The sequence below is a fragment of the Schistocerca cancellata genome, chromosome 1 (assembly GCF_023864275.1).
Source record: "Schistocerca cancellata isolate TAMUIC-IGC-003103 chromosome 1, iqSchCanc2.1, whole genome shotgun sequence".
NCBI classification, from domain to species: Eukaryota; Metazoa; Arthropoda; class Insecta; order Orthoptera; family Acrididae; genus Schistocerca; species Schistocerca cancellata.
Genome location: NC_064626.1, coordinates 677,180,739 through 677,324,917, shown reverse-complemented (window position 1 = coordinate 677,324,917; position 144,179 = coordinate 677,180,739). Strand labels below are relative to the sequence as shown.

Genomic DNA, 144,179 nt, shown 5'->3' with positions numbered 1-144,179 from the left:
TACAAGATAAAGCACTACTGACAGACACAAACACTCCACCACCAATTCTGCCTGATCTATCTTTCCTGAATACAGTCTGAGACTCCATAAAAATTTCTGCAGAACTTATTTCAGGCTTTAGCCAGCTTTCTGTACCTATAACGATTTCAGCTTCTGTGCTTTCTATTAGCGCTTGAAGCTCAGGGACTTTCCCAGCACAACTACAACAATTTACAGCTACAATACCGACTGTTCCTTGATCCAAGCACATCCTGTATTTGCCACGCACCCTTTGAGATTGCAGCCCACCCCGTACTTTCCCGAGGCCTTGTAACCTAAAAAACCGCCCAGTCCACGCCACACAGCCTCCGCTACCCGTGTAACCGCCAGCTGAGTGTAGTGAACCCCTGACCTATTCAGCCTAACCCGAAACGCCACCACCCCATGGCGCAAGTCAAGGAATCTGCAGCCAACACGGCTGCAAAACCGTCTGAGCCTCTGATTCAGACCCTCCACCCGGCTCTGCACCAAAGGTCCGCAGTCGGTTCTGTCAACGATGCTGCAGATGGTGAGCTCTGCCTTCATCTCGTAAGCAAGACCGGCAGCCTTCACCAAATGAGATAGCCGCTGGAATCCAGAGAGAATTTCCTCAGATCCAAAGCCACACACGTCATTAGTGCCGACATGTGCCACCACCTGCAGCTGGCTGCACCCTGTGCAGCCACCTGCAGCTGGCTGCACCCTGTGCTCTTCATGGCATCCGGAAGGACCCTTTCAACATCAGGAATGACTCCACCCAGAATGCACACGGAGTGCACACAGGATTTCTTCCCCTCCTTAGCCGCCATATCCCTAAGAGGCCCCATTACGCGCCTAACATTGGAGCTCCCAACTACCAATAAGTCCACCCTCTGTGATTGCCCGGACCTTGAAGGCTGAGAATCACCCTCTGAAACAGGGCAGGCAGCTGCATCTGGTTCAGCTAGAGACAGTGCCTTCTGAATGGAAAGGCCAAGTGCACCCCCCTAATTCAGTTATACCATCAGAGGGGCTTGAAATTGGTGGGGAATTAAAAATGGAAGTGCCCCTTCTGGGACTTTAACCCTAGTCCTTCTGGACAGAAACATCGAATGCTCCCTGTAACTGCCCGGATTCGGGAGAGGAAGGTTAGGTTAGTGTACTTTATTTATTTTGGTTGGGAAACTTGTGTAAAGATCGGTCCTAATCACATAATTAATCATAAAGACCGGGATAATTACATAACTATATGCACAGCGCTACATAAGGGATGCCTAAAATTGCAATAGAGCTCAGAAATTGACGATACCATACAACTGGTGTTATCCTGCTGGGAAAAAATTTCACAATACCACTCGAAAATAGTAACAGACACACTAAAACTCTCCCATTCACCTACAAGCTGGCAGGAATAAGGCTGGGCTCTAAGGAACTCTCTTTATTCTTTTTGGTGGAAAATATGTTCAACTGATGAAAAGCTGGTGTTGGACAGAGAGAAGTTTAAAAAGTGCATTACCTGAAAGCATACAGTATCTATCGTTGTTTGACGTCAGAGTTCGCTGCAGATGCCTGCTCGTACACCATCCTGTAGCCTAGATAATCGAAGCCAACACACGCTATCACAGTTGATGGAAAAAATGTTTTACTGTTCTAATTACACTCTGAAGTTATCATGAAGAAACCAGCACTCGTAATTAATGGCTCATGATCAACACATGTACTGGGGAAAATCGTTGTCCCAAAAGAGTGTATAGGGGGTGGTAGTCAATGTGTGTTCTCCTCAATGGGCGCTAATGAACTAACCAACGTGGAGGAAGTCTTATCCTCTTCCACCCCTCATCCCCTCCTCCAGCCCTCTCGTCACTATAGGCAGGTATAGAGACCTGCTCTATCTTGCCACTGGTGGTTTATAAAAACTTGCTTCTGGTGGCACTGGTATATGTCATGCAACCTATTTAACATACTTCTCGGGAGGCTGGACCCATGTGGAACAACAAACAAATTCTGGAGAATTCTCCAGCTGACTTTTTCAAAAGTTCGCTGCTTGTAAAACAGGAAGTCTTCCACTTAAAGTGACCACAGACCCCAGAGCAACCTCACACTGCAGTGTCTTCAGTGCAATGTGTCCCTGCGACCACATGGCTGGGCAGTTAGCGTTATTGACGCCGACAAATGCTGCACATACAACAGAGTGCAATGCTGACATCCCTCAGAACAAAACTGTGATAAATGACGCTATACTCACCATGGGTTGTTTGTCTAAAAGACAGCCATGACCTCCTATGGGACTGAGCCACCACACCATTCTGAGCACTACTCTATAAAAATTTTATTTAACATCAACATGTCTACTTCAATGAAGTATCTATTAAAAAAGGAAAACACAATTGTGTTGATACTAAATGTGCTCTTTCCACGAAAATAGGCACAGTAAATTTCTTTTAGTTATATGAAAAAAATCGGTGTAGTTTTTACTTTCAATAGCAGGATACAATTCGCATCTCATTATTTTGCGACATGCAACGAAGTGCACCGCCGCCGAATACAAATGATCAGCAGAAACGTCTCCACCTGGCGTAAAATCGTGATGCGAAAGTTATTGATCATTGCAGTGTGGCCTCATTATTTCGAAACCATCAAAAGTGTAAAGAAAAAGCGAGAATTTAAACTACAATGAAAAAATCTATATTACACAATTTCTTTCAACTTGATGGACAAATAACACGACCTGAGAGAGTCTCTCACGTTCAAATCAGCTTCTGTAAATAAACTGTCATGCATGTGCGTATTACAAACATTTCAGACTTGTGAAATAACATCAGAGAATATAATCTTTCACGCCATTGGCTCACATGTCGGACAACACACAATCATTTTCTGTTCGACAACAACAAGCTGTGATTCAAGAGGACTCAGCTGTTTTGTATAATATGGCAGGTCTCGTTTTAAATGCTATGCTATATTATACTGACATTTACGAAACATAAAGCACTATCATTTGTAGGTTCCACAACGAATTATAATTCAAATGCTGTCTATATTATAATTAGAGGTTATTATGTATGAAATAACTCATGACTTGCCATAACGCCTATTTTTGAAACACGAAATCATGATGATAATAATAAAAAGTCATGATTTCACGAGAAAACATACAGCAGATTCCTAATAATTCAAAATCAGTGTAGTTTTGAGAGAACTATCAGCATCCAAATTTCAACCTGGTATAGCACTCCTTGTAATAGAACTACGTATAAGATTTTACCATGTCTCTCTCTCTTACGATTTATCGAAAAACAATTATCATCTGTGTGTTGTCATCGAGCATATCACATATACACTTACCTCTCCATTGGAGCTGAAGGACAGTGTGCTAAGTCATTTGCACAGATCTGCACAAAGTTTCGTCGTCTATACTGGAGGAAGATCATATCCAACACACTATTCATCACACGAGAGGGTTCCTCTATTGTTCCTTCATGAGCAGTTTAATAATTGTTTTTTCCGTTGTAATACATCCAATCAGTGTACCGCCATACACATCGTTTTTTCTACCATTACTTCGAGGTCTGTGTCAGCTGCTCCTAAACCGACATTAACTCGCTTCAATCCTTTCGCTCTCATACAAAGCTGAACATCGCATGGTCTAAACTACGCAACGCTCACAACACACATATTGGTAGAAATAAAACATAGAGGCGGTGTTCTCATTGACAAAAATATGGAAGACATCGCAACATATGGGAACTGAAAGAGTCTGCGGTATTGTAGAGCGTTTCCAACAACTATCCGAAGGTGATGACTTGCACAATTAATTTCGTCTTCCCCAGCGATAGGGTAGCAGATGTCTCGGTGTTAAGTTTCGAAGAGCATTGTTTCCTCATTTTGCAGTCATGTACATGAGTATTGTTCTGGTGTTGACCATCGCCGGAAAATGCTGTTCGAAGCACGTGCGAGGTAGTAAAAATAAAGAGGCACCATTGTCTTATTGGTGAAATAAAATAAAAACAGTAAAATAAAATTTAAAAAAAATAAGTAAATCATCCCTCCACTACTTTGCAAGTACCGTATACCAGATGGCGAATGCAGATAGATGACTGTGCAGTACATCCATTCGACTACATTCATAAAACTATACTATTTGTTCCTTAGTTTCAACGCCATCCATTGACACACTAGAATGTTTGTAGGTCAATAAATCACCCCTCCACTGCTTTGAAGCTACAATATACTAGATTGCAAATGCAGGGTCCTATATCGATGCAATTAGGTTACCTACATGTTTCCTGGTCATCGATTACAGTACAGAACTTGCGGTGACGACTAACGATCTATCCCTGTGTGGATGGGTATGACAGAGTATTCTCGGATTCGTAGGATAAAGACAGTGATTAACTGATTCCTCCCACATTATCCTTGATCAGTTCTCCTTTCAACACGGATTTTAGTCACGTCATCCATCCGAAAGCTTAAGATCTCCCCAGATGTGTGCATGTCGAAGAGGGTAGCCTCTTCTTATCGGTGTGTAGTAGACATGTGAGTGTTCTGTTGGTATAACAGATGGTTAAGAAGAAACGTGTGGGGTTATGGAGCTCCAGATGGATGGTGTTTGAAACATTTTATATAAATCAACCACACAATCAATTCTGAAGCAATATTCCACTGTCTGGAGTCAGTACCAGGAAGATACCGGCATGAGAGACATGATCGTAGAGCATAAACGCACACTCCGACGATTACACGGTTATGCACCTAAAAATGCAGTATTCTTTAAGCCACACGTTTTCCGGAGTATTAGTCGTGCGGGTGAAACGCCCTTAATACTCTAATGCAGGATCATTTCTCCAACATGGGACACACTACCACCCCGCAGGTTTTCCACCCCAATCTTCCCCAATGACTATGGTGACAAACTGTAAAATGATAAAACTACCTTCTTCTATAGTACTCTGGTGTTTTAGGAAGTCATTGTCCTTGTGTATCCACCGCGTGAGCTGCTTATAAAGCAACTAGAACGAAGTCTGGAGATTGTTGTTCTGTCCCTAGGAAATTAATGGCTTTTATATGTCTTATTAAGTAGGAAAGATACGTACCCGCAATCACACTTCCCATGTCAGTCGTCCTTATCATTACTAGTAATGGTATCGGTTTTGACAGATGTGGCTATATCTCACTAGGAAATAGAGCGAAGAAACACCGACTTGAATATTTTCGATGGCTGATGTAGTGAGGTACCACACATACACACTACTGCAGGAAAATGCACATGAAGAAGCAGCAACTTCTTATGAGGGAGTAAGCACCATGATCAGTACACAAAGGTGATGTAGCAGTCTTATTGCTCTTTACAGTAGCATCACCACAGCTCTGGCAACATTCGTCTTGCACAAAGAAGTCCTAGTCTCGTGTGAGGTAGTTTTGGTCCTGGGTTGAATAATACAACATTTTCATCCTAACACCACATCCTTCGAATACACCCCCCCCCCCCCTCACACTGTTAAAGGTGATTTATGTGACTCTCCTACTGAACACTCTAAGGAATGGCCTAAGTGTGGTAAATGCAACGGTACCTCTCTTTAATATATAAAGAATATCACTGTTTGCCAGAACCAGCCGTAAATCGGAAATACACTCCTGGAAATTGAAATAAGAACACCGTGAATACATTGTCCCAGGAAGGGGAAACTTTATTGACACATTCCTGGGGTCAGATACATCACATGATCACACTGACAGAACCACAGGCACATAGACACAGGCAACAGAGCATGCACAATGTCGGCACTAGTACAGTGTATATCCACCTTTCGCAGCAATGCAGGCTGCTATTCTCCCATGGAGACGATCGTAAAGATGCTGGATGTAGTCCTGTGGAACGGCTTGCCATGCCATTTCCACCTGGCGCCTCAGTTGGACCAGCGTTCGTGCTGGACGTGCAGACCGCGTGAGACGACGCTTCATCCAGTCCCAAACATGCTCAATGGGGGACAGATCCGGAGATCTTGCTGGCCAGGGTAGTTGACTTACACCTTCTAGAGCACGTTGGGAGGCACGGGATACATGCGGACGTGCATTGTCCTGTTGGAACAGCAAGTTCCCTTGCCGGTCTAGGAATGGTAGAACGATGGGTTCGATGACGGTTTGGATGTACAGTGCACTATTCAGTGTCCCCTCGACGATCACCAGTGGTGTACGGCCAGTGTAGGAGATCGCTCCCCACACCATGATGCCGGGTGTTGGCTCTGTGTTCCTCGGTCGTATGCAGTCCTGATTGTGGCGCTCACCTGCACGGCGCCAAACACGCATACGACCATCATTGGCACCAAGGCAGAAGCGACTCTCATCGCTGAAGACGACACGTCTCCATTCGTCCCTCCATTCACGCCTGTCGCGACACCACTGGAGGCGGGCTGCACGATGTTGGGGCGTGAGCGGAAGACGGCCTAACGGTGTGCGGGACCGTAGCCCAGCTTCATGGAGACGGTTGTGAATGGTCCTCGCCGATACCCCAGGAGCAACAGTGTCCCTAATTTGCTGGGAAGTGGCGGTGCGGTCCCCTACGGCACTGCGTAGGGTCCTACGGTCTTGGCGTGCATCCGTGCGTCGCTGCGGTCCGGTCCCAGGTCGACGGGCACGTGCACCTTCCGCCGACCACTGGCGACAACATCGATGTACTGTGGAGACCTCACGCCCCACGTGTTGAGCAATTCGGCGGTACGTCCACCCGGCCTCCCGCATGCCCACTATACGCCCTCGCTCAAAGTCCGTCAACTGCACATACGGTTCACGTCCACGCTGTCGCGCCATGCTACCAGTGTTAAAGACTGCGATGGAGCTCCGTATGCCACGGCAAACTGGCTGACACTGACGGCGGCGGTGCACAAATGCTGCGCAGCTAGCGCCATTCGACGGCCAACACCGCGGTTCCTGGTGTGTCCGCTGTGCCGTGCGTGTGATCATTGCTTGTACAGCCCTCTCGCAGTGTCCGGAGCAAGTATGGTGGGTCTGACACACCGGTGTCAATGTGTTCTTTTTTCCATTTCCAGGAGTGTATATACATTCGTCGGCGTGTGTGAGAACACAGTTGTGGATCGGGATGCACATGTTTTGTCTGCTTTAATTTGGCACCTCTGTGTAATATTTATGTCGCCTTTGTTGGACTATGTGTTACAAAAACCCACGTAGTTCACAGGGGGAGGGTTAAGAGTGAATGATGCAGAGCATAATTTTTAAGCTTTTCTCTGTCTTGAGTGACCGGGTACCAACCAAACCAGCTCAATTCCATGCATTTCGTGGTACGTTTTCTCTAATTATGTATATTCTCAGTCGATTTAAATAATTTTGCACGTGTTTCTCGCTGTTTTACATATTTTGTCGTATTTCCATTTAACCTTCTCCCTTCCCCTGTAAACTATGTGAGTTTTCGTAACACATACTTCAACAAAAGCGACAGAAGTATTACACACAGGTGCCATATTAAAGCAGGTAAAATATGTGCATCCTGATTCATAAGTGTGTTCTCACACACGCTCTCGAATGTATAAATTTCCGAATTACGGCTGGTTCTAGCAAACAATGTTATTCCTTATATTTTAAAAAGAGAGACCGTTGAGTTTGCCAGACATAAGTCAATCCTTACAGTGTTATGCAGGAGAGTGAAGCGATGTTACATGTATCACCTTTAATAGTGTGAGGGGGGTGTACTCGAGAAATGTGGTGTTAGGATGAAATTACTAAATTATCCAACCCATGAGCAAAACTGCCCAACATGAGACCAGGACTTCTTGGTACAAGAGAAATGCTTCCATCTCTGTGGTGATGCTACCATAAACAGCAATAAGACATACCCTTTGTCTACTAATCACGGTGCTTACTCCCTCGTAAGTAGTTAATGCTTCTTCGTGTGCATTTTGCTGCAGTCTTATAGATGTGGTACCTCAATGTATCAGTTATTGAAAACACTTAAGTCGGTTTTTCTTCGCTATAGTTCCTAGTGAGATACAGCCACATCTGTCAAAACCGATACCATTACTACTAATGATATGCACGACTGACATGGGAAGTGTGATTGAGGGTACGTATGTTTCCTACTTAAAAGGACATATAAAAGCCATTAATTTCCTAAGAGACAGAACAACAATCTCAAGACTTCGTTCTAGTTGGTTTATAAGCAGCTCGAGCGGTCAATACACACTAACGATGCCTTCCTAGCACACCAGAATAGTGTAGAAGGAAGTAGTTTTATCATTTTAAGGTTTATCACCATAGTGTGTGGAGTAGGAAGCTTGCAGAGTAGCTGTATGTCTCATGTTGGATAAAATGCATCTTGCATTAGAATATTAAGAGCGTTGCATTCCGCACGACTAATACTTAGGAAACCATATGGATTTAACATTATGGGTTTTTAAATGCAGAACAGTGTAATCATCGGAGTTTGCGTTTATGCTCTATGATCATATCTCTCATGCTGGTACTTTCCTGGTACTGACTCCGGACAGTGGAATAATTCTTCAGAACTCATTTCACTGCTGATTTAAATGAAATGTATCAAACTCCATCCGTCTGGAACCCACACGTTTCTTCTTAATCGTCTGTTTTACCAATGCAACACCCTCATGTGTACTATACACCAATAAGAGGTGCTACCCTCCTCGACACGCAAGCATCTCGGGATATCTTGTGCTTTTGGAGGGGTGCCGTTAATAAGATTGGTCTGGTCAAGGACAATGTGAGAAGGATGTGACAGTCTCCGACTTTAAGATACGAATGCGAGAATACTCCTTGGCCCCCATCCACGCAGGGAAAGATGGCCAGTCGTATTCGTAAATTCTGTATTATAATCGATGTGCTGGAAATATGTAGATAACCTCTTTGCATCGGCATAGGACGCAGTTGGTATATTTTGGTGTATGTGATCGAATGGATGTACTGCACAGTCATTTGTCTGAATTCACAATCTAGTATATGGTATTGTATTGTATTGTATGTTAACCGGGGGCTCCGTCCCCGCCGCAGTCGCATTGGTCCACAACCACACGACGACTACCGCAGTCCACTTCATCCCTTCACTCCTTCAGGGTTATTATGCAGTTCGGCAACCGGTGGACCACCTCCCCCTCTCTCTCCAAGGGAACCTCTCACACCTATGTTTGCATGGTAGAGTAATGGTGGTGTACGCGTACCCGGAGAACTTGTTTGCGCAGCAATCGCCGACATAGTGTAGCTGAGGCGGAGTAAGGGGAACCAAGGCAGATGGAAAACCGCCTAAAAACCATCCAAAGACTCGCCGGATCACCGGACCTGGACACAAGTCCACCGGGCGGGTATTCGTGCTGGGGACCAGGGGCTCCATCCCAATACGGACAGTATATGGTATTTGCAAAGTAGAGGAGGCGGTGATTTAGCAATGAAGCAGAAATTGGGAAGCTTTCTACAGCATCATTGGTGTTGAAATTATGGAGCAACTGATAAAATTGCTAAAATTGATCTCGGCATCAACTTCGGTATATATTCAGTACAACGTTCTATTCCAGCGGTGTCTTTGCCATTCGTTCATCCACTGCGTACGCTGTTGATTACCACATAATGACTGCCTTATAGCACTTGGCTGAGATGGAGGGAGTCTTGGTGGAACACTGGATATCTTTTACTTATCACTGTGAGCATCACCTTCAGACAGTTGTTTGGAAATGTTCTCAATGCTGCAGCGTCGTCCTATTTCCATATGCTGCGATTCCTTCTACATGTTTTTATTTTTATTTTTTTATTTTCTATTTTTTCCCCCAATAAAATAATACATCCTCTTTTTATTTGTACTATCTCGTACATGTTGTGAACAGCACCTTCCGGGTATGGTCAATAGCGGAACAGTAATCATGTACATGACTGCAAATGAGGAAACAATGCACTTCGAAACTGAACACCGAAACATCCGCTACCGTGTCGCTGGGAAAGATGACATTAACTGTACATCACATCATCACATTCGGATAACTGTTGGAAACGCTCTACAATGCCGCAGACTCTTCCAGTTTCTATATGTTGCGATGTCCACCATATTTTTGTCAATCAGAAACATCGGCCGGCCAGTGTGGCCGAGCGGTTGTAGGCGCTACAGTCTGGAACCGCGCGACCGCTACGGTCGCAGGTTCGAATCCTGCCTCGGGCATGGATGTGTGTGATGCCCTTAGGTTGGTTAGGTTTAAGTAGTTCTAAGTTCTAGGGGACTGATGACCTAAGCAGTTAAGTCCCATAGTGCTCAGAGCCATTTGAACCAGAAACATCGCCTCTGTATTGTGTATCTACCAACCTGTGTGTTGTGGGAGCTTCATAGTTAACACCATGTGATGTTTAGTTTTCTATGGGAACCAAAGGATCGAAACGTGTTAATATCGCCTTAGGAGCAGCTGACAAAGATCTCGAAGTCATGGCAGAAAAAAACAAAGTGTATGGCGGTGTACACTTATTGGATGTGTTACAACGAAATAACAGTTATGAAACTGCTTATGAAGGGACAATACAAGAATCCTCTTCTGTGATTGATAGTTTGTTGCATTTGGTCTTCCTCCAGTACAGGCGACAAAAGTTTGTGCACATCAGTGCAAACGACTATGCACACTGTCCTTCAGCTTCAGTGGAACGATACATGTATATTTCATATGCTCTATGACAACATGTAGACTGTAATTGTTTTTCGATGTATCGGAGGAGAGAGAGAGAGAGAGACGTGGTAAAATCTTGTAGGAGGTTCTGTTACAAGGAGTGTTATACCTGGTTGGCTGCAGATAGTTCTCTCAAAACTACACAGATTTTGCTGATAAAAATATTAGGAATCGTCTGTTTGTATTCTCGTGAAATCGTAACTGTTTTCATTATTATAAGCACGATTGCGTGTTTAAAAAACAGGCGTTACCGCAAGACCTGTATCATTTCATACTTAATAATCTCTAAATATAATACAGACAACATCTGAATTATAGCTTGTTGTGGAACCTAGAAATGATAGTGCATTTTTCCGAACATGTGAGTAGATTGCATGAAACAGGCTGTGATGATCAAATTGCTTACAAAAGTAGAACTCGAGAATATGCTGCTGTATGACAGAAACTTTACAGACATGCCGGTAGAGGTGAGTTATGCATCAAAAATATCAAATGTAAGCATGCAGACGGTAATTGGTTTCGATGTAATGGAAGAGAGAGAGAGAGAGACACGTGGTATAATCTTACAGCAGGTTCTGTTACAAGACAGACTCTCACCATTTGTTTCATAAACTTCAGTGTAATATAACATTGCATTGGTAAAACGAGATCTGCTGTCACAGTATACAAAGCAGCTATGTTCTCTTGAATTATAGCTTGTTGTGGTAGAACATAAAATGTTTGTGTTTCTTCCAACATGTGAGCCAGTGGTGTGAAGAACTGTATTGTCTGTTGTTATTTCACTTGTCTGAAATATTTGTAATACACACGTGCATGAGAGATCATTTACTGACACTGAATGGAGTGTGAGAGACGCCCTCAGGCCGTGTAATTTGTCTATCAAGCTGAAAGAAATTGTATAATATAGATGTTTTTGCTTTGTAGTTTAAATTCTCGCTTTTTTTACTCTATTGATGGTTTCGAAATAATGAGGACACTCTGCAATGGTCAATGACTTTCCCATCAAAATAGTAGAAGCTTCTGACGATTTTACGCCGGATAGACATGTCTCTGCAGATCATTCGTAATCGACGGCGGTGCACTTAGTTGGATGTCGCAAAATAATGAGATGCGAATTTTATCCTGCTATTGAAAGCAAAAACTATACCGATTTTGGTCATAAAACTAAACGAAAATGGGCTGTGCCTATTTTCGTGGAAAGAGGACATTTATAATCAACATGATTGTGTTTTCCTTTTTTAACAGATGCTTCATTGTAGGAGACATGTTGAAGTTAAATACAAATGTTACAGTGCATAGGAGATCGCGGCTGTCCGTTTAGACAGACAACCCATGATGAGTACAGACCTCAATTGTCAGAATTTTGCTCTGAGGGATACCAGTGTCGCGCTCTATTGTATGTGTAGCTTTTATCAGGGTCGATAAGGCTGACTGCCCAGCCACGTGCTTGTGGGGATGCATTGTAATCAACACACTGTGGCGTGAGGCTGCACTGGGGTCTGTGGTCACTATAGATGGAGGCATCCTGTTTTACAAGCAGCCAACTTTTGAAAAAGCCACCTGGAGCATTCTCGGTAATTACATTGTTGTTCCAGAGGCCTGTAGTCTTTCTGAGAAATACGTTTAACAGTTTGCATGACGGTATATCAATACTTCAGAACGAAATCTTTGTAAACCGCCAGTGACAAGATAGAACAGCCTCTACCTATACCTTCAGTGAGGAGAGGGAGGGAGGGCCAGAGGGATGAAGGGTGGAAGGGGGATAAGACTGTCTCTGAGTTGGTTAGTTCGTGAGTGCCCATCAAGGAGAACGCAGGTTCAACTACTGTCCCCCTCTTCAGTCTTTTGCATGTGTTGCATTATGTCCCGTTCATTATGAGTGCTGGTTTTTTCACGACAAATTTCAAAGTTTAATAGAACAGTGATGCATTTTCTCCATTAGTTGAGGGAGCATGTTTTGGTTTTGATTTCCTGGGCTGCGGGTGATTCTTGAGCATGTGTGTGTTGACGTCAGTCAACAATAGATTCAAATGGTTCAAATGGCTCTGAGCACTATGGGACTTAACATGTATGGTCATCAGTCCCCTAGAACTTAGAACTACTTAAACCTAACTAACCTAAGGACATCACACAACACCCAGCCATCACGAGGCAGAGAAAATCCCTGACCCCGCCGGGAATCGAACCCGGGAACCCGGGCGTGGGAAGCGAGAACGCTACCGCACGACCACGAGATGCGGGCAAACAATAGATCCTGTCCTCAACTGTATGCTCACAGTTAATAAGCTTATTGAACTCCTCTTTGTCTAAAACTAGCATCTCGTCTGTTAAACATATTTTCTACCTAAAATAATAAAGATAGTACCTTATATCCTGGTCTTATTCCCGCCAGCTTGTAAGTGAAGGATAGAGTTTGACTGTGTCTGTCACTATTTTCACGTGGTACTGCGAAATTTTTCCAACAGGATAATACCAGTTGTATGCTGTCGTCAATTTCTGAGATGTATTGCGAATTTAGGCGTTCCTTGTGTAGTGTTATGGGTATCGTTGTGTAATTATGGCCAATTTTTATGATTAATTACATGATCAGGACCAAGCTGCATGTCAGTTTCCCAATCAAAATAAATCAACTAACCTAACCTTCCTCTCTTGCACGTGGGCAGTTTCAATATGTTGTGGGGTGTACACTAGTCTTCTGTCCAGGAGGACCAGACTTTGAGTCCCGTAAAGCGTACCGCCTTTTTTTAATTTCCAGCCAAAACAAAGGCGTGGGCGAGGTGGGACGCCATCACAGCTCTTGGACAAAGAAATTCCCATCAGAATTCGAATTTCCTATCAGAATTCGAAATTTCCGACAGTAGGATAGGTGGGGGAGGGCGAGGAGTTGGGATGGGGGAGGGTGCGGGGACCCTCATGCAGGCTGACGAAAAACACATGACGCCATCGGTGGGTGTGGGGCGTGGTTGGTTGTAGTTAATTGGTCAATGTAATTAATTTGCATATCACTTTGATATAAAAATTGCACTGATGCTTCCAGAACCCCATTACTCCCTTCTTGTAGTGAGGTGTAACCTGTGCTTTCTTCCAACTACTAGGAATTGTGACAGAAAGATTTTGAAAGCAAACTTGTTCAATGTCTCTCATCTATAACAATGTCTAACTTTTTTCGAAGTGACTCATTATTTACAATCTCTATAGTGTAACTTTCCACAAGCTATTTTATGTTTGAGATATTACACCGACTATAGAATCTGAACAGCCATCTTATACTTAGCCTTGAGATCTGTTCGACCATATTTATCTGCAACTCTCTTTTGACCTAGTTTTCTGTTCTTATTTTCCGTCAGTTCGTCATGATTTAGCACGAGGGCCCGTTTTATTGTGACTCTTCTTAATGTCGTAATAATTCTACTTAGAAATTCAAAACTCTCTCATATCATTTTGGGTATAAACACCAGCTTGCACTGCGTCTTACAACATTAACTATTTTTGAAACTTCCTGGCAGATTAAAACTGTGTGCCGGACCGAGACTCGAACTCGGGACCTTTGCCTTTCGCGGGCAAGTGCTCTACCAACTGAGCTACCCAAGCACGACTCACGCTCAGTCATCACAGCTTTACTTCTGCCAGTACCTCGTCTCCTACCCATTAACTATTTTTATTTACTGCTAATACCAATATAGGTTACTGTATTGTACTGTCTAACAGTTTAATACACTTAAGTGGTTACATGATGGAATTTAACACGATTCGTCGAGGGGGTTTCAGCAAGGGCCTTCAACTTTGTTGCATTTTTGTGTCCATACGTTAGTCATTATAGGCTAGGAGTCTAGAATGAGAAGGGAGAGTAGCGTTTCATTTCGCGAATTAGTAAGTGAGTGAAGTTCGCATTAGAGAGTTTTTACTGTATAGCGGAACCCGGCCGAGGGTGTTCGATTAGTTCTGATTACAGAATATTTTTCAAAATGACTCTCAACTGTTGCATTGAAACCGTTGAGGGGGCACGAATAATTTCGTATTTCCCGGCGGAGAATGGATAGGATATGCATTGAAACCATTGTAGACGAAGTTTTTTTAGGGAGCATGGCGATGTACCACAAACATGGTGCATCTTCCAATTCGCTGGAGAAGCAACAGATGTTTTTAAAATGTACTTTTGTCTCGTAAATTCTTATCACTAAAAATATAGTTAAACCACTCAGCTGACGTAGGTGAAAACTGCTAACTTAGAACCACTCAAACTGACAACCTTGATAATGTTGTCTCAGTATTATTAATGATCAGAAATCTATTTGTTAGTGCAGAAGACTTTGTAGACAGGGCAGCCGCAGCCTGGATGTATAGTTTTGAAGATAAGACCGCTTCAACTGTATTGTATTTATAAGCACGACCGCTTCCGCATCATTTTAGCTGCATCATCAGGCGCAGTAACCAAGTCGTGTTCTTTGTGACACTTGGTGTAGGAGAAAAGAAGAACCTTGATTGCGTTGGAAGATGCATCAGACGAAAAACTGATGTAAGTCGTCTTGTGTGGTAACTGAGAGCGCTAGACTCCTCATGTAGGAATGCATGTATCAAGACGACTGCTAATTTCTCCCCCCGTCCTTGTCATGGCGACCTGATGATTTCTGATTCATCAATCTGAAGGGGCTGTAAGTTAAGATCGCCACCCTCTTTTTATTCCCACGCAAAACTCTTTCTGAGAGTCAAATTAGAGAAAAATTTCAGATTAACGAGACTAAATTCGTTATTTACAAGATGTGTCTTTGAATGTACCCTGGGTGTCGGATGTGAGTATAAAGCCTTCATGTTTCTTTATCTTCCTTTTTTTTCATTTCTCGCGCCGAGCGAAACAGGAGCTGGACGACGTACGTGAGCCGCCTAGCGGGCTGCTGTGATTAGGGGAGGCCCCGCTCACCGCAGGCCTGCCAACACGACTGGCCAGCAGACCGCGGGGAGGGCCTTTGTGGCCGCCGGTCGATCTCCGGAGTGCCGTTGGTCGCCGCCTTCCTTTCTGCCGCCTAATGAACACGCGTGCGAGCGCGCCCGCGTCTGTGTGTGTGTGTGTGTGTGTGTGTGTGTGTGTGTGTGTGCGTGCATGGCTTTTACTTTTTTCTGTTTCAGTGGAATGAAAGCAGCCGCCCGACCGCCGGACGCTCCATTAGTACCAACTGGCTGCCGAGGGTCGGAGGGGGGATGGGGAGGGGCGCGAGTTTGAGTGAAATACACTCCACCGTTTTGTCCTCTCATCGCCACCTTACTGCTGATGGCGCGTCACCTCAACAGGCAGACGTCAAGGTTGGGCCTGCCGTTTTCCTGTAGGGCACCTCAGCCGAAGTTGATCAGTGAAATTTCGAAAAGGTATTGTGACGACTTCCAGTACTGTCGCTCCTCATTGTCTGAGCAAATGCACAAGATATCTTGTCCAAGTCTTACAGGCAGAAACAATTTACATTTATATTCGCAAGATATCTTTTGGTGTGCTATGGAGGATGCCTCATCTAGGAGTCACTTCCCTTCTTTGCTGCATCCGCGAGTGGTGCGCGGTTCGATTGTCAGCTCGAATATTTCTTATTTTACTTTGTCTCTTTGCGGGACATACACAGTAGAAACGAGTATATTGATTGACTATTTTGGGTACGTACTACCTGAGAAAGTTGACAGTAAACCATGCTGCTCTAGAACCGTCCGCCTCTACTTGAAGCTTTCGTACTCTCAAACTGAACCTCTGAAGACGAAATGAGCTGCGCTTCTTGTGATCTTTTGATCTACGGATCCGTGGCAAGAATCCCAGACCGACGAGCAGTTCTCATGTATCAATCGAGCTAAAGTTTTGAAAACTATCCCCTTCGTGGGCGGGTTACACTTCATGACATCTCTTCCAATGAATTTGTGTGACATCTCCCTTTCCTACGACTAATTTTAAGCTGTCGCTCCACTTTAAATCACTCGTGCTGCGGTATTGACTTCAATTTTGCTTTAAATAATGAAGTTTTTTTGGGAAATGGTTTTTTAGTAACCAACCTCTATAGATCTGCATCCAGTTCCTGACGATGTCTTGTAAGACTTTGCATCCCTGGTGCGAGTCCATGTCCTGGCGCTTGTCTTGTGAAATTATTCTGACGTGGGTGTGACATAGAATGCTCCTACAATTGCTCTTATTGTAGGAAGAAACGACTGGATTGTCGTCTTGGGTCTTGATCTTTAAATGTTTTGATAGGCATGGAAAACCCAACGCCAAGTCATTACAAATAAAAGTTTCTCTTAGGTTTCGAGATAATAACCTATGGTTAACCTCTGCTGCTGCGACAGAGGTATTGTAATTATTATCGCCTGCCAGTAGAATTAAATAATACCGACCTGCTGAACCACACCAATTTAAGGTGCAACAATACTGCTAACCTTTAGTTAATATGATACTGATAGATTATATACTATGTTGACAAAAGCGATGGGACAACGATATGCACATATGTAGACGACGGTAGTATCGTGTACACGAGGTATAAAAGGGCGGTGCATTGCGGACTTGCCACTGGTACTCTGGTGATTTATGTGAAAAGGTTTCCGACGAGATTAAGGCCGCACGACAGGAATTAACTGACTTTGAACGTGGAATGGTAGTTGGAGCTAGACCAGTGGGAAATTACATTTCGGAAATCGTTAGGGAACTCAATATACCGATATCCACAATGTCCAGAGTGTGCCGCGAATACCAAATTTCAATTATTTCTTCTCACTACGGAGAACGCATTGGCCGATGGCCTTCAGTAAACGACGGAAAGCAGCGGCGTTTGCGTAGAGCTGACAGTACTAGCAGACAAGCAACCACTCCGTGAAGTATCCGCAGAAATCAATATGCGATGTACGTACCCGTTAGGAGATTGCGGAGGAATTTTCCGTTCATGTCTTTTATATCAGTATATCACCTGCAGCGCCTCTCCCGGACACACGACCATATCGGCTGAACCGCAAACGACTGGAAATCCATGGCCTGTTAAGATAAGTCCCGATTTCAGTTGGTAACAGCTGTTAATATAGTTCGAGCGTGGTAAAGATCCCACGAAGTTACAGGCGGAAGGTGCCAACGAGACAAGCTAGTGGTGGCTCCATAATGGTGTGGGCCCTGTTTACGGGAAATGGAGTCGATCAAATGCTTCAAATGGCTCTGAGTACTATGGGACTTAACATCTATGGTCATTAGTCCCTTAGAACTTAGAACTACTTAAACCTAACTAACCTAAGGACATCACACAACACCCAGTCGTCACGAGGGAGAGAAAATCCCTGACCCCGCCGGCAATCGAACCCGGGAACCCGGGCGCGGGAAGTGAGAACGCTACCGCACGACCACGAGCTGCGGACAGAGTCGGTACTCTGACACATTTCAGTCGGCAACTGGCTCGAAATGGTTATGTTCGACTACTTCGAGACCATCTGCAGCCGCCAGCCGGAGTAGCTGAGTGGTTCTAGGCGCTTCAGTCTGGAACTGCACGACCGCTGCGGTCGCAGGTTCGAATCCTGCCTCGGGTATGGATGTGTGTGATGTCCTTAGGTTAGTTAGGTTTAAGTAGTTCTAGGGTATAGGGGACTGATGACCTCAGCTGTTAAGTCCCATAGTGCTCAGAGCCATTTTGAACCATCTGCAGCCATTTATGAACTTCGAATTCCCAAACATCGATGGAAGGTTCGAGTGTGGCGCAGACTCGAGGAAAAAAAAGACGATGACTTCTGGTCCAAATTAACAGGTCATTGACTGGAAATGGTTATGTTCAGCTACGCGGAGACCATTTGCAGCTATTCATGGATTTCATATTCAAAAACATCGATGGAATTTTCATTAATGACAATGCGCCCGGCCACTGCTGTTCGCGATTAGTTTGAAGATCATTATGGAGAGTGTGAATGAATGATTTGGCCGTCCATATCGCTCAACATGGGACGTGGTTGAGAGGTCATTTTGTGCACAAAAATCCTGCACCGGAACACTTTCACATTTATGGACGGCTGTAGAGGCAGCAGGCTCAGTATTTCTGCAGGGGACTCAACGGCTCGTGGAGTCCATGCCACGTCGAGCTGCTGCTCTACGCAGGGCAAAAGAAGGTCCGACATGATATTAGGAGGTACGCCAATTTTTTGTCACCTCTGTGTAGATCGGCTGTCTTCATCCTTGTGGTGCAATTTATGTCCGAGACACCCTGCGTGTGAGTCTCTGATTAATTAGTTCTGGTTCTATTTCTCTGCACCTGACATTATAAATATGTTTCGAAAATGGTCGCCAGGCTCATTTTGACCAGAGAAACCAGTTTAATTAATCACCACTCTGACTCTATTAATTTGGATCCCTGCAATTTCTGGTGACTTAAGGAAACTTTAGATTGGACCATTCTATAGGAAATTATAGAAGGTGTTTGTTTTAACTAGAGACAACTTGAAAACAACGGACTGTACCAAATAAAAAATGCTCAAGGGAATGATGTATTCGACTACGTGGAAAGCATTGGCAGCCATTCACGGACTTTATTTTTTTGGATGACAATGGGCCTTGTCACTGCACCACAGTTGTTCGCAGTTGGTTTGGGGAACATTCTGTACAGTTCGAGCCAGTGATTCTACCATCCAAATCGGCTGACACGGATATCATCAAACATTTAGGGGACATAATGGAGAGGTCAGTTTGTGCACAAAATCCTACACCGCCATCGCTTCTGCAGCTATGGACGGCTATAGAGACAGCATGGCTCTGTATTTCTGCAGGGGACTCTAACGACTTGCTAGGTCCACGACTCGTCGAGTTGCTGCACTGCGTCGGGCAGTAGGAGGTTCAACTTGAAATTCGAAGGTATCCCATGACTTCTGTCACCTCAGTGTGTGCTTAACTAATTACGACACCACAATACTCACACTCCCAGGTATTTAATTAATGGACTGCTTCCAGTGACTAATTGGCAACTGTGTGTTTGCAGATCTTAGTTTTATACAGGAATATTCGTAAATACCTTCGGAGTTTCGGGAATTGAGTATGTGAAAACTAATAGACATACCCAAAAATGACACATGAGAGCCGTGGTGCGCTTTTCTGGCACGACTATCGATTACCCAGCTGTACTACGATCTTTGCCCCTGTTGTGATTTGCGGTCGGCGAGTTGGTCGTCGGGCTCGCTACGAGGCACCAGGACGTGCTTGAGGGAACGAAGGAGCAAAACAGGCGGGCTCGGCAAGCATCGTCGCGGCTGGTCTACCTTGCTGGATGGTCGGGAGTTTGTGGTGTACCTGCCTGATATCAACTGCGGGCGCTGCTCGTCGCATTGCTTTGGTGCCTGTTTTCTCGGACAGAACCATTCCTCGAGACCGTCTCGAACGACGCACTCCATCGAAGGTGTAAGTGGTTTTGGTGCCTTCGTCTCGTGGAATTTAAGTCGTTTCTATTGAAAGCGCTTTTTGTTTTTTTAAACTTAACTTGTTTATTGATCTCTTAACTTTTATTAATTGATGTTTGCTTGCTGTTTGCCGTGTTTTCTGCCGTCTGTTTTTGTTACAGTTTTCTGTAAGTTGGGGTGTGAGGGGGCGGCGCCATGTTCTGCTTCGGTGCACAGAAGCTGTGACGTATCATCTAATGGGAAGTGACTCTCGGTTTGGCCCTGGCGTTTAGGTGTTGTTTTGGACGGCTAGTCTGCTGCTTCCGGCATTTTAAGTTGAGTCACCTTTTGCCAGGGCAGCCTGGCGTCACTAACCATTTGATAAACATTTAACATCTCCCGTGTATATTTTTTTTAAAAGAAAAAAATTTAATTTGCTTGCCAATGAATTATATTAAGTGTAACGTATTGTGCTGTTTCAGTTATGCCTCAAAAATGTTTTTTTTATCTGGTCCTCCTTTTGAAATTGTTCATTAAGTAATTCTAATTTGCTGTTTGCTTGAGGAGGAAGCTATTTTTCATTTTGCATATTGTTTTCAGTCGGCCACGTGTTGATTGTATGTTAGCTGTTTTATAAATGGGGTCTTGAATAAATTATTAATTTATTGAACTGCTAGTTGTTGTGTTTAAGGAGTGACATTATAGAGACCTTGACCTTCCATACTAATCCCGACTTCCTAAGTCATAACATGTCAGCGGGTAGTTCATCTCACCAAGTTACGGTTCGTAATAAGAGCCGCGGTGCAGTTTCATTAGGGGCCAGGCATGTCTGAACATGCAGCCATGTGATCCGTAGCGTATCGTCGCAGCGAATTAGTTCGCACCTCCAGATACGCAATCCAGTGAAGAGGTTTTCAAAGAGGGCTGCATTACATCTTCTCGCAAAAGTGACTCCAACGGTTTGCCTAAACTTATTGAGGACTGCAAATACTTACACATGCAACTGAAGGCCCTTGCTCTTAGGCAATAGGTCGTTAAACAAATACTGGAAGGATTATAGGTATTTCAAACGAGCTCAAAAGCTGTTCGCTACACTTGAGTAGTGACGTCCGTAGCAGCGACAGACTTACAGCTGTTTGTAGTGCTCGCCATATCTGTAGGTGTATGACCGAGCGATGTATCGCAGTGGTTAGCATACTGGGCATGCACTTGCAGGGGTTTTCCAGGATTTCCCTAAATCTCTTAAACCAAATGCCGCCATGAATCTTGAGATAAGGCGACGGCCGATATTCTTCTCCATTCTTGAAACAATCCAATCTTGTACTCCATCTCTAATGACCTCGTTTTTCATGGGATGTTAAACCTTAATCTTACTTCCTTGTAAATGCAGGGCCTGGGACAGCAGCTAGCGCGAACGCAACACGTGCGACTCCTTTCGTTAACCCTGAAGTTCATTCTCTTCCTATCTTCGAATGGGAAATTATGGATTGTCACGTTCATAGGTTTCTCTGGTTTTCATATTAGTTCATTCAGTCTTGGGTCTAAAATTTGCTACTAGTGGCGGCGATCTTGGAAAGCTCAAACAATGTTTTCCATTCCGATCCTTCATAATGAGGAGCAGCAGAGCGCATTGTCTCTGCACACAAGGTGGCCTCATCCCTCCCAGGAGATGTTTTGGCAAAGAAATTATGCAATATTTGTCTGCATCTCATGTCCACTGAATCTCTTCTCAAACGAGCTTCGGAAAACCGCCATGTGGCCCTGAACTCACAATGTTGGCCCTTTGACCTTCTTGGTGTAGCCTGCCATATTAGGTAACAGAAACTGGTCACTAAATAAAGGCCTGAATGTCTCCACTTTCCCAATAAATGGTACCCTTCACCAAATTAAAATTGTAACAGATCTCCTACCTCTGGGGAGACACCACCAGAACGAAAGCACATTCAGTGCTTGCGGAAGGGTTTGAGAGCTTCAGTGAAGTCGAGGGCTATTGCAACGGAAGCGTACCTACCAGCACAGGCATCTCACAGCGCTGGCCGACGTGGCCAAGCGGTTCTAGGCGCTTCAGTCCGGAGCCGCGCTGCTGCTACGGTTGCAGGTTCGAATCCTGCCTTGGGTTTAAGTAGTTCTAACTCTAGGGGACTGATGACCTCAGATGTTAAATCCCATAGTGCTTAGAGCCATTTGAACCATTTTTTTTAGCATCCCACTGCACACGGCACAAAGGGCTCTAGTGGCATATTGAAGCCAGCTTCCCAGGAGGAGCACATCATTACGAGATAACCAGGTGCAGCAGAAGACCCAAGGGTGGCACCGAGAGAACTGCATCCGCGTGGCGGATCTGCTTGAGTAGCGCTTGTCTACATCACTCGCTATGCATGAGCACGCGGAACCACGCCTCTGACAGTTCACTCACGCGGTATTACGCGGCGCCCACTCACGGAGTGACGAGCGACAGCCACGTGGCCTAGCCAGGCAGGTAAGGAAAAATAGACTCTACCTATACAGCTTCGACAGAACGTAGTGGCACTATGGGTCCAACAGGCGTTGAAATGCAGTTTGGACTAGAATTTCTTTTTAGCTGTCCATCTTCCATGTTTTCTATGGAGAAAGTATACACTGTGTTCCTGAACTTCACCAAATGTTACAACAGGATAACGAAAATTAACGAGATCAAAGAATATTGAATGCTACTGAAGGTCATTGTTTCAGTTGTGGAACTGTATTCTACCGTGAAGTAGTGGCTGATGAATTAATACCTGCTAACAGATACTAAAATCGCACTGACGTTTAGACATGTTTTAAACAGAACAAATTAAAGAGATTCACGTTGAGAGTGTGACAATAGACTGTATTTGTCAACTTTGATTGCAGTTAACAAAGACACTTCAGTCCGTGCAAATGAATTAGTAGGACTCATTACATTTGTTAATACGAACGAAAAGAGAAAGGAAGCGTAAAGTGTAGTGATAAAAAGAGATGGGTATTATTCGAATAAATTTCTGTCTGGATAATTATTCCAATAAGTAGATCATTCAAACAAATTTATTCGCCAATAAGTTATCTGTATGTTAAATAACGAATAACATCTAATGCCACTGTATTTTCTTTGTTTACGTCTCGTGCAGAGTACTTGTTCTCTTGGCTCAGGGCAGTTTCTGCTATGTGAATAATACATTAATCGTTTGTCCAGCAATGTGTCTTTGTGATTGAGTGGCTTAGGTTTCTAACTACAAAACTTAGGCTTAGGGTTCGATCTCAGAGTGGTCCTACGATTTTCTCTGTTCTTATAGCTTCTTTCATCTATAACAATGACAATAACGCCAAATCAAGTTTCTTTATATTTTGGAGGTAATTTAGATCCTCTTCTCACTGGCTGTATCTGTTCAGAGGTGGGAGGAACCCAATGACACATCAACATGTCCAATAAAGCACTGTAGTGCTGAAACCGTATTTCAAGTTGAGCACTGCTTTATTTGATTTACAGCATAACAAATGAAACATGAAAATAATTATAGGCGGACGAACTCAATAGTTTGGGCTATAACGCACCTGCCAATTTGCCTTCCTCTCGCACTGCTAACATGGCGCAAGAACTCTACGTAAGCAGCCAACGATGACAATGCAGCCGAAAAATCTCTCAGTCTTCGAACCTATTCTTAGATCTAATACTATCGGATACGCGTGTCTCTTTAGTATAATCACTCAACAATTAGTGGTTCTAGTGATACAAAATGAGTGAACTAACGATTAATATCGCCAGACTTTTTATATAAACACTTGTAAGACATTTATGGATTGTTGCTAGACGTCCAGAGTCGCCCAAAGTGTTTGGGGCTAACTCTGAGTGAGCCTGCCGTTGGAAACTGGGATACCTTTCTCGTCCGACGTACGTCTATGCAGTTACGTAGAGCTTTGAGATTAAAAAATTTCGGAAGGGGCACGGGGTTCAAAAAGTTCGTAATACTGCAGCACAGTTGCAACTTGAGTATAGTGAAGTGTGAAAAGAAGATTGGAAGACGTTTTTCACCTTTCTATACCAACTGCTGTTATTGCAGCAAATTCTTATCCACAATTTAAAAACAGTAATTCACCTCTATTGCCGTCCATGACCAAGGAAGGCTTACAACAAACTGCAGACATACAACTGCCAAAGAAATGTCAAAGCATTCGGTTCATAAGTTTCGAATGACATTATGACGTAAAGAAGACAATTTTATTTGGAATGTGATTTGAGAAGTGAAGGTTAAGTGGAATCACATCGAATTATTTGTCAAAACCTACAGCGAACTTGATGATTTCTCAGGTTATGCTGAAGAAGATTATGAGATGAAAGTCATACATCGAAGTCATGATCAGTGACGAATTCAGGAGTGCATTGCACATGCATAACATATTTCCTATAGTATCACAACGATAAATCTACATAAATGAAATAAAGTTTATGATGAGGGATTTCAAAAGAAGAGTTGTTCTGAAAACTAATTTAAAAGAAACGAAGTGTACATTCATTTAATACAAGACAAAGAATTGGAGCTAAAAATGGATTTCAGATTTATCTATTATTGGTAACATTTTTTATTCACAGATGAAGAACATGTGTTTTTATTCGTGTATGTGAATAACGTTTCGAATAATATTTGCTATTCACGAATAACAAATAATAATTGATATTTGTATTCGCTATTCGACATTCACAAAAATTTCGCACAAATTTACAAATATGCAGCCTGTATGCTCGTGAGTGCAGGCGCCTGATACCAGTATGGCTGACGCGACTGTCACAAACATGGTGATTTTCAGCAACTTCAGACGACGTTCCCGAAGCGTATTAGCGCTCTCGCTTGCATACCACAATCCCGTGTGGGCCATGCGCATATGTTGGCAGCCCTACCACTTGACTTCCTTGCCTGGGGCCCTATTCTGTACCTATTCATACCGGTCGATGCAGCAGGTTAGCCTTGGTAGTGACGTCAAAATTGGTTCAAATGGCTGTGAGCACTATGGGACTTAACATCTGTGGTCATCAGTCCCCTATAACTTAGAATTACTTAGACCTAGCTAACCTAAGGACATCACACACATCCATGCCCGATGCAGGATTCGAACCTGCGGCCGTAGCGGTCACGCGGTTCCAGACTGAAGCGCCTTGGTAGTGACGTCAAAATTGGTTCAAATGGCTGTGAGCACTATGGGACTTAACATCTGTGGTCATCAGTCCCCTATAACTTAGAATTACTTAGACCTAGCTAACCTAAGGACATCACACACATCCATGCCCGATGCAGGATTCGAACCTGCGGCCGTAGCGGTCACGCGGTTCCAGACTGAAGCGCCTAGAACCGCACGGCCACATCGGCCGGCGGTAGTGACGTCATTTTCGGTTGTTTATCCGCAGTTGCTATTCTGTAAGCTACCCATCGGTAGTCCTGCCGGTTTTTCGACAACCGTACCGAGAGGTTTTAGATTTTAGTATGGCCCGCTCGTTCAGTTCAATATGATTTATTTACAGGTAGAACTTGTTTTTTTTTGACAAACTGAGCGGATTCAGCTTTGGATTTAGTGATTGTGTTACTGAAGAATCACCAGGATGCATCTGAGTGGAAAGTGAATTCATAATAGACCATTTTCCTTTGTTAGAAATAATGTTTGTATTGTTGTTACTGTGAATGATTATAACATAAAAACAGTTTCGTTCAATATTATTAAAAAATATCTGTTTCTTTTATGTAATTAAGAGTTCAAAAAATCATCAAATTTCAAAAGGCCGGCTCTGTTTACGTATATCACATGAGTGTTGGTTGAAATTATTAGTGGCTTTGCGTATTTTTTTCTGTAAATGGTTTACTTATTAACTATCGAAATGCATTTAAAAATTTTAAGTAACAATAGAACGGAATTTCATACATTTACGGCTTAAGCCCGCATCATTCGGCAGCGAAGTCAGCCTGTGTCTCTCTCGAATGGAATTATGTGGAATAAAGCGCTGAAGGCATGCGAGTTCTTGTACCCATGCGGATAAGGCAACGAACTTTTGTCCTCTTCGTGTTTGTAACACATTCTGAGACTTCTTTAACCATCGAAGTTAAGTATTTTTCTGAAATATTCGTTGTTATTTACACGTAAGAGCGTGCTTTCTCAGTAATGAGTATCTTCGATTTTGGAGCTTCCATATGTTTAGGAAATGAAAAATGAAATTGCTGTGCATGAAACAACTGACGACATTTAAATTTTTTCTTGTCACAAATAATTGTCCATTTTTTCCTGAATACGTAGCGATTTCCGTGTGTGTGGTCAGACAGGAATCTAAGAACACAACTTAAATTACTACAAATAAAACTAGCAGCAATCGTCTTTATACTCTTGCTTGTCAGAAATATTAATCTGCCATCGAATCCTTAACAATAATAGACAGAGAAGTAACATCCATACTATAATATTTTTACACTATAACATCATAAATGAAACATCTTGATTCTTCAGGTTCATGTTGTAAACTACGACGAACTTCAAAAGCTGCACTCGCCAAAAGCTCTCGAAAAGGCGTTTTTTAAATTTTGTTTTTAAGAACCAAATCGTTGATGTATCTTATAGGGAAGCAGGATACGTAATCATTTTGATCTCTAGTAGCGAGTCACAACCACATTCTATGCATGTTCTTATTCTTTGACACTCTCTTAGACAATTTATAGGGTTCATGGAGGAATTTTCCGTGTATGCAACTAATTGAGGACAGTTTGTTTATTGTCATATCTTCACAAATAAAAGAAGCGAAACGAGTAAGGCAATAAACAGACTGCTTTCAGTTAGTTGCATGGACGGAATGTACCTCCATGAACTTTGAAGCAACTAAGGAACGACCGAAAACAGAAAAAATGACGAAGTTTTTAGTTGTACATTGTGGACTACACTCCGTTCCTAACTCACATTCCGAAACGTAAAATCCAAAGCAAGACGTCGATGTGAATGGGAATAAAATGAGATAATGTGTCATTCATGACATTTTCCAGAACACAGTCAAATATCCTATCGTTATTATTTATGCATGGAAGCACGTGATCAGCAAAATTTGGTCAGTGTTACATACTCTAACCACACTTTCTGGCACTGTGAAGAACAGCATGCCAATGTCGGTTTCTAGCTACTTGGGGTTGATGCCGTTGTGGCGCTGCAGTGCGCATGAGCAGATCTGAGGCAGATTGCTTTCGATTGGTTGGCGCGAGGAGAACTCACAACAGCGTTCGGTTAGCTAAAACCGTTCGGCATCGCTCTCGAAATGCTTACAGAATAATGTTGGGGCTCTCCTTCGAAAACAACGCCGATCGGTGCGCTCGCCTACCGATCCAATTGGAAGAGCGGCCGAAAGAACAGAATACGGCCCCTGGCCTGAGGCTCTGGCCTGCCACCAGCCCGCCACGGACAACGCACTGGCCACGCTGCGTCACAGCAGGGCAACGCTATGTGGACGATGCCGCACTACCAACAGGACACATGCTAATCGCGACACACCGAACACTGTTATTACCAGCGGCATGCACTTCCCACTGCACTGTCACCTGCCCTCACTGAAAGATTTTTTTTTACTCACAGATGTCTTGCTCCTATTTTTTGGATGTACAGGGTAGACATTAATAAAGTCGAAAAACTGCGGGGATGGAATGCTAATTGGATATGCAGGAGAAAAAGTTCCGATGAAAATGTGTCAGGAAATGCATCGTTGCCTCGTTAGATGGCACTGACAAATGAAAGCTCCTCTGACTATGTGCCGTATGTTCTTTGCACGTTGCAGGCTTTGTGACTGACACAGCATACTTTGAGAGCAGAGTGATCTGGCATTCATGTTGTCAAAAAAGTCAAGATGGTGTTTATGTAGAGCCAAGACGATGGAAACAGTCTGAAGGCTGCACGGCTATACCAAAACAAGTACCCCCACTGAAAACAAATCACATAACATTTCGAGCCCTTTTCGGTCGTTTTTGTAAACGTGGGTCCTTTCAGACGGAAGAACGAGCAGGGAGGTGGCGGACTGTGCTTACGTTAGATTTGGTGCACCGGGCTCTAAAGGTTATATCTCATAGACACTGACACCTTGTTGACAGACCAATTGCCTAGGGTTCGACTCATAATCCCACCGAACCCAGTCCTCCATATCTGATGTATACACACAGTCCACCGCTTTCCTGTACATTCGTCTGTCTGAAAGGCCTCATGATCACACAAATGCCCAAATTGTGCTTGAAATATTGAGTGATGTGGTTGATGTGTGTGAGGGTACTCGTTTGGATATAGCCATGCTGCCACTGCTTGGCCGTACACAAGCACTATTTCCGCTTGTTGCCGACATTAATACCAAAACATTCTGTTGCTTATAGTATGCTGCGTCAGTCACACACCCTGCTACATAAATGGAATACACGATACGTGCACAGAGGAAATTTCATTCGTCAGCGCCATCTACCGTGGCAACGATGCATTTCCAAACACTTGTCCATAGGACATTGTTTCCTCCATTTTGAGTCAACGGAAAACAAAACTTTATGTTGGAAAAGTTTCAGAATACTTTTTAACTCATTTGTCTCGGATAGAGTTACTATATACAAAAACAAAAAATCAACGCTGTTTGGGTGTGAAAGTGACCGTCTTGCGTCGAGAATAAAATCGGCAGGACTAAAATTTCTTTCAGAAGCACAGCTACATACTTGTATACACAGTATTTTCCTGGCAATCTTTTCAAGAGTCCGAAAATTTTGGCTGCTCGTTTTCCAGTAAGAAGCTATATTTTCTTCCATTTTGCAGTTTTGATTTAAATATTTTTCCAACTCACGTGTTCAAAATGGCTCTGAGCACTATGGGACTTAACATCTGAGGTCATCAGTCCCTAGAACGTAGAACTACTTAAACCTAACTAACCTAAGGACATCACACACATCCATGCCCGGGGCAGGATTCGAACCTACGACAGGAGCGGTCTTGCGCTTCCAGACTGTAGCGCCTAGAACCGCTCGGCCACACCGGCCGGCCAACTCATCTGTTAGAGTAGGATTATCATCGACATCTGCCAACAAAGCAAATTTCTTTACTTTCTCTAGGAATGGAGTTTTTGAGAGATTTGATGAATGGATTGCCTCTTCATGGTTTGTACACGGCTCTCATAATACCGTTCTTTGTCTGTTTCGAAAAACAAAAGCTCCTTGATACATCGTTCAGCAAATCCGTGCCTATGGTAGCCCTACTCTGAATATGAAAGTTTATGAAAAATAAAACTAAATATTCTGTTGTTGAAAGTACTTGGACAATTTCACTCAATTTCAGAGCTCCGCCAAGGTCGCTCACAAAGTCTATCTGGTGATCTGATAATGCATTCTCATATATTCAGCTGTTCCTTAGGCGAGGGAACATCGACTCAAAATATGTCTATACTCGATTACGTGACTGACCTTGAGCGCCGTCAGTTCCCTTTGGAACTAATAACATAGCAACATCTTACCTCTGCCATGACTTCACGCACCTCATCGTGGTATATCATTTTTAAATGAAATGGTGGCCAGAGAAAAGCTGCTACCTCATAGCACCTCTGGACAATTAACTTTAAATACTCGTATAATTAGAGGCGTTTACGTAAAAGTCCCGTTTTAGAGGCTTCTCTGTCCTGGGGCGTCTGACTCAAATGTTGCAGTAGTGTCATCTTCCATGGCAATAAAAGGTGCAGTGTAGGTGATTTCTCCAGTTTTAATTCCTTGGACGTCTTCTTGGAGGGACGGAAAAATTCTCATAAAATAACCGATAACGTGTAAGAACTACAGTAACAATAGCATGCATGCCATGAGAAGACAAATCAGTTCGTTCAACAGCGCGATATCAATTCCTTCAGTTCGAGCTATTTCTCCTCTCTCAGAGATCATTTCGCACAAAGCCGAATATTGGTTTTCTACCCATTCTAACACTCTCAACCGCGTATTCTAGCGAGTATTGTTGGACAGTTCCAATGACCTATCAAGACATTGAGAAGCCTACCTTCCTTTGAGTAAATGACTACTTCTTTCCCGCAGTCCAAAGACCGTGAACCTGCGGACAATTGATGCATATATGCTCAGCATTAAAAGCATTTCGTAGATATGTAAAAGGCATATGGCAGGAACAAATCAGTAGCTTATAATCGCACAGTGAAGTGACAATGTTGGGACGTTGATCAGCCGTAAAATGCATGTCTTCAAGGGGACCACACCGTCATGTCGAAAAAAAATAGATTTTCGATTTTCATCATATTTCTATAGATTAAGGTTTTATTTAAGTACTCTGAAAAGGATTTAGCTGAAATTTTTTTTCGACATTTAAAGAGCATTTTCCTACCACGTGTGTTGATGTGCCACGCCTACTTTTCTGTCACCCACTTTCCTGCATCTATTTTAGATCTTTATATCCCCTACATTGCACATTAGGGATTTTTTTTACTCCCGTGTGTGTTGGCTATTCTTGGAATGCAACGGTCGGTATTCTTCTGTTTCTGCTGTTTGTAAACAACACGTTTTCAATTAGAAGATGGGAAATTGTTGACCGGACAGGGTCCGTTAACAAAAACTGAAATACAAAACTTGCAGGTATACTATGGGCAGGCAATTAGGGCAAATAAAGAAAATCTGGAGGCAATTATGAGAGATTTTTGGGCCATATTCTTCCATAAGTCCTCTACTGATGATAAGCCATGTCATGGATTGTGTCCATCAGGAGAAAATTCGTGGTGAAAATACAATACGGCTCAGGCAACTGGAGAATCTTATTCTCACCAGCATTTTCTTCCTGCTGCTGTTATTACAGCAATTAAACATATTTTCAGAGACTTGGCTCATCCTGACCTTCGAAGGAAATGTCCGCATAGGTAGACACAGAAACCAAATGAATGTTTCAACAGCATAATTTGGAACCGCCTTCCTAAAACTGTATTTGTAGGCAAGCATGCAATGAAACTAGGAGTTCATGATGCTGTTATTACATTCAGTTGTGGTAGTATTGGAAAGTGTTGGGTACTGAAAAAGCTAGGAATTAATCCTGGTGAAAATATGATCACTGGGCTGCAACATTGCGATAAAATGAGGATAGCCGATGCAGACAGGTCTGCATCTAATATGGCCAAGAAAGCAAGACAAACATCCAGGAAGGTGATAAAGAAGCTGGAAGACCTGCTAAGGCCAAAGAAGGGCCATCATATACAGCAGGACAGTTTTAATTAACTTAATTAACAAATATCAGAAGTTTTTTTCTTTAAAGCCAATTTCCCGCAAACTAAAATTTTCAATACATATGCCCCATTATATCAGAAACTATCATAGATAAATGAATGAAATTTTCAGAGACTTTGCGTAACATACGAGTAAAAAGCCTGGTACTACATTCATTAATATTCCCCCATTAGGAAGTCCACAAAAAATATTTTCTGCAGAAAAAACATTATATTTTTTGTTAATAAATTTAAAAAAATCATTTCTTAAAAACTATAAAATGGATAAAGTAGATTTTAGTACAGTAACATAGAGTAAAAATATTAAGGTCCTGCATTAAATAATTTTTCAGAAATGGGTCAAATACCTGCCTTAATTAACATGGGTTAGATAGGCAGGGTGTGGTCCCCTTAAAAGCCGAGACGTAGTTACCAAGAGACATAAATCATCTCAACAATTCTCTTCTAATGTTATCGTCCTGTTTTGGTTCATCTGGAAACTGGGTTGTGAACAAAACACGAGATATGACACTCTAGTCAACAAAATAGGAGACAGTACATGCCATATGATGATTTCTTCTTGCGCTGCATGTCCACATGTTGCTGAGCATTCACCTACTGTGATACGGACAATTATTTGTCGCTTAGGTTTTTAGTACTATCTGCTAAGGTCCAGGACTCGGTTGTGGGATGAAATATGTGGATACTTAAGTCGCTCTGGTGTCTACTAGGGTCTGAACATGACCCAAAAACCCTTCACCTTCTGTTGTTCCAGACGATCTTATATTTCATGCACACATTGCCACGCACTTATCGACAATTATCTCCCGAGCCCCTTGTTCATGAGACATGCATAGATGCGAGAAATGTACAAAATGTCACATGACCCATTAGCATGGGCGTAGATTTCACTGCACAGCGAACACAAACAAAATTAACGTTTTTCCCATCGCCATCCACTATAGTCTTAAATACCGTCCAAACTGAAATTTGAAGATTTGTTTCAGGTTGTGTGGTTCCATACACACCACTGATTAGTTTTTCTTTTACTTCCCTTTTACTTGACATTCTGTTTTTCTACTAGAAACGACATTTAGTTTCCGCGCTCAGTTTCTGCGCTAACAAAAAACATAATAATAATAATAAAATAAAATAAAAACTAAAAATAGAGCAATCGCGCCACTCCTGGCACTGCTCTACTCACCGCTTGTAGATCGCGGCTGAGTACTACCAGCCATCCGTAGGCACACCACAGTGAGGAGCAGTGCGACCGCGGCCCGCGGGATGCGTATCTACGCGCCACTGAGCTGAAACCGTAGCACACCGGTACCTTACTGACACACTGCTCGGCTCATGCAGTGACTTCATGGCTTCGCTTTGTCCGAGATTGTTGTAGCTCAGTCGGTCTGCAGACCGCCGGATGCGTCTCTACGCGCTCCTCACCTTATTCCATAGCACACCGGTCCTTGCATGCCGCACTGCTCTGCCGGTTTAGTCACTTGACGGCTTCATCCGAGATTGTTGTAGTCCAGTGCGGCCGCAGCACTCCGGGTGCATCTCTGTGCGCTACTTTGCCAAATGATTCCTTTCTTGGGTATTTATTTTGTTCTTTGCATGGTACAGCTACATCTATTTGGAATGTCTTAACTTTATTTGTGCTGACAGCAAAATTTAACTATTATCAGTCATAGAGGTTTTTTTTTTAAATATATATACAGGGTGTAAATTTTAAGTTGACAGACCAGAATAACTCGAAAAATAAGCTTCACACGAAATAATGTGTAGAAACGAAAGTTGTGTATTTTCGAGGGGGACATCTGCTGGTGCTAAAATTAGCCCGCCACCCGAGTCCCTTGGAGGGCGAGGCGGGAGGCAACTTAAAAATTTCATATGGGAACCCCCCTTTTTTATTGCAGAATCAGATTCTACATCAAAAACTACGTACATTTTGTCTTAAACATTTGATTCTTTGTAGTTGGCGCTGTAATTCAAGAAAACACAGATTTTCATTTTTGCATGGAAAATGGTTACGGATAAATATAGAAATGTCGTTTTCTACGTTCTTCCACCCGAAACTAAAGGACTCAAGTTAATTGTTTGATAATTAAAAGTTGTGTGGCCTCATGACAACGAAACAAACAAAACTTATCCGAACATGCGGAAAAAATTAGTGTTTGGGTTAATATTTGTAAAACTCTAATTCCTCTCTCTCAAACCCCACGCTATAGGAAGAGAGGGAGAGTTTTAGTTTCAGCGAATAAAAACTTAAGAAGTAAATAAGCATTTTTTATCTGTCCGTAACCATTTTCCACGCAAAAATTAGAACATGGATTTTCTCGAATTACAGCGCCAACTACCAAGAATCAAATCAAATGTTTAAGACAAAATGTACGTAGTTTTTTATGTAGAATCTGATTCTGCAATAAAAAATGGGGGTTCCCATTTTAAATTTTATAGTTGCCTCCCGCCCCACCCCCAGGGGGGCTGGGGTAACGGGCTCATTTTATCACCAGCAGATGTCCTCCTCGAAAACAATCAACTTTGAATTCTACACTTTTTTCGAGTGAAGCTTCTTTTTCGAGTTATTCTGGTTTGTCAACTTAAAATTTACACCCTGTATATTAAATGATTTAAGAAATACATATTATATTACTGACAGCATTACATAACATTACGTTAACCAGCACGAATGTCTTTCGTGGAAATTTATTCGTTGCGAAGCTATGAACAGCAACACGTCTTTTTCAAAAAGCATCCGATATTCCTATTTGGTTACCCCACTCGTTTCCCTCTCCCTCTCTCTCTCTCTCTCTCTCTCTCTCTCTCTCTCTCTCTCTCTCCATCTCTCTCTCTCTCTCTCTCCCTCCCTCTCTCTCTCTCTCTTCTAAAAGTCGTCAGACGCAATATCTGGACGGCCGGTGTGGGCGAGCGGTTCTAGGCGCTTCAGTCTGGAACTGTGCGACCGCTACGGTCGCAGGTTCGAATCCTGCCTCGGCCATGGATGTGTGTGATGTCCTTAGGTTAGTTAGGTTTAAGTAGTTCTAAGTTCTAGGGGACTGATGACCTCAGATATTAAGTCCCATAATGCTCAGAGCCATTTGATCCATTGGAACGAAATATCTCTGTTCTTCTCACAGATATTTTCAGTGTTGCTTTTGTATTGAGTAAATTAATTCATTCCGCACAAATACTGCTCGTCACGTCTTTCAAACGACGTCCAGTGCTAACGACAAGCGTTGGTTTGTTTCCCGTTAGAAACAAAATTATTTCTAAAGCGGAATTTTAAGTGCCCATTCTATAGTCAAAAAATATTCTAGCGCAATATTCGATTTATCGCTATACGTTAACATTGAGAGTAAAACACGAAAAATATCCGTTACTCCAACAGCAGTCCTTAGCAAATTTGCCTCTACACGTGTGCCGCCCTGCTCCACGCTGTCTGCCGCGGCCATGCAGCAGCGCGACGCAGTCGCTGCTGGAAGATCGATTGTTCTGCGTATTTTACTGCAACTGAAAGATCGATTATGCTGCGTATTTTACTGTCCATATTAATACACACCGCTAAACCCAATATCGTAATAGACTAATCTGGGACCACTCTGTACAACAGGTGCGTAAAATTCCTCTTTCAATGTAATACTGTTTGTAACGGGAAACCATCCGACGTTCTCCGTTGACACTGCGCGTCACATAATACATATGATGAACAGCTTAAATTGCAAATATCCGCCGAAACACAGAAGAAAATTCGTCTGGTGATACTTAGGAGAGACACCATATCTCTTAACCTAGTGGATCGATTTCAATCGAACTTCGTACACACATGACATAAGACTTGGTACTTGGAAAGAAACATTGTAGGAGTAAGTACCACCTACCTCTCAAAGAGGTAGGGGTCAAAAAGAAACTTAACTCATTGCTCACAAATACACACATTATATTCATCGAGTATTTGACAATGAGAGCACTTAGCGACTTGCAACGAACTTCACACATAAATTAAGAAAGTTTTTCTCGTTGTGGCCTTTCAGCAAAATGATGAAAGGAAAACAGTTTATTTCTTACCACATTTGCGCTGTTCATGCAGTAAAAATACCCCTTCAGGCAAAACGTTTTAATTCATTACTTCCTTTCTAATCACTCTATTCGCAACACATTTTCCATACACTATGCACATACTATACTAAATGTGCCTGCCATATTATATCACTGTGTAAGACATAGTTCTGTAGGCACGATGCCATGAACAGTGAGATATTTGAAAAATTAGGTTTTCTTGAAACGGATCTGTATTTATCCAATGTATGACAATGTGAGCACTTACTTTAAACTTTCACACTTTTTCTAAACTTTTTCATAATTCGTTTTCACCCCTTCCACAGGGTGCGGGCAATATATGGCCGTTAACTTTGAGCGTCGCTCGCTAACATCAGTAGGGGATGGCCATACATCGTCGCTCTATAGCCCAACAACACAACATAATAATGTTTATACCAATGCCTCACATTAGCAGTGATACAACAGCGAATAATTTAATAAAAGATGTACTGAGGTTAGTTCCGTTGGTCGAAATCCCGAAGGATAATAACGTTGCTCGAAACAGATTGATTTTAAGTTTTCTACAAATTTCTTTTAATTATGTTTAGAGAAGCACAACGTACGCGAATAGTGGCCACAAACAAGTAACTCATTGAATAACTGAAGAGTGTCTATCACCAGTGCAAATTTTGGTACTACTTATTCAGTGGTAGCATTACACCCAGCAGCATGGGCTAAATCACAACATGCAAATCCCGTTACACGAAAATAACATTCGCCCATAGCATTAACGGCTCCAGACTAAATGCCTCACCAACACTTCAGACGCAAGACGACAGGCGAAAAGGCCACGAGCTTGGTCCCGCAACGCTTATTTAAAGGTTTCGGTCACATGACCACTCCTCTATTCAGAGCAGATACTTTCATCCTGACCACCATTCGTAATTTCCACAACAATTTCATGTAATTACTTCTGATTACGGAACGAGGTGGCGGAGTGGCCAGCACACTGGACAGTCGTTCGGGAGGACGACGGTTCAGAACCGCATCCGATCACCCTGATTCAGGTTTTCCGTGATTTCCCTAAATCGCTTCAGGCAAATGCCAGGATAGTTGATATGAAAGGGTATGGCCGACTTCCTCCCCAGTCCTTCCCTAACAGACCGATGACCTCACTGATGGGTTCCCCACTCCAAATCAAGCAACCTACCAACTTATGATAAAACATATGAATATCTTTCCAGTCATTTTTCAATCTCTTAAAAACTCATTTATCTATTATTTCAACAATTTTAGACAAATATCGAACATATTGTAACCTCCCCGCAGAGAATATAAAAAATGAAAATGTGTGGGCCAAGAGTAACCTTCCCACAAAATATAATTTATAATTAAATGAATTTTTAATTATTCTGAGCTCTGAACAAAATTAATCTTAATGTAACCTCTGAACAAAATTGGCTCCGATTTATAGTCTCTATGCAAACAATGCATTCACACTTAATATTCCCACAAAATTCTTTTCTCATTTAATGTCAAGTTCGAAATAGAAAAATTCCTAAACACCAAAATAATAAAAAGAGTTCTGTAACCTGATAACTTTTATGAGGACAGCAGCGCTGACCTTCGGCCCTGTATTCTGAATAAAAAAAGCAAAAATTCTTACCTCAATAAAACTGCAATTATATCCGCTCTTAATTACTCATTTTTCGACACAGCTTCGTACAATGCTGGCGTAATTTTTTTTGATTTTTGGATGCAATGATAATGCATTGGAAATTCTTTAAATTGAAATGAATGCTTTTCTTTAAAAGAGTTGATTTATATTATAAAAATTATTATTGGGGCATTTCTTTGAACAAATTAAATTACAATTAACATACATTATTAAATATGCGCAAGGCTGCTTCTTTACCTTCTACAACAATACTCATCCTCCAGAGTCCTGACCAGAGTCGCGAACAGAGCACACAGCCGACGCATCCCGACTCCCGCCGACTAGCACGGACTAGCACTGACTGACGACTACACGCTACTGCTACTGTCGACTCGCGCGGTCAAGCGCAGACTAGCAACAACTAACGATAAACTACTCTCTGGTCAGAGATTCTGTCATGCCTCGCCCATCGCTGGCAATGTATACATCTTACAATATGAATCGCCATATTCGGTACCCTAGTCAAAACTAACATTATCTATTTTATAAACAGCTACTCTTCAATACACGTCGAAAGTCAGATAAAAAAAATGGTTCAAATTGCTCTGAGCACTGTGGGATTTAACAGCTGAGGTCATCAGTCCCCTAGAACTTAGAACTACTTAAACCAGGGCATCACACACATCCATGCCCGAGGCAGGATTCGAACCTGCAACCGTAGCGGTCGCGTGGTTCCAGGCTGAAGCGCCTAGAACCGCTCGGCCACTCCGACCGGCTGTTGGTAAGATCACTTGTCTCTGTGTGGATTCCCGGCGGGGTCAGGGATTTTCTCTGCCTTGTGATAACTAGGTATTGTATGATGTCCTTAGGTGACTTAGTTTTAAGTAGTTCTAAGTTCTAGGGGACTGATGACCATAGATGTTAAGTCCCATAGTGCTCAGAGCCATTTGAACCATTTGAATAATGTCAGTAAATTTTTAACTACTAAAGCTTCAGACATGTATTTATATTCAATGAGCTTGTTCCACTGCCGTCGCTCCTAAACTGTCATTGGTTTTTATCTACTATGCTTCTAACAAATTTTAATGTATTTTTATTAAAATAATATTAGCGACGACAATTCAAGTCACGGGTTCCTCCATATGAGCTCGTCCCGCGACCATGTCGGCGGAACACAGCCGTCTTCCTGCCTGAAGAAACTTCCATGACCACTGGGCCCCGTGGCTTGCTGGCCGCCTTTACTTCCTCTCAGCTCGACTCTCGCAATCGTCCCAACAAACAACATAGCGGCGAACAGCCAACCTGCCAGATTCAGTTCGATCTAAGGCAGTCAAATCACTTGCTTGTAACGTCGCGATAATGTGAAGTAGCTAAGCCAATAGCTCATTTGTGATCAGAAGTTCACAGCTGTTTTGTCCAGGGTATTCTTGTCTTTAAAGAATCGGGGATTTGCTATTTACTTACTATATGGAAAGAAGCACTGACGGGTTAAGAATCACAGACATCCAATAGAAGTGGTAATGAACAGGGGGTTATATTGAAGTTTAATTCCAGAACATCTGCAGAAACTTCAGACAAATGTGTTAGGTACATGACTTATTATTTGTACAAAAATACTGTTAAGTATGAAGTGCAATTTGTCTCTTGTTAGCTGTGTTCAGTGTGGTAACCAGGTCGCGGGACTGAACACTGTGGCGAGCCAATAATTTTGTCAATGTGTTGCGGAACCTAAGATCCAACGACCCAACTGGATACCAGAGATAAATTTAACATCCTCTCTAGAGTCGTACGGTTTAAAATAGAAGAGAATCAGACACATATGTGTGCAGCATATGTCACATAGGCATATGTTCTGCATCTCCTACGTATCCCCTGCATCGATCTAAATCAAATACTGTCCACATGCTACTGTCCGGAAAGAAATTTTGTGGGGATGAAATAAACAAATATATGGACAACGTCTGGCTTATCAGCTAGTGTAACCTTCAGCGGTTGTTCAGGGATATCCTGTGAGTATTTGGTATGCGTAGCCATGGTCTCCAAGTCTCCTTACAAAGTTACTGCATTTCGTTTGGTTCCTTGGTCCAGCTAGCTTCATATCTGTGTCACTCTGAAAATAGTGGAAAACACTGCAAAAAATGACTGCATGTGCTCTTTGTCTTATTTGGAAACGTAGTTGTTTCATTCACTCGCGGAACTGACTGTTGACAACACCAATTCCCACTTTCTAAGTGCAACATTCCAGTTTCTTTGGTGGCGAAAGATTCAGCCACTGGGGTTGTCCTCGACATTGTCCATGGTACGCCCGACGGTTTCGCAATCTTCGAGGAGGCATAATTCTTGTACGTCGCAACGATCTGGAGAAAATCTGCTCATGCTAAACAAGTTACTATGGCTCTTCATGAGCTGGTCGCATAGTAACACGTTGCCTAAGACCAACCCCGGACAACAATATATTTCCACTTATGGGACTAGCACCTCCATATGTAAAAAGACAAGTAGGAGCAGAGAATGAAAAGAAGAAGCAAGAAACAGATACAAAGTATCTGTTGCTGGAAACTGGCACCTATCCTACTTACAACTGCAGCAGTGCCAAATTCAGCAGAAGCCCGCTAAACTGAGAAATGGAGAACAAAGTCTCCTGTAGAATTATGGGCAGCAGAACAGCTACCATCAGGCTGCCATCTCCAGTACGGGTCGTGGAAAATCCTCAACAGGTTGAGAACAGGGGTGACATATGCAAGACTAATTTGAAGAAGTGGGGTATCAGCGATGATGAATGTTGTGAATGTGGGGCAAGGCAGGACTCTGGGCGCTTGTTGGTGTGCACTAACCTGAGCAAACCCTGTGACATGGAAGACTTGTTTGCAGCGAATAACCATTCCATTCTGGGTGCTGCATATTGGACACACAGAGTATGAAATTCTCTGTAATTAGTGTTTGACTGTAGTTTTTATTATACTGAATTTTAGTATTCTTCAGACTTGGGAAAAAAAATTCCCACATTAGTACAGCGCTGATCGTTTATACATCGCTTTTGTTTTTTATGCAGTTTTAGTTGACGTTAGCAGTGATGCACATCAGATGGGATAGATTCAATGATTAAGAATAGGACACGTGTGTGGGTCACCGATTACAGTGGAGGGGCGACACTACGACGGTATGCCGGGCTGTTCCTGCAGGGGCGGCAAACTGATCACATCACTTTTGCAACTGTACATAGACGCCTAAGAGAAATCGGACCCTTACATATTAGAATCGTTGCATGTTACAGTAATTTTCATTATTTTATCAAACTATTTTCATAGAAACAAAGGTAACTGGGGTAGCAAACCGAATAAATCATAATTACACGATTACTCGGCAACAAGCCGCTAGAGACCGTGGGTACCATTACTAAAATACACTACCGGCCATATAAATTGCTACACCACGAAGATGACGTGCTACAGACGCGAAATTTAACCGACAGGAAGAAGATGCTGTGATATGCAAATGATTAGCTTTTCAGAGCATTCACACAAGGCTGGCACCGGTGGCGACACCTACAACGTGCTGACATGAGGAAAGTTTCCAACCGATTTCTCATACACAAACAGCAGTTGACCGGCGTTGCCTGGTGAAACGTTGTTGTGATGCCTCATATAAGGAGGAGAAATGCGTACCATCACGTTTCCGACTTTGATAAAGGTTGGATTGTAGCCTATCGCGATTGCGGTTTGTCGTATCGCGACATTGCTGCCGTTGGTCGAGATCCAGTGACTTTTAGCAGAATATGGAATCGGTGTGTTCAGGAGGGTAATACGGAACGCCGTGCTGGATTCCAACGGCCTCGTATCACTAGCAGTCGAGATGACAGGTATCTTATCTGCATGGCTGTAACGGGTCGTGCAGCCACGTCTCGATCCCGGGGTCAATAGATGAGGGCGTCTGCATAAGACAACACCCATATGCACGAACAATTCGACGACGTTTGCACCAGCATGGACTATCAGCTCGGAGACCATGGCTGCGTTTACCCTTGGCGCTCCATTACGGACAGGAGCGCCTGCGATGGTGTATTCAACGACGAGCCTGGGTGCACGAATGGCAAAACGTCATTTTTTGGATGAATCCAGGTTCTGTTTACAGCATCATGATGGTCGCATCCGTGTTTGGCGACATCGCGGTGACGCACATTGGAAGCGCGTATTCGTCATCGACATACTGGCGTATCACCCGGCGTGATGGTATGGGGTGCCATTGGTTACACGTCTCAGTCACCTCTTGTTCCCATTGACGGCACTTTGAACACTGGACGTTACATTTCAGATGTGTTACGACCCGTGGCTCTACCCTGCGCCGGCCGAAGTAGCCGAGCGGTTCTAGGCACTACAGTCTGGAACAGCGCGACCGCTACGGTCGCAGGTTCGAATCCTGTCGTGGGCATGGATGTGTGTGATGTCCTTAGGTTAGTTAGGTGTAAGTCATTCTAAGGTCTAGGGGACTGATGACCTCAGCAGTTAAGTCCCATAGTTTGCTCAGAGCCATTTGAGCCATTTTCTACCCTTCATTCGAGCCCTGCGAAACCCTACATTTCAGCAGGATAATGCACTACCGCATGTTGCAGGTCCTGTATCGGCCTTTCTGGATACAGAAAATGTTCGACTCCTGCCCTGGCAAGCACATTCTCCAGGTCTCTCACCAATTGAAAACGTCTGGTCAATGGTGGCCGAGCAACTGGCCCTTCACAATAAGCCAGTCACTACTCTTGATGAACTGTGGTATCGTGTTGAAGCTGCATGGGCAGCTGTACCTGTACACGCCATCCAAGCTCTGTTTGACTCAATGCCCAGGCGTATCAACGCTGTTATTACGGCCAGAGGTGGCTGTTCTGGGTACTTATTTCTCAGGATCTGTGCACCCAAATTGCGTGAAAATCTAATCACATTTCAGTTCTAGTATAATATGTTTGTCCAATGAATACCCGTTTATCATCTGCATTTCTTCTTGGCGTAGCAATTTTAATGGCCAGTAGTGTAGAAGGCATCAGCGAACAGTTTCTGTAAGATGGAAGGTGGATTTATAGTATACTACACTGTGTGTGTCAGATATGTTTTAGTGTTTCTCAGTTGCAGTATGGAATGCTCTGAGCAGCTTAAGGCAGTTTAATCACTCGGGCTAGTGGCCCACTTGCACAGTGCGGTACGCGGAACGTGGTGCCTCGGATAAGCAGAAGGAGGTCGCGTCTTCCCCAGCCGACGAGATACCGACGGGCGGAATTCGCCGCCAGACCACAACGCATCCGCGCAGCCGTAATAGAAGACCGACAGTCCTACACAGGCGGTCGCTCCGGCAGCAGCGAGCACGCAACAGCCCGGAATCCGCTCTGAGGTAAGACGGCAGCCGCGCTTGCTCTGCTCTGTTGTGCCGCGCATAGACTGCGTCCCAAGAGAAGACAGGGCGAGCTAAAGCATACCTCCGCATTTCTCACGAAGGGCATACTGCCCTCTCAACTGCCCACGCGTCTTTGGAACGGTACTCATTTCATTCCATCATTCATACGAAAACATAGCCCTCTTGTGTCGTCATGACAAGCAGTCATCCGATATATAAGCTGTAGCGTCGACAAACACAGTTGTGATGTTCCTTGAAGGTTTCTAAGGATCTGACACAACCAGTCGGCGTCTTCTTTTTACTTCAGAATCATGATATAGTTGTTAACAAGCTCACGTTTACTCAACCCAATGAAAAACTTTGTGAATGTGGTGACAAACAGTCACTACGGTCACATTGAGAAGCTGTAAACAGTGTGGAAGTGGTTTCTGGCTGTCATGTTGTAATGGTTCTTTATTTACGTGACCATTACGGCACTCCAACCCCAGTTCTCGATACCAGTAACATCGTACTACTTTTCTGCGAAGTAACAGACATACTTTTGTGACAATATTCACATTTGGTTTTATTAATATATTGGTACTCCGATGTATCGATATATTACAGTGATATGGTTCTTGTGTGTATTCATTTAAGTGAGACTGTCATAATCTTTGACTTACTTGTAATCGTTTTGTCGCGAATGCGCACAGAGCAGTCTTTGTTTCACTTTGAAGAAGTTAAGTTGTTATTTCGCTTTGTAAAAGAACAGTCACGTCTTGTGTTTGATTAAAGTAGAGATTAAATATATGAAGATTGATACAAAACTGTTTCCTTGGTGTCCGCAGCTCGTGGTCGTGCGGTAGCGTTCTCGCTTCCCGCGCCCGCGTTCCCGGGTTCGATTCCCGGCGGGGTCAGGGATTTTCTCTGCCTCGTGATGACTGGGTGTTGTGTGCTGTCCTTAGGTTAGTTAGGTTTAAGTAGTTCTAAGTTCTAGGGGACTGATGACCATAGATGTTAAGTCCCATAGTGCTCAGAGCCTTTTTTTTTTCTTGATGATGTGACAATTAAGAAGATGTATATGTGAATTTACAAGAAGTTTAATAAACCAAGTCAAAAATTATTTCTACCATTGCTCTGATCTGGGATTGTTTGATCATTAAAAATTTCCTGTAAAACGCATCTGTTAGGTCTACAAATATTTCTAAAATACAGATCTGGACTTTCTAGCAGTCAAAGTGGAATCACCCTAGAATCAACAAGATGAACTATAACAACCTCGACGAAATCTACGTGGGAATCCATTCCAGATAAGTGCCAAAATTAATGACTTTTTTACAGTGACGTCATTATTTCCATTCTGACGATATCATCCGCAGTCAATAATTTTGTTGTTGCCCGCTAAAGCGAACATGTTCTCCGTGAGCAACATTATTAATCTGATTTCTAACCTACTTTGCAAGTGGTGGTATTATTAGAATGTGACCCTGCAGTAGTGATGTACAGAGTGGCAATTATTGAACTACACACATCAAAAAAAGTTTTACGTCACCCTAGTTCCCAGAACCCCTGAAGAATGACGTTGTCTTTGGATATTGTATCACGCACGCAGTCCCTTTGACTGTTCAGAGATATCACTAACCAGCCCAAAGATGTCAACAACCATGCATGAGCAGCGCCTATTAGACGGAGGGGATCCGACAGCCGATCAGTTCGAGTCATTCCACCAGGAAGGAGGTACACGGCGCGTGTTGTCTGTAGTTCAGCCATGCCTAATGGTCAATACCGCGGTTTGATCGTGTCCGCATTGTTACTTTGTGCCAGGAAGGGTTCTCAACAAGGGAATTGTCCAGGCGTCTCGGAGGGAACCAAAGCGATGTTGTTCCGACATGGAGGAGATGCAGAGAGACAGGAACAGTCGATGACATGCCTCGCTCATGCCGCCCAAGAGCTACTACTGCAGTGGATGACCGCTACCTATGGGTTATGGCTAGGAGGAACCCTGACAGCAACGCAACCATGTTGAATAATACTTTTCGTGCAGCCACAGGACGTCGTGTTACGAATCAAACTGTGCGCAATAGGCTGCATGAAGCGTAACTTCACTCTCGACGTCCATGGCGAGGTCGATCTTTGCAACCGTGACATCACGCAGTGCGGTACAGATGGACCCAACAACATGCCATGCTCAGGATTGGCATCACGTACTCTTCACCGATGAGTGTCGCATATGCCTTCAACCAGACAATCGTCGGAGAAGTGTTTGGAGGCAACATGGTCAGTCTGAACGCCTTAGACACACTGTCCAGCGAGTGCAACAGGGTGGATGTGCCCTGCTATTTTGGGGTGGCATTATCAGAGGCCGACGTACGCCGCTGGTGATTAAGAAAGGCGCCGTAACGGCTGTGCGATAAGTGAATGCCTTCCTCCGACCGACAGTGCAACCATATCGGCAGCATATTGCCGAGGCACTCGTGTTCATGGACGACAATTCGCGCCCCCATTGTGCACATCTTGTGAATGACTTCCTTCAGGTTAACGACATCGCTCGACTAGAGTGGCCAGCATGTTCTCCAGACATGAACCCAATGGAACATGCCCGGGATAGATTGAAAAGGTCTGCTAATGGGCGACGTGACCCACCAACCACTCTGCTGGGTCTACGCCAAATCGCCGTTGAGGAGTGGGACAATCTGCACCAACAGTGCCTTGATGAACTTTTGGACTGTATACCACGACGAATAAAGGCATACATTAATGTAAGAGGACGTTCTTCTGGGTATTAGAGGTACCGCTGTGTACAGCAATTTGGGCCACCACCTCTGAAGGTCTCGCTGTATGGAGGGTACAACATGTAATGTGTGGTTTTCAAGAGCGATAAAAAGGGCGGAAATGATGTTTACGTTGAACTCAAATAAAATTATCTGTGCATGTTCCGGAACTCTCAGAATCGAGGTGATGCAAAACTTTTTTTTGATATGTGTAAGTTGTAGGGTCAGTATTGCTTCACGTGTTCCAACGTATCTACGGAATCCAAAAAGATCCTCCCTTAGGTCGGTTTCTACCAGTTATTCCATTCGTCTTTAAAGAATTCGTGTTAGTATTTTGCTGTCGTGACTTGTTACTCTGATATTACGTAATTTTCACATCTGTAAACACCTGCTTTCTTTGGGATTAGAATTATTTAATTCAACTTGAAGTCTGAGGGTATTTCGCCTGTCTCATATATCTTTCTCACCAGTTGATAGAGTTTTGTCAGGGCTGGCTCTCCCAAGGCTATCAGTAGTTCTAATGGAGTGTTGTCTACTCTAGGGGCCTTGTTTGGATTGAAAGACCTTTCAGTGCTTTGTCAGATTCTTCACGCGTTATCATATCTACCACTTCATCTTCCTCCACTTCCTCTTCCATTTTCATAATACCACCCTCAAGTACATCGCCCTTGTATAGATCCTCAATACATTCCTTCCACCTCTCTGCTTTCCCTCTTTGCTTAGAACTGGTTTTCCGTCTGAGCTTTTGATATTCATATAAGTGGTTTTCTTTTAGCCAAAGGTCTCTTTAATTTTTCTATAGGCAGTATCTATCTTACCCCTAGAGATATATGCCTCTACATCCTTATATTTGTCCTCTAGCCTTCCTTGCTTAGCCTATTTGCACTTCCTGTTGTTCTAATTTTCGAGACGTTTGTATTCCTTTTTGCTTACTTTATTTATAGTATTTTTATATTTTTTCCTTTTATCAATTAAATTCAATATCTTTTCTGTAGCCCAAGGATTTCTATTAGCCCTCGTCTTTTTACCTACTTGATCCTCTGTTGCCTTTACTATTTCATCCCTCGAAGCTATCCATTTTTCTTCTAATGTATTTCTTTCCCCCATTCTTGTCAATCGTTCCCTAATGTTCTCCCTGAAACTCTCTACAACCTCTTGTTCTGTCAGTTTATCCAGATCCCATCTCCTTAAATTCCCACCTTTTCGCAGTTTGTTCAGTTTTAATCTACAGTTCATAACCAATATATTGTGGTCATAGTCCACATCTGTCCCTGGAAATGTCTTACAATTTAAAAACCTGGCTTCTAAATCTCTGTATTACCATTATATAATCTCTATTAAACCTTCGAGTGTCCCCAGGTCTCTTCCACGTGTACAACCTTCATTCATGACTCAAGAAGATCTGTACTAGTCAAATGTCGTACTACAATTATTTGGATTGTTTCTTGTGCAACGAGGACTAAGTGCACTTGATCATTAGGCTTGCTTACTGCCAACAATGAAGTACTATATAGCGATAACGACGCTTCAATGACGTTCCACCTAACGTTTTTCGTATCTCCTGCCTCACGGCTTCGCACTTTTACCACACAATGGCGTACGTGGGAGTGCAGCCATATTCGATTGGCAGCCCTTGATAATTCCAGGTTTTCTGAAATAACATCAGTGTATCTTGTTAATAAGTCAGTTAGCTCGGCCCTTTGCATTGGTTTGACGCAATGGGATTGCATTACCTTTTCTACAAATGCGATTCATGCTAGTTTCCACATTCGTGTCACTTGTGCATGATTCCAAACCATGGAAATAGTGGTACTGTACGTCATTAATATTACAGAAATTTCTTCTGTATAATCCTCACCCTGTTACTATGGCAGCATATGCCATAGTTTTTCACTGTTTTTGTTTTTAACAGATCCACAATGAGTTCGTTGCCATCAACTGTCAAAATCCGCTTTCCATGAGAGAGGTCAATTACACGGTTCCCCTCACTCAGAGATCAATTACACTGTTCCTCTCACGCAAATCTCTAGCAATATTATGTAGGATGCAGATAGTCCCTTTTGTAACAGGAATGTGCACTGTTTCCTAAATTTAACTTGATCCGTGTCTGCCATTTAACATTACAGGATTCGTGCTAACGGCTCCTGAAATCCTGTAGTTCTGCATCAGCAAGGTGGGCATCTGCTTTGTCTCACTGATTTTGTTGCAGAAGTTAATATCCATAGCAATGGTCATGGCACCTGTGTCCACCAGAACAATAGTAACAATTCCTTCCATTATCACACTGACAGCTGCTTGCACTATCTCTTCCATATGGCCTTTACATGCCTCGATGTCACTACATAGCCGGGCTTCGTGGCCGAGCGGTTCTAGGCGCTTCAGTCCGGAACCGCGCGACTGCTACGGTCGCAGGTTCGAATCCTGCCTCGGGCATGGATTTGTGTGATGTCCTTAAGTTAGTTAGGTTTAAGTAGTTCTAAGTTCCAGGGGACTGATGACCTCAGACGTTAAGTCCCATAGTGCTCAGAGCCATTTGAACCGTTTTGTCACTACATAACTCTTCTCTAGTATCTGATCCATCATTGTATTGTAAGATGCTTACAATGCTATCATATCTATTGCCTTCACCCTCTCCTACAACATGCATCAGGATACTGGATAAGGCCGCGTCTTGTTTATTGTCTATTAGGGGCTGGTACAGTGTAGATATCCATCACCGCCACTATTCGGAAAGCTTGGTTGAGGGGTCGTGACCAGTTTTGGTTGCCGTGTTGTGTCCACTTCGCGTTATTTTCAGGATTGGGCGTACGCCTGTCTCTTGTGTAAACATATGGTGTGGACCCGTGTTATTTACGCGGTTTACGACCCCATGTGTTACATGGGTTTCCAAATGTTCAAATGCATGCGAAATCTTATGGGACCTAACTGCTAAGGTCATCAGTTCCTAAGCTTACACACTGCTTAACCTAAATTATCCTAAGGACAAGCACACACACCCATTCACGAGGGAGGACTCGAACCTCCGCCGGGTCCAGCCGCCCAGTCCATGACTGGAGCGCCTGAGACCGCCCGGCTAATCCCGCGCGGCTGTGGTTTCCATTATCAGCTGACAGTTACTATACCTGGGGTTACATCTGCGGTCATTCTTTTTTCTCTTGTTATATTGGTATATAGCACATCACCAGTTGTAATTTTTTATTCCCATGAGAATAAAATTTGGAAAAAGTATTTAGATATAACAAAATCGAATGCAATGCATTTAGGAATGTTGCACCTTGGGAAAGTACTTTACAAATGCGATGGCACGATGCAGTTATCAGAGTAACATACATCACATACATACATCATTTCGTAGTTTTGCTGTAGCAATGCAGTGCCATCGCAGAATGTATCAGACCATTGTGGCTATTGCAAATCTTAGTTTAGAAAGCTTGTATGATCATGGGTACATTGCGTTAATTTCCACATAATAAATGTGGTTACAAGTATAAATTCTAACTCCAAGAAAAGAACTTTGGATGTAAATAATATGAAGACAAATGATTGGCAGCCATTTTATCAAAATATGAATTATTATTAGCTAAAGTTTACAAAACACAAGCTCTTCTCTCTATGACAAGAAGAGCAGAAGTAAGTCACACCTGAGGAAATTCCGGGTAATCATATTTTGTTTTAGAAAATTTAAAATTGTTACAGATTTTAATCTAACTATTTTGTTACAATGTCTATGCACTACAGTGTATTCTTTATGCTGTAAATACATTACAGGTTTTTATACGAAAATATTTTTCACTATACATTGTTTGACTTTTCTTCAAAAGTTACACAAAATGTGACATGTTTTATTATGTTATGATACGCTACTGCGTTATTCACTGTCTTGTGGTTGTAAAAAGCTTTTGCTGTATTAGCTTCTCAAATCGATTAAAAAGTTTTTATTTCTAGGTGACGACTTCTGCTTCTGGTGTATCTGTCGCGAGCTGGACCTGTTTATGATAATGAAGATCGACTGACTATTGTCAGAACACTTGCTCGCACATATCACTGTATTGAAACACGTCCTTACGTGAGCATGTTTTCCGTGCTATATTGCTGCTTGTTCTAACTCTTATAGTGAGCGCTTATAGCAGAAAAATAATGCATATCCTCACGGACGTAGGTGTATTGGTGACACGAAAAATAGTGGCGGAGTCGGAAAAGACTTCCAGGTTCTCCTACCCTTGTCTACCTAGCGAGCTGGATGAATCTGTGGACATTTTTAACAAGTTAAATGCGAACCCTGGTGATAATCGTGGGATTCTTTAGTTCAGGAATTACGGACTGTGCTGACATGAGAGCGTTGTCTATTTAAAGTCTTCATGAATACAACAAGATTCATAGTTGACTGAAATAAAGGGTTCATTAAATCTGTTGGAAAATTAGCGTGCGAACACCTTAAGGTTTGAATAATGTTACCCTCCGCAGATTTAGAAGACGTAACACTTAAGTAGACCTTTCCACAAGCCGGTACCCAATACCTATACTGGGGGAGGTGACTTCGATCCGTAGTGGAAATTTTCCCACGGCGAGAGGACACGCGATGCGATTGAAGAAGTGCGCCACTTAGGTTGCCTGATATAAGTGAGAGTTTATTGCAAATGTTAACGCACACTTGTTAATGTTTGGTGTTGTGGAATTTGCCATATGAAGAAGCGCTCTTGTTCCCATTGGCACCGCCATATGCCAGCTACATTTCAGCCCTTTCAGAAAACGGATAACTCCACATAATCGCACATATTGCTGAGTGGTGACCTTTGACAGTTACCTTATATGTATGCCATCGTCTCTGTTTAAGCACGATGTTATGAGCGTCAACTGACCTATTGTTTCCTGCAGATGAACTCGGGGTCTTGATATTCTCAAGACTGCGTTTGGGAATATCCTGTATACTCCACATAACACTCTACGCTGGGGTGGGATGGAGGAAGGAAGGTAGCGATCTAACGTTCCGTTCACGATGACGTCACTAGAGGCAGAGCAAAAATTCGATTACGATCAGGAACACGAACGGTTCTCTTAATCTATTTATGAAATACACGGACAACAAGTCCACTGTGCTCCCCATTAACAACCTCGTTCTGAAAATTATTGTACTGTCCTGTGGTTGGTAGGAAAGAACTAATAATCCAGTGTGTTCAGACTGGATTACAACTAAAACGCCTTCTTGGCGTGTACTAATTTCCACAATGCAAGAAGAACAAGGAGCACAACAATTCTTGTAGTGACAAAAGCCAGGTAAGAGTACAAGAAATGAAAAGAAAATAATAACCAAAATACTACTCTACACAATTACAAAGATATAACTTTCTACTGAAAGATACGGTGAGTGTTTACTAGGCAAGAGCCGGCATAGGTATTGGCCGGAGCTGTCCTAGCTGTAGGTAAACATTGCCAGTCTGACTCTGCTGGCGTGCTAATAACGCCCATTCGGTGGAGTGCTAAACGTAGTCACATTAGTTCCAATTGGTAGATCTGAGTCACATGTTTTTTCACGTAGTAGTGCCGTGTTTATGCAGAAAGTCTATTGATGTTTACATCAACTGGCGACGTTTAAATCTGAGCTCTTGAAGAGAGGTCTTCAGTCCACCTTGCTTGTCTGTTGTGAGGGCCCTGTAACTATTAAGGGGCTGCTATGACAATTATTCCTGTCTTTAGTTATTCAGAGCATAGTAATAATGAAATATATTTTCCTTTTAGATTTGTTTATGCGGAGGGTTATTTGACAACACCGCTGAGAACCAAATACTGACGTGATTATCGCTCTTCTACCGAAGATATTAATCTATGTTGTAGATAAAGAGTATTTACTTCTGAAGGTTTCGTTTTGTATAGCTACAGGAAAATAAGCAGAAGAAACCTTTAAAATTCTTCAAGGAACTTCTCTACATCATAAAAACATCATAATTGTCAAACATCAGAATGATACCCAGCACTCTGCCCTAGAACACTAGGTAAATGGAAGGGGAATTAAAAAAGAAAATTTATGTTGTCATGATTATCCTTATATCTACTATGGTAGACATGCAGAACACATCGTTCGGCAGTTGTTAATTCATGGTCTCTGGCGTTCGCCATTACGTGGCGCGGCCGATATGTCTGCGAACTGTAGACTATCGCCACATCACATAAGACTTCCAGACATATATTGAGCATGATCCAAACATACTGTCATGGATTTAGGAGCCTTTCTTTGTGGACGAATAATTTCAACATTTCGTAGGTTTTAAAACCGTTGTTGCTCAACACTAAAGAAGCTGTCGGCGCAGAGAATAGAAGAGGTACACATTTGTACTGTCTGGTTGAGCAGAGCATTCACCAACTTCGCTCTGGGCATGGTCCAACTGGAGGGTGTATACGCCTGCCTTCTTCAGATCTTTGAACAGACTTACTCATTGACACATGTGAAGAGCTACAGTTTAACACGTACTCTGAACCAAGATGCAACCCAGCGTTTGATATATTAACAAAATTTGTCGAAAGTGAAACCAAGGAAACCTAAATTAGACCTGGAATCGAACCACAAACCGAATCCAGCAATGAGCCACCGGGACACGTCTTTGCATAGTTTTTGGAGAATAAGCATCGTCAGGACTGGTGTCAAATAACTTACATAGTTAAATAAACTAATCAAAAGGCACCTTTACAATAAGTAAGAAAACACCTTACAACAGACAAGTATAAGCTGAGTTACCAGAGACTACATGCAGAGATACAAAATTCAGTAATTTAAACCCTGACTGTTATATACATCCTTGAATTGTAATTGTTAGTTTCGACATGTTTTGATAGTTGGGAGTAACGGCGTTCGAAATTGGAGTTGTTATCAACAAATACGACACACAGAGGTCGTTTTAGTACCTCCCAGGGAAGCACGTTTGCCAGGTCTCTCACCCACTGAAAAGATTTGATAATGATTTCCCACCACTCGCCAGCCACTGCAGTCGATGAACTCTGTCATGAAGCATCGAATGACGTAGCCGTGTTTTGTCAGCCAGTTTGATTTCTACTTGATTCCCAGTCGGGTCAGAGCCATTGCTGCTAATTAGGTGGGAGCTCCGTATACTAAATCTCGCACTCTTTACATCCCATAATAACCTACAAATTTAATCATATATTCTACAGTCTATTCAGTAGAATAAATAAAATTTCATATTCGTAGTCCTTCTTGATGTTATAATTCTAATGGTCTTTAATGTTCATGTACTGTGAGTGTGAGCTGCTTTTATTCATGGGAGATAAACATTTGTTTCTTGCAATAGCAGTATTGTGATCGGTGCATGATATAGACTACTCGAGCAGCGGTGAAGATGGTACTTCTCCTCCTCTGAAACTCGTGTTGAACGTGGTTCAAGTGACAAACTGTTGGAGATTTCTGATGAGATGGAAACAGAAGCTATTCAGAGGGCTAATCAAATGCTGTTGAAATCTCTTACGAAGCACGTTATTCGCTTTGTTTAAAAGATTTGCTCCAAATACTACTGCTCTTATAAAGGAAGGAAGTTACAGTTAGTAGAAGTGTGGTTATCATGGATTCATAAAGGAAAAAGTAAGACTACAATTTTAAGTAATTTGGAAGCACTTACTTTTATCGACCCTATATTCACAGACCAGCAAGCCTGCAGTATTTCGTGTGCTGAAATTGGTTTATGTGAACTTCGAATAGCGTGTAACGTATCATGCGAACACAAATTTAGGACCGATTGAATTACATCGAACAGACCTAAGCTGCTTAATATGTTGGAGAAGAAGCAACTTTTCGAGAAGCTAAATTTTCTAAGCTTGTACTTCCAAAGATTAACAGGTTGTTACGGCCCCTTTTTCGTTTTTGGTCCTAGAAGCAGTATAATAATCACAGTCACAGGTGCTACATCTAAATCTACACGACTGCTCTACAATTCACATTTAACTGCCTGGCAGAGGATTCTTCGAAACACCTTCAAGTTGTTTCCCAGCTGTTCCACTCTATGACAGCGCGTGGGAAAAATGATCTGTCCGTATGAGCTCTGAGTCCTCTTATTTTATTACGACGATCATTTCACCCTACATAGGTCGGCGACAATAAAATATTTCCCATCCAGTGGATGAAGTTGGTAATATCATGAAAGGAATGAAAAACGCCTTGGTCTTAATTGTTGCTAACCCAACTCGCTTATCATGTTCGTGACACTATCTCCCCTATTTTGTGAAAATACAGAACTGCCATTCTTTGGGCTTTTCCGATGTCCTCCGTCAATCCTATCTGCTAAGGATCCCATATCGAACAGCAGAGGACGGAAAAACCTAGTGTAGGCAGTCTCCTTAGTAGTTCTGTTGAATCTTTTAAGTGCTATACCAACAGAACCCAGTCCCCACCCTATTGTCTATGTGAGCGTTCCAATTTATGGTACTCGTAATTAAAATCCTTATGTATTTAGCTGAAGTTACAGCCTCTGTATTTCTGTTGTATGTCGTGTAACCGAAATTTTATTAATTTCCTTTAGTATCCATGTGGATGACCTCAAATTTTTCCTTATTCAGAGACAATTGCCGCTTTTCGCACCATACTCATATTGTGTATCAATCATTTCACGTTTGGTTTTGATTTTATGGTGACTAGACTGTAACTGACAGCATCACCTGAAAAAGGTCTAATAGGGCTGCTCAGATTGTTCCCTAAATCTTTTATGTAGTTTAGGAACAGCAGAGGCCCTATCGCACTTCCTTAGGGAACGTTCGATAACGCTTCCGTTTTTATCGATAATTTTCCTTCGACGGCTACATACCGTGGACGTTCTAACAGGAAATCACGATTCCAGTCGAACAACTGATGCGATACTACGTAGGCACGCAATTTGATTAAAAGTCTCTTGTGAGCAATGGTATCAAAAAACCCCTGGATGTCTAGAAACAGAAAATCAGACTGAGATCCTGTGTCGATAACGCTAATTACTTCGTGTGAATAAAGAGCTGGTTGTGTTTCACAAGAACGATGTTTTCTGAATCCGTGCTACGTTTCAGTAAACGGTTACCTCCGAGGTAGTTCACAATATTCAAAATGGTTCAAATGGCTCTGAGCATTAAGGGACTTAACTTCTGAGGCCATCAGTCCCCTAGAACTTAGAACTACTTAAACCTAACTAAGGACATCACACACATTCATGCCCGAGGCAGGATTCGAACCTGCGAACGTAGGGTCGCGTGGTTCGAAACTGTAGCGCCTAGAACCGCTCGGTCAACTCGGCCGGCTAATTCGCAATATTCAAATACATTATGTTTTCTAAAATCCTATTGCAAATCGTCTTTAGCGATATGGGTCTGTAATTTATCGGATTACTCCAATTTCCATTCATCCAGCTTTCAGTTACTTTGTGCGGATCTTTGGTGGAACGATTATCTATGTTTGTCTGTTACTACTGGAGAATCAGTCTTATTCACTTGATGAACCAGTGCCTATTTCGAAAGAAACAAATTCATTGTTCCCTAAACACGTTTGTGCTACCTGTTTCTACATAACATTAAAGCATGTCGTTTTATGGACAGAAATCCTGAGAAGGGTTTTAAAATCTGTAGGTCAGGCACAGAATCGTTAACGATTTAAATCATTAGACTGTTCCTGAGGCGCTACATAGAATATCAGTTAAAGCCATTTACGGCCTCTGATGTTCTGTAATCTTCCTTTTTGAAAGCAGTTGTGTAGAAAGTTACACGTCGTATTTCTCCGAGAAGACGCCTTTCTTGCACTTCCTGTGCGTGAGACATCAGATGGTTTCTTCTTGGTATCTCTCTTGTCGCACAGATGTTTCCGAGTAGAGAGGATGCGTTACCACATCCTTCAAACCACAATGGCAGAAAGGACGAACTTCTTTCTTGGAAACAGCTACTTTGGTGTCCTCGGATGGCACCGAAGCAGTTTAATAGCTATGCAACAAATTCCTACGTACACCGTTGTACGATGTTTAATGTGTCACACGTTGTAGTCAATTATCTTCGTACGTTTCTACTCTTTCAGTCTGCGTCTTCTGTAACCGATCTGGAGACCCTCACTACAACAATTCGGTTGCCAGATTTTTTTTGTGTATCAAACCTAAATGTCCGACGTGTCTATAAGAAACGTTGTACCACCTGCAACTGCGTAATACAGTGTAATAACAATGGTCGTAAAAACACGTTGGCCGGAAGGGACAGGAAACGAGGATTGCGCTTTTCGATAACACCCGCCACGAAAATTAATCTAGTAATTGAAATTCAACATGAAAGAAGTTCTAGATCATTACTTCAAACGATCATTACTCCAGACTTGCTTATGAGAAATCCCTTTAACTTGAGAAAACGACGTCCTGGTTCCGCTTTGGCATTTATTTGAATTTTTCAATTGAACATAAAAATGGGCGTATACGCTAAGGTGACAAAAATCGTGGGATACCTCCTAATATCGTGTTGGACTTCCTTTTGACAGGCGTAGTGTAGCAACTCGAAGTGGCTTGGAAGCAACAAGTGGTTAGTGGTCCCCTGCAGAAATATTGAGATGGCGCACTGTCACCCGTAAAAACTCCATCGTTGTTTGGGAACATGAAGTCCATGAATGACAGCAAATCGCCTCGAAGCAGCCGAACATAACCATTTCCAGTCAATGATCGGTTCATGATGACCAGAGGGCCCAGTCCGTTCCATGTAAACACAGTCCGCACCATTATGGAGCCACCACTGGCTTGCACAGTGATTTATTGACAACTTGGATCCATGGCTCAGTGGAGTCTGCGCCAGACCCAAACCCTACCACAGCTATTATCAACTGAAATCTGGACTCATCTGACCAGGCCACGGTTTTCCGGGCACCTAGTGTCCAATCGATATGGTCACGACCCCAGGAGGGGTGCTGCAGGCGATGTCGTACTGTTAATAAAGGCAGTCGCGTCGATCCTCTGCTGCTATAGCTCATTAACGCCGAATTTCGCCACACTGCCCTAACCGATACGTTCGTCGTACGTCTCGCATTGATTTCTCCTGTTATTTCACGCAGTGTTGCTTGTCTGTTAGCACTGACAACTCTACGCAAACGCCGCTGCTCTCGGTCTCTTAATGAAGGCCATCGCCTGTGCATTGTCCATAGTGAGAGGCAATGCCTGAAATCTGGTATTCTCGGCATATTCTTGACGCTGTGGATCTCGGAGTATTGAAGCCTCTAACGATTTCCGAAATGGAATGCCCTATGCGTCTTGCTCCATCTACCATTCCGCGTTCAAAGTCTGTTACTTCCAGTCGCGCGGACATAATCACGTTGCGAACCTTTTCACATGAATCATCTGAGTAAAAATGACAACTCCGCCAATCCACTGACCTTTCATACCTTCTGCACACGCGATACTACCGCCATTTGTATATGTGCATATCGCTGTCCCATGATTGTTGTCGTCTCAGTGTATGTGTTACATTTACTCGGGATCTTTTTCTTAATGCCATGTGTTCAACATAGGTCAATAGTGACGTTTAAATATATCTATTCAAATACTGTAGAAGCTACATTATCAAGTGCATCAGAGATGCAGATCGTTGTCTTTTGATTGCAATCCGAAGCAAAGTAAAGTTTCCACAAGAGCTAACCTTTAGAGGATTTATAACGACAGAATCAAGATTAAAAGTTCAAAAGCCTTAGATCTCAAAAAGCCTCATTTTCCTGTCATGATGAGGAACAGTCGAAAACACATTCATCTCCTTGCGAGAGGAAGAACGCCGACTGAACTTGGATGTGGTTAAATCCAGCAACAGTAATCCCAAGGAACCATTATGCATTTATAAACATTTCTAATGTCATTTCATTTATTATTTTTTGATAGAATGATATCTCAGCGTTGATGAGGTGCAATTAGAGAAATTATTGTGAATTATTTTTTTCCGTACCGACTTCCTGAGAAAATGGCCTTTGAAACTAGGACTGAAATTTATATAAAAGTCTTGTTACACTACAATATACGTTACCAGCTTGTCACAGGATCATTTCAAGTACTTCTAGGAAACAAAGGAAAATGTAACTGAAAACAGAACGATATTAAAGTAACTTTGCATGTATGAAAAGTGATTATTTTTGACAACTCCTATTTCTGTAATCAACTCCTGTATTAACCTATAAAACAGTACTGAGCCATTAACCCTACCTTATAGCTGTAACAAGAATTAGATCGACGTGACGCACTATTTACGACACAAGGCTCGTGTCTGGTCACGTAGATTTTGATTACCATGGTATCTTTCAGGTCTAAATCATTTCATGTCAATGGCGGGATGGTACTTTTGAATGCTGTCACGGATGATTTCTTTCTCCATCCCGGTCTATTCGCAGATAATGGTGCGTTTGTAATAGTCTGAACGTCGCCAAACCATCTTTACATCTTTTTCTATTACAATAAGTTGGGTGTAATTTCTTTCTACAGCATTCCGCGTTTTTAGAAAGCAAAGGTCGTTGCTTAATGTTTTTGATGAGTACGGTGTCTCTGTCGTAGGTTAGCACCGGAACTGAGGACGTTATGCTTAATATAAATAACTGCAATTATTTTATATAGCTGCAACTGATCATGTTTTATTTCAGTCATAAAACTGTCAGAAGATCACAGAGTTAGCCTTCCACTTTTTCTAATAAAAGTAACATCTGGTATCACAGCAAAAACCGTTATAATTTAATGTGTGCTATTAGTTTCCGCTCATTTAAGCGCTTCAAGACGATAAGTAGCTTCTGAGATGCTGTGGAATTTGGATTATATGGAATCAAACAGTAGCAACAAGTTTTTTTTATGTAACCTGTATAATTTTACTACAAAACTTTAAATACTTATTTTTATATAAAATGAATTAAGCTCGTAACGCATACCTTACATAAGAAATGGTTACTAGCAATTTTTCTGTCACGTGATAAGCGTGAAATAATTGAGAAATTCAGAACTTAGTTTCAATTGAATTTTCTAGTCATCTACCCGTCACTTATTCTTCTCAGTTCCTACATTAGTAAATTATCCAGTTCCGTAGGTCTCCGTACCTGTTTAAGGTTATACAGTAAATTAGTCACCAGGTAACAACTTTCTTTCGCTTCTCTCCTGTAGACTTCTCTGCCTTTATTCTAACAGTTAGCTGTGATCTTTGATACAGTTGTACAGGGAAACCCAACGCTATACTGTGCACCTACGTTCTTTTAATGTAATTACGATGATACTGTTTTTACCCAAACCACGTTTATAAAACAAGAAGCTATCAAGACAGAAAAATGGTATTAACTTCCATTTGAGAATTTCGTTAATATGACCTTTTTTACCTTGAAGTCGAACTCTGTGCTCAAGTAGATTATCAGTTACATGGACGTTTCCCTTCTTATCGTTTAATTACAATCAGAACAGCCTTGGAGTCGGAGACATTCCATGTACATTTTACCTACCATTTTGCTCTATGGCATGTTTTCAGTTACTTTGTAGTCGACTCTCCGCAGAAATTGAACAGTAATAGAATTCAATTACTTCATCGCTCACTGCCTTTTAATATCTACTTCTTATACGTGAATTCACGTTTCCTTTCATACAGACGTTTGGTACCTACAACTTCTATGAATAATTATTCTGACACTCCACTTCTCTCCAGCGTTCCAAAACATGATCTACAAATAAAGCGAGATTTTCTCTTACCTGATATTTTCCTCTGAGTAATAACCTTAGAAATGAGAAATTCTTGTGAAATAAGGAAGCATTGGCTACCGCGGCTCTAGTAAACGTTTAATATCCCTTCGACTCGTCTGTAATTACCACAGAATAACTTTCTATTCGTGAAACGACTCTCTTAATGTGATAACTGCAACAGTCAATTGTTTGTCACACAGATTTTGATTACAACATCGCTTTCCTTCGCAGATCACACATTCTCTTACAGTTCTATTGGACTACCAGTGTCGTTCTGAGTCTCTAATAGCTCTATTTCAGAACTGCAGCAGAGTAACTTCCTCTTGGACATTGCTGAACAATTTTCACCTCTCTGAGAAGCTTTCAGAATAATGTTACTCCAACTATACGAGACTTAGCTGAATTAACACCGGTTTTGATGATAACGCCTTTCCAATCACTCAAAGCTGTATTTAGCCTTAGTATGTGATGTCTTATTCTGTTTTTATTTCATATTTTAAACTTAAAGAGACATGTTTTCCAGTAATGTGTATATTTCCTCATGTTGCTTTTGAATTATTTTTTTAGTTTTGTCTTTTGCATGAGAAAACCCTACACATTAAGTAGCCTATAGCGATGATCATTACTTACGTTTACTGAAAATCAGACACTCATTTCGTCACGTCTTTAACTGAAAATAAATTTCTGTGGCACGTCATTTGAATTCATTAAAAATTCTCTTCAAACTTTATTTGCTGGATACTGTTAGCAGTTCGGAATCCAAGTTCAGCTTTTTCGTCTGTGAATTATGGTTGCTCTCTTCGCTGTAGCTGATTGTGCAAATACAGCTTTAAATGGTCATACCCATCTTCAATTGAATTTTCATATTGGTTTTCACAATTTAGGAGATAATCTAGTAGTCTTCTTCCCGGAAATCTGATTTGAACCTGTGCGTCGCTTGTGACGCGTGGAAAGTAATCCGGTCACAGCTCATCTCAATATTCATTTTGTCTCATTTCACACTCACGTTTGCCTGACTTCCTTTCCCTCGGTAACTGATAGATTGCTGTCATCTAGTCGACAAAGCAAAATGATTTCATGTTTTTCTATGTTATTTCACTTATAACTAGCAGATCTAACTTCACGTATACCTCCTTCTCTTCCATTATAATCGATATTTTACTATAGGATTTAGCTCCGTAAAATCTGATCTTCTAAATCGCAAACATTTATACTCTGTTTCCTTTACGGTGTACTGGAGACCAACGCCTAGTCTCATTCTGTGGTGGACAACCAGTGTCCTACAATCGTGCCTAATAAGGTCACTAGAATAAAAATAGAACGAAATTTTTCTGTTCACAGATTTAGCCTTTATTATTATCAAAATTATATGAGTGGCTTGCTGTTGATAACTGCTAAGCGCATCGTCCTCGGGCGCATTTTAAAAGCCTAAAAATGTAGCTTGAGCAGGTAAGATGTTTGCTTTACCCCCAATGTGTGTGATGTGATGTCGCAAACGAGCGTGAGGCATTGGGTCTCCTGCCATTTGTTGTGACAGCGATCGTCCCATCCGCAAAACACGTCGCTGTTGCAGGAAATCGCAAAAAACTACCGAAGAGACGCAATCAAGTATCCGGTATTTTTCACCACTTCCGATTTGGCTGCCGCAAGAAACATTTGCTACGTCACACCTTATCGTCATTTACGTCGGAAAGGTAGTGGGTAACGTGTAAGGAAATCTAAGAAAAGGAATGAAAACTCTAGGTGAATACGTATTATGTAGGCCAAACGTAACACTTTTAGACGGAAATCAGAAATTTTTAAAATAACAATTACGTAATCCTCATTTACACCAAAACTCCTCAGTTCTTTATTGGGTATACTTTAATTCTTCTCGTCAGTTTTTGTCCTCTACGGCTCCTCTGAGCACCATCAGTGGTTTCCATCATTTCCTTAAATCTAATTAGGTCGCTTAAATTTTAACATCTTTTCCAACATCACGTCTCAAACATTTCGATTCTGTTCTGTTTTCGTACAGCCGATGATCCATTTCTGTACATATCTGTGTTCCTGGCGCACGTTCTCGGAAATTTCGCCAAGCTAAGGCCTATATTTGGTACTAGTAAGCTTGAGGATTTGCGCAATGAGTTTTGCTACTACTAGCTGATGTCAAGGAGCATTTATCCTCTCTGATTTTTATTGCACATATTCTCCAGTAACTCTGCCCTCCGCGTCTGTCCCAGGCATAGCATTCCAATTCTATATATTTATATGATTTTCACCTCATTAACATACTGTATAAGACGTTCTATTCCTCAGTAAATTTTCTCCATCTCATCAGTTTCTACTTGTGGCATTGGTCTGCATACGGAAAATATAATTGTTGATTTCGATTGTGTTGAAAACTATCCTAATCATGAAGGGTCTATCTCGTTATTCATAACGACTTCTACCGATGATATGGCATTTTCAGATGTAGCTGACATTTCCCTATATCCATCTGAACAGATATCTGAATCTTTGTTCGATTTCACTTTATTTATCCTACAACATATAGTACTAGGCTTTGAACTTCCGCTTTCAGATTTTCTATAGTCCCTACTACAGTGAGACTTAAGACGCTCTACGCTCCGAATCATGGAATTTTACCCAATCATTAGTTTTTCAATCTTTTTCCCATGGTCACTTGCGCTGGGTAAAGGCTAAACAAATAAGGACGAACAAATATGATAGCGACGCATAATAGGCGAAAGCAGCATATCAACATGCTATATATTGTAACTCAGAATTAGTAGTAGCATGTAAAAGAAATCAGCATAAACAAGTGTCAGAAGTAAAATCTACAAGAAAAAATAAATATAAATACATGAAAATTGTACATATAGAAGTCTGAGTGAAAAAAGATGGAGCCAAAAAAAAAAAAAAATACATCTGAACCCTGCAAAGTTAGATTGAGCCTGTAGAAAGCGAAACAGCCCGCTTCTGAAATGTGACAGCGCGGTCCGACAATCGGAAACTCAGCTATGTCGAGAACTGTGTGCAGATATTCATTCATGCGGGCTTTGCGGCCTTGACTGCAAAGTTTAGAGGAGTTTTACTTTGTTACGAAATCTCATTGTGTGGAAGGTTGTGGGTAATTTACGAAATTATTAGCTAAACTTATAGTTTATGAAGCTGGTATGTGATGCTGTAGGCAACAGCTCAATTATTAACACTATAAACGAATTACACTGAGCTGGCAAAAGTTATAGGAAAGCGGCATGCACATATAGATGGCATGGCATACACAAGATGCAAAAGGGGAGTGTGTTGGTGAAAGTGTCATTTCTGAGTGACACATGTGAAACGTTTTCCGACGTGCTTATGAACGCGAGACGGACATTTGGACACGGAATGGTAGTTGCAGCAAGGCGCATGGGACACTACATCTCGGATATCGTTAGGGAATTCAATATTCGGAGAGCCACAGTGTTAAGAGTGTGCCGAGAATACCGTATTTCAGGCATTACCTCTCACCACGGACAACGCAGTGGCCAACGACCTTCATTTGACGGCCGAGAGCAGCGGCGTTTGCATACAGTTGTCAGTGCTAACGGACAGGCAACAATGTATGAAACAGCCGCGTGAATGAATGTGGGACGTACGACAAACGTATCCTGTAGGACAGTGCGGCGAAATTTGGCCTTAATGGGCTATGACAGCAGATGACCGACGAGAGTGCCTTTGTTAAAAGCACGACATCGCCTGCAGCGTATGTGCTGGGTTCGTGACGATATTGGTTGGACCCTAGACGACTGGAGATCCTTGGCCTGCTCAGATGAGTCCCGATTTCAGTTTGTAGTGTAGTGTACATCTACATATACATCTACATTTATACTCCGCAAGCCACACAACGGTGTGTGGTGGAGGGCACTTCACGTACCACTGCATTACCTCCATTTCCTGATCCAGTCGCGTGTGGTTCGCGGGAAGAACGACTGCCGGAAAACCTCCGTGATCTCTCGAATCTCTCTAATTTTGCATTCGTGATCTCCTCGGGAGGTATAAGTAGGAGGAAGCAATAAATTCGGTACCTCGTCCAGAACCGCAACCTATCGAAACCTGGACAGCAAGCTACACCGCGATGCAGAGCACTTCTCTTGCAGAGTCTGCCACTTGAGTTTGCTAAACATTTCCGTAACGCTATCACGCTTACCAAATAACCCTGTGACGAAACGCGCCGCTCTTCTTTGGATCTTCTCTATCTCCTCTGTCAACCCGACCTGGTACGGATCACACATTGATGAGCAATACTCAAGTATAGGTCGAACGAGTATTTTGTAAGCCACCTCCTTTGTTAATGGACTACATTTTCTAAGGACTCTCTCTCTCTCTCTCTCTCTCTCTCTCTCTCTCTCTGTAGTGTAGTGTAGTGGCAGTGTTCGAGTTTGGCGCAGACCAAAAGTTGGTGGTGGGTCCACAATGGTATAGGCTGTATTTACATGGAATGGATTAAGTCCTGTAATCCGACTGCACTGATAACTGACTGTAAACGGTTATATTCGGCTTCTTGGAAATTGTTTGCAGCTGTTATGGACTTTATTTTTAAGGATGACAATGCGCCATGTTACGGAGCCAGAACTGTCCACGATTGGTCTGAAGAACATTGTGGACAATTCGGGCGATTATTTTGGAACCCAGGCCTCTTAATATGAATCGCATAGAACATTTAATGGGACGTAATCGAGATAGTTTGTGCAGAAAATTCCGCACTGGCAATACTTTCGCAATTATTGGCGGCTGTAGGGGCAGCATAACTCACTATTTCTGCAGCGGACTTCCTACGACTCATTCTGTCCATGCCTTGTGGAGCTGCCATATTACCCCGGGGAAAGGGTGGTCCGTCACTGCATGACGGGGTATCCCATGACTTTTCTCACATCACTGTATGTCCAGCATGATAATTTGTATTGTACTGTATTGTATGTTAACCGGGGACCTAGAAACGACGGAGAGGCTCCGTCCCAGCCGCAGCCACAGTGGTACAACCCCACGACGACTACGGCTGTCCACTTCACCCCACCGCCGCCTCACACCGAACCCAGGGTTACTGTGTGGTTCGGCCCCCGGTGGAACCCCCAGGGAACATCTCACACAAGACGAGTGTAACCCCTATGTTTGCGCGGTAGAGTAATGGTGGTGTACGCGTACATGGAGAACTTGTTTGCGCAGCAACCGCCGACATAGTGTGTAACTGAGGCGGAATAAGGGGAAACAGCCCGCATTCGCCGAGGCAGATGGAAAACCGCCTAAAAACAGACTGGCCGGTTCACCGGACCTCGACACAAATCCGCCGGGCGGATTCGTGCCAGGGACCAGGCGCTCTTCCCGCCCGGAAAGCCGTGCGTTCTAACGCACGGCCAACAGGGCGGACTCTGCATGATAATTTACTGCACGTCCCTTGTCCCAAAGTTCGAAAACATTTGCGTTCTGTAACTTTCAGACAACGTTTCGACCACTTTGTACCGCCTGGGGAGCCAGTAGATGCCCCCGTGAAGCCGGCATGCGGCTGTTGGTGCTACTGCGGCTGTTGGCAGCAGTGTGCGCGTCGAGGCTGGACCTGCCCCTGCAGCAGCCGCCTCCGGAGGACCCGTGCCACAGCGGCGCCGCGGCCGCCGTCCTGGCCGCCAACCAACTGCGCGTGGCGCCGCCCTGCTGTCCCTCCTTCCGCGGGCTGTTCGTCCACAGGAACCTTATTACGGACATTCCGGAGGACTGGCTGCTACACTGTCCGCACCTCGAGGTAACTACTTTGTTGGTTTCCTGCTGTCTACTCACTGTGCTTTAGTTTGCCGACTTTCATTTTTGCCACCTATCCCACCGCACGTATCCAGACACCCATCTGATGCTGCGCATGAAAATTGCTTGTTGACTTACAAGAAAAATTTCGCGAGAGATTTGTTTTTTCTTATTTTTTTTACTAGGACACACAATTTATTTTATAGCACATTTTCACTGTTCTTCAGCATGTATACCTGTTTCTCAGTGACGACAATCCAATAGCTTTTAACTTTAGTATTGCATCATAAATACCATCTGCAGCTACATCTAAATATACATCTACATGATCACTCTGCAATTCACAACTAAGTACCTGTCAGACGGTTCATCAAACTACTTTTAAGCTATTTATTACCGTCCCACTCTCGAACGGCACTCAGGAAAAATGAGCACTTAAATGTTTCTATGCGAGCTCTGATTTCTCTTATTTTACACGGAAGCGCCAAAGAAACTGGTGTAGGCATGCGTATTTAAATACAGATATATGTAAACATGTAGAATACGGCGCTGCGGTCGGCAACGCCTATATATGATAACAAGTGTCTGGCGCAGTTGGTAGATCGGTTACTGCTGCTACAATGGCAGGTTATCAGGATTTAAGTGAGTTTGAACGTGGTGTTCTAGTCGCCGCGTTGGAAGGAACCATCCCGGTATTAGCCATGCGTGACTTAGAAAGAACCTAAATCTGAATGGATAAACTTTTGCAAAATATGTGTCCACTCTGACACTGAGCAGAAAGTGGTGTTGCGGAAGGCTAGGTAAGAAAATTTTGTGTCAATAGTAGTTTGTCCATTTTATTTGGACTGTTGAGCTCCGTGGTCGCGTATAATGATATTTTGCTATAAAAATACAGCGACCAGCCGCTTTTTTAAATGCGTTTTATTTATGCCAACATGCATTTCGGGTTTGCACCCATCTTCAGCTGGTAAATTAAATGTATCTTCAGTTTATACAGTGGTACAATATCGACAGCAGTTTGGATGCTGCAGCTGGTCTGTGCAAAAACAACGATTCCAATCATTTACTTCAATTTCGCGAGTTTAAAGTTACTCACTATCAGTTGTTCATTTTACTTACATTCTCCTCTCCTTGTTTCTTCTTGGCCTTTCTTTGTAACAGCACAAACACTTTTTGTCACGTAATTTACACTGGCGCACTGCGATATCCGCCATGTTGTCGACTGACAGTTTTTTTTAAACATACAAGCGGTTAATCTATGGACAGAGTTATATTATACGAAAGTTATGAGGTTCTAGCTAAGCTACTGTTTACTACACATTGACGTGGGTGATAGAAGTATTCTAAGTACGATGTATACTAAGGTTTTTTTTTTTTTTACAAAGCAGTAATTCATACACTTACAAATAACAAAGATATAATTAAGATTTTTATGTTGTATATTATTACATGCATTTGTTGGGTTTATATATTAGATTATGTTATTTCTTGATTGTGCTTAGTAAGTGGTTTGATAAGTAGAGTGTGGAAGTTTTTCAGAAATATTCGGTTTGGTAACTCTGTTTGGTCGTATATGATGCAAACCTAGCAGTATCAGGAATCTGAATTTCCTTTAGACAATTAATAAGTTCATAACTGTTCTTTACTGAGTATCTCTCTTCGAATTTGAATGAGTTGCTAAGGATCTCATTCAGTTTCTTGCTGATTTTATAAGTTGGGATGCTCCTAGAACTAACAATTGGACCTATGGGACAGCTGACTTTATGGGTCTTAGGTTGTGCTCGTAGGCGTGGTGCATAAGGGTTCATAACAGTGCATTCATGTATATCTTTTGCATTTAAGAGGAAATCACTTTTTTTCATCATATTTTTAAGTTTATTCTGTAACTTAAGAGTGGAATCAGACTGAATTTCTACTATATTATTGTTCACCTTTGGAATTTGTGACATAAGCTTTTTCAACTTATTGTTATGTCTACATCTGACCTTATGCTGTCCTTTCATAGCTATTATTTCGACAGAATCTAATGCATGGTCGAATTGTGTGGGAGTAAGTTGTTTACCAAGCTCTAAATGTAATCTATATAACTGGTGGTTTAAAAACTGCTTCTTTCTGTGTTGGTTTTGGATTTCAGATTGTTATTTGTAAAAATGTATGAATTACTGCTTTCTAAAAAAAAAAAGAAAAACCTTACTATACATCGTACTTAGAATACTTCTATCACCCAAGTCAATGTGTAGTAAACAGTGACTTAGCTAGAACCTCAAAACTTTCGTAAAATATAACTCTGTCCATAGACAAACTGCTTGTATGTTAAAAAAATAAAAAAACTGTCAGTCGACAACATGGCGGAAATCGCAGTGCGCCTGAGTAAAATACGTGACAAAAAGTGTTTGTGCTGTTACAAAAAAGAAGAAAGGCCAAGAAAAAACAAGGAGAGGAGAATGTAAGTAAAATGAACAAATGATAGTGCGTAACTTTAAACTCGCGAAATTGAAGTAAATGATTGGAATCGTTGTTTTTGCACAGACCAGCTGCAGCATCCAAACTGCTGTCGATATTGTACCAATGTAGAAACTGAAAATACATGTAATTTGCCAGCTGAAGATGGGTGCAAATCCGAAATGCATATTGGCACAAATAAAATACATTAAAAGAAGTGACTGGTCGCTGTATTTCTATAGTAAAATTTTGTGTGTTACTTTGAAAGGAACCATTCCGGTATTCACCGTGAGTGATTTAGGAAAAGCCTAAATCTGAATGGATAAACACTTCCAATGTCTTACTACCTCGACATCTCGCTTGATAAAAATCAAATAATCGTAGCAAACATTGGGTATGACAGCAGAAAAGACGAAGGTTTTACACTAATGTTCTTCCAGTACTTTCTTGTATTTTATCAAATACTAAATTGTATAGAAATATGTGATCCCAATCCACTGAGAAGACACCTTGCTTGTTTCTGACACATGAACAGTCGTTTCAAACTAGCTAGTCATGGTATATCTGTAACGTAGTTGTTATTGTTGTTGTGCTCTTCAGTCAAAAGGCTGGTTTGACCAGCCCCCCGTGCTAGTCTCTTCTGAGCTAATCTCCACCATCTTTGTTTAACTGCTGCAACCTACAGCAATTTGAACCTGCCCACAGTTCACATTCCGTGCAGTGGCTCTACAAATTTAACCCGATGCACTTTGGTCCTTTATGTAACTGACGACTCCATGGTGCCTGACGTTCCCAAGTCACGCCACAAATATCTATTCTGCACAATTCGATTCAACATCTACTAATTAATTATCGAATCGCCCGATCTAACCATGAGCACTCTTCAGTAGCGACAGATTTCAAACGTATGTCCTCTCTTCTTATTTGAAGTGTCTATCGTCAATTTTTCACTTCTCTTTAAATCTGCACTCTATAGAAATAACTTCAGAAATTCTTATTAACATTTAAATTATATTAGTTGTTAATAAATTTTTATTACTCATAAAGGCTTTTCTTGCTATTGCTAGTTTGCATTTTATATACTCTCTACTTCGACAATTATCTGTGGTTTTGCTGCCCGAGTAGCAAAACACATCTACTGCTTTTACTGTCTCAATTCCCAATCTAATCGCCCCCGTATCTCCTGATTTAATTGGAATACCTTCCATTACAATTATTTTCATCTGATAATCTCTTTTCAAGACACTATATAATTACATTGAACTGGTCATCCAAATTTTTCGCGTCTGTGATAAAACAACAGTTTTACTGAACTTTAATCGCATGTCCTAATTTCTCCTCGGTTTCCTGTACTGTTTGTCGATTCTACGCATAAATAGAGCTGATGATGGGGTACAACCTTTATTCCTTCTCAACTACTGCTTCCCTCTCATGTTAAATGTTTATCATAACTGCAGTCTGGTTTCTTTACAGGTTGTAGAGAATCTTCGCTGCTACCTTTAGATATTCAAAGAGTGACTTCCTGTCACATTGTCAAATTTTTCTCTAAATCCACAAACGCTAAAATTACGTTGTCCTTAATCAATCTAAGTTGTTGGTTCAGTAAAGTATCGGTCGTTCTCACATTTGTCTGAAACTTAGACCGATCTTACCGAAGGTCGGCTTTTACAAGTACTTCCAGTCTTCTGTAAGACGTATTAAACTGATGTTTCGGTAATATTCACGCCTGTCAGAGTGTACCTTCTTTGAATCGAAATAATTACATTCGTCACTGCCCCCCCCCCCAAGAACCACATTAATTCTCAGTGAACTTCGTCTGATCTAAAGTCCTTGTTTACACAAAGCGATTTCTGGCGTTCCCCAAGTTCGTGTTATAGGCCCTTTGCTGTTCCTTATCTATATAAACGATTTTGGAGACAACCTGAGCGGCCTACTTCGGTTGTTTGCAGATGACGCTGTCGTTTATCGACTAATAAAGTCATCAGAAGATCAAAACAAACTGCAAAACGATTTATAAAAGATATATGAATGGTGCGAAAAGTTGCAGCGGACTCTAAATAACGAAAAGTGTGAGGTCATCCACATGACTGCTAAGAGGAACTCGTTAAACTTCGGTTACACGATAAATCAGTCTAATCTAAAAGCCGTAAATTCAACTAAATACCTAGGTATTACAATTACAAACAACTTCAATTGGGAGGAAAACATAGAAAATGTTGTGGGGAAGGCTAACCAAAGACTGCGTTTTATTGCCAGGACACTTAGAAAATGTAACAGACCTACTAAGGAGACTGCCTACACTACGCTTGTCCGTCCTCTTTTAGAATACTGCAGCGCAGTGTGGGATCCCTAACAGATAGGACTGACGGAGTACATCGAAAAAGTTCAAAGAAGTTCAGCGAAATTCGCGAAATATGAGTGTGTCACAGAAATGATACAGGATTTGGGATGGACATAATTAAAAGAAAGGCGTTTGTCGTTGCGACGGAATCTTCTCACGAAATTCCAATGACCAACTTTCTCCTCCGAATGCAAAAATATTTTGTTGACGCCGAACTACATGGGAAGGAACTATCACCAAGATAAAATAAGGGAAATCAGAGCTCGTACGGAAAGATATAGGCGTTCATTCTTTCCGCGCACTACACGAGACTGGAATAACGGAGAATTGTGAAGGTGGTACGATGAACCCTCTGCCAGGGTATCCATATAGATGTAGATGTAGATGTAAGGTCTTTCAGAGCTATGTCAAATTCTTTGCGTTGGGTTATATCTCCTATCTCATCATCTACCGCTTCCTTTTATGTGTACATAATGTTACCTTTATATTTGTTTGTCTCGTGAAGGCCACGTACTCCTTTCGCATTCCAGTCTTCCCTTCTTTACTTAGTAAGGCCTTTCCACAGATCTTTTAATTTGTGAGTTATATGAATATCTTTTTGTGTCAGCGTCATGCCCATATCAGGAAAAGTGACTAACGACCGGGACTTCCATCCACCAGTAAACTCCGTTCAGGAGGGATAAGGCCCGGAGTGTGATGTTAGTGTACTGATGCCCGCAGGAGCTGAGCGTATCCCATAATGCGCTGCGGCGGCTGCCCGACCGGCTGCTGTCCTCCGCCTCCAGCCTGCGCCGCCTGCAGGCCTCCCGCAACCGCCTGGACAGCCTGCCGCCCCGGCTGTTGCACAACGCCACCTCACTGCAGGTACGTACAGCGGCGTCCGTGAGACCCCAAACATTAACCCCTACGCAGCCCGCCCAAATCCGCCAAGTGGTCAGCGTACCTGACACGTCGACCGTGCCACGTCTCATTCGTAAACTCGGAAAGATGGGAATTGCGCTTCATGTAATACTGGTTCCCACAGTCAAGATACATGCAAAATAGGCTAACATCAGCAACCACCAAAATACATCAACCGCCTTTTCTTTTTTTTATCTATGATCTTCCGTCTGTCCTGTGCAATACTCTCCATTTCTGCATAACTACTGCAATCTACATATATTTGAAACTGCATATTACAGTGAAGGGCGAAAGAAACTGGTACACCTGCTCATTATCGTGTAGGAACCCCGCGAGCACGCAAGAAGTGAAGCAACACGACGTGGCATGGTCTCGGCTAATGTCTGAAATGGTGATGGAGGTAATTGCCCCATGAATCCTGCAGGGCTGCCCATAAATCTATAAGAGCACAAGGGGGTGGGAGATCTCTTCTGAACAGCACGTTGCAAGGCATCCCAGATAATGTTCATGTCTCGGGAGGTTGGTGATCTGCGGAAGTGTTTAAACTCAGAAGGGTGTTCCTGCAGCCACTCTGTAGCAGTTATGGACTTGTGGGATGTCGCATTGTCCTGCTGGAATTGCCCAAGTCCGTCGGATGCACAACGGACGTGAATGGATGCAGGTAATCATACAGGATGCTTACGTACGTGTCACCTGCCTAAGTCGTATCATTACAGTGCCTCCACCAGCTTCAAGAGTCCCCTCCTGACATGGAGGGTCCATGGATCCATGAGGTGGTCTCCATATCCGTACATGTCCATCCGCTCGATGCAATTTGAAGCGAGACTCGTCCGACCTGGGAACATGTCTCCAGTCATCAATAGTCCAGTGTCGGTGGTAACTGGTGCAGGCGAGGCGTAAAGCTTTCTGTGGTGCAGTCATCAACGGTACACGAGTGGGCCTTCGGTTCCGAAAACCCATATCGATGATGTTTCGTTGAATAGCTGACACGCTGATACTTGCTGATGGTCCAGCATTGAAATCTGCAGTAACTTGCAGAAGCGTTGCAATTCTTTCACGTTGAAAGATTCTCTTCAGTCGTCGTTGGTCCTTTTCTAGCCGCAGGGATGTCGGAGATTTGATGTTTATCGGATTCCTGACATCCACGGTAGACTCGTGAAATGGTCGTACGGGAAAATCCCACTTCATTGCTACCTGGGAGACTATGTATTCCATTGCTCGTGCGCCGACTGTAACACCACGTTCAAACTCACTTAAATCTTGATAATCTGCCACTGCAGCAGCAGTAACCCATCTAGCAACTCCGCCAGACACTTGTCGTCTTATGTAGGCGTAGTGGACCTCCGCACTGCATTTTTCCTGTATACATGTCTCTGTATTTGAATAAGCGAACCTATACCAGTTTCTTTGGCGCTTCAGTGTGTACTGAAACCCAGGTCTTCTCCACAAATTCTTCTTCCGGTCATCAAATGTTTCAAATGGCTTCGAGCACTATGGGACTTAACATCTGACGTCATCAGTCCCCTAGAACGTAGAACTACTAAAACCTAACTAACCTAAAGACATCACACACATCCATGCCCGAGGCAGGATTCGAACCTGCAGCCAAAGCGGTGGCGCGGTTCTAGACTGAAGCGCCTAGAACTGCTCGGCCACTTCGACCGGCTCCGGTCATCATTCCTCACGTACTTCGGTACCAAGCAGACAATTCCTCGATGCCTCAGGATGTGACCAGTCCTATCAATTGATTTCTTCAAGCGAATTGTGTCATAAATTTCAAATGTCCCCAATTCTATTCAGTAACTCCTCTTTAGGTACTTGATTTATCCACTTAATTTTCAAAGTTTGTGTGTAGTACAACATTTCTAACGCAACTGTTATCTCTTCTAACTCTAAAGGGAATATGCGAGATGTCGCGAGTATAGAGGCCAATAGAAGGGGCAATACCTGAATAGTATGTGGTACAAGTTGAGAATTTTGATCTTACGAGAGGCGTGCTAGGATAGTCCGTGCGATTTTTCGGTTTCGGTGACCACAGTGTCCGGGCTGGGCAGCGCATCTGCCTACTAAGAAGTTTTATGTATCCAAGAATACACTGTAAGTATATGAATATTCAACATCAGAAAAGACTCCCAAACACTTAAATTTATGTTCGATGCAAAAAATTTCTTTTCATGGAAATGCTTTTCTTGTTATTGCCAACCTGTATTTTATTTCCCATTCTGCCATCATATTTATTTTTCTGTCCAAATAACGAAACATCTGCTGCTTTTAGCGTCACATTTCCTAATCCAACACTCTCCGCATCGGCTAGCAATATATTGTGGCAGAATGGCAGATCAGCATGACACAATCATAATCTTTGATAATGCGTCAATAAGTCACATAGAAAATTACGCAGTAAAAGTATATTTAACATGGGGATTTTTACGGTGTTTTGGCGGTCCCTCGAATGATGCACGGCCCGGAAGTTTATACCACTCTCCATGGAAACTAAGACTGCTGGGGAACGCGAAATGCGATGTTTGTGGCACCCTCGAGGGAAAGTGGAGTGCACATTTTAAAACTGAGGGTGATACCATCCGCAGAAAACCAGACAATGATACTTTTAGAACATTGTATATCATTTCTTCTGTTTCGGTAGGTATGCTTAGACTGATTACAATACTAGTTACACTGAATAAATAACTAATTCTGCATTGTTATAATTAGACAGATCATTTACATATATAAGAAACAATAGAGCTCCTAAGATAGAGCCTTGGAGCTTCACATACATTATTTCTTCCCAATCAGTATTATGTCCCTGCACTGTATTGATTAAATTACCAACTAAAACTTTCTGCATTCTTTTGGTTAGATATGAAAGTATCCATTGGTTGGCTGTACCTTCAGTAGCTACTGGTAAACCTTTCGGGATGTGAGGTCGTGGTCTAAGAAAATCTTCTGTTCCTGACGTTTCGTCCAGGACTGCGCTGGACATCTTCAGAGCCGCTACTCCGCTAAGTGTTGCCGACTGACTGGTCGGAAGTCCGAGAGCGACACATATTCTGTAGCAAAGGAGGCGTGTTTGAAGTAACATGCGCTGAGCAGAGATTTTTTTTTTTTTTTTTTTTTTTTTTTTTTTTTTTTTTTTTTTTTTTTTTTTTGTCATCAGTCTACTGACTGGTTTGACGCGGCCCGTCACGAATTCCTTTCCTGTGCTAACCTCTTCATCTCAGAGTAGCACTTGCAACCTACGTCCTCAATTATTTGCTTGACGTATTCCAATCTCTGTCTTCCTCTACAGTTTTTGCCCTCTACAGCTCCCTCTAGTACCATGGAAGTCATTCCCTCATGTCCTATCATCCTGTCCCTTCTCCTTATCAGTGATTTCCACAAATTCCTTTCCTCTCCGATTCTGTGAAGAATCTCCTCATTCCTTACCTTATCAGTCCACCTAATTTTCAACATTCGTCTATAGCAGCACATCTCAAACGCTTTGATTCTCTTCTGTTCCGGTTTTCCCACAGTCCATGTTTCACTACTATACAATGCTGTACTCCAGACGTACATCCTCAGAAATTTCTTCCTCAAATTAAGGCCGGTATTTGATATTAGTAGACTTCTCTTGGCCAGAAATGCCTTTTTTGCCATAGCGAGTCTGCTTTTGATGTCCTCCTTGCTCCGTCCGTCATTGGTTATTTTACTGCCTAGGTAGCAGAATTCCTTAACTTCATTGACTTCGTGACCATCAATCCTGATGTTAAGTTTCTCGCTGTTCTCATTTCTACTACTTCTCATTACCTTCGTCTTTCTCCGATTTACTCTCAAACCATACTGTGTACTCATTAGACTGTTCATTCCGTTCAGCAGATCATTTAATTCATCTTCACTTTCACTCAGGATAGCAATGTCATCAGCGAATCGTATCATTGATATCCTTTCACCTTGTATTTTAATTCCACTCCTGAACCTTTCTTTTATTTCCATCATTGCTTCCTCGATGTACAGATTGAAGAGTAGGGGCGAAAGGCTACAGCCTTGTCTTACAACCTTCTTAATACGAGCACTTCGTTCTTGATCGTCCACTCTTATTATTCCCTCTTGGTTGTTGTACATATTGTACATGACCCGTCTCTCCCTATAGCTTACCCCTACTTTTTTCAGAATCTCGAACAGCTTGCACCATTTTATATTGTCGAACGCTTTTTCCAGGTCGACAAATCCTATGAAAGTGTCTTGATTTTTCTTTAGCCTTGCTTCCATTATTAGCCGTAACCTCAGAATTGCCTCTGTCGTCCCTTTACTTTTCCTAAAGCCAAACTGATCGTTACCTAGCGCATTCTCAGTTTTCTTTTCTATTCATCTGTATATTATTCTTGTAAGCAGCTTCGATGCATGAGCTGTTAAGCTGATTGTGCGATAATTCTCGCACTTGTCAGCTCTTTCCGTCTTCGGAATTGTGTGGATGATGCCTTTCCGAAAGTCAGATGGTATATCGCCAGACTCATATATTCTACACACCAACGTGAATAGTCGTTTTGTTGCCACTTCCTGCAATGATTTTAGAAATTCTGATGGAATGTTATCTATCCCTTCTGCCTTATTTGACCGTAAGTCCTCCAAAGCTCTTTTATATTCCGATTCTAATACTGGATCCCCTATCTCTTCTAAATCTAAAGCCTTCATACAGGCTTTCAATGTATTCTTTCCACCTATCTGCTCTCTCCTGTGCATTTAACAGTGGAATTCCCGTTGCACTCTTAATGTTACCACCGTTGCCTTTAATGTCACCAAAGGTTGTTTTGACTTTCCTGTATGCTGAGTCTGTCCTTCCGACAATCATATCTTTTTCGATGTCTTCACATTTTTCCTGGAGCCATTTCGTCTTAGCTTCCCTGCACTTCCTATTTATTTCATTCCTCAGCGACTTGTATTTCTGTATGTCTGATTTTCCGGGAACATGTCTGTACTTCCTCCTTTCATCAATCAACTGAAGTATTTCTTCTGTTACCCATGGTTTCTTCGCAGCTACCTTCTTTGTACATATGTTTTCCTTCCCACCTTCTGTGATGGCCCTTTTTACAGATGTCCATTCCTCTTCAACTGTACTGCCTACTGCGCTATACCTTATTGCTGTATCTATTGCGTTAGAGAACTTCAAACGTATCTCGTCATTCCTTAGTACTTCCGTATCCCACTTCTTTGCGTATTGATTCTTCCTGAGTAATGTCTTGAACTTCAGCCTACTCCTCATCACTACTATATTGTGATCTGAGTCTATATCTGCTCCTGGGTACGCCTTACAATCCAGTATCTGATTTCGAAATCTCTGTCTGACCATGATGTAATCTAATTGAAATCTTCCCGTATCTCCCGGTCTTTTCCAAATATACCTCCTCCTCTTGTGATTCTTAAACAGGGTATTCGCTATTACTAGCTGAAACTTGTTACAGAACTCAATTAGTCTTTCTCTTCTTTCATTCCTTGTCCCAAGCCCATATTCTCCTGTAACCTTTTCTTCTATTCCTTCCCCTATAACTGCATTCCAGTCGCCCATGACTATTAGATTTTCGTCCCCCTTTACATACTGCACTACCCTTTCAATATCCTCATACACTTTCTCTATCTGTTCATCTTCAGCTTGCGACGTCGGCATGTATACCTGAACTATCGTTGTCGGTGTTGGTCTGCTGTCGATTCTGATTAGAACAACCCGGTCACTGAACTGTTCACAGTAACACACCCTCTGCCCTACCTTCCTATTCATAACGAATCCTACACCTGTTATACCATTTTCTGCTGCTGTTGATATTACCCGATACTCATCTGACCAGAAATCCTTGTCTTCCTCCCACTTCACTTCACTGACCCCTACTATATCTAGATTGAGCCTTTGCATTTCCCTTTTCAGATTTTCTAGTTTCCCTACCACGTTCAAGCTTCTGACATTCCACGCACCGACTCGTAGAACGTTATCCTTTCGTTGATTATTCAATCTTTTTCTCATGGTAACCTCCCACTTGGCAGTCCCCTCCCGGAGATCCGAACGGGGGACTATTCCGGAATCTTTTCCCAATGGAGAGATCATCGTGACACTTCTTCAAATTCGGGCCACATGTCCTGTGTATACACGTTACGTGTCTTTAATGCAGTGGTTTCCATTGTCTTCTGCATCCTCATGTCGTTGATCATTGCTGATTCTTCCGCCTTCAGGGGCAATTTCCCAGGGGCAATTTCCCACCCCTAGGACAAGAGAGTGCCCTGAACCTCTATCCGCTCCTCCGCCCTCTTTGACAAGACCGTTGGCAGAATGAGGCTGACTTCTTATGCTGGAAGTCTTCGGCCGCCAATGCTGATTATTTATCAAAATTTAGGCAGGGGCGGGGATCGATCCCGGGACCGAAGACGTTTTGATTATGAATCGAAGACGCTTCCCCTAGACCACGGTCCAGCAGAGATACTCCTTGTCAAAGATAAAACTTAACTATCGATTGTCTCGTCAAAGATAAAATTGTCTAGGACTCAGCAGAGCTACTGTCCATATGTCGCTAAGTTTCATTGCCTCTTCTTTTCTATTAAAATTATCCTGAAGCTTATAAATTGCAATGGCTTCTGTACATAGTCGTGGATAATAATTTGACGTTGTAGATAAAATTTCTGTTTCAGAAAACTTCACTTCGTGGTATCCTGACTGAAGAGCATGCTTTGCTATAGCTGATTTATCTATTTTTCCTAGTCGGCAAAGACTTTTGTGCTCTTTTAGCGTTGTATTTATGCTCTATTGGCATTTGCAATATAACTATACTCCACGTACACCACATCTCGACAGAGGAGGACGGCCGGCCGCGGTGGTCTAGCGGTTCTAGGCGCTCAGTCCGGAACCGCGCGACTGCTACGGTCGCAGGTTCGAATCATGCCTCGGGCATGGATGTTTGTGATGTCCTTAGGTTAGTTAGGTTTAAGTAGTTCTAAGTTCTAGGGGACTGATGACCACAGATGTTAAGTCCCATAGTGCTCAGAGCCATTTGAACCATTTTTAGAGGAGGACGTTTATACTACACAGCTCGGAGTACTTGATTTACTTTCTTTGTTGGTCTAAAGACCGGTCCTATGTCATGTTTAGGTAAAATCTTACCGATATGATCCTTTACTTTTTAATACTGGGAGAGACACTATATTTCTCCGTCGTTGTGGTTCATCCTTGTCCTTCGGTCTTCTATTTCTTGGTCGCAAAATTCTCTTTACCTCTTTCCTTGAGTAGCCTTCTTTCTCGACGGCCTGCTTCAAATGTTTTGTTTCATGGTGCAAGTGTTCCGATGTGCATATCCTCTTGGCTCAATCGACAAGTCTTTTAATGACACCTCTCTTTGTTGTGGATAGTGATTGTAGTTTTTATACAAATATCTCTCGGTATGTGTTACTTTTCAAAAAACTTTGTTCCAAACTTCCATCGGACCGTCTCATAACTAATTTTCCATTTCAATTGTGAATTAGATTTTTGGATCTATTTTATTTAGATGATCGAAGATTTCGTCCAAATCCTTTCTTCCACGCGACCAAACCACAAATGTGTCATCTACAAACCGATACCAGCGAGATGGTTTCTTATTTGCTTCGTCCAAAGCAAATTGTTCGAATTTCTCCATGTAGAAATTAGGGATCGCAGGACCTAATGGGTTACCCATTGCTACACCACCAAATTCCTCATGAAATTCGTAGTCCCACTGGAACTGACTTGAAATAAGGCAATGTCTAAAAAGATCAGTAAAATCTCTTGGAAAAATCTCCGTTATGAAAATCATAACTTCGTTAACTGGAATCATAGTGAATAAAGACACTATGTCAATACTTACAAGAATATCTTCAGGAGGCAGAATTAGTCCTTAAAGTTTTTCAGTAAAATAATCGAGTCTTTTATATATGAGTCAGTTTGCCCAATATATGGTTGTAAACGAGTTGCTAGATGTCTCACTATTTCGTACGTGGGAGAACTGATGGAAAATCTATTTTATGAATTTTGGGTGCACCATACAGTCTAGGACACAGCTTCACTCTTCAACGAATTTCTTTTATCTTCTTTTTGATTAGGGGTAGATGACTTAATCACATTATTTATTTTCCTCAGTAGGCTGGCTGTAGGGTCCTTCGTAAGTTTATTGTACTTTCTTGAGGTTAAAAGGTTCAAAATTTTGCTTCGATAATCCTCTGTATTCACAACAACAATAGCATTCCATTTAGCATCAGGAACAACCACTATCTTTTCATCTGTATTTAAATCTGTGAGAGCCTTCCTCTCCCCTTGTTAAATTACTTTCTAAAGGTTGATTGTGGCGTAAGACCCTGGTGGTTTCGATTCGAATTACATTTGCAGTTTCCTTGGGAAGATTTCTTATACCTGCTTCTATATACGAAATAATATCTTCAACTAGGACTCTGCTAGGTGTTACAGCCTAGTTTCCTGCTTTTGCAAGGACAGAAATCTCGTCTTGACATAACACTCCCTCCGACTTGTTAACAACAGTATCAGACATCGCCGTATTGCTTGTAGCTGTTACATTAGTTTGTAACTTTCCGAATTTTTTCTTATGTTTAATAGTAGTCGTTTCCATCATAGCTTCCATAACTATAAACGTAAGGTAATTTATTTTATTCCACAGATCTATCTGTACCTTAACGGCAAGGAAAAAAGCAGTTTCAGTAACTTACGGTAAACTGAATACATTTCTCGTCTTGTGTAAGGTATCTTTTCTCGGAGTAGTGCGCTTTCCGTACAATCACAAATCCGATGCACCTGAGCTGGCCGGAACATGCTCTTCTGCTTTAAAAAATTCGGTATAGAAGACAAGTCTCTAAACATAACAAGAAAGTTAAAGTACAAATTAAAAGTACACTCTTGTTACGTTAAAATTCCAGATGTCTGATTTTGAGGAATTGTGAGTTAAAGAGCATTGCGCTCTCATTTAAATATATGACCGAAAGAGTCAGTCTACAGGAATTATGAAACTAACCTTGTCGTCGAGGACTGTGTGCCACAAAGGGCACATTCAGCACGAGATGTTGAGATTCACAGGCGTCAATTGTCTATTAAGGCCTAAGCGCTGTAGTGTGCGAGTGAGACAGACAAGAACCTACGTTATCGGGAAACCCACTAGAAGTGGTTTGTGGCCGAGGAGACGTAGCAGTGTTAAATATGGCGGACCTAAGATCGGCTGTAAAGGGAAACATTTATGAAAATTATTTAATTCTGTGGCAGGGAATGTAGCCACAGTAATTTTAATCTGCCATCGTCCATAAATTTCCATGGTGATTCCATAAAACTTGAATATTGATCATATATATAATATTTTAGGATTTACTGTTAAAATGAAATTAACAAGTCTTGTAACAATGGTCTGAATGCCAAAACCTGAACGATTCGGTCGATTTTAACGATTGACATTTCATATGGAAGCGCATCATTAGAATGACAAATGTTGTAAATATCAACTCTGTAACTTTATTAGCTTAAAAGATATAGTACATTTAAATTATCAGTGTTGCAGTTAAGCATCAGATCATCATACCCTCCACACAAAACACATTAAACGATGACAGCATGATACCTTATTGAATCATTAGGTAACAGGATATTTGTCGTCAAGTTTAGTGCATAATAGTTACTTTTGTTCTTTATTTATGTATCAGAAAGCACATTCACGCAAGGCTACTGGCCGTGACATTCGAAGTTAAGAAGGAAATTGCACTGGCTTTACGTAAAAGAATTTAACAACTAATATTATTATTACTTTATTTAGAACGTGAAAAAGGTCAAGCTTTATATATTTAAATATGTTAAAATGTAGAATAATGTAGAATAATCTGTATCCAATCAGATGGACGGCTTCAGGAAAGGGAACTGCCCTAGACAGTTGAGCGACGGTTTTCAGCACGAGGGGGACACAGACGGAGTCTGGCAGAGGGACAGTTCTGGCCTAGACACCGAAGAGGAGTGCTGGGACAGACGCGAAAGCGGACAGTTCGGCTGGACACACCAAAGGCGACAGTTCGGATGCAGATGCGAAAGCGGATAGTTTGTCTTTAGACAGATAGGAAGTGAAATGACTTATAAAAATTCCCGTTTTGTGGTATCACGGGACTACTCTAAGCAGTGAGCAGCCACGCACCTGGTGCGAACTCTAACTTTTCGCGTAGATAACTTGTATTTCGCGATGAGATTGTGAATGATAGAACTGTGTCAAATGGATATGCGCTCGAGTGTAACAGTAACTCTAAACACTACCACTTTCGCAATTAGTTTCCTTTCTGAATAAACATTATTCTAACCAAATCGCAACTGTGTGGCCTACATCATTTATGGGTCATTAATTTAGTTCCCAATCTTATTATTACTGTTGTTATATGTCGTTTTAACTTTGTATTTCGCAAACTTGCCATCATCCAGACAATTTAAGCAAAGGGCGCTAAGTGTCTAAATTAGGGCCAGTAATGCGACACGTGCGGTTCAACCCCTAGACGAGTTTGAGCCAAGACTTTTCGGCGAAGAGGAACCGCATGTGAGCCCGAACATCTTTGGGTGTTAGCTAGCAAAATAGTCCCCGTAGAGTCTTCTGAACCTTTCGCGATGTGACGTCGTGGTCTAAGAAACTCTTCTGTTTCTGACGTTTCGTCCATGACTACGCTGGACATCTTGAGAGGCGCTCCTCTGCTGCGTCTTGCCGACTGACTGGTCGGACGTCCGAGAGCGACATATATATTGTAGCAAAGAGGGCGTGGTCGAAATAACATTGCCGTACTTCTAGTCAGTTCACAGTGGGACGAGGAATTTTGTGAGCAATTTGACGGCGTAGCAATGGATAACCCATTAGGTCCTGCGATTGCTAATTTCTATATGGAGAAATTCGAAGAATCGGCTCTGGACGAAGCAAATGAGGAACTATCTCGCTGGTATCAGGTTTTAGATGACACATTTGTGTTTGGTCCCATGCTAGAAAGGCTTTGGACGAATTCTTCGATCATCTAAATAAAATAAATTCAAAAACCCAGTTCGCTGTGGAAATGGAAAATGATAATAGAATATCTTTCTTGGGTGTTTTAGTTATGAGACGGTCCGATGGAAGTTTGGAACATAAAGTTTTTAGGAAAGTAACACATACCGACAGATATTTGCATAAAAACTCCAGTCACTATCAACAACCAAAGACAGGTGTCATGAAAGGTCTAGTCGATAGACCCGAACGGCTTTACAGATCGGAATACCTGGACGCTGAAATAAAACATTTGAAGCAGGCCTTCGAGAAAGATTGCTGTTCAGGGAAAGAGGCAAAGAGAATTTTGCGACCAAGGAACAGAAGACCGAAGGACACGGACGAACCACAACAACAGAAAAATACAGTTTCTCTCCCTTTTATTGAAAAAGTAACGGATCAGATCGGTAAGATTTTACAGAAACATGTGATACGACCGATCTTTAGACCAACAAAGAAAATAAGTCAAGTACTCCAAGCTGTGAAGGATAAACGTCCTCCTCTGTCGACATGTGGTGTATACAAAATTTCGTGTACGTGTGGTAAAGTTTATATTGGAACTACCAAGAGGAGTGTAAATAAACGTCTAAAACAGCACAAAAGCACAAAAGAAAAATAGAGAAATCAGCTGTAGCAGAGCATGCTCTTCAGTCAGGAAACCACGAAGTGAAGTTTGCGGAAACAGACAATTTATCTACAACGTCAAATTATTATTCACGACTATGTAAAGAAACCACTGAAATTTATCAGCATCAGGATAGTTTTAATAGAGAAAAGGAGGCAATGAAACTTAGCGACATATGGATAGTAGCTCTGCAGAGTCGCTAGACAGTTTTATCTTTGACAAGACAATCGACAGTAAATTTTATCTTTCACAAGGAGTATCTCTGCTCATCTCGTGTTACTTCGACCACGCCCCCTTTACTACAGTATGTATGTCGCTCTCCGTAGTCCGACCAGTCAGTCGGCAAGACTTAGCGGAGGAGCGGCTCTGAAGATGCCCAGCGTTGTCCTGGACGAAACGTCAGGAACAGAAGAGTTTCTTAGACCACGACCTCACATCCCGAAAAGTTTTCCAGCAGCTATGTCATCTGGTTGTGAAAACCATCGTTCTATGTGCCATCAGTCCCTATAAAACTTCAGTTTATGTAGGTTCACACATTCAGATGCCTTAGGTAGGTTGCAGAAAGTTCCAACTGGTCCTATTTTATTATTTAATGCTCGTAAAATTTGATGTCTGAACGTATAAATGGCATGTTTAATAGAGAAACTCTTCTGAAACTCAAACTGTGATTTGCTAAGGATCCTATTCTTGCCAAGGTGAGATATTATTCCAAAACACATTATCTTCTCAAAAATTTTGCAAAATTATGTTAGCAGTGAAACAGGTTGAGAGCTAACGCCATATTTCAGTCTCTCTGACAAAAGTGGTGTGAGTTAGTGATGGATTAGGTATTTCAGATACCACTAGGCGTATTATTTGAGAATAAATGTTTAGTATTCTGCTGGAAACGCTAACAAATCCAGATGAGCTTTTATTTTTGAGAGAATGTATAATTTTTTTTTAATTTCAGAAGGAGATGGTGAAACAGTTATTTGATTAAATTTTATGATAGCTAATTTTTCCAACTACCGCTGTGATTTTTCTCTAAAATGTTTGTTCTTATACTTTCTGCTATATATAAGAAATGATTATCAAACGTATCCGCTACCTGTGAACATTGTTTATAGCTCTTCAATTCCGTTCAGTGTTGATGTTATCCTGTTTTGTGGGTGGTTGCCTTGTCTCTCGTTTCACTACATTTCATATAGCCTTACGTAAATTGTCTGAATTACTGATTTCTGACGTAAATTACATGTTCCTCGATTTTTTAAATAATGTTTCTTATTAATTTTGTGTAGTTTTTGTAGTGTGCCGCTACTGACGGATCTCTACTTCTTTTTGCCAATAGATACATTTCCCTTTCCCTTTCACAAGATAATTTTATCCCACTACTGATCCATGTATTTTTACATGGCTGTTTGATGTCCTTTCTGATTAACTTATGCAGAAAGATATTTCCAGATAACGTTGTGAATTTATCATGGATTAAATTTTATGTTGGTATTCGGTTCATTATAAATTTCATCTGAGGTCATCTCTTGTTAACTGTTCTTACAAAAATTTGTTCTGGGATCATTTACTACTCTAACCGATTTCCACTGAGGCGTATCGATACTCTAAAGCACTATGTTATTTATCTAACTGTGGACCATGATAAGAGAGAGCATTTGATACTGGGTAAACAGTTACTTTCTTGATTTGAGCTTCACAGAGGAAAACATTATCAAATTTGGTTCTACTGTCGTCATCCACCTATGCTGGAAAGTTAATTACTGAGATAAAATTGTAGGATCCCAATAAAATCTGAGGAGTAGACCCAGGAGAAGGCAGCTGCAACCGTGGCCGAAATATAGGTTTTTCTCCAGCAGCAGTAGTCTTATACATTATGACACGGTACCACACCCAGAAAACTTCTATGTCGAATAGCCCAGGTATTCGTGCTAAATTTATGAGCACAAGATGAATAGGTAGATCGGCTACTGAACGCTTAATTCAGTACGTAAAGGGAAAAGATAATCTAATAACCATGCAAGATGGGAGTGCGGTGATAGGAGAAGAAATACAGGGTGTTTCAAAAATGACCGGTATATTTGAAACGGCAATAAAAAGTAAACGAGCAGCGGTAGAAATACACCGTTTGTTGCAATATGCTTGGTACAACAGTACATTTTCAGGCGGACAAACTTTCGAAATTACAGTACTTACAATTTTCAACAACAGATGGCGCTGCAAGTGATGTGAAAGATATAGAAGACAACGCAGTCTGTGGGTGCGCCATTCTGTACGTCGTCTTTCTGCTGTAAGCGTGTGCTGTTCACAACGTGCAAGTGTGCTGTAGACAACATGGTTTATTCCTTAGAACAGAGGATTTTTCTGGTGTTGCAATTCCACCGCCTAGAACACAGTGTTGTTGCAACAAGACGAAGTTTTCAACGGAGGTTTAATGTAACCAAAGGACCGAAAAGCGATACAATAAAGGATCTGTTTGAAAAATTTCAACGGACTGGGAACGTGACGGATGAACGTGCTGGGAAGGTAGGGCGACCGCGTACGGCAACCACAGAGGGCAACGCGCAGCTAGTGCAGCAGGTGATCCAACAGCGGCTTCGGGTTTCCGTTCGCTGTGTTGCAGCTGCGGTCCAAATGACGCCAACGTCCACGTATCGTCTCCTGCGCCAGAGTTTACACCTCTATCCATACAAAATTCAAACGCGGCAACCCCTCAGCGCCGCTACCATTGCTGCACGAGAGACATTCGCTAACGATATAGTGCACAGGATTTATGACGGCGATATGCATGTGGGCAGCATTTGGTTTACTGACGAAGCTTATTTTTACCTGGACGGCTTCGTCAATAAACAGAACTGGCGCATATGGGGAACCGAAAAGCCCCATGTTGCAGTCCCATCGTCCCTGCAACCTCAAAAAGTACTGGTCTGGGCCGCCATTTCTTCCAAAGGAATCATTGGCCCATTTTTCAGATTCGAAACGATTACTGCATCACGCTATCAGGACATTCTTCGTGAATTTGTGGCGGTACAAACTGCCTTAGACGACACTGCGAACACCTCGTGGTTTATGCAAGATGGTGCCCGGCCACATCGCACTGCCGACGTCTTTAATTTCCTGAATTAATATTTCGATGATCGTGTGATTGGTTTGGGCTATCCGAAACACACAGGAGGCGGCGTGGATTGGCCTCCCTATTCGCCAGACATGAACCCCAGTGACTTCTTTCTGTGGGGACACTTGAAAGACCAGGTGTACCGCCAGAATCCAGAAACAATTGAACAGCTGAAGCAGTACATCTCATCTGCATGTGAAGCCATTCCGCCAGACACGTTGTCAAAGGTTTCGGGTAATTTCATTCAAAGACTACGCCATATTATTGCTACGCATGGTGGATATGTGGAAAATATCGTACTATAGAGTTTCCCAGACCGCAGCGCCACCTGTTGTTGAAAATTGTAAGTACTGTAATTTCGAAAGTTTGTCTGCCTGAAAATGTACTGTTGTCCCAAGCATATTGCAACAAATGGTGTATTTCTATCGCTGCTCGTTTAGTTTGTATTGGCGTTTCAAATATACCGGTCATTTTTGAAACACCCTGTAGTAGATAAATGTTACGGTACAATAGGGACTTCGTAGAAGGAATGAAGAAGAGAAATATTAATCGACTTCTACAATGAATTCAGTTAAGAGTATCAAATACACTGTTACATAGTACACAGACATATGTATTGATGAGACCTTGATTCCATATAGATTCGCTTGAGAATGAGCCATCACTTGAAACCGGTAGCGGTGAATAAAATGTAAAGAAAAACAGCGTTCATGGCTCTTATTAAAACCTGATTCATTTCACACAATTTGTTGGGGATACGGAAACCATACATAAGAAATATTAATGTTGTTACAGAACTAGCGGATATCTGTTTCGTGTAGTGCATAAGAAAATGCAATGTGGGTATATGGCCAAGCACCCAGACATGAAACATCCGATGCACATTGTGCTTCCAAGACTGTTCCAACAATTAAGACCCACAGTACATTGACAGTGGTCTTACCGTTTGGAGGAAGCACTGATCTCCTGTGTGATCGCGGAACTTCCAATCAGCACATGATTAGCTGCGAATGAAATAGATGTCTCACGGAATAACGAATGCGAAATAATACAGCAATAGCACCTGCACTCCTATCATTCATTGGAAATACAAGAATTAACTCCTACTGAATTCGGACTTCGCATCGGTTTGAATTAATGGGTAGTACCGTGCTGTGTGGTTGTTTCCCCCTTTCCTGCGGGTGTGCTTATCTCGTATGAAACTCATTTCATCAGTTACAAAATGTTCAGTACTAACAATAGTCACAGTTTTTAAGAGCCATTGTCATAAATTTTTTTACAGTTAATCTCTGAGCACAAACAGTGAATGAACGGTAGATAGATCCTTAACTACATTCTTCTGCATATTTGTAACTGCATTCACTGTGCTTCTGGAAGACAAAATTCCCATTTGATCTCGTGCATGTGTGTATTATGCAACAACCTCATTGCTACTACAATGAAAGTGGGTGACAACTATAGTCCAGGTGTTCATCCTAAGGTTATAAGCAGAAGATGAAGTGGTGGAGAGGCTAGTGAACGCTTAATATGTAAAGGGAGCAGAAAATCAGTTAATCATGGGAGTGGGAATGCATTTACAGGAGAAAGAATGGAGGGGAGAAAGATTAGAAGACAAGCATTAAGCAGGATATGTGCTTCATTGTAGAACTGAGTTCTGCAATAAATTCAGTTAGTAATAGCAGATACACTGTTCAAAAGTCACAAGACAAAGATGTATATTTGGAAAAGGCCATGAGACACTGCAAGATTGCAGGAGCATTACATCATCGTCAGACAGAGATTACAAAATCAGTTATTGGGTTACAAGGCGTAAGCAGGAGAAGATATAGACTCAGATCACATAGTAGTGGTAAAGAGTAGACTGAAGATTAAGCAATGTTGGAAGAAGGTGGATACTGAAGTCCTGAGGAATGACGATATGCGTTTGAAATTCCTTGAAGCTTTATATTCCGCAATAAGGAAAACCACGTAGGTAGTTCAGCAGAACAGAAGCACACATCTGTAAACAGAATAATCGGAGAAGTTCGGTAGACAAATGTAGGTATAAGGAAGGTAACTGTGAAGAAACCTTGGATAAAAGAAGTAGTACTTCAACTGATTGACGAAACAGGTTCAAAATTCTTCGCGTAAAGACAAGAATACACCAATGTAACTGACTTAGGAATGCGGTAAACTGGTCGTGTAGGTAAAATGGTTCAAATGGCTCTGAGCACTATGGGACTAAACATCTGTAGTCATCAGTCCCCTAGAACTTAGAACTACTTAAACCTATTTAACCTAAGGACATCACACACATCCATGCCCGAGGCAGGATTCGAACCTGCGACCGTAGCAGTCGTGCGGTTCCGGACTGAGCGCCTAGAACCGCTAGACCACCGCGGCCGCCTCGTGTAGGTAAAACAAGGGGAAGTGGATACAGAAAATGTGTGAAGAAATCGAAAAAGAAATGGTCGTTGGAAGAACTGATTCAGCACATAGAGAATCAAAACAACCTTCGGTTAAATTAAAAGCAAGGTCGGCAACATAAAGAATGCAACGGGAATACGTATGTTAAATGCAGGCGAGGGAGCTGATAGGTGGAAAGAATACAATGAGGGCGTCTTCGAGGGAGTGGAAATATATAATGACGTGACGAGCGTACAAATGGAAGTCGATATGGAAGATCGAAGGGGGCCAGTCTTAGAGTTTAACGAAGATTTGGAAGACGTGATGAAATCAGGGAGAATAGGTAATTATAATTTATCTAAGTACTGGGGGAAGTGGCAACCGAAGAACTACTGAACTTGATGTGTACAGTCTATGTGACTGAAGACATAACACTAGACTTTTGGAAAAATATCATACACACAATCTCGATGATAGCAATGGGAGTAAGTTCGAGAATTGTCGCACAATCAGTGTAATAGCTCATCCATACCAGGTTGTTGACACAAATAGATGTCAGAAGAATGAAAAAGGAAGCTGAGGATCTGTTATATGATGATCGGTTTCACTTTAGAAAATGTAAAGACATCAGAGAAACATTTCTGGCATTGTGCTTGGTAATGGAATCAATTCTTAAGGAGAATGAAGACATGTTCATGGGATGTGTCGACGTAGAAAAGGCGTTCGAGAGAGTAAAATGGTGCAAGATGTTCAAAACTCTGAGAAAAATATGACTAATCCATAGAGGAAGAAGTGTAATATACTATATTAACAAGAATGAAGAGGGAAAAATAAGAATGGACAACCGAGAAAGAAGTACTAAGGATTAAAAAAATGTGGAGTAGGGATACTGCTTTCACTCATGTTGTTCAATCTATAAATGAAGAAGCAATGATGGAAATAGAGGAAAGCTTCAAGACTGAATCATCAACGACAACATTCGTTAATGATAATTCTATCTTCAGCGAGTGTTAGGACGTATTAAAGAAGCTGATGAATGCAATGATGGGAGCAATGAGCACAAGCCATGGATTGAGACTAAACTGAAGGAAGCTGAATTTAACAAGGAGTAATGGAAGTGACGTTAGCGATAAACTCGACATCAAAAGTAGTGACCACTGTAAGGGATCCGTGGTCCCTTATTTGAAGATAAGCATACTTTACTCCAACAGGTCGAGAAAAGGCCAAGGATCGATAGTCAACCGCCGTGTGCGCCCAGCGAGCGATATCGTTGTCACATGCAACTGAGACAGGGTTGCAATGGCGTTGCGGGAGGAGTAATATTGTAACGGCTGAGTCCGCGTCTCCACCTTCGCGGTTTGGCCACCAGGAACCGTAAAATTGCGTACCAAGTTGTAATAAAGTTTTTACCTCAAAGTGATAACAGATATGGGACACCGATGTTACACTACTAGCCATTAAACTTTGACAGTGACGTTACATTTCAGATGTGTTACGACCCGTGGCTCTACCATTCATTCGATACCTGCGAAACCCTACATTTCAGCAGGATAATGCACGACCGCATGTTACAGGACCTGTACTGGCCTTTCTGGATACAGAAAATGTTCGAATGCTGCCCTGGCCAGCACATTCTCCAGATCTCTCACCAATTGAAAACGTCTGGTCAATGGTGGCCGAGCAACTGGCTCGTCACAATACGCCAGTCACTACTCTTGATGAACTGCGATATCGTGTTGAAGCTGCATGGGCAGCTGTACCTGTACACGCCATCCAAGTTATGTTTGACTCAATGCCCAGGCGTATCAAGGCCGTTATTACGGTCAGAGGTGGTTGTTTTGGGTACTTATTTCTCAGGATCTATGCACCCAAATTGCGTGAAAATGTAATCACATGTCAGTTCTTGTATAATGTATCTGTCCAATGAATACCCGTTTATCATCTGCATTTCTTCTTGGTGTAGCAATTTTAATGGCCTGTAGTGTACGTGTTCGTGTCAACCGCGCCGACCAATCGATTGCAGTGAGCATAACGTGTGAATATTGTTTCAACAATACGTGACAGTATTTTCAATCTATTTGATATGTGTCGAGCTTAGCCTTGATGAGAAATGTATGACAAAGGCAGCGATTGTCGCCGTTTATTTTTTATGAAATTATATAGCTTTATTTAGTACAAACTTTCGCGACCTTGATTAATGCAAAACCCCTGTTCCTTGAATATAGTGTTACTGAGCAGCCAGAATCCGGCTGAAACAACTTACCTAGCGCTCAAAATCGATTAGTGTTTACCCATTAGGTCACGGTCATTTAAAATAAAGGTTAGGCCGCTATATTATTATACCGCTAACTATATCATAAATAAAATTAGTGATGTTTCACCATGGAACAGATGAGTTTAAGGAGTTCTGCTATCGCGGAAGCAAAGTAATAGCTGATGGAAGGAGCAGAAGGAGGGAAAGAAGGGATATTAGAGTTTAACTTTTCGTCGAAAACGCAGTCATTAGAGACGGAGCGCAGGCTCGAGTTACGATAGGATGGGGAAGGAAAGCGGCCGTGCTCTTTTTAAAGGAAGCATCCTGGAATTTGTCTAGAATTGTTTAAGGAACTCACGTAAAACCTAAATCTGAATTGTCGGATGGAGATCGGAACAGTCGTACTTTCCTATGGATGTCCGGTGAGCTAACCACTACGCCACCTCGGTTGATATGGAAGAAGCAAGGAGAACGTTAAAAGCGAACTGTCCCAGACAAAGGCAGCATTCCTGGCCAATACAGGTGTACTAGTATCAAACATAGGCCTTAGTTTGAGTTATAAACCTCTGAGAGTGCACGTTTGGAATATAGCATTGAATTGTACACTTTGGGAAAAACGGAAAAGAAGAGAACCGAACAGATTGAGATGTAGTGCTATGGAAGGAAGTCAAAAATGTTGGCGTGATAATATACTGAATGCTGAGGTTCTCCGCAGAATCGGTGAAGAAAGGAACACAGAGTGATAAAACGTGTGCCAAGACATCAAGGAATAAGCTTCATGGTCTTATACTGTAGAGGATAGAAACTACAGGGGGAGGCAGAGATTGGAATACATCCAACATGCTAGCGTAGAGTGATTTTGCTATTCTGGGATAAAGAGTGAAAAGAAAACATATATCATTAAATTTTGTGTCGTGTTTGCAGGAACTGGACCTGAGTCACAACCGGCTGAAGGAGCTGCCACCTACATTTCTGGAGACGACCACTCAGCTAGAGGAGCTCTACCTGCAGGTAAGCGTGCTGCAGATATGAGTATCTGGCCAAAGTGTAACGTATGAGTACCTGGCCAAAGTGTAAAGCACTATACAGGTTGGTAGGCAAGTGTGGAGCGGTCATTATAAATGAAAAGAAGGTCGATAAGCACAAGTTTAAAATCGAGTAGGATGATACAGGGGAGAGGTAAAACTTTTGAGGCTAGGTAACGAGCCTGAAGGCCATGTCGCGTGCTGCCACCTTGGATGCAACTCTTACTTTCGAAGTGAAAAGAGGGCTGTGTGGCATTTCTTACAGAGAAATCAATGGTACCCTCTATGTAAACATAGGTTTCTTTTTTCTCGACCTTCGTCGCATTTTGTGAGCGCGTAACCGAAAAACGGTTCATAGCCTACAAACAGCTTTTAAAACATGTGCACATTTCTGGATAACGACCATAGTGACATAATGAAAAGACCTAGAAGTTAACTGGCCCATTTTTTTATTTTTGATTATTTTCACTGGTTCTTCGTCTGGGGTGGGAGTTGCTTGAAGTCGATCAGAAGTGACTGTTATTTACACACTGAAGTGACAAAAGTCATGGGACACCTCCTAAAATCGTGCCTCTTCTGGCTCGGCGTGGTACAGCAACTCAACGTGGCATGGACTCAAAAAGCCTGCAGAAATATTGAGCCATGTTGCCTCTACAGCCATCGACAACTGTGAAAGTGTTGCCGGTGCAGAATACTGTACACTAACCTCCCTACTATGTCCCATAAATGTTCGATGGAATTCATGTGGGGCACTCAAACTGTGCAGAACATTCTTCAAACCAGCCGCGAACAATTGTGGTCTAGTGACATCCGTAAAAATTCCATCGTTGTTTGGGAACATGAAGTCCATGAATGGCTGAAAATGGTCTCAAAGTCGCCGAATATAACCATGATCGGTTCAGACGGATCTGAGGATCAAGTCCATTCCATGTAAACACAGCCCACACGATTATGGAGCTGCCAACAGCTTGCCGAGTGCCTTGTTGACAACTTGGCTCGGTGGCTCCGTGGGCTCTGCACCACACTCGAACCCTCCCACAGCTCTCATCAACTGATATCGGGTCTCATATGATCAGGCCAGGGTTTTCCGGTCGTCTAGGATCCAACCAATACCGTCACGAGCCCATCAGAGGCGCTGCAGGCGATGTTATGCTCTTGTCAAAGGCACTCGCATCGATACTCTGCTGCCACAGCCGATTAACGCCCAATTTCGCTGCATTGTCCTAACGGATACGTTCGTCGTATGTCCCATATCGGTTTCTGCGGTTATTTCTCGCAGTGTTGCTTGTCTGTTAGCACTGACAGCTCTACGCAAACGCCTCTACTCTCGGTCGTTTACTGAAGGCCGTCGCCACTGCGTTGTCCATGGTCGGAGCTAATTCCTGACATTTGGTATTTTCGCACATTCTTGGCACTGTGCACTCGGAATATTGAATTCACCAACAAAATCCGAAATGCAATGTCCATATGTCTGGCTCCAACTACCATTTCCCGTTCGAAGTCTGTTAACTCCCATCGTGAGGCCCTAGTCATGTCGGAAACCTTTCCACATGAATAACCCGAGTAAAAACGACAGCTCCGCCAATTGACTGCCATTTCATACCTTGTGTACGCTATACCACAGCCATCTATATCTGTGCGTAGCGTTATCCCATGACTTGTTACTTTAGTATATTAATAATAGCTGACAGATCCAACATTTCTCGTGTATTCATTTTGCATATCATTTCCATATATTCCTGTGAACACTTTTGAAATTATGCAGTGGAATTATGTGAGATGGTCCCAGTCACTTTTTGTACGCTTGGTGCTGCTACTTCACGTGTGTAAGATGCGATATTGTAAACGTCTCTATGGCAAAGCCCCTTCATAGCTCTATAAACGGCTTTTGGTTTCACCTACAGCTGTTTACGCTTCGCAGCTGAGAGCTGTCAAAAGCGATACCGCGTGTCAGAGATTTTCTTGAGTTCAGTCGACAGTGGGAGTGTCTTATATATATATATATATATATATATATATATATATATATATATATATATCAAAACTTCATGCATGATGCGGAATTTTTTTACGCATCTTAGTTTTTACGACTTCACATCTCTTGACCTATGGGTCGTACAATGATATATTTGTGTAGATACATTTAGCAGCTATGGTATGTGCATACTGTCTGCGAAATGTATTGCGAATAGAATTAGTAATAAAGAAGTAATAAATTTAAACGCCATTCACGATGTTACGGTTTGCTACGCAAAAACGTCATATCTCCAGATCTATTTGTCATACAGTGATATACTTCCGAAAGTAGATCAAGCGCTATATGTGGATACTGTCTGCACAATGTGTTGTGAAAAGAATTAATAGCAAAAAAGTAATAAACTTAAATGTCACGCAAAATGCAAGAATTCTTTCCGCATCTCATTGTCACGACGTCGTGTATCCTGGACTATTTGTGGTACCATGCTATAATTTCGTAAGTGCATTCCAGGGCATATGTTGGTACCGTCAGTGAATGTGGGAATTGCTTGCGGAATTTATTGTGAATATAGTTAGTAGCACAGAAGTAATAAATTTAAACGTCATGTGTGATGCAGCAGTTTTTCACGCATCTCATTGTGACGTCATATGTTTTGAAATATGACAGGTAGGTGGTTCTTACCCCTACAGTGATGGTTGCTTGAAACTACCTGACACTGTGGCATATGCGTATCAAGTTTGGTTGACATCGGTCCAGGGGTTCAGGACGAGATGTGGAACATTCACACACACACACACACACACACACAAACACACACACACACTATGATGGACACTGAGGAACAAATGAAATCAGAAGATAGTATGTAATATAAATAGTAATAACATCAGCTAATAACTTATTTATGGTAGCATAAGGTTCCGCCCCATTATGCATATTCTGAAGTTGTCATGTACAAAGTACAGGTCACGAAAGGTTACTTACAGTTTGTCCATAAATCAGACTGCATTCTTAAAAGTCGAAGTACATGAAGCGAAAGCACTATCCGACTATATTATTTAATTAGCGAATTGAGGAACCAGTGAAGAAACTAAGAAGAACTGTGAACATGGAATTAAAGTCTATGGAGAAGAAATAATGGTTTTAAGTTTTGCTGACGGCATTACAGTTCAGTCACAGACTTCGAAGCGCTAGGAAGATCAATTAAACGGAGTTGATAGTATCACGAAAACATGAAAGTCAACAAAAGTAAAAGAAGGGTAATGGAATGTCGTCGAATTAAGTCCAATAGTGATGGGACTGGAGAGATGCTGAACCATGGTACTGAATCTTGGAGGAAAATAGTAAAAGAAGCGGTAGTTCGACAGCCGGCCAGGACACATAATGGGGCGCCAAGGCACAGTTCATTTGGTAATGGAGGGACGAATGAAGGAGCAGTGTGGGGAGTAAAATTTATAGATGAAGGCTAAGGTTGACTACAGTAAGCAGGTACAAGTGGACGTCACTATAAAAATGTGAAGAGACTTGCTGAGCAAAAGCTAGGATGAAGAGATGATGATTATAACAGTACCAAATGTGGGTCGGCTAAATTCACAGAAATGGTGAAACTTCTAGCTAATTTGATAATTAGACAAGGCGATTTCTTGGTACACCAGAAACAAAATGACTGCAATTAAGTACGATTTTAAAAAAAGTATCCAGGGATGAATTCTGGTTTCGCAGGACAGAGCCGATCAGGTTCTGGAAAGGGGCCAAGGTCAACTAATGTTAGTTATACAAGAACACACACAACTTTATTCCTCAAACCAAAGCACAATCTTCTCCTTAAAAGAACAAAGATCAGCTCACTGCTGAGGGCCCAAGAAACCTCCACAGAACAAGTTTAAATGATTTCTTTTAAAACCCCAGGATTTAGAGTAACGGCTGAAGGACTTACTTAAGTAAAATTACGATATCTTATCGGTTAAAGGCCGAAATAATATTTCATATCAGCTAAGGAAATTCTTTAAAAGCCAAGAATTTACAAATTCCGGCTAAAGGCCATATTAGGGAAAATTCAAGTTAATTCTTTGGCTGAAATCCCGATTAAAAAAATTTTGTTTACATAATACAAGAGAGAGTGTAAAGATAAGCCTTTACACAGTACAACAGAAAAACATCTTAAGAAATCTTGAAGTGTCTTGCGGCTGAAGGCCCAAACAATTACTGAAGAATAGTTAAAGACAACTTTCAGATAAACATTTACAGAACACAACTGAAGGCTGTTTCAAGAATTCAGGGTAATTAAAGAGAAACCTTACAGACAAGGATGTACATATTAAAGACAGAAACAAACGAGGCTGAAGGCCTAAACGCAGAGCAACAAGAATTTTAAATGAAACACGGCTGAAGGCCATATACTTAACATAAAACAGAAAATATTAGTACATGGCTGAAGACCTGGCACAGTACCTGCAACCAAATAAAATGACAATCACAAACAGTAGTGCTCAGAAGTGTTCCAAGTGTCGGCCTGGGAAGGAAACCCTAACCACAGTTTAGGTGAGACAGACAGCCAAGCGTGACACTAAACAATCGGGTTGCAGCACGACCTACAGATGGCTGACGAACCAACCAACCGCTTAATCAATTCCCTTCCACCCGACCAACAGCACGACAGCCAGAAATACCAGCGAAGACAAAGATCGCAGCAGGATTATGTCTTAATAATTGGCGTATAAACACAGTCAAGATACAAAAAACGCTCAAAGAGAAAAGGAGAACAACACCAAGCTGTCTAACTACACGCCGTGCTGGACAGCATCAACACGGCGAGGAAAACACACTGCCACAAAACTACGCTAACGACCAGGACAGGTAACGGGAATGTTAATGTCCACAAGGCAGAAGACACCGCTGGTGCACCTCACTAATGAATTACAAACATTTCAACGGTTAAACACCATACCGGGAGACGGCTGCAAAATTTTGCCGACTCCAACATACCATCACGTTGCTGCTTGCAAGTGACGCGCTTATAAACCCGAGAGAATGCTATTACTTTTGTATACGTTGCTATACAATTGTACGCCCAGTCTGTCTAACATTTTCCACATCAAGAATGTATTTTGTATATCCCGAGCGTTCTGAGGCCTACATTATCTTTCATCGGCTCCATGAATTGTCGAATTTTTGCTGCAGGCCTGAAGAATGAATGGATTTTATGCCTCTTTAGAAGCCAGTATACCTATCCTGTCACTGTTTTACATAACAAAAGAGCTTAAGCTCGTTCGTATCCTCCTTGAGTTCAAAATGGTTCAAATGGCTCTGAGCACTATGGGACTTAACATCTGAAGTCATCAGTCCCCTAGAACTTAGAACTATTTAAACCTAACTAACCTAAGGACATCACACACATCCATGCCCGAGGCAGGATTCGAACCTGCGACCGGAGTGGTCACGCGGTTACAGACTGAAGCGCCTAGACCGCACGGCCACACCGGCCGGCCCTCCTTGAGTACCTTCAGCTTGCGTGTCTTCGGTGGAACGGCTTCCGTAATTTGTTACTTATTGTAGCCGTTTCCCTTGAACATTTACCGTAAGTGGCTCAGTTATTCTAGCAGATTTTCAGTCTCTGAAACGGCAACCACTCGATACATCACGGTCCTCAGAAGACAACGTTTTCTGCCTCGTGATGACTGGGTGTTGTGTGGTGTCCTTAGGTTAGTTAGGTTTAGGTAGTTCTAAGTTCTAGGGGACTGATGACCATAGATGTTAAGTCCCATAGCGCTCAGAGCCATTTGAACCATTTGAAAGACAACGTTTCTTTGGCGGGTAGTGGTTGCTGGAAGCGTGTAGATATTGTTAGTTGTGGGATTGCGGGTGGGATTCCGGAGAACATCAAGGGTGAGATACCTTGCTTTTCAGCAGACATGGACGTAAAGGAACGGAAAAGCAGCATTCGTCTCTACCTGCAACGTAAACATGATGTGGTCAAGGATGATGTTAATGCGGTTCAAGAACTGCTCTTGCTTTTCACGTTCATGCCACCAGACGGCTCCCATGTGTTGTCGAAGTAACAATGAATGCAACTAGGCTTTGCAGGAGCCGTGTCCAGGGTGTCCTCAAAGTACTTCACGAGCAGATTGTTTGTAGCTGGAGCTGATGTTTAAAATATTCTCCAACAAGCAGGAAATACGATGTCTGAAACTGCTTAAATAAATCCACAGCTGTGTCGTCAAATACATATTTCATCAGTTGAGGGACACGTTTCAGTTTCTTCAAACACAGTGACCACGGATCACCAAGACAGAACATCCAAGTGACGCTGCCCACAGTACGCGAGCCCCAGCTGTACGCTAATTACTTAGTTTTACCTAGCGGACTCCTCGTTTGTCTACGAGTTCGGAGCTTCCCGACTTTTTCTTTTAGTGTTCAATAAACAATGGCTCGAAAGCGAACATTGGTTGAGGGCTTGTACGCAGGAGGGGCTCAATGTGACTTCCAGCTAAGGCACTGCCTACGCATAAGAGAAAAAAGTGAAAAATTATTTATAATGGCCGTGGGAAGAAATCGGAAAATAAATTATTATCGGAAAGACTGACTCAGTACATACAAAAGTGAAAACAGGCTTCGCTGAAATTAAAAGGAAGGACGGTAACATTAAGAGTGCAATGAGAATTTCACTGTTAAATGCTTTGGAAAAAACGGATAGATTATATTGAAGGCCTCTGTTAGAGTTGTGTGATGACCTCATACAAGAAGAAACAGGAGTCGATATAGAAGAGATAGGGATCCAGTATTAGGGTTAGCATTTAAAAGAGCTTTTGAAGACTTATGATCGAATAAGGTACTAGGGATGCAAAACATCCCATCAGAATTTCTAAAATCATTGGAGCACGTGGCAGTGAGACGATTGTTCACGTTGGTGTGTAGAATCTCCGAGTCTGGCGATATACCATCTGACTTCCGGAAAAACGTAATTCGCACAATTCCGAAGACTGCAAGAGCTGACAATGCAAAAATTATCACAGAGTCAGCTTAACAGCTCCTGCATCAAAGTAGCGGACAAGAATAATGTACAGAAGAATGGAAAAGAAAATTTATGATATGTTATATGACGTTCAGTTTGCCTTTAGAAAAGGGAAAGGCACCAGAGACGCAATTTTGACGTTGCGGCCGATAATGGAAGCAAGACATAAGAAAAATCAAGACACGTTCATAGGATCTGTCGACCCGAAAAAGCTTTCTACAATGTCACATTGTGAGAAAAAGCTACAGGGGAAGACGGGTAATACTGAGTATGTACAAGAGCCTAGAGGGAACAATAGAGTGGAAGAGTGAGAACGAAGTATTCGGATTGAAAATGGTGTAAGATGGGGATGTAGTTTTTCGCCCCTAGTGTTCAATACATACATGGAAGAAGCAATGACGGAAATAAAAGAAACTTTCAAGAGTGGAAGTAAAGGTCAAGGTGAAAGGATTTCAGTGATAAATTCGCAGATGACATTGCTATCCTCATTGTAAACGAAGAGGAATTACAGGATCTGCTGATGGAATGGACAATCTGAGTACCGAATGTAGACTGAAAGTCGAAGAAAGACGAAAGTAATAAGAAGTAGTAGAACTGAGAACAGCGAGAACAGCAGAACAGCAGAAGTGGAGACCACAACGTAGACGAAATTAAGGAATTCGGCTACCTAGGGACCAAAAAAACCCCACGGGTGCAGCAAGGAGGTCATAAAAAGCAGACTTGCACTGGGAAAGAGGGCATACCTGGCCAAGACAGGTGTGCTAGTATGAAACATGAGCATTAATTTGAGGACGTAATATCTGAGAATGTATGTTTGGAGCACAACATTGCATGGTACTGAATCACGGACAGTTGGAAAACAGGAACAGCAGAGAATCTAAGCATTTGAGATGTGTTGCTACAGAGTAATGTTGAAAAGTGGGTGATGTGATAAGGTAGTAAATGAGGAGATTCTCCGGAGAATCGGTGGGGAAGGGAATAAATGGAAAACACTGAAACGAAGAAGGGATAGGATGGTACGACATATATTAGGACATCTCGGAATAAGGTTCATGGTACTAGAGGGAGCGGTAGAGAGTAAAGATTGTGGAGGAAGAGACAGGGATTGGAGTACATCCAGAAAGTAATGAGGGTGTAGGTCGCAAGCGCTATTCTGAGATGAAGAGTTTGGTTGGCGCAGGAGAAGAAGAATTCGTGGCAGGCTATATCAAACCATTCAGGAGACTGATGATTCGAAAAAAAAAGAGTTCATTCCACTTCGTAGCTTCTCAACACTCAAGGAAGATGGTGAGCAGGACAGTGCTGAAGATGATCAGAGGGGCAGACCCGAATTGTTAACATGGGATGCGGTTGAGTAAACTGCCGTCTAATATCTTCTAACACCGTTAGATTCTGTATAATGACCGTGTTAGCGTATACAGGGGTATTTCAAATTAGTTTCAAATTCCGTGTGGTTCGTGTGGGAGGGACTTTTATCACAGTCGCACATAAAATAGGTGCCGCTGTAGGCATGTAATACACTGTTGTTGTTCTTGCAGGGAAACTCGCTCGTAAGTATTCCGGAGCAGCTGCTGGCGACGTGTAGCGGGCTGCGGCAGCTGTGGCTGTCGGGGAACCGCCTGGCGCGGCTTCCAGCAGGTCTGCTGGCCGCGGTGCCGCGCCTGCGCGCCCTGCGCCTGGACCACAACGAAGTAGCTGGCGTGGACGCCGCCGCCTTCCAGGGCAACCAGCAGCTGCGCGTCGTCGACCTCTCCAGCAATCGTCTCACGTCGCTACCGTCAGGTTCGAACAAATGGGAGCTTTCGACAATTAAAATCGCATATTCATGGTGGAGCAACTAAGAGTGGTCACCCCAAATATTGTCATGAATTGATAATCCTTTGATCTCTTGCATACACTGACATGCAGATTACTAATTGTATCGCCCGTCGTTGGTTGCCAAAAATTAAGTGTCATCAATAATTAAGTGAAATCGAAATGCAAAAGTTTATGAGATTAGTGGATTAACAGGCGAATGGAACAGATTTTTTAGATGAATAATTCCTTAGAAATGTTGGAACACGTGAGGCAATACTGACCTTACGACTTATCTTAGAAGAAAGATTAAGGAAAGGCAAACCTACTTTTCTAGCATTTGTAGGCTTAGAGAAAGTTTTCGACAATGTTGACTGGAATATTCTCTTTCAAATACTGAAGGTGACAGGGGTACAATACAGGGAGCGAAAAGCTATTTACAATTTGTACAGAAACCAGATGGCAGTTATAAGAGTCGAGGGGCATGAAACGGAAGCAGTGGTTGGGAAGGGAATGAGACAGCTTTGTAGACTCTCCCCGATGTTATTCAACCTGTATGGCTCCGAGCACTATGGGACATAACATCTGTGGTCAGCAGTCCCCTAGAACTTAGAACTACTTAAACCTAACTAACCTAAGGACATCACACACACCCATGCCCGAGGCAGGATTCGAACCTGCGACCGTAGCAGTCGCGCGGTTCCGGACTGAGCGCCTAGAGCCGATAGACCACCGCGGCCGGCATTCAGTCTGTATATTGAGCAAGCAGTAAAGGAAATAAAAGAAAATTTCGCAGTAGGTATTAAAATCCATGGAGAAGAAATAAAATCTTTGAGTTTCGCCGATGACAATGTAATTCTGTCAGACACAGCAAAGGACTTGGAAGAGCAGTTGAACAGAATGGACGGTGTCTTGAAAGGAGGGTATAAGATGAACATCAATAAAAGCAAAACGAGGATAATGTAATGTAGTCGAATTAAGTCGGGTGATGCTGAGGGTTAGATTAGGAAATGAGACACTTAATGTAGTAAAGGGGTTTTGCTATTTGGGGAGTAAAATAACTGATGTTGGTCGAACTAGAGAGGATATAAAATGCAAACTGGCAATGGCAAGGAAAGCGTTTCTAAAGAAGAGAAATTGGTTAACATTGAGTATAGATTTAAGTGTCAGGAAGTCGTTTCTGAAAGTATTTGTACGGAGTGTAGCCATGTATGGAAGTGAAACATGGACGATAAATAGTTTCGACAAGAAGAGAATAGAAGCTTTTGAAATGTGTTGCTACAGTAGAATGCTGAAGATTAGATGGGTAGATCACATAACTAATGAGGAGGTATTGAATAGAACTGGGGAGATGAGGAGTTTGTGGCACAACTTGACAAGAAGAAGGGACCGGTTGGTAGGACATGTTCTGAGGCATCAGCGGATCACAAATTTAGCATTGGAGGGCAGCGTGGAGGGTACAAATCGTAGAGGGAGACCAATAGATGAATACACTGATTCAGAAGGATGTAGGTTGCAGTAAGTACTGGGAGATGAAGAAGCTTGCACAGGATAGAGTAGCATGGAGGGCTGCATCAAACCAGCCTCAGGACTGAACACCACAACAACAACATTATGACTGAAATGACTGTATTGATTTTAGTACCTTCTGCACACCAAAAGTTATGAATCTCAGGGTCGAGAATGGCCTGGATATGACTCAGTTATTAAGTGGAAGGAGGGGGGAATGAATCATGTCATCGTTTTTCATATCATTTGTCATGTGGTGATGACGGCGGCAGGCGCTGGGTCGGGATGGGTGTTACGCGGCTGTGTAGCGAGCGTCTAGATCAATCTCCCCGTTGACAGGTATCCGTGGGCTGCGATATCACGGTGTCGCGAGGCGAATGTAGGCGGCGGATGGAAGAGTCCTCGTACCCTCTTGCTTCCGCACAGTCTCCCCGACTGTCCTCTTCTCTTCTCATCACTCTATAAGCTCACCGACTCGCTGAATTTTTTCTCCTCTCGGCTTTTATCATTGGCGAACTAAATTTGCAGTTCCGCCCAATGAATGATCGCGGTTACATGACCACGCCTCCCAGTATATGATGGAAATTTTCTGTCTTGTGTGGGCTGGCGTGTGACTCGAGAATTGTCGTCTTTTTCACGTTTTCACTGTCAAGACTGTTCCTAGAGTTTTGTTCTGAAGTTTTTCTGCTTTGCTTCGTTGGTGTGAGAGCAGCCATGCAACGCTTCTTTATGAGAGTTATCTCCTCTGCGTGAGGTCCACTGTCGCATGTTTGTGCTTTGTCTAAGAATGTTCTGGCGTTCGTGATTATATACAACTTCCTTACTGTTCTCCAAGCAGGCTGACTTCTTCCGCAGTTCTTTAGTTTCGCACGTCTCCCTGCGCGAGTTTTTGATGCTTTATGTCTGTGCTCTATCCTACTCTCTGCCGCGGAATCTCAGTTATCTGCACCACTCGCATCATCCGCAAGGCTCTTTGCAGTGTGTCCTTTCTTAAGCGGAGCTAGGGAATCCGCCAGGCTACTTCGTGCGGGTTTGCTGAATACGTCTCCACCTCTCTCTACGGAGTCCGGCTTTCTCCCCGCTGCTGGGCCGCAGGCGCTGTGTCGGCGAAAAAGGCCACCACCCGAAGTATCACAATATATCGATGCGCTGTTTCCGCTAAGTTATAGCGGGCTATAGGCCGAATTTCATGACGTTCACAGGTAATTTTTATTGTTTGTAGTCGCCGAATCAGGACAACAACCATTTTTTTTTTTTTTTTTTTTTTTTTTTTTTTTTTTTGTGTGTAATGGAACTATATATCTTTTCCTGTGCCTTTTGGAGAAAGCTTCCAAAAGAACTTCCACTACATAACATGTATGGCACTTGCTCAAATAGTATCGACATAACAGCGCCATAAACCACTGTCCCGTCGTCAGTAGAAGAGTTTCTACAAACGCCCGCTCTGTTGTACCAAATGTAAGCAAACACGTACGTCATGTACGGTTCGTGGGTTTATCATCGCGTCTGCCGTACAAAGAGCTCAAAATTCTGGAGAAACAATACTGCATGCTAAATTTCATCTGTGGTTAGCGGTAGCATGAGCCCCTGTTATACGGCGTATAAGGCAGAGTGCGTTATTCACTGCGAAGAAGGACAGAAGGATGTGTCATTGTGTTAAGTTGCTCGGTAGTCACATGCAGCACTGCCTATAGCGTGTACTTCGCACGATATACTCTTCTTTAATGCCATTCGAAAACTCGAGCAAACACAAGCGCAGTCACACATAGGTTGGTAATATTGACGTTGAAACTTCGCTCAAAAGTATTCTAGAAATGCGCTAAATATGCTGGCCAAGACAACCGGAATGGACTAGTCTGATGAAGACATCGATGAGTGGGACTCCCCTGACAGGCTTTGCCGTTGTATCAAGCTTCCACAAAAGGTGTACACTTAAACGTGAGCATGAACACATATCTGAAATATTTTCTGAAGCGGCTTCTCGTTGTCTGGCAGTCATCATTATAGTTAAAATGTACATCCAGCTAAGAAAAAAAAAAAACGCAGGTGACCCATGTCTATGTGACCCTCTAAAGCAGGGTCAAGAACTTGCAGCCTATAACGACGTCTCGCAAGAGATCCCCATTGGGCTGTCTTCACACCGAAACAGCAGATTCTGGCCGCTTTGCTTCCCAATTTTAGCACATTTTTAGGATAATTTTGGAAAACGCTTAGCTGACAGAATTAACAAGCGTTATATCACTGTTCTCGTGTTTGCAGGAGTTTTCGAATAGCATTAAAAGTATATTGTTTCTACATCGCGGCTATAAAAGTTGAAATGACTTAACATGCAGCAAATGTCTTATCTCTATAAGTCCTGCCATCTGCCGTTCACAATTCTGTTTCACAGAATGCGTTGGTAATCACGGCTTCGTATTGTTAACCAAGAAAAAGATAATACATAGAAAGTGCATATTTTGGCAGACGTACACTTCTTGAAGTGGAACAATGTCTATTGACGTTATCAAACTAACAGTAGGGTAAATCATAACGTTAGTGGTGCTTGTTGCAGGAGTCTAGTGCGAGTCATTTATGAGATATCGTATTGTGAAAAGTTTCCACACCGACATTTGTTAGTGCAATTCAGCTTGCATAGTTGATAGGTACGATGTTGCTATATTTTCTTACAACTTGTTTCTGTGTTCCTTCAGTGGATTGTGACTTGCTAGTCGGTTAGTGTGAGACAGTCTAAGCAGTAGGTTGTGAGTGGACGATGGGATTTACCAGTGCAGAAAAACCGACATGCTCATGGTGTATGGGGAGGATAGGAAGAATGTAGTTCGTTCTTGTACTGCTTCTGCGGCAAGATATCCCAATAGACGTCAACCATCTCGGCAATTATTTACCAACCTTTTCAACCAGTTGCATGAAAGTGATAGTGTAACACCTAAACAACAAACGGAAACGAGTGACGACATAAGGTGGGGAACTTAATGTTCTTGCTGCTGTTGCACTTTAGCTCTCGCGCAATCAGACGAAGAAGTGTCACCATTCAGGCAAGTGTGGTACGCATTCGTGGTCAACATAGGTTCCGTCCCTATCACATCTTTATTCATCAAGAGCGTCAAGGGAACGATTACGAGATACGTGTTAACTTCTGTACATGGGCTTTAGAACAGATGTATCATGTATCTTGTTTAGTGATGAAGCCACGTTTATCAATTATGGCCAGGTAAACCGCCGAAACATGCACTATTGGTCTGTTGACCACCCCCATTGGATTCGATAGGTGGAATGTCAGCGTCCATCGAGTGTAAACATGTGATGTGGGACAGTGGACCATCAGTTGAAAGGCCCTGTTTCTTAGACGGAAAACTGAACGCGCACAAGTATCGTAGCCTCCTAACAGACCACCTTCCACGGATGCTAGACGTTCCTCTGCGGCCAGAAGGACTCTGTGGTAACAACTTCATGGCTGTCCAGACCATAGCGCACGAAGTACTACCACATGCCTTCACAAATTGTTTGCAAATCACTGAATAGAACTGGACGCAGAGGACACGTACCTTAGCCAGTCCTCTCTGCATTTAATACCTGTAGACTTTTTTCTGTGGGGATAGGTGAAAGACGCTGCCTACTAGGACATACTAGCTACAGCCGAAGATATGCAATGGCTAAATACTGCTATCTGCTCGGACATCTCTGCTGAAATCCTAGCAAGTGTGTAGCAGTCGTTCCATGTCAGAATGGAAGCTTATTTCTGAAAAACTGGATGATTTATTCAAGAGCGAGAACTTCACAAACTGAGCAAGTAAGTAATGCGTTGGTTCACCTGTGGCCCTTATGAAAGCAATTTTTCGACTTGACATTGATTAATAGTGTTATTGGATACCCTCGTGGGGGATATCGAGTCAAATTCTGTCCAATTGGTTAGTTAGATGATCAGAATCCAGAGATGATTGATGAGCTTTCTCCATATGTCCCAAACGTTCTCAATTGGGGAGAGATCCGGTGACCATGACGGGTAAGGTAGACTTTGGCGTCTTCGCTGGTCATCGGAACTCACGTCGAAGCGGTGTTCATCATTGAACACAATTCTACTCCTGTCAACGAGATTTCAGACTGAGGACGTGTCTGGAGACACTCTGGTTAGTGGTGGGATACCGACCTGGCCGTTGCCCGCCATACGACCCGACAACCAGACTGATGGTCTGGGGCGGAGGAGGGGGAGGGCATTTCTTTTCATAAACAACAGGGAACAGGGACCCTGCTTTTGGTTTTCATTGCGGTACCCTTACAGCACAGTGGTATGGCGACGATATTCTACTTCCAGTTTTGTTGCCCATCATGGCAAGCCATCTTAGGCTTACATTTCAAGAAGACAATGCCCTTGAACACTCGGCGAGAGCTTCTACAACTTGTCTATGTGTTTGCCAAACCCTGTCTTTCACAGCAAAGTCGCCAGATCTCTCCCCAAATTGAGAACATTTTGAGCATTATAGGGACCCTCCAACCAGCTCGGGATATAATGCGCCAATTGGACAAAATTGGCATGATATACCGGAGGAGGACACCCAACAGCTATATTAGTCATTGGCAAGACGTATGACTGCTTGCCGAATAGCCAGACGAAGACTAACGCGTTACTGATTTGCTCAGTTTGAGAAGCTCTTTCTTTCGAATCATCCAATTTTTCAGGAATTCTGTTCATTTGTTTGTCTGTACGTGGAACGTGTTCCGTCCCGTTTGTGCAATTCTTTCGTGATGCGTCCTTTTGTCTGTCTCACAGTGGTGTGCGAAACTTAACAACGGAAGTAACTTTCGCATTAAGTGTCACTATCAGCTAACATAGGGCGCTGAAATTTTAACCATACGTAGAAAGAAATGCTACAGTATACACTGAAGCGCCAAAGAAACTGGTATAGGCATGCGTATTCAAATACAGAGTATGTAAATTTGGAAATTTGTGCCGGTGGAAGTGGCCCAGCGGTTCTAGGCGCTACAGTCTGGAGCCGCGCGACCGCTACGGTCGCAGGTTCTAATCCTGCCTCGGGCATGGATGTGTGTCATGTCTTTAGGTTACTTAGGTTTAAGTTCCTCTAAGTTCTAGGGGACTGATGACCTGAGAAGTTAAGTCTCATAGTGCTCAGAGCCATTTGAACCATTTTTTTTTTTTTTTTTGGAAATTTGTGGTATGGTCTTATGGGACCAAACTGCTGATTGTATCGGTCCCTAAGCTTACACACTACTTAATCAAACCAACTTACGCTATGGACGAGACACACACCCATGCCCGAGGAAGGACTCGAACCTCCGACGGGGGAACCCGCGTGGACCGTGACAAGACGCCCCGGACCGCTCGGCTACCAGGCGCGGCACGGAGTATGTAAAAAGGCAGAGTACGGCGCTGCGGTCGGTAACGCGTATGTAAGAAAACCAGTGTTTGGCGCAGTTCTTAGATCGATTACTGGTGCTACAATGGCAGGTGATCAAGATTAAGTGAGTTTGAACGTGATGTTATAGTCGGCGCACGAGCGATGGGACACAGCATCTCCGAGGAAGCGCTGATGTACGGATTTTCCCGAACGACCATTTCACTAGTCCAGTAAAACATAAAATCTCTGACAGCGCTGTGGTCGGAAAAAGATCCCGCAAGAACGGGACCAACGACAACTGAAGAGAATCGTTCAACGTAACGTAAGTGCAACCGTTCTGCAAACTGCTGCAGACTTCAGTACTTGGCCATCAAACAATGTCAGCGTGAGAACCTTTCAGTCGAAGATCGACTCGCGTACCCTTGACGACTGCACGGCACAAAGCTTTACGCCACGCCTGAGCCCGTCAACACCGAAATTGGACTGTTGATGACTGGAAACATGTTGCTTGGTCGGACGAGTCTCATTTCAAACTGTATCGAGCGGATGGACGTGTGAAGATATGAAGACATCCTCATGAATCCATGGACCAAGTCAGCAGGACACCGTCGAAGCTGGCGGAGTCTCTATAGTGGTGGGGGGCGTGTGCAGTTGGAGTGATACGGGACCTTCGTACGTCTAGATGCGACTCTGATAGGTGTCACGTACATAAGCATCCTGTCTGATCACCTGCAGCCATTGATGTCCATTGTGCATTCCGAGGGACTTGGGCAATTCCAGCAGGACAATGAGACACCCCACACGTCAAGAATTGCTGTAGAGTGGCTCCAGAAACACTTTTCTGAATTAAAACACTTACGCTTGCCACCAAACTTTCCAGACATGAACATTACTCAGCATAACTGGGATGCTTTGCAACGTGCTGTTCAGAACAGATTTCCACCACCGTCTTACTCTTACGGATTTATGGACAGCCCTCCAGAATTCATGGTGTCAGTTCCCTCCAGCACTACTTCAGACATCAGTCGAGTCCATGCCACGTAGTGTAGCGGCGCTTCTGCGCGCTCGCGCGGGCTCTACACGATATTGGGCAGGTGTACCCGTTTCTATGGCTCTTCAGTGTACTATAGAAGTTTACTTAAAGAAATGCCCAATGAGACGAACAGGGACGACACTTTTATTGAAAGACAAAAATTACGCTCAAGGCACTACGTTTTATGATGTTTCCTGGACATCACAAAAGGCGAGATGTGGTTTTTAATAGTGTGGTTGATCAACACTTACGGTAGTGCATGCCTTTACAACATGCTCCCATGCTGATCACAAGGTTGCTATCGAGTTTTCGCGGTAGTGTGTTTCATTCCTCCACCAGCGCGGTTGACAACTACTGCATGGACGCTGGTGCATGAGGCCGTGCTGCAACACGTCTCCCCAACGGGTCTCACACGTTCTCCATGGGGTTTAAGCAGTGGGGAGGCAAAATCCTCTTATTCCAAGATCTCCTCCAACAGCGTTGTTCGAGTCACCCTCGCATTGTCATGCATAAAAATGAAGTGGGGGACAAATGATTCCCCGCAAAAACGCACATAGGGAAAGGGAGTAGTGCCACAAAACCATTGACAGTTGAGTGTACCGTGTTCAAAGATGTGGACGTCAGTCCGCCAATTCAAAATTATGCCTCCCCAAAGCTTAACGTCTGGACCGTCAAAATAATCATGTTGGACAATGTTCCTTGATGCATTAAGGTCTTCCCACCTCTCGCCATATGGGAGTACGTTCAGAATCACGACTCACACTGAATCTGCTCTCATGCAAGAAGAGTATGTGATCCTATTCCTTGGTGGTCCAGTCACTATGCTGTTGGGATCATCGCCAGTGATGGCGCCGATTTGTGAGTGTCAACACAATACAACGTACTGGTCTTCGGGCAAAGCGACCACCCCATGCAGTCGCCGTGCCACTGTAGAACGTTGGACTACGTGACTTGCAGTCCTGTTAATGTGTTTTCAATGGAACCCGCTGTTTGAGGTGATTCCTTCTGGCTTGTTTCACAAAGTAGCGATCATTTGTTGCTGTAGCTGACCGTCGGTCACCTCCTCTCCATCGAGCAGCAGTGTCTGTGGTTCGAAATGCTCTCCATGCACGTGAAACAACGCTTCTTCTTCCAGTTTCCCGACGAATATTTCCCGCGTGTAGCCATCCAAATGTTGTCTCCGGGCACTGTAACTGCACACTGACTGATCACATCTGTGCCTTTAACTACATTGTGTTGCTTTGCCAGCCTCACATATTAAGTTACGAGGAAAGATGAGGCATTATAGGCCTAAAGTGGATTAGTAAATTTGACTGTTGAGAGGTGGTAGTACTAATAAAGAACAAAAAAATTCAAGCTTATTATTAATGGATCCGCAAATGTGTACTTTTTGAAAATTCAGTTCTTGAGCAGAAGAGAGATTTGAACGAGTTTAGTTGCGGAAATGCGCACAGTCATTGTATTGGTGCTGTGAGATAAGTGTAAACATTTGTTTTAACGTCTTTCGGTACCTCAGTGGACTAGGTATTCATTAGTCTATTCTACAGTCATATGTGTGCCTCTAGTTGTACTGTGCTGTAGATTCAGTTGTGTAAGCTTGGGTTAGAGCAATGGTTCCCAACCCTTCTTAGGCCATTATTCCTGAGCGCAATTAGACATTATGCAAAACTCCCACCCCTTGCCGTTTCTGCCCCACTCCCCCTCTTCCCCACATTATCACCAACTTTAGCACCTAATTAAACTGTAGAATGAAAGACTTTTTTAGGGACACTTTTATTTTTAAAATGATGAATGATGAGTGATAGTTTGTGTGTGTGTTAGAATCAATGACTGAGGAATTGGTTATGCATAGCAAGTGCTATCGACAAATCCTTCTCAGACAAGAAAGCTAACCATCCGCAAGGAGGGTAGACACTTGTTACAAAACATACTTCCCCTGCATCACATCTCTCCATTGCCGCACTTGCTTTGACCTGCACCTACAAACCCATTTAAAATCAACCAAGTTAAAAGGTGTCCACTATATTTACTGTTCGTAAATCACTTGACTGCTATACTCCTTACTTATGAACTGGCAGAAATTGGAAGTCTTCAGGCTGTTGATGCTTTGTGTCAGACCACAGTCACTAATAGTAATAATAATAAACCTGTGTACAGCGCTGTAATAGCCCTTATGTAGTTACTGCCGTGTCGTGCTGTTAATTAATTCATTTATCTGTTTTGAAGCCATTAATGAAACAATTTATAGACTACTGCAGGTACTATCTACAGCTAGAAGACATTTTCTTGAAATATTTATCATTTGCTACGTATGTGTCTCACTTTTATTATCAGCATTGTACGAGACAAATCACAGCATACTCGTATGTGTGTAGAGGACGGACTACGTGAGGAACCTGTAACCTCCAACGCATTAATGACGCTAATTGAGAGAAAGTAGTTACTGATGACGTAGATAATCAATATTAGAGTCTTGCAAAATTGTAATAATAGTAACAAGTTTTTGAAAATAATTTAGTTTCGTGACTGAAACAGAATCGAATCGTTTAGTTTTTACTCCTCAGAAAATTTCATTTTACCCCTCAGGTTGTGAACCACTGGGCCAGAGTGTAGTACAGTGCGGTAGTTCGTTTTGAAGGGGATCAACGTTGCAACAATAGATGCTAAGTTGGTGGAAGTGTGCGACCACAATGCGCTATCATATGTCACAGTGGTTAGGTGACGCATACACTTCCACTGTTGGCAAACATTCTGAATAGCGCAGAACGTTGTGACAGACCATTTCTCCGTGGAGAACCGAGAACCACAAGAGAAGTGCAGGCCCTGATGCTGAAATAGTGGTGTATCACAAGCGAAGCGTTAATCGGAATACCGACAACGAGTCTTGGATCATTTTAAGTATGTTAGATGAAATTACGAATATCACAAAAACAGCCTTCCGCTAGGTCTACGATTGCACACAGCCACTGAAAAAGACGTCCGAAGCTTGGCAGCTTGGCAGGTTACAGCTGGGGCAGGCCTGCACAGCCGATATTTTTGCCATCTAGGCAACACGACTGAGTGCTGCGTGTATCGCTGTAATCCAGGAACAAAGTAGCAAACAGGGGAATCTTAGGAATCACCAACTCCGATAAAAACGCAGATCGTCGTCGGATATGGTGATGCTTAGTGGTTTTTGGACTAACAGATTGTGCTCGTAAGGGGCAAACTGACACAGGGGCATACAACCAAAACTTCCTGTCGAAGTTACGGAAGGCTGTGAAGAGAAAGCATCGGGGAAGGAGTTTAAGGCGTTGTTTTCTCAACGAGAGCTCTCTATAGGACGCAGCACACATTATACTTGTTTTGGCTATCAGAATCCCTGTACTGCCCTAACATGTGAAATGGTACATAGTGACCTCTTTCTCTGTCCTCGGATAAAGACAACATTGCGTGGCAGGCACGTCTACAATGAGGAACAGGTGTTTTCGCGATGAGAAGTTTCCTGAGCAGCCAAAATGTGAACATCTACCAGAAAGATCTCAAGAAAGTCATCCACCCTATGGAAAATTTGTCACTTTGAAGGGTAAAGATGTAGAGAAGCACCAACTCCGTTATCAAATTTCATGGTCGCTGCTGGATTCCTACGATGCAATGATTAAAATTTTGTTACTGGCCCTCATATGCGACAGTTAGCAGTTGCTAACCTCTTTCTTATCTAGACGGTACCTCAATGACTCCAACCCCTAGGACTACAACACTGAGATCTTCTAGTTCGATCAATGGCTGCTGAAAACGAGTGGTGCCGACCCATTGTTTACATATAAATTTCATTTACTGATAAGGCGGGGTCAAAAGCGATAGCGTTGATTTTGGTAATCAGCGTTTCTGGCCTGAGGAAAGTCCCCACGCAATTGATGAGAAGTGCAAAATGATTTAGATAAGATATCTGTATGGTGCGAAAAGTGGCAATTGACATTGAATAAAGGAAAGTGTGAAGTTATTCACATGAGTACTAAAAAAAATCAGCTAAATTTCGATTATGCGATAAGTCACACAAATCTGAAGGCTGTCAATTCAACTCAATACAAAAAACAAATGCAGTTACAAATAACCTAAATTGAAACTATCACATAGATAATGTTGTGGGTAGAGCAAATCAAAAACTGCGATTCATTGGTAGAACACTTATAAGGTGTAACAGGTCTACTAAAGAGACTGCTTACACCAAGCTCGTTCACCCTATTCTGGAGCTAAGCTCTGCGGCGTGGAATCCGCATCAGGTGGGACTGAAGGACGACATCGAAAAAGTTCAATGAAGGGCAGTACGTTTTGTGTTATGGCGAAATACGGGAGAGAGTGTCACTGAAATGATACAGGATTTGGGCTGGACATCATTAAAAGAAAGTCGTTTTCGTTGCGACGGAATCTTGTCACGAAATTCCAATCACCAACTTTCTCCTCCAAATACGAAAGTATTTTGCTGATACCGACCTACATACGGAGAACCGATCACCACGACAAAATAAGGGAAGTCAGAGCTCGTACGGAAAGATATAGGTGTTCGTTCTTTCCGCCCACTATGCGAGATTGGAATAATAGCGACTTGTGAAGGTAGTTCACTGAACCCTCTTCCAGGCACTTAAATGTAATTTGCAGAGTATTGATGTAGATTTAGAAGTCCCATAATCCGATTTTTCAGAAACTTTGCTCAGGGGAAGAACGATTAAAATAAGCGAAAACGTGTTTTGACTTGTCTGTAAATATTCGTCCGTCTCTGAGAAAAACGACGGTCAAAATTTTCGAGGTATGTTCCAGACACTGTATCTGTCTTTTACCATGTGATATCCTCAGACGAAATGGTGGGGCAGTGGTTAGCGTCGCGGGTAACTAATTTTGTGCCCCGTGTTCGAAACCCAATTATTACATTTATTTAGTTTTTCATACCCATGTCTGTAGTAGTTTACTGAACTAACGTTTTTCAATGTATTTTGATACAAAGCTTTCCTTGTTCGTTTACTAATTGCATGTCAGATGACTGACTGAAAAAAAAAGAAAAAATTCGAAATTGTTTCCGGTGAAATTCCTATATTGTATTTTCATTCATAATCAATTGCAAGAACTCGTTTTCGGAAAAATGATCCGGGATGCATGAGTTGCCAAGAAATTATTGCTAATGCGCGAAATCTTCGCCAATGTTAACGACGTTTCTGTTCCGAGTGAGATTAATAAGAGGAAGTGACACTGTGGCTTTTCCGCCTTCGTGCGTTGCTCGTGGTGTTCAGAATACGTATGTCTGGAATGTATCTACGATCGGTACCATCCAAGGGAATGCGCCAAAACTTTCTGAAGAATTGTTGTTGTTGTTGTTGTGGTCTTCAGTCCTGAAATTGGTCTGATGCAGCTCTCCATGCTACTCTATCCTGTGCAAGCTTCTTCTGAAGAATAAACACGTAAATAAAATTCACTCATGTTAAGAAAAAGACAGAACACCTTGAACGACTAGAGACAGGATGTTTATATTGACAGAACAAGTACACCAATATGATCTGCAGAAATGATTAGTATTTCAGTCACCTCGGTTCACCATGTGTCCAGTTGCCTAGTAGCCACAAGGTCTGCCATGGGCCCTGATAACTTGTTCCATGCGTGATTGCATCGAAGCGTATAATGCGCGAATGGCGTTCCGTGGTATAGCAGCATTCACCTGGTTCCAAACTTCATCTGTGGTGTTTGGCATTGGGTCACAGCACTGCACCCGTCGTTTCACCATATCCCACATATTTTCGATTGGCGACAATTCTGGTGATCTGGCATGCCAGGCCAAAGAGCTGAAATCCTATGACACCAGGAAGGCACGTGTTCATGCAGCAACAAGTGGTCATACGTTGTATTACTGAAAAATGGCATCTGGGGTGTTATGTAGAAAGAATATGGCTACCGGTCGCAGATGTCATTCGCGTAGGTCACACTGGTCAGACTGCCTTGGACACGCACCAGCTGTCAGTTATGGTTGTATCCAATAGCTCCCCACTCCAAAAAGCCTAGAGTTGGTGCTGAAAGTCTTGTGCGAAAGCAGTGACTATGAGTCCGCTTCCCCTGTCTGCGGCGAATCAATATGCGGCCATGATTTATAAACAAACAGAATCTGGAATCGTTCGAAAACACTATCTGATGCCATTCCTGCCCACACTGACGTCGTTCCATACACCACTGTCGTCTAGCATGTTTCTGCACACTCGTCACAGGTAGGAGGAGCAGTGGACGACGCACAGTTAACCCTTGCGTAATAAACGGCGTCGGACTCTCACCCCTGAAAGGTGTACGATGTGTCAGCCGGTTCCACTGTTGCGCCAGAGTCGAGGACGACGTAGATCTGTCCTGCAATGTCGTTCGGGCGAGGTGTCGATCTTTTCAGGGGAAGGTCTGTGTGGTGCGACCTGATCATCTCGTCGTGTTCTACAGCCTTCCGTGAACTATTCTGCACATACTCGTTGCACTGCCGAAAAACTTCTCCCACAAGAGCAGCAATTTTCAGGATGGATGCATCATAGTCTCTCACGCCAATAATACGCCCTCTTCTAAACTCACTTATTTGACGGTACGGTTCGCGCATACATCTGCGAGGCATCCTGCACGTCTGCTCAAGTCACACTGATCTATTACCTTCGGTTTATAGCGACAAGGAAAGCCTCAGGCACATTTTACCTGTAGGTGGTGTGGCGTCGCAATATCGATGTTGACCTTGAACCCACGGGGCGACATGATTCAAATGCGAATCATTTCTACAGAACCTGCTAACGTATCTGTCTTGTGTGTATGAACGTTCTGTCTCTAGTTGTTCAAGCTGTTTCTCAACATGAGTGTATAAGAATTGATATGAGACTTAATATCAGAATATGACAATTTAAAAAGATTGAAAACCTCTCAATATACCATACACACTTGTATAATAAATGTTTTACAGTTATTGTGAAATCCAGTTGCAATTTAACAATTAGAATAACGCCCTTATGTTCCCTATTTTAATAAGAAACATTTGTGTAGTAACTTTGGGTAAATAAATGAAAACAATCCAAATAAAGTAAAATAAATAAAAACAATAATTTGGTTTCGAACACGGGGCGCAAAATTAAGAAGCCGCGACACTAACCACAGTGCCACCACTTCATCTGTGGATATCGCAGGGCGAAGGACACATAAAGGATCTCCAAAACACGTGGAGAACTTTGACCTTTGTTTTTCCAGAAACGGTTTAGTATCTACGGATGAGCCGAGACATGTGTTCGCTTATTTTGCCCTCTCTTCCACTGAGCGAATTTCCTGGGAAATCGGGTGATGGCACTTGCAGTGTTCTCTTCGTAAGTGTCAGCACTGGTGAGAGTGCCAGAAAAGGAAGGCGGCTGCTCAGAAACCACCTGGTAGGGACTTAATTCCATCAGCCGCAACGTCTTTCCAGCGTAATGGGACTGATCTGCTCGGACGATTTCTGACTTAGTAGCAGCAATAAGTGAATTATTATTTACGCTACAAAAGCTTCGAAAATAGCCGAAGCACCCGAGATAGACAAATTCATCGTGGAAGATACTGTACTGAAACATGGAGCCCCATGATCAACAACTACTGATCGAGTGAAAGTTTTTCAGTCGAGACTGTTGGCGGAGATAAAGTGTTGCTGCAACATCACACATCACTTGACTCATTTCGATTTGTTCAATATTGTTCATTCTTTGCTATCCGTACATGTAGCCGATATTTAGCACTCAAGAAACTCTCTAATTGATTAAAACAATTTGACGTTTCCACATGCAAGTTAAGAAATCCGCTGCCCAGAAAGAAGCTCAAATATTCGTATGTGTCAGCGGGGCCAGGTTTATGGAAAACGAGATCAGGTCTGCAGAATACACACAGATGCAGTTGGTGGACGGAACAGTTTCAGTCGCAATTGGGTGTGTCAGCACAGTCTCAAAAGTTGAGTAGTCGACAAAACGGAGTAAAAATGAACATTGTTTCTTTAACAGTAAGTAATATAAAGATCGCACTTATCAATAACTTTGTTCAAAGAAGTGAACACGCAAAGGAAGTGTTTATAAACGAAGTTTGTACCACAAAATTTCTCTAAAAATCCTATTTACACGCAGATTATCAGACTATATAATAGTATGACTGTTTGAAAGCGTATTTCTTTATTTTCCGCACTGTGTGTGTGTGTGTGTGTGTGTGTGTGTGTGTGTGTATGGTCATCCCATTCTCGTAAAGGATGGCTGACACCACTAGAATGAGGATATCGTTTTATTTATGCCCAAGAGTGCACTACGGCCTCTCTGAATTCCGATATGCAATTTTTGTTGGTAAATCTAATGTAATATTCTCTAATAGCTAATTTATGTCGTGGTACACATAACCATTAATTTGATGTTGTGTTTTTTAAAAGAAAATCCATCAGACGATGTTTTATCCGATCTTTGCTAACCATGAAGTGCAACTAAAACTGTTAAGCTATCACAACCTTAGTATTTCCTCAGATTCTTCGTAATGTTATATAAACTCCTAACATCACATTTATGCTTAGAGCCTATGGTATACTTGTGCTGAGCACATTTCTTCTTCATGTTTGAGGGTGACAGTCGCACCTCACTATCCTTCCACTTCGCGCCTCTTCTTCTGTTACCATAACGCTAAGTTACTCACCTTTAAGATTCCGTAGGCACACTCCGTCGGAAGGGCTGTCGGTACTGATGCTCTTTACTTCTTCAAAACGTCAATAAATTTAAGGGCAAGCCGTAATACAGGGTGATTCAAAAAGAATACCACAACTTTAAAAATGTGTATTTAATGAAAAAAAAACATAATATAACCTTCTGTTATACATCATTACAAAGAGTATTTAAAAAGGTTTTTTTTTCACTCAAAAACAAGTTCAGAGATGTTCAATATGGCCCCCTCCAGACACTCGAGCAATATCAACCCGATACTCCAACTCGTTCTACACTCTCTGTAGCATATCAGGCGTAACAGTTTGGATAGCTGCTGTTATTTCTCGTTTCAAATCATCAATGGTGGCTGGGAGAGGTGGCCGAAACACCATATCCCTAACATACCCCCATAAGAAAAAATCGCAGGGGGTAAGATCAGGGCTTCTTGGAGGCCAGTGATGAAGTGCTCTGTCACGGGCTGCCTGGCGGCCGATCCATCGCCTCGGGTAGTTGACGATAAGGTTTCATAACTAACCTTTTTCGTAGGACTCTCCATACAGTTGATTGTGGAATTTGCAGCTCTCTGCTAGCTCTGCGAGTCGATTTTCCTGGGCTGCGAACAAATACTTGCTGGATGCGTGCTACATTTTCATCACTCGTTCTCGGCCGTCCAGAACTTTTCCCTTTGCACAAACACCCATTCTCTGTAAACTGTTTATACCAACGTTTAATACACCACCTATCAGGAGGTTTAACACCATACTTCGTTCGAAATGCACGCTGAACAACTGTCGTCGATTCACTTTTGCCGTACTCAATAACACAAAAAGCTTTCTGTTGAGCGGTCGCCATCTTAGCATCAACTGACGCTGACGCCTAGTCAACAGCGCCTCAAGCGAACAAATGTACAACTAAATGAAACTTTATAGCTCCCATAATTCGCCGACAGATAGTGCTTAGCTCTGCCTTCTGTCGTTGCAGAGTTTTAAATTCCTAAAGTTGTGGTATTCTTTTTGAATCACCCTGTATATCTGCACGAAGACATTTTGAACGATGTATTTCACTGAAACAAAGCACACTAATTTGAAGTGCAATATGACCTAGTTAGTTTTCGCTACACCTAAGAACACAGTTTCTTATCGAGTTGTCCTTATCTAGAGGAACGAACACATCTGATACCTCTCGACCCAGCAGCTTGAAACGTTATTATATCGTGCTCCTCTAATTTTCCTGATTCCTCATTTTCTGCACTCACATACAACGATCGCCTTGTATTTCCAGGACTGTTCACCAATGCGACGTCTCTGCGCTACTTGCTGCTCAGAGACAACCGACTGCGCGTGGTTCCACCTTCCGGCACTCTGCCGGAGCGGCCAATATCGCTCGATCTCAGGGAGAACCACCTGCAGACCGTCGAGGACTTTGGAGTGTTCGGCTCGTCGCGAGTGTGGCTGGACGGCAACAGGTGGCGCTGCGGCTGCTCGCTGGAGCCAGTGCTCAGGGAGGCCGCCTCGGTGCGCCAGCTGCGCTGGTTCCAGCAGCGACCGCTGTGTTACCAGGACCATGACGACCGTCGGCTCGTCATCGAAGAAGGCGTCTCCCAGTGTCACATCTCCATCATGTCCAGTGCCGGCAGCGCTACGACCTCCAGTGCTGTTCATAGCCCTTCTTCAACAACTTTCGATAAAACTTCTAGTGACCCATTGCCTAAAAGTGCAACACCTGGTGCTGTAGATTGGAGACCTGGTAATAACATCTCTCAAACGGCCACTTCATTGACCAGCGTCTATGTGAGTGATGCCCCGTATGTTTCCAGTCCTGAAACTCCTACCCCAGAGATTGGAAGCGGTAAAACTAGTGCCTCTGACTCTTCCGATCTCGATACCACTACCTCCGAAGTTAGTAGCTCTGAAACTGGTGCCCCTCTGACCTACAGTTCTGAAACAGCTACCTCAACAATTGGGAGTAGTGAAAATGAAAGCCTTAGTACTTCTTATAGTGAAACTACAACCCCAGATATCAGCAACTCCCAATTTGACCCACTTGGGACTTCCGAAACTGATACGTTAGGGACCAGCAGCGGTGACACAGACACCAGTCCAGAAAGTGGAGGTTCTGGGAGTCTCAGTCCTTTAGGATCTAGCACTAAACCGGACACACTTCTAGACCCAGATTACGAAGTTAATCTTCGTGAACAAGGCTCTGGGCGGATTACTTACAGCACAACAAATGATACTAACAACAGTGCAGCTGCTGACATAACCGTTTCCAGTACTGTAGATACTACCTCTGATATTAACACCTCTCAAACTGGCAGCACAGAAAAAGACGTGACTGAAACTGCTAGCCTCAAAACAACCAGCACCACAGTTTCCGAATATGATAGTGTTGTAGATTATGACGTCATGACATATTAGCGAAATATGAGAAATGGATCACTTATATTACTACTGCGAGATAATGTTGTTGCCATCAATTTCCTTATTGAAGGACGCAACGTTTTCTTCTTGTTGCTGGCATTTTGTTTATTCAAAGACATTCATGCAATACTCCAATCGTCCACTGGAATGACGGTTATCTGAGGTAAAGTTCACTTCCTCAAAACTTCTGTTTAGCACGGTTTTCTATGAGTCCACTCTGGAAATAGAACTTTTTATAAAGCTCTAATTTTTGATGTCCCCTTTGTGAACCCAATTGCGGTGAGAAAGGCTTCGTTAAATGAAACGTGAATTTATTTGAAATCAGAAATAACTGTTAGAAGTGGTGTAGTAAACTGCAACGAAACTGTATCAGATCACTCGTAGCGGGGAAAATCACGAAAACGTTAGTGATAAAATGAATAAGTAATTGAGGACAGTGAAAGGAGATAACAGAATTAAAGGCTGTGATAATATATGAACTGCTCTTTTAAGGTACTGCTGTGTACTACAGGACTGACTTATATTTTTAGAATGATTTACAATGTATAAATTATTTTGTCACTACAAATACAATATAAATTAAGCATCATGTGTGGTAACTTTTTTAGTGTAGCGGACAAATCAATGTGCATCAAAGAACGATAGAAATAAAACAGTTAGATACAGGCTTTGTAAATGAAAGGTGACCTTTGCGGAGCTGGGTCCTCTATCTCTCGTCCCTGCTTTACGCTTCTGAAGGACAGCAATGTAAGTATGTGCATGGTCCCCTAGCCATACGATCAAGAATAACTATTAGACACAGACAGTTATCTACTCATATAATACTTTGGTAATTGACATAAATTCTGCCAATCAGAAGTCACACTTTCAGATTCTACCGAGTGTACAAATGTGGAATGTCAAGCAACACACTAGCTATACACACAACAAAAGAAATGATTCTATACACATAACTTCTCAAATGAACAGAATAACAGTACTTTGATGTAGTAAAGAATTTAAAACCCCACTTCACAGTATTACAGAAATTTTCGAGCTTCGAAGGTGGTAAGAAACGGTAAATCGTCTTGCAATTGAATTTGACTGACATATTTCACTGAAATAAAATAAAATGTCTCTACCTAGGGTGCAGACTATTTTTACGATAGTGACATTACAGAAACTATTGTAAAATCGTCTGTTTATGATCATCTTTTGATACCGTGACATTTTGAACTCATAACGTTTTCAAATTCGGGCAATCGTGGAACTGCCTGCACGACTATTAGCAAAATATACACGAGTTCTGGCTATATTGTCAACGGTCATTTTCCTGGTCGTGGACCACTCTGTTCGCCATAAGCCGCCTACAAGCACAAGTTTTCACTCTTTTACAGCTAGAGCCGTCACCCAGTATAGCAATAGGCAGCGAAGACCGAGTTCATGGACAACCAGCATGTATATTCTGATCCGCAACAAGTGCACGATCCGCGCGCCATTGTCCATCTTTGCTCCATCATAGCCGCCATATTCTTAACAGCTGATGTATTTATTGTCTGCTACTTCCGACTGTTGAGGATTTCAGTGCGTTTCAACCTATAATATTTCGCAGAATTCCCTTGCAGGAGCCGTGAGTAAACCTTTCCATAACAATAAAAATTTAGACAATTATAGGCACATTAAATATCAATAGATGTTAATACAGTATATTATACAGCGAAGCTCAATTGACAACTTACTGTCCTCACAAGTAAACGTATTCATTCAAACAAAAAAGCTAGGAAAGAGATTAAACTTAAAAAAAAAAGAAAAAAAAAGAAGAACACGTAATCTTTCTACTGCATCGAACGTCCGCAGCTCGTGGTCTTGCGGTAGCGTTCTCGCTTCCCGCGCACGTGGTCCCGGGTTCGATTCTCGGCGGGACCAGGGATTTTCTCTGCCTCGTGAAGACTGGGTGTTGTGTGTCTTTCATCATCATTTCATCCCCATCGACACGCAAGTCGCCAAAGTGGCGTCAACTCGAAAGACCAGGCGAACTGTCTACCCGACGGGAGGCGCTAACCACACGGCATTTCCATTTCCGCAGCATCGAACGCACGTGCCTCTGGCCGCAGTCATTCTATCAGGTATGCTTGACGTGGGTTACAGTTTGATGATTGATTTCTTTGTGTAAATTTTGGGCAATAACGCTGCGGATATGACGTTTGTGTATGTTTCATACGGTGCTTTATGTCTGTACGCTGATTTAGGTGTGATATTTGTAGATTTCATTGGCATTTTAAACTGTTCTCTGTCTTTTTGTTTGAGGTTTCTTCTCAGTTGAAGCTGTCATGGAACTTTATCGCTTTTACGGTCAAGTTCCAAACGTATGCCGAAAATAGGGCTATCAGATGAGTCAGGAAGGTGTATAAGTAATAACTGTATAAACCTATAGTAAGTATAGGAACATACAGAAATAATTTATTGGGGAGAGCGTATTTAGGATATTTCTTGGAAAACAATTTTGATTTGACATCACTAAAACGTGAAGTAACAACCTTATCTGTCTTATGCCGTCAGAATCCTTATGAAATATCACTCTTATCTGCCTTGTACCCACGGCCGCCTTATCTTTATCTTTTTTTTTTAACGGAGCCCAGACAACAATGGACGTGTGGCCATAGATGCTGATTCTATCCTCGCATCCAGCTCGTCGTACATACATGCTTTTCTGTTCGTTAGGGTTTCTTTGTGGAGATCTGCGTGGAAACGCTGCTTAGTTTCGTAGCATGTAAATCTAGCTGCTGTAAGTTGAGATTAGAATCACACATTAAAAGGGGTCTTCTATTGTTCAAGTATACAGTTGTAATTAACTACTCAGAAATCATAGAAATGCCAGTATGTCATCTCCGGAACAGAGAACTTAACGAACAAGAAAAATCTCTATCTGTTCTATGTTAAATAAAAAAACATGGTTTGAAACAGTTTATTTTTCTAAATCCTTACTGGCTCTGGCAAAAAAAAATTTGCAATAGTTAGTTGAGTTTCCCTTATCCAAATAAAAAGTTTGTAGTGCCGAACAATAAATTTCTAAAGATGTTCTAAGATTTCGACACCTCGAAAATGTTTTTCTTCTTTCAAAATGCAGGGTGTTTCAAAAATTCCTTTATAAACTCTGGGCAAAACAAGAAAGAAGTTCATATAAAGACATGTATGAAAACCTTTAGTTTTCCAGTTGTTAATGAAAGGGGTAATGCTGGAGTAGGTTTAATAATGAATAAAAAAATAGGAGTACGGGTAAGCTACTACAAACGGCATAGTGAATGCATTATTGTGGCCAAGATAGACTCGAAGCCCGCGCCTACTACAGTAGTACAAGTTTATATGCCAACTAGCTCTGCAGATGACGAAGAAATTGATGGAATGTATGATGAGATAAAAGAAATTATTCAGGTAGTGAAGGGAAAGTTTAATAGTCATGGGTGACTGGAATTCTAGAGTAGGAAAAGGGAGGGAAGGAAATATAGTAGGTGAATATGGACTGGGGCTAAGAAATGAACGAGGAAGCCGTCTGGTAGAATTTTGCACAGAACATAACTTAATCATAGCTAACACTTGCTTCAAGAATCATGAAAGAAGGTTATATACATGGAAGAACTCCAGAGATACTAAAAGGTATCAGATAGATTATATAATGGTAAGACAGAGATTTAGGAACCAGGTTTTAAATTGCAAGACTTTTCCAGGGGCAGATGTGGGCTCTGACCACAATCTATCGGTTATGAACTGTAGATTAAAACTGAAGAAACTGCAAAAAGGTGGGAATTTAAGGAGATGGAACCTGGATAAACTGAAAGAACCAGAGGTTGTACAGAGTTTCAGGGAGAGCATAAGGGAACAATTGACAGGAATGGGGGAAAGAAATACAGTAGAAGAAGAATGGGTAGCTTTGAGAGATGAAATAGTGAAGGAAGCAGAGGATCAAATAGGTAAAAAGACGAGGGCTAGTAGGAAACCCTTGGGTAACAGAAGAAATATTGAATTTAATTGAAGAAAGGAGAAAATATAAAAATACGGTAAATGAGGCAGGCAAAAAGGAATACAAACGTCTGAAAAATGATATCGACAAGAAGTGCAAAATGGCTAAACAGGGATGGCTAGAGGACAAATGTAAGGATATAGAGGCTTATCTCACTAGGGGTAAGATAGATACTGCCTACAGGAAAATTAAAGAGACCTTTGGAGAAAAGAGAACCACTTGCATGAATAGACAAACAAAAATTACGCGAAGCGAAATGTAGTGTGAGGAGGGCTATGCGAGAGGCGTTCAATGAATTCGAAAGTAAAGTTCTATGTACTGACTTGGCAGAAAATCCTAAGAATTTTGGTCTTATGTCAAAGCGGTAGGTGGATGAAAACAAAATGTCCAGACACTCTGTGACCAAAATGGTACTGAAACAGAGGATGACAGACTAAAGGCCGAAATAGTAAATGTCTTTTTCCAAAGTTGTTTCACAGAGGAAGATTGCACTGTAGTTCCTTCTCTAGATTGTCGCACAGATGACAAAATGGTAGATATAGAAATAGACGACAGAGGGATAGAGAAACAATTAAAACCGCTCAAAAGAGAAAAGGCCTCTGGACCTGATGGGATACCAGTTCAATTTTACACAGAGTACGCGAAGGAACTTGCCCCCCTTCTTGCAGCGGTGTACCGTAGGTCTCTAGAAGAGCGTAGCGTTCCAAAGGATTGGAAAAGGGCACAGGTCATTCCCGTTTTCAAGAAGGGAAGTCGAACAGATGTGCAGAACTATAGACCTATATCTCTAACGTCGATCAGTTGTAGAATTTTGGAACACGTATTGTGTTCGAGTATAATGACTTTTCTGGAGACTAGAAATCTACTGTGTAGGAATCAGCATGGGTTTCGAAAAAGACGGTCATGTGAAACCCAGCTCGCGCTATTCGTCCACGAGACTCAGAGGGCCATAGACACGGGTCACAGGTAGATGCCGTGTTTCTTGACTTCCGCAAAGCGTTCGATACAGTTCCCCACAGTCGTTTAATGAACAAAGTAAGAGCATATGGACTATCAGACCAATTGTGTGATTGGATTGAGGAGTTCCTAGATAACAGAACGCAGCATGTCATTCTCAATGGAGAGAAGTCTTCCGAAGTAAGAGTGATTTCAGGTGTGCCGCAGGGGAGTGTCATAGGACCGTTGCTATTCACAATAAACATAAATGACCTGGTGGATGATATCGGAAGTTCACTGAGGCTTTTTGCAGATGATGCTGTGGTGTATCGAGAGGTTGTAACATTGGAAAATTGTACTGAAATGCAGGAGGATCTGCAGCGAATTGACGCATGGTGCAGGGAATGGCAATTGAATCTCAATGTAGACAAGTGTAATGTGCTGCGAATACACAGAAAGATAGATCGTTTATAATTTAGCTACAAAATAGCAGGTCAGCAACTGGAAGCAGTTAATACCATAAATTATCTGGGAGTACGCATTAGGAGTGATTTAAAATGGAATGATCATATAATGTTGATCGTCGGTAAAGCAGTTGCCAGACTGAGATTCATTGGAAGAATCCTAAGGAAATGCAATCCGAAAACAAAGGAAGTAGGTTACAGTACACTTGTTCGCCCACTGCTTGAATACTGCTCAGCAGTGTGGGATCCGTACCAGATAGGGTTGATAGAAGATATAGAGAATATTCAACGGAGAGCAGCGCGCTTCGTTACAGGATCATTTAGTAATCGCAAAAGCGTTACGGAGATGATAGATAAACTCCAGTGGAAGACTCTGCAGGAGAGACGCTCAGTAGCTCGGTACGGGCTTTTGTCAAAGTTTCGAGAACATACCTTCACCGAAGAGTCAAGCAGTATATTGCTCCCTCCTACGTATATCTCGCGAAGAGACCATGAGGATAAAATCAGAGAGATTAGAGCCCGCACAGAGGCATACCGACAATCCTTCTTTCCACGAACAATACGAGACTGGAATAGAAGGGAGAACCGATAGAGGTACTCAAGGTACCCTACGCCACACAGCGTCAGGTGGCTTGCGGAGTATGGATGTAGATGTAGATGTAGAATATCAAGAGCTTTGATGGAAACCCAGTTCTAAGCAAAGAAGGGAAAGCAGAAAGGTGGAAGGAGTATATAGAGGGTCTATACAAGGACGATGTACTTGAGGACAATATTATGGAAATGGAAGAGGATGTAGATGAAGACGAAATGGGAGATATGATACTGTGTGAAGAGTTTGACACAGCACTGAAAGGCCTGAGTCGAAACAAGACCCTGGGAGTAGACAACATTGCATTAGAACTACTGACAGCCTTGGGAGAGCCAGTCCTGACAAAACTCTGCCATCTGGTGAGCATGATGTAAGAGACAGGAGAAATACCCTCAGACTTCAAGAAGAATACAATAATTCCAATCCCAAAGAAAGCAGGTGTTGACAAATGTGAAAATTACCGAACTATCAGTTTAATAAGTCATAGCTGCAAAATAATAACACGAATTCTTCGCAGACGAATGGAAAAACTGATAAAAGCCGACCTCGGGGAAGATCAGTTTGGATTCCGTAGAAATGTTGAAACACGTGAGGCAATACTGACCCTACGACTCATCTTAGAAGAAAGATTAAGGAAAGGCAAAGCATTTGCAGACTTAGAGAAAGCTTTTGACAATGTTGGTTGGAATACTCGCTTTGAAATTCTGAAGGTAGCAGGGGTAAAATACAGGGAGCGAAAGGCTATTTACAATTTGTACAGAAACCAATTGGCAGTTATAACAGTTGAGGGGTATGAAAGGGAAGCAGTGGTTGGGAAGGTAGTGAGACAGGGTTGTAGCCTATCCCCGATGTTATTCAATCTGTATATTGAGCAAGCAATAAAGGAAACAAAAGAAAAGTTCGGAGTAGGTATTAAAATCCATGGAAGAGAAATAAAAACTTTGATGTTCGCCGATGACATTGTAATTCTTTCAGAGACAGCAAAGGACTTGGAAGCGCAGTTGAACGGAATGGACAGTGTCTTGAAAGGAGGATATAAGATGAACATCAACAAAAGCAAAACGAGGATAATGGAATGTAGTCGAATTAAGTCGGGTGATGCTGAGGGAATTACATTTGGAAATGAGACACTTAATGTAGTAAAGGAGTTTTGCTGTTTGGGGAGTAAAATAACTGATGATGGTCGAAGTAGAGAGGATATAAAATGTAGACCTGCAATGGCAAGGAAAGGATTTCTGAAGAAGAAAAATTTGTTATCATCGAGTAAAGATTTAAATGTCAGAAAGTAGTTTCTCAAAGTATTTGTATGGAGTGTAGCCATGTATGGAAGTGAAACGTGGACGATAAATAGCTTAGACAAGAATAGAAGCTTTCGAAATTTGGTGCTACAGAAGAATGCTGAAGATTAGATGGGTAGATCACATAACTAATGAGGAGGTATTGAATAGAATTGGGGAGAAGAGGAGCTTATGGAACAACTTGACTAGAAGAAGGGATCAGTTGGTAGGACATGTTCTGAGACATCGAGGGATCACCAATTTAGTATTGGAGGGCAGCGTGGAGGGTAAAAATCGTAGAGGGAGACCATGAGATGAATACACTAAGCAGATTCAGAAGGATGTAGGCTGCAGTTGGTACTGGGGGATGAGGAAGCTTGCACAGGATAGAGTAGCATGGAGAGCTGCGTCAAACCAGTCTCAGGACTGAAGACCACAACAACACAACAATGAAAGCTGACGTTCAACGGCTTTCAGGTACATCCCAACAACTTCACTTATCTATGCACCCTTTTGACTCTATGTATCCTGGAGGACGTCGTGGAGCCAGGGAGACATGTTTACATTAGTCATTACCCTATCTTCAACGTGTTCATTGCGTACAAGTACTACAGGTAGTGAGTACGCTGTTCAGACACGGGAGAGTATTCATTTCGTGAACAGACAGACGTAATTTGTATGTACGGCAGCGCGTATTGTAATGAACACGAGGGTGGAGATCGAAGGCAGCCGAGTCATCCTGTCTTTGGTGCTGTGTATCGTTTCGTTGCTGAAATAGTTCCCGTAGCACCAGACACTATTGTCCAGGGAAGGTCACGTCTTGCTGTGCGCCTTACCAGAAAGAACACTTTCTATGGGTTGTCGAAGAAGAGCCAGGTATCAATGCAGGTTTCCCTAGCATGTGGTACATACATCGCCAAGTTCAGCGTGGAGAATACTTCACGAACAGCTCATGTATCATCTTAAATGTTTGAAAGGCCTTACTGGTCACCGTCATGGGAGGACTTCTGCTGATGGTTTGTTGCACTAACTGATAATTTGTTGTTCGTCGCTTCAGTTTTGTTTACAGACGAGGCAACGTTTTGGAGTGATGGAATAACAAATTTCCGTAAACAACACATATGGGCCGATGGTAATCCTCGTGCTACAGTACAGATGAGACATAAGCAACATTTTAAGATTAGTGTGCGGGCTGGAAATGGAGGTGGCTTTCTGGTAGGGCCATACGTCCTCCCAGCTCGTCTTTCAGGTGCTGTCAGCAGGGACTTTACTCAGACCACCCTCCAAGATCTACTTGTAGATATGCCCCTGCAAAAATAAGAAGAAACACTGTTTATGGATGTTCAGAATATTTAAGTCTCAGTGTTGGAGACGCGCAGGTTGGTGTCTGTTATGACACAGGGATAGGTTTCAGCTAATAGACCTTGCTGCTAAGCCGTAAATGGACGACTCGAACTAGACTTGACATCATGCAACGCCGTGAGCTGCCGTTAAAATACTTCCTTAATAAGCCACCGGTTTCCGTCAAAGGCCTTTCCTCTGTACAGCTTGGATTAACCGCAATACTCACACTGGAATATAACGACGACAAAAAGCATGTTTACTCCCTACCTCAGTTCCAGTTGACTTTGTGATATGTGCTCCTTTTTTGACGTCATTATTTTCCAATGGAATTTTTTCTGTTAACTCAAGATGTCATAGAAAGTGTTCTACAACCGATAAACAGGGGCAAAAGTGGACCATTGATCGTAGCAACCAAGGACCGCGCATGCGTACCATCTACGGCTTAAACTGTTTCCTGTTATCGCAGATACGTGTCAACGATAACGCTATTTCAAATGTCAAAAGAAATATGAGATATCCAGACAAATTTAGAATAGAATGACGACTTCTTTATAAGAAGGGTACAAACACCTTATAGCGAAGGAACAGTTATTCGCACAAGTGGAAACAATTTCGGATGTGCTTCAAAAATGCTTTATGGAATTATTTGCTCATTACATGCAGCAAGTTTCATGGAGGATGCTACATGTTTCAGGACATAAGTGTTCACGGAAACTAGCGTCAAATTTTTAGTCGAATGCAGGTTGCAGCTGTTTATATTGGCAGACTTTCTTTTTACTGGATGTATTCCAATCTTTCCCTTCACCTACAGTTTTTATCCCCTACAGCTCCCTCCAGTACAATACAAGTTATTCCCTGATGTCTTCACACGTAGCCTATCACGCTGTCTCCTCGTCTTGTCAGCTTTTCCCATTTCTTCCTTTCTTTGCTGAATCTGCGAGGAACCTCCACATTCCTTACCTTTTCCAACATTATTGTATAGCGAAATATCTCAGTTGCTTCGATTCCCTTCTGTTTGCTTTTCCAACAGTCCATGTTCCACTAAAATACAAACATACATTCTCAGAAATTTCTTCCCCAAATTAAGCTCTATGTTGGATACTAGCGAACTTCTTTTGGCCAGGAATATCTCTTTGATTGTGACACCTTGTTGTTTATGTGTTCCTTCTCATTTCTGCTACTTCTCATTACTTTTGTCTTTCTTCGGTTTATTTGTGCAGTTCCGTTAAGTGTGCGTCAGGGCCGAAAGAAGCGTGCACTAACAACTTCTATCAAATGAAATTGTTGTTTGATATCGCCCATGTACTACTGTCTAAGTATTGAAAGCCAATTCCACACATATTTATATACTATGCGGAATGTGACGACAAGGAAATAAGCTTCTGACAGTTAACGCTTCAACACAATGAAGACTGGATGCAACAAATGCCAGACTGGTATGAACTGCGCTACGTTATTGGGTATGCACACGATTAGCATTAAAGCAAAGCCACATAAAGCAATTAACGATAATGTAGTCTGCATTCTGTATGTAAGAAAAGATTACCTTTAGGGTTTCTCACTCAGAAAGCGCATTTCTGTCTGGTTATTTGTGTTATGCCTCGATTTAGTGACAAACCTCCAGCCAGCTCGTCTGTAGCACAACGCAACTCAGGTATGACCAACGTCCTGTTTACAGACGAGTCCTTGTTCTGCGTACAGATCCCCGCTGGACTTACCTGCGTGTCAGTGTCCGGAGAGAACAAACGTCAACAAACTGTATTCTTCATTGTCATACGGATTCAGCATTTGGTGTGATAGAATGTGGTAGCATTCCGATAACAGTGTGTCATGGATGTGTCGGTGTGTGTCTTTGTGAGGAGAACGAACGTTACTAGTCTAGATTCATCAACGTTGCAGGTACCCAGCGCTTCTACATCCACACAGAAACTTCGCAAGCCACCGTAAGGTGCGTGGCGGAGGGTACCCCGGACAACTACGTCACTTTCTTTTCGGCTACACTCGCAAATAGAGAGAGGGAGAAACGACTTTCTATACGCCTCCATGTGAGCCATAATTTCTCGCACCTTATCTTCGTGGTTCTTTCGCGCAATGTAAGCAGTGTCAGTAGAATCTTTCGGCAGTCAGCTTCAGATGCCGGTTCTCTAGATTTCATAAATAGTGTTTCTCGAAAAGAAAGTCGCCTTCCCTCCAGGCGTCCCAATTTGAGTTCTCGAAGCATCTCTGTAACATTTACGTGTTATTCTAACTTACCGGTAACAAATCTAGCAGCCCATCACTGAATTGCTTCGCTATATTCCTTCAGACTGACCTGGTACGCATATCAAACACTCGAGGAGTACTCAAGAACAGGTGGCACCAGCGTCCTATATGCGGTCTCCTTCATAGGTGAGCCACTCTTTCTTAATGTTCTCCCAATAAACTGAAGGCGACCATTCGCCTTCCCTAATACAATTCTCACACGCGCTTTCCATTTCGTATCGCTTTGCACCGTTACGCCCAGACATTTGAACGACTTGACTGTCTGAAGGAGGACACTAGTAATACTGTACACGAACAAAACAGGTATGTTCTTTCTACTCATCCGCAGTCACTTCCATTTTTCCACATTTAGAGCTAGTTGACATTAGTCACACCAACTAGAAATTTTGTCTATGTCGTATCTTCCTACAGTCACTCAACTTCGACACCTTGCCGTACACCACAACATCATCAGCAAACAAATGCACATTGCCGCCCACCCTGTCAGCCAAATCATTTTTGTATACAGAGAACAACAGTGGTCCAATCAGGGGCAATCCTAATGGATCCTTGCCTCTGATGAACACTCGCCGTCGAGGACAACTTACTAGGTTCTATTACTTATGAGGTCTTCGAGCCACTCACGTATCTGTGAACTTATCCTATAAGATCGCACCTTCGTTAACAGCCTGCAATGGTGCACCGCGTCAAATACTTCCCAGAAATCTAGAAATAAGGAACCTGCCTGTTTCACTTCATTCATAGTTCGCAGTATATCATGTGGTTAAAGGGAAGGTAAGTTACGCACGAGTGGTGCTTTCTAAAACCACGCTGATTCGTGGACGTAAGCTTCTCAGTTAAACTTGGCATAATTGTACGGAGTGCCATTGAGAATATGGCAATATCGTTATGTGAGTGTGGGAGGAGCACGAACGTTGCCACATTGCTTTAATCATTGTCATACGGACACAGGGCTAGGCACGAGCTTTTTCAGTTGCATTTGGCATACAGCACGAGCGTTGGACGCAACAGTGTGTGAGTTTCTGAGATGAACAAACGTTGCCACACGTTATTTATCATTGTCATAGTAACAAAGCGCTAGGCGCAATTGTATGTAATGTCAGTCGGAATACAGATCGAGCAATGGATTTATCAGTGTGTGACACCCCTATAACTTAGAACTACTTAAACCTAACCAACCTAAGGACATCACACACATCCATGCCCGAGGCAGGAGTCGAACCTGCGACCGTAGCGGTCGCGCGGTTCCAGACTGTAGCTCCTAGAACCGCTCGGCCACCAGGGGCCGGCGCATGATTGCAAGTGGTGCCATTCGGGATACAGCACCAGCAGTGGACGTATTAGTTTGAGAATGTCCGAGGACAACAAACACGCAATTCATCAGTGTCATGTGGACCGAGTACTACGCGTGATTGTATGTAGTGCCATTTAGAATATACCACGAGTGAGGAACATATCTGTACGTAAGTGTCAGAGGAGAAAGAATGTTGCCGGAGTGTAGTAATCACTGTCATACGGATCCAGCAGTAGGCGTGGTTGGATACAATGCAATTAGGATTACAACATGAGCGAAGACGCGTCGATGAGTTAGCTTCCTAGAAGAATGAACTTCATCAGACTGCACTCACCAAAGCCATAATGTCTCAGCACTAGGCGTGATAATATGCAGTGAAAATCACAATACAGGTTGAGCATTTGACGCATCCATATGTAAACGTCCGAGGAGAACGAATGTTGCCCGGCTGCATTCATCATCGGCACCAGGCCTGATTGCATGTGGTGCCTTCGGAATTAGGAATGAGCGCTGGATGATTCAGTAAGGAAGTGTGTGAGGAGAGCGAACGTTACCAGACTGCATTTATCATTGTCATATGGACCTATTACTAGCTATGTTGTGTCATTCAGAATGTAATGTGATCACCTATGGTTTGCAAAAGGTGGTAATTTGGGCACCAGCCTTGTCTTGCAGGTCTCCCTGAGATTATCGTATAAAAAGATAACGCAGTACCGCATATTGTCCATGTTGTGCTAACGTACTTCTGTACAAAACGCGTTCCGACTATAGTCCTTGCCCTTTGATCGCTGACCTAAGCTTTGTGAAACTATGGTATAGGTTTCACTATATCTTTAGTATTGGCACACATTCGTCTTATATTACATCACCAGACAGATCCTCTTCACAGAAGCTCTCAACGTACTTTAACTGGCAATTCGCTTTCTTCTCTTCTTTTAACACTGGAGTTTCCTATGGACTCAATTTAGAGGGCCTTGCTTTTAATTTCTCAGGTAGCGGTTTTGGCGTTGTGGTACGTTGAGACTTTCCTTCTGTAGACCATTTAACTTTTTTTCACAGTAAGTTCTTAATTAGTAGTCCGGCATCACTACGATTGCAGACAGCTGCATATAAACGTGTTATTGACGCAATGATCAGTGAATTTTGACAAAATATTGATGGGCCCTGTTATCTTACCGACTTAATTTACAGGGCCATGCATAGAGGCTTTTAGCAATATAATTTGGCACTGTGACTGGAAAATGTCCATTCGGTTTCGTTTTGTTTCAGTACAATGCGGGTACTGCAAACGCTACCAATTATGCAACACGGCTTTGAAATCAAACATTCCGTGAACAATAAATAGACACACGAGCAACATGCATTATCCACTATGCTAATTCCATCCCATAACTCATTACTGTGTAGATTAAAAGTAAAGTATGGAGAGAAAAAGTAACCAACGGAGACGAATTAATCTCTTGCATTCTGAACAGATTTTTACTGATAAAAGTACACGAAGAAGCCCGCAAAATGATTATACTTAAGCTTACCAACACAACTGTTAAAAGTACTGAAGTCAATATGTTCGAAAACTGAATTCAATCTCTTGTCAATTACTATTATGTTTTGCATAAGCGAATTACTTATATAATTACTTTGTGTGTGTTAATGCCTGACATGGTTATGTGTGTTAATGCCTGACATGGTCATGGTGGATACAAGCGATCTATGAAAATGTGAAACGTGTTAAATGTTAAATATTTTTATATAAATTCCTTTAACAGACTATTTGACCCGTAGATGGCTAATTGCTTAGCCGAAACTATTTATCAATTATTATCAAAATACTGCGATCTGGACTATTAAAGGATTTTATGTAAAAATAGTTAACGTTTAGTGGTTTGTGTGTTCCTGATCATTTCTACAAAAGTTTCGTTTGCGTGCAGCATTCAAACTGTTGTTAATCTTCAGTTACTAGAAGTTCATAACTTTGCGTTTAACGTAGAGTGCAATCCTATACCTGTCGCAGTTGACGGTGACTTATGAGAAAACACCATCATATGAAATATAGTATTCGATAAAAGTAACGTACTGTCAGATCCTGACCGTATTCTAAGGCGAAGAACTAGCTACAAGATCGGAATGCTGCGCATTCCTCGGACCATAAAAACGTAGTAAATTTTGAGCACATGGCTGATGATTTATAAATGGAGTTGTTTCATCACACAATTACTTCGGTTAGCAAAAAATGGAGATATGTAGATGAGCGATCACTTACATTCACTCTTTCAGAACGTAAATAAATCGGTAAAACAATGGAAAAACACAGTCTTTTTATTTTTAATTGATCAACTTATTTTTTTATAGAAGGAACAATTTGCAATAAATATTTCCGGGGTATACTGGAAGAATGCTCAAATACGGAGGGTGGAAGACAGTACGCACTGTCAGGAGACATTAGGAGCAGCACAATGCATGTGATGGGTAGCGACCCGTGGGAAAGTGGAACAGGCACGACGCAAAACCTGCTCTGGTGGACATTCACGAGAATAATACCTAATATCATGCTTCATACGACGTACGAAACTTCACAATCACGACTCAGTGTCGAAGGTTCACTCATATACTTTAACTCCTCATTATACAGGGTGATTCAAAATGAATACCACAACTTTAGGAATTTAAAACTCTGCAACGACAAATAGCAGAGCTAAGCACTATCTGTCGGCGATTTAAGGGAGCTATAAAGTTTCATTTACTTGTACATTAGTTCGCTTGAGGCGCTGTTGACTAGGCGTCAGCGTCAGTTGATGCTAAGATGGCGACCGCTCAACAGAAAGCTTTTTGTGTTATTGAGTACGGCAGAAGTGAATCGACGACAGTTGTTCAGCGTGCATTTCGAACGAAGTATGGTGTTAAACCTCCTGATACGTGGTGTATTAAACGTTGATATAAACAGTTTACAGAGAATGGGTGTTTGTGCAATGGGAAAAGTTCTGGACGGCCGAGAACGAGTGATGAAAATGTAGCACGCATCCAGCAAGCATTTGTTCGCAGCCCAGGAAAATCGACTCGCAGAGCTAGCAGAGAGCTGCAAATTCCACAATCAACTGTATGGAGAGTCCTACGAAAAAGGTTAGTTATGAAACCTGAACGTCAACTACCCGAGGCAATGGATCGGCCGCCAGGCAGCCCGTGACAGAGCACTTCATCACTGGCCTCCAAGAAGCCCTGATCTTACCCCCTGCGATTTTTTCTTGTGGGGGTATGTGAAGGATATGGTGTTTCGGCCACCTCTCCCAGCCACCATTGATGATTTGAAACGAGAAATAACAGCAGCTATCCAAACTGTTACGCCTGATATGCTACAGAGAGTGTGGAACGAGTTGGAGTATCGGGTTGATATTGCTCGAGTGTCTGGAGGGGGCCATATTGAACATCTCTGAACTTGTTTTTGAGTGAAAAAAAACCTTTTCAAATACTCTTTGTAATGATGTATAACAGAAGGTTATATTATGTTTCTTTCATTAAATACACATTTTTAAAGTTGTGGTATTCTTTTTGAATCGCCCTGTATAACAGTTAAATTTCGAGAGAATTATAAACCCTCCGGATACAGGCGTATAACGGTCGTTGTGTAACACCTGTATTCACCCGTACTCACAACTATACGAAAACTCAGTATACCACACAGTTGTGTAGGTGGAGATTCATGTCGTCTAAGGGACGGTAGTTATGTTACACCATCATCATCATCAGCAGCAGCAGCAGTATCAGCATCATGTCTTCCCTGCGGTGCGGAGTCGACCTCGTCCCGTGTAGGAGCCGCGCAGGGCAGATGCAGAGTTGTCGATCTGTCTCCATGTGAAAGGAGTGTCGTCAGAATAACGGATTCTTAGCAGCGCCTCGTATACTCTTAGTGTTTCATGGTAACCAGTTATCTGAATGAACAACATTTATTGCAGGGGGAGGCATAATGTGTTCCCACGATGTTCTATTGGTCTCCGTTTCTCGTTAACCAAAGCGACCAATGCACGTTCACTCACAATGGTCACAACGACTGATGGCAATAGTTTCAGAAATTAATACGCATTTCTTTCATTTACCGTCTTATGGCCGAAAGTCACCAACTCTCTGATTTAATTTTTCTACTGTACGTTGAGTGTGCATGTGGGTCCTGTAGGCCCAAAACTAGAATTCGAAGTTTTTTTTTTATTTCCCCTCTAAAGTGGAAAGTCGCCTCATCAGTGAACACGATGAGTTATGCGGAAGTGTTATCATAGTGAATAGCATTCTGAAGTTCGTCAGAAAATGCTACACGTTTTCATTTGCCGTCATGACGTAGAGTCTGTAACAGCTGTAAATTTTACACCTTCATAACCAACCGACGTCCAAAACCAAGCCAAATTATTGTTGTAGGCAGCTCTTATGGCCAAGTGGCACGACGAGTTGGTTTCTGAATTCGTATGACAGTTTCGGCGGTGGAAACACGAGGGTTGCGGGACTCTTTCCTTTACATAGACGTATTGAGTCTATAAACTGTCGATACCATTTACAAATGGTCCAACTATTCGGAGGATCAATTTGGTATTTCAACCTCAAACGTCTTTGCATTGTATTCACGGAATTACGTTTTGTAAACTCGAGAACACAAAATGATTACTGCTGCAGAGTAGCCATTTTGCAACATTTGCCGGCAGGTGTGGCCGAGCGGTTCTAGGCGCTACAGTCTGGAACCGCGCGACTGCTACGGTCGCGAAGTTCGAATCCTGCCTCGGGCATGGATGTGTGTGATGTCCTTAGGTTAGTTAGGTTTAAGTAGTTCTAAGTTCTAGGGGTCTGATGACCTAAGAAGTTAAGTTCCATAGTGCTCAGAGCGACTAGACAATGTATTCGTCCCTCCAATAACCGATCCGTGACGAAGTAATGGATAGTTTTGACAACATAATGCTTTGTAACACGCATATTCCATTTTAAATTCCCTTTATACACAAACGAAGTTTTCCTTGTATGTAGATGATGGAAAGGAAATAACAGAAATAAGAACGATAACAACTACAGTATTATTATTATTAACTAACAATAATGACAGTGCCGTATTGGATTTCGATTTGAATGCATAGAAGATGGATAAACACATAACACAACAGAAACCATAGAATTAGTATACAAAAAACTGAAATTTGTTGATAGAGGCAAAAAAGGGCCGTAATCAGAGTTAATATCATGTTTGTTAAGAAAATATTCCAATGACTCACGGTACTGACAGTTGACATGACAGTTCACTATCCTCTTGTGTTCACCCTCAGGCTTCAAACCACTGAGTGTGAAAGATCAATGGTAGCACACTGGATTCGCTTTTGGGAAGACCGGGATTCAATTGTCTGTCCAGCCATTCAGGTTCAGGTTTTAAATACTTTTCATACATGGCAGAATGGTTCGTTCTCCATTCCTGCCTATCCGAGCTCGCGCTGAGTTGTAAGAGACCTCTTTGTTGACGGAACCTTACTGTCTGCTCTTTAATCCTGAACTCTGACGGCGGTAGGACACATTCATATGATTAGATTAGATTTACTTTCATTCCAGTTGATCCGTAGTGAGGAGGTTCTCCAGGATGTAGATCATGTCAGAAAAACAATAATATATGACAAATATTTACAACTGAAACAAATAAGCTAATGTACCTTCCACAGGTCCCAAGTAGAATGATCGTCATATATACATAATGAACACTACATGAAAGGATCATTTTACAACACTCATTTACTAAGACCGCATTAATGCACTGAATTTAAAATGAAAAATAAGTTTTATTTATAATGTAATAAACATATAATAGAACTACTACAATACTTATTTACAACGAACACATTACTGCACTGAAATGGTGCAGAAGTTAGGTTGTACTTGATATACAAGGTGTGCCATTTATCTTGGCCACCCTAAATAACTGTTTGTCCAGATGAAAATTACAAAATGTTTCAAGAAAATGTTCTTCAGCCATCAGAGGGACATCAATCAGCATGATTGCCTTCGTTGTAGGCTTTATTTTTTACAAAGACATGAACAGCAGTATGGCTTTTTTAAAAGGCACCCTGTATATTTTATTCGGTTATTCATTTCCTCTCCTGAACACCTATTCAAAATGTGTCACAGTGTACTATTCACTGAAACACAACGTTATTAATTACATAACACAACATTGACATTGACGCTCCCAGAGCTGAGTGCACGTACTCGATGTAATAGAACACATCCACGTGCTGACGTTGACAGAGGACAAATGTAAACATAAGTAGAATGCACACCTGTCATTCCGTCAACCATCGTCAGTTGAAGAGTTGTGTGAGTAGAATGTACACCAACGAAGAGAAGGTAGAATTGCTACTCATCTGTGGGGAATGTAAGTTAGCAGAACAGTAATTGCAATACTGTTTTCTTATGTACGGGTACGTTTAGTACAGTAGTTTAGTCCTTGTAAATACTGTTGTGTAGAGTAGGCATACAGTAAAGGCTGTTCTTCCTACAAACTGCATCGACATAAGGTTTCTTTTATTGTTGTTGTTGCTGTTGTCGTTGTTGTTGAAGGTATGCGAAATGCCACGCAGGCAGCGGAACTGTACAGAGAGCGATTCCTGACAAGATCCCACCTTCCCTATAGATGTTTTCTCGTCTTGTTGCAACGCTTCAGGAAACGGTAGGTTTCAACCCACAACAACGCAAACGTCGTAGCACTCGCACAGTCGAAGCTGCCGAAGTTACTGTTCTCGCTTCCGTTGCTGTGAATCCACATGCGAGCACACGACAGCTTCAATACGACATTGGCATTCCTAAAACCAGTGTACATCGTATTATTACACATCATCCGTTCCATCTTTACCATGCACACCTACATCAAGAATTGCATGGGAATGATTTCCAGAATCGTGTACAGTTCTGTCAGTGGGCACAGCAGCAAATGCTCGCCAAACCGAACTTCTTCTGCAATGTTCTATTTACCGATGAATGTTCCTTCTCAAGCAAAGGACAGGTAAATACAAGGAACATGCATTATTGGTCCAGCTACAACCCACGGTGGCTTATAGAGGTGGAACATCAGCGTCAATGGAGAGTTAACGTCTGGTGTGTGATGCTTAGTACTACAATTATTGACCCTTATTTCATCAATGTCACAGCGTATGTCAACTTTCTCAGACGAATTCTTCCTCCTCATTTGGATGAAGTGCCGCTAAGAATCAGAATGCTTATGTGGTATCAACACCATGTATGTCCAGCACATAATGCCTTGCGTGCACGTGGTGCTCTGAACCAAAGGTATCCTGCCAGATGCATTTGTCGAGGAGGAACAGTTACTTGGCCTGTTAGATCTCCTGGATTGAATCTTCCGACTTTTTTCTTTGGGGATGCATTAAAGACGTTGCTTATTGCGATATTCCTACAACTCCAGAGGACATGCAGGAACGCATCCTGCTTGCTTGTAATTCTCTTCAGCAGGCAACACTCGAAGCAGTAAATAATTCTTTCATTCAACGAGTGAGCCAGTATATCGGTGTCTAGGGTCACAACTCTGAGCACCTTTGAATGTTCTACTCCTGGGCAGTGGTATAGGAGAGTCAGAGTAAATTTTGTATGGTTTTACGTTGTTTTCGTTTGTTTCTGACAACTCCAGTAATGGATGAGTTTGTGATCACAGGCTCAAATTAAGTGTCCTGTTACGTAATTAATAACGTTGTGTTTTAGTGAATGATACACTGTGATACATTTTGAATAGGTCTTTTGGAGAGGAAATGAATTACCGAATAAAAAATACAGGGTGCCATTTTAAAAAGTCTTACCGCTGTTCATATCTTTGTAAAAAACAAAGCTACAACGAAGGAAATCATGTAAATTGATATCCCCCTGACGGCTAAAGAACATTTGCTTGAAACATTTTGTAATTTGCATCAGCACAAACAGTTATTTAGGGTGGTCAAGATAAATGGGATACCCTATATATATATATATATATATATATATATATATATATATATATATATATATATATATATATATATATATAGTCTGGTGACGAGGCTCTTGGCTACCGTAAGAGAGCGGACTTAGCCGCTGGGGCCCGGCAATATATATATATTGCAATAACTAGCAAATCAAGTGTAGTCTCAGAAAGATCGGCTACTAAATACTAAAATATTTGTGGACATTAATCACTGGTTCCTAGCCAATTCTTTATCACTAAACTTTGAAAAAAAAAGACACTACATGCAGTTCAGAACTTGCAAGGGGTGTCCTACGAGTATGTGCCTAACATATGATGCCAAGCAGATAGAAGAAGTGGACAGCGTTAAATTTTTGGGATTACAGCTTGATAATAAATTCAACTGGGAAGAGCACACCACAGAAATGAAGCTTCTAAACTAGATTTAAAGTCACTTACTCTTGTACAAAAGGGTGTGCATTATTTAGGAACACACATTTTCAATAACTTGCCAGCAGCCATAAAAAACTTAACAACCGATGAAATTCAGTTTAAGAGAAGCCTAAAGGATTTATTGATGGCCAACTGCTTCTACTCCATTGATAAATTTCTCAGTAGAACCAACTAATTTTTCAAGCTGACAATTTGAGAGGTGACACACCACCTCTCACTTTAAAAACACTGCGAGTCAGATTAATATTCATTTTTTAGGTCATGGTCTCAGTGTTCCAGATACTACATTTAGTATGTGTGGTTTATGACATTTTTACATGAGGAAATTTTGGGTAGAATGTTCTTATAACTGCATGTGTAGCCTGTAGAGAACTTGTATCCGAGGGGCGGAAGTGGGGGCGACAAAAAACATGGAGACAGGTGGATTGCAGGCCATAAATACTGAATCCAGCGACTTGGCTGTGCGAGTGATTCTGGGAAACAGCGCTCTGTGGGTTGTACCTGCAGAGGGTTTTTGGGCCATGGCAGTCCCCTCTTTCCACTTGCTCCGAGCAGGAGAGCGCCGATTCGCAAAACTGGGCCAGGCGACAGTCTATCATGAAGGCGGCCAATTGACAGAAAATGATGGAGCAAACCATTTGAGAGAGAATGCTGTAACCTGAGCTTGTATGCAAACGATGGAAGGGTCATAAAACTCCAAGCAGTCTCATGTTAGAAGCTGGGATGATAATGTGCAAATGCACGCGTTTAGTGGAGGCAAGACTTTAACTCCTCTGTAGCCCGGCAGTTTCCAGGTTCTTTTAGAAAAAGGCAAAAGCACATTTTTCATGGGCTGGGAAGCTTAGCAGCCTTCTTTCAGAAACTGGAAATCGTAAGCCTGGAAAGATTAGATCACTCGGTAAATGAGAGACGATGGTCCCAACTATCCAGGCGTTTTTTTTTTCTGAAACATGGCCATTCTAATCATGAAAACGACGCCTACCTAACCTAAAATCTTCTCTTTTCAGACAATAGCGATTTTGTCCGCAGCTCGTGGTCGTGCGGTAGCGTTCTCGCTTCCCGCGCGCGGGTTCCCGGGTTCGATTCCCGGCGGGGTCAGGGATTTTCCTGCCTCGTGATGACTGGGTGTTGTGTGGTGCCCTTAGGTTAGTTAGGTTTAAGTAGTTCTAAGTTCTAGGGGACTGATGACCGTAGATGTTAAGTCCCATAGAGCTCAGAGCCACAATAGCGATTTTACGTCGCTGATTGACTCCTCTCAGGATATCCAAAGCAGAGGATTGCTCCTCAGCATGGTAACTCTGGTGCTGTGACTGGATTGGGTACCAGGCCAACAGAACAGTCACGAGAGGAGATTCAAAGAGTAGAGAATATTTTGATTTGTTTGTACAACGTAGAGGTGGTTTAGGTTTTGCTAATTTGACTCCCGTACGGAGGTTTAGTGGAAAGTGGTTGTGATTCTTTGCCTTCTTCATCTTCTGGTCCCCCCCTGGTGGAGAGCTTCAGGTCTTTCCCTAGTAGGTGAGACCTGTGGTCTGTAACTTGTGGTGGACTAAGAGCCAGTGGCAGTTTCCAACTCTACCGTCAATGGAACAGTGTATCATCTCAGATATATTGTATGTCACAAGGGTGAACTTATTTGTCCTGAGTACGGCGTCGGATGTTTGACAATTCCAGAGCGCACCGTTGAGCCTGTGAACCAAACTGATTTGGCCAGACCATCGAATGGGTACACCTCACACTGAAATCTGCTGGGGTTCCAGGTTCTGAGAGGGAAGTTTCCCGCGTTCTAACAATCAGAACGCCAGTCCGCGAAGTTTGCGAACTGTCAAGGACGTGAATGGGTACACTTCACACTGATATCTGCTGGGGTTCCAGGTTCTGAGAGGGAAGTTTCCCGCGTTCTAACAATCAGAACGCCAGTCCGCGAAGTTTGCGAACTGTCAAGGACGTGAATGGGTACACTTCACACTGATATCTGCTGGGGTTCCAGGTTCTGAGAGGGAAGTTTCCCGCGTTCTAACACTCAGAACGCCAGTATGCGAAGTTTGCGAACTGTCAAGGACGTGAATGGGTACACTTCACACTGATATCTGCTGGGGTTCCAGGTTCTGATAGGGAAGTTTCCCGCGTTCTAACACTCAGAACGCCAGTCCGCGAAGTTTGCGAACTGTCAAGGACGTGAATGGGTACAAAATGGCTCTGAGCACTATACTTCTGAGGTCATCAGTCCCCTAGAACTTAGAACTATTTAAACCTAACTAACTTAAAGAAATCACACACACCCATGCCCGAGGCAGGATTCGAACCTGCGACCGAAGCGGTCGCGCGATTCCAGACTGTAGCGCCTAGAACCGCTCGGCCAACCCGGCCGGCATGAATGGGTACACCTCACACTGAAATCTGCTGGGGTTCCAGGTTCTGATAGGGAAGTTTCCCGCGTTCTAACAATCAGAACGCCAGTCTGCGAAGTTTGCGAACTGTCAAGGACGTGAATGGGTACACCTCACACTGAAATCTGCTGGGGTTCCAGGTTCTGATAGGGAAGTTTCCCGCGTTCTAACAATCAGAACGCCACTCCGCAAAGTTTGCGAACTGTCAAGGACGTGAATAGGCACACTTCACACAGAAATCTGCTGGGGTTTCAGGTTCTGATAAGGAAGTTTTCCGCGTTCTAACGATCAGAACGCCAGTCCGCGAAGTTTGCGAACTGTCAAGGACGTGTCAGAACATTGCAGCTGCCGTAGCCCACCTCTCCTTGTCCACTGCGAGCCGTTTTCTGCTGCCGCCTGAATCACAGCGAAAAGTATTGCTGCACCAGCATATGGTTAAATGATATTCACAGCGTCCTGTTCTCTGGTGAACCATAGTTTGTGGTATACTTGGTCGTAGTAGATTCCATTTGAATAGAACTAGGCCTCGCAATTGATGCATGTAAACAAAGTCAGATTGCGTTGTAAAAGGTATTAATTCAGGGGAGAATTTGTATAGCTTCTACCCCAATAAATTCATTGCCAGTTAAGCACCATCCACTTTCTGATTTTTGTTTGTCATTTATTTTGTATGATTTATAAGCTCGTTGTAGTTATAAAAGCGTTAATAAAAACTTGTCCACGCTTTTGTAAACTTAAAGATGCCATTGTTCTTATTCTAACTCCGTCAACTGTACATTGTATTTATTTTATTGTGGTGATACATGGCTGCACCATCAATTCAATGTTCAATCTTATTAAATTAGCTAAATTGATTATTAATTTGAGTTCTGAAAGTGACCGCAGATATGGGCAACAAAAATGCCACGAGTAAATTCACTAATGTCTTGCATAAAAATTAAGGGTGTAGCTCACGCTTTGTAGGTTATTCAGAATAATTTTTTCGGTCATATATTTATGAATAAAGCAAGCGAAGGCTTGCGAATTTTTTATTGTAAAACTGCAGTTTCTGCACGCTCGGCGCAGCTTCTTCCTGTATTTCAACTCGATTTCGCAAACGGCTGTATGGCAACGCGTCTTCGTAGCTCTATAAAAGGCTATTGTTTTTGCCTACAGCCGTTAGTGCTTCGCGGTTGAAAGCTGTCAAAACCGCTGCAAGGTATTAGGGGTTTCCTTGACTCACCTGCAGAAGTGTCTTAGTAGCAGGTAATCTATGTATTAGAATTTCAAGCACAACGCTGCAGCTTTTGACGCACGTCAGTGTTTGTGACGTTATATCTGCTAAACAATGTGTTGTACCATGATATAATGCTGTAGGTGAATTTAGCGGCATATATGGATACTGTCTGCGAAATTTATTGCAAAGAGAACTAGTAGCACAAAAGTTATAAATTTCAATGTGATGTAATAAATTTACGTGTCATGCATTATGCGGCAGTTCTTCACGCATCTGACTACTTATAATGTCGTATCTTCTGAACTATGATAGGTAGGAGGTTCCTATCCCCACAGCAATTGTAGCGTGACAGTAAGTTCGGATGAAATCAGTCCAGTGGTTCAGGAGGAGATGTGGAACATACTCACACACACACGCACACACACACATACACACGCACACACACATATACCCACGCACCACACACACATACGTATTACACACATTTTTACAATATGTAAAAAGTGACAGAAATAAGCGGCAGCTGTGTTATTACATGGTCCAGTCACATTAATGTGGCCACCGCCTATGTTCGACGATAATGTGCAAAACTACGAACAGCCGGCTGGTGGCAACGCCATCAGTGGTGTGTCAGGAACAATGGTGAAAACAATGCAGTAGTTGTCATATTACGGAAACAGAGCGATTTATCTGTCGTCCAAAAGCGCATGATCATTGGATTTTGGGCCAAAGATTGAAAGATTTTCGAAATGGCTAAGTTTGTAAACAGTTCGCGTCAAAATGGCCTTATCGAAAACCGGTACCTAGGCAAGTGTGGCACACCCCAAGCCATAGGTAACAGGGGTCAACGAGGCCTCCAGAGGTGGGTACGAGCTAATAGACGTGCAACTGTTGAGCAATTGATCGGCTGTATGAACCAAGGGCTACCAACGCTCAGCGAACGTTACTATGAGCCTCCACGCATCAACTGCGACTGCCATTCGTCAGCGATGATAGATGGAATTTGGACTCCAAGACTGCAACTGGACGCCCACTTAACGACGATATGGCCTTTTCAGATTGATCACGTTTCATTCTACATCGGACAGATGGCCATTGGCCTGTATGGCGTGTAACGTCTGAAAGCAAACACTACAGGTCGGAGGAGGAAGCGTTATGATCTGGAGAACGGCATTGCCTAGGATATCTCGTCCTTCTGGAAGGCACAATGGAGCAATACTTCTGTTCCTGGGGACCATGTCCACCCCTACATTCACTTTGTTTCTTCCACTGCACGATGGTACCACCAGCACGACAATTCAACGTGTCACACAGCTCGCAGTGTGCGTACATGGTTCGAAGGGCACCAGCATGAGTTTGCCGTACGCTCGTGGCCACCAAACTCGCTGGATTAAAACCTGATAGAGAAACTGTGCGTCTACCTCAATCTGCCTGTTAACACTGTGGATACTCAGTCGAGAAACTAAGTACATGTGACCACCGCACTGGAGTCGTCATAGCTGCACATCCCTGTCAGTACCTCGCAGAACCACATCAACCCATCTGCTGGACATCCGCGCTGCAAAGGGAGGTAATTAAGGCTGTTGACAGGTGGTTACGTTAACGTGACTGGAGAGTGTACAACTGGGGAGTATTTTGTAGAAGCCGGCCGGAGTGGC

General features: G+C 42.4%; 1 protein-coding gene across 2 annotated transcripts; it reads left to right on the top strand.

Moving 5' to 3' along the window:
- Positions 1-42,220: 42,220 nt before the first annotated feature.
- On the top strand, positions 42,221-119,003 carry LOC126184043 (leucine-rich repeat-containing protein 15-like). 2 transcript variants are annotated; one of them, XM_049926405.1, is made up of 6 exons: positions 42,221-42,301; positions 64,189-64,488; positions 69,988-70,131; positions 90,468-90,554; positions 99,096-99,339; positions 117,204-119,003. In XM_049926405.1, exons 2-6 carry the CDS (start codon positions 64,249-64,251, stop codon positions 118,337-118,339), a joined length of 1,851 nt encoding a protein of 616 aa, XP_049782362.1. In that variant the 5' UTR covers positions 42,221-42,301; positions 64,189-64,248; the 3' UTR covers positions 118,340-119,003. The 2 variants fall into 2 exon arrangements, with proteins under 2 accessions (XP_049782362.1, XP_049782370.1); XM_049926413.1 differs by lacking the exon at positions 69,988-70,131.
- The last annotated feature ends 25,176 nt before the right edge of the window (positions 119,004-144,179 follow it).

What these genes read in the sequence shown, in the direction of transcription:
- LOC126184043 (XM_049926405.1), top strand. Translation starts at nt 64,249, where the DNA reads ATGCGGCTGTTGGTGCTACTGCGGCTGTTGGCAGCAGTGTGCGCGTCG. An exon ending in ACAACGCCACCTCACTGCAG is followed by an intron (nt 70,132 to 90,467) that starts GTACGTACAGCG and finishes TCGTGTTTGCAG; the next exon opens with GAACTGGACCTGAGTCACAA. An exon ending in TCTCACGTCGCTACCGTCAG is followed by an intron (nt 99,340 to 117,203) that starts GTTCGAACAAAT and finishes TTGTATTTCCAG; the next exon opens with GACTGTTCACCAATGCGACG.